This window comes from Arvicola amphibius, chromosome 1, assembly GCF_903992535.2.
Source record: "Arvicola amphibius chromosome 1, mArvAmp1.2, whole genome shotgun sequence".
In the NCBI taxonomy this organism is placed as follows: domain Eukaryota; kingdom Metazoa; phylum Chordata; class Mammalia; order Rodentia; family Cricetidae; genus Arvicola; species Arvicola amphibius.
The window spans coordinates 32,366,108-32,510,286 of NC_052047.1; the positions used below are offsets into that span (position 1 = coordinate 32,366,108).

The 144,179-nt window shown below is 36.1% G+C and overlaps 1 protein-coding gene across 1 annotated transcript; it reads left to right on the plus strand.

Moving 5' to 3' along the window:
- Nucleotides 1-1,696: 1,696 nt before the first annotated feature.
- On the plus strand, nucleotides 1,697-77,195 carry Gabrg1 (gamma-aminobutyric acid type A receptor subunit gamma1). Its single transcript, XM_038338144.1, has 9 exons — nucleotides 1,697-1,875; nucleotides 33,012-33,160; nucleotides 47,607-47,674; nucleotides 57,865-58,085; nucleotides 59,505-59,587; nucleotides 60,993-61,130; nucleotides 61,240-61,392; nucleotides 64,262-64,473; nucleotides 76,637-77,195. The coding sequence occupies exons 1-9, from the start codon at nucleotides 1,772-1,774 to the stop codon at nucleotides 76,904-76,906; spliced, it is 1,398 nt and encodes a 465-aa protein (XP_038194072.1). The 5' UTR covers nucleotides 1,697-1,771; the 3' UTR covers nucleotides 76,907-77,195.
- The last annotated feature ends 66,984 nt before the right edge of the window (nucleotides 77,196-144,179 follow it).

Below are 144,179 nucleotides of genomic sequence, written 5' to 3' on the forward strand. Positions count from 1 at the left end.
TTGTTAATTGACATAGAAAAATAAATAAAAACAGCTTATTTATATGGACGTCACAGGCTACCTAAATGCACTTGCTTCAGAATCTATTATAATGTACTTTAATTGCTATTTGTATTATTATTAGGTATGAGCTGCTTTAATTAGCATACTTTATGGAAGAGAAAAATACTAAATAGTGTGGAGTAAGAGAATAGAAACAAGGAAGGTCACTACATATTTTTTAGATGATAGGGAGTCAGAGAAAAGAAAAATACTGCAATATCTGCTATTCTGGGCAACAAGAGAGGAAGAAAGGAAGGGAGAGAGAGACAAAGAAAGTCTATCAGTCTGTAACCCCGTTATGCTCATCTGGTTCCTTTAATGGATTTCAGTGGCTGTTGTAGCAACAGTTCCCTTGCCGCCGCCGTGCATGCACAAACAGTTACTTCTGCTTTGAACTGTCTGCTTCTCAAGTAACTACACGGTACATTTCATTTCATCTCTGAATTTGGGCATTTCCAGGTGGTGTGGAGTGATTAATGATGCACCCTAGGACCCCCATCCTTGGGCGACATCCCTGGGAAGCAGGGATTTAGCAAGGCGTAAAGGCAGAAGATGGCTGGGCACTGAGCCCTTTTCTCCATAGCCACGGTCTTTGCAGTACAGTTGTTCCAGCTGCCAGAGGCTTTCTGGTTGCCATGGCAACCCTTGGGCTCTGTTGAGAACTCAAAGCAGAGCCTCTGAAGTTAGGAACCAAACACAGAAGCTCCACAAATGCAAATGAAATGCACTTGAGCCGGGCAAACACAACAAGAATCGCCCGTGTCATATGCTAGGACGTCTTTGACGGCGGAAGCTAGTACAATCAGTTTTGTGGGTTTTGTGTTTGTAAAACGAGAGAGTTCTTGCCTGGCATTCTTCATTACTGTCATCTTCCCTTGATGGGAGATAATACGTTGCAAATCGGCACACTAGAGCGCAGGCAGTAGCAGGGGGAGGGACCGAAACGTGCTTAATGGGAATGCACCCAGACGGCTCATTCATTCACTTGAGTTTTACATTGTCCACCTCTAGAGAGCTCATTTGTGCAGGGCATTGTGTCCGGTCTACATATGCAAGAAGAAACAAGACACCGTCCCGGAATCAAAATTAAGTAACGATAATGATTCAAATATAACAGGATTCTCGCGAGCCCGAAGAAAGTCTATTAGGCTCTTTCCACAGAGGGAGAGTTCCCTGGGCGTTCTCTTGAAGGCAATTAAAAAAAAATTAAAAAATAAATAAGTAGATAAAAGGATAAATAAATAAATAATTCCTAACTAAGGAGAGGGAAGAGGTAGTGACCAGATACATTCCATTATACGGAAGGGCAGGAAAATAGCAGCGTTTCCCTTGGGATCCCAACTGTCAAGGCCACGCCAATGTTTCTTATAGGCGCTGGAACGGAGAAGAGGTTTATTTTTCTTTCTTTTTTCTTTTCTTTTTTTTTTTTTTTTTTAAAAAAAAAGCGGAGCTCTTTTCCCCACTGGGCTGGGCTTGATTTCTAGTATGGGAAACCCCGCCTTTCTGGAGCACTGATTGGTCCAACTCGTTTTGAGATAATTTATGCCGGCGCCCTCCCCGTCTGATTGGCTCCTCGGCTCAGTTCTTCTGGGAGTCGCATCCTACCTGGTTAGGAGGTGTCCTGTCTTTCCACACTCTCCCTTGTACTCACTGGGCGGCTGCTGAGGCTTGAGGCAAACTCTGGGCTTGGGGACTGAGCTAGCAGAGGAGGGACCATAAAAGCGACCTGATGGGTTCTAGGAAAGCCTTCCTCTTCTCTCCTTCGCTCCTGTGCAGTCAAACTAGAGGAGTGAGGTTGCTGTTCCTGTTACTAACCCTGCATTTGGGAAACTGGTAAGTAAATTCAAAGACTTGAAACTGTCTTCTTTAATTTATTTATTATTTCTTTTGTCCCACAACCATTATAAGCAATTTGCATTTTTCCGGGAACATGTGCAATGTTTGCCGTCATTGTATTTTCTGATCTATCTGTTTACTTGGAGACGACATGAAATCAGCCTTTTCTGAAGCAGGGGTGTTCACTTGTTTTTGAGTTCTATCGGGTTATAAACTAATAGAGGTTCCATTTCTAAAAAGGGAAATGACTTTCCTGCTGTATTTGGAATCAGATACTGTTGACAAACTTTATCAGTGATACTACATGTTAAATAATTTCAGAAACTTCTTGTTACATGTCATCATGTATATACTATTTGTATATAAGACAATATTGTGATTTTTTTTCTCATTCGTGTTGGGGTAACTTTCTTGTTTAAGTCAATCTTTTATATGCTATATTTGACCACGTATCTATCAGTATGAAAATATATATATATATCTCAGAAAGAGTTCTGTGTGTTTCATTAGAATCACTTTTGAAAGTCTTCACTGTAAGTGGTTGCCTACTAATTAAAATTGATAATACTCTGGATGTCTTAGCTGCATTTTTGTGTGATCATACCAAGCACAAATCTGCAGTCTGACAGGAACAAGAGTGGACTGTAAAACATTTCAAAAACTTTGAAGTTGTGCTGATAGTGAAAAAAAAAAGCTCACACTTGGACCAGGAGCAAGCAAAGTGTGGAAGAAGTTGCCACGTTTGCTTAAGACATAGATTCTTTAATAGCTTTTTTAAAAAATGTACTATCCATCCATTGCATCATTTGTTTTATAAACATTTGCATTAAAGGTTGTGGCATTTGATGCTTTAGTGCTGTTTAGAACTCCAGTAAAGCCAAATTACTAGGAAGACAATTTTATATACATTTTCCTTCTCTTTACCAGTAGATAGAACATCTGCAAAGCCTCAGAATCTAGGCACTGAATAAGATCATAATTAAAATTGGCCTTCCTGGATTCAAAATTTGATATTTGGTATGTTTGTGTTTCATTTGGGAATTGCAATTTTATTTATCTTTCTGCCTTTGAATTTTAAATGTTCTCTATATACAGACAATGTAATAAATATTTCAACCTATATAATGTTTAGTAATGGGTTATGTTCTTGAATATATCACGTTTTATAGACAATATTTAAGTATAATAGGTACTTTTACACCACAGAAAAGTAAATCAGATTGGCCTACTGGTTTCCTGGAGTAACAACCTGCATGCTCTTTTTGTCTTTATAGCTGCACATTTCTATCTAATCGTGTAAGGATACTGTCTCACAGAGAACATATTGTCTGTACCAATAGATGCTTCGTTTGGAAGAGTTTTACATTGCATTCATTGTTGCCAGCTTCCACACTCTCATCAGGCTGATACAGGGTAAAGTGCGCTGTGGTGCAGTGGGCAGGGCACTTACTGGATGCCCTAGTCTTATGTGCCACAGCTCTTTAAACACACTCCATACAATATTTTCTTCTGCAATATGTATTATAGCAGTAGACCATGCTGACTCCTTCAAATGTTCAAATTCAATACATCTCAGATTTGAAATGAAATATGCAGTGATTTAAGGGTCTCTTCACAGGTCTGAGCAGTAGTAAAGAGGAAAATTCTAATATGACTACCATTCCCTATTTTTTACTGTATGTTTGAAATATTGAAATTAAGTTACAAGGTTCAAATTTAAGAATAATTTATTTTATCTTTATTGTATAGATAAACTGGATTTCTTTGTCAGTTGAACAAATAAATATTGAAACAAATACACACACACACACATATATATTGCTACTATAAATATGGTTTGAGTGCTTCGGTTATGAGTTTTTATGACTTCGTTTTATAAAGCAGACAAATTTGTTATTCTTTCAATATAGATTTGAATGAAATTGGCATCAATACTTATAAACTATGTATGATCATATATATTGTTCCCTCTTTGTGTGTTCACTTGTGGCTTCTTTTTATAGCAGATCACAGACAGTTCTGTTTGAAGGAATTTCAATGTTATACTAGTTTTAAAATACACATTCAATGCCATCTATTTGGAGATTACTAAGTTGGATTCTATTACTTTTTATATAAATTCAATGGCCAGGTCTTGTCTCCTGATTAGTTTCCGTGAAGAGTGAAGGGAGACAGTGTATCGACTTTCCTCATTGCTGAATTATGAAAACGGATCCTCCTGTTGTATCTAAAAGCTCTGACCATGGATGCTGTTCTTCATTCTCCAGGAGAGTCTGTGGCATCCTGACAACTTGGTTCATATTTCATCTGCTTGATTTCACTCTTTGTAATCTTGAGACAAATATAAGTGTAATCAAGTTTACAAAGAGTTTGAAAAGTATTTTGAGATCTTAGGTGTTCTAAAATGTATCCCATAGTAACCTTTGTTTGAGAAGTTACTTGAATAGAAAACCAAAGAAATATAACATATTTTTAAAAATTTCCATCGATAAAACACATTGTCATCCAATTTTCTACATTAAGTTCAAATGCACTTACTTTTAAAATGTATTATTTTAGGTTATTTCATACATAAGTTTTGGGGTGCTCTGCTTAATAAACAATTTTTCTTTATGTTTCAAGCTTTTAAACGTACGTTTGTAGTATAAACCAATGTAAATGTTACTTGTTCAAAGCACCCAAAGATAAAATGATTTTGAGATGATAAGGTTGCAGTTAATAAAAGTCCCCAATAGAAAATCTTTTAAATTATCCAAACACAAAATCCAGTCCAGTTGCTTTCCATTCTACAGATTGAAACACCTGTTGGCTAAGCAGAAGAGGAAATGCTTTATACTGCATTCAAATTTCATAAACATTTTGTATCTATACCCATGTTATTATGTTTGTTTATGAGTGTGAGAATAAAGGTAGAGCCCCAAGGAGCTAGAGGCAAGGTAGGATAGAAAGCTGAATAAGGACTGTGGAGGTCGTGGTAAAATGAAGGTCACATGTGGCAAGTGACTTCCTAGATGAAACGAAATGAGTGGGAACAAGTTAAATGACAGATTTCAGGTGAAAATTGTACATGGGAGTTATCAAATGAGAATTCTGATCTTTGTTGTCCAGTTTCAATTTCACTTCTAACTGTCACTTCTTCCTCAATGATTTCAGGCAAACTTTTGGGGCACAGAGAACTCATTTTCCAAAATTATTTCAAGAACATTAAAAATATTCAGGAACAGGACATAACAATTTGGGAAGGACATAGTAAGAAATATTCTAAAGACTCATCATAATTCTCATATTATTTATTTTTGTTAAAGTGGTTTGAAATACAATAGAATTGAATATCAATTATTAGATATTATTAAGTACCCAAATGGAGTATGTTTCTTTGCTTCGTTCTATATGTGATAAATTAAAGAAATGTATCTTTCTCATTGTTCTTCCCTTAAAAATGAGACATTGTAACATGTCCCCAACCTATGTGGGGTGTTAAATGAAATTTATTATTTAAATTCTGTTTGGGCAACTATATGGTTGAGATTTCATGAGTGCGGCTTTCCTGTCATGTCTAAAGGACCCTGCTTAGCAGAAAGTGTCCTGATCCTTTGGCTTTTACAATCTTCCATCTCCTCTTCTTCCACTTTTCCTTAGCCTTAGTGTATAGGTTGCATTGTAGATATGTTAGCTGGTGATGAAGTACTCTATGGGCTCTGCATTTTGGCCAGTTGTTTATCTCTGCAATCATCTCAATTTTCTGGAAAAGGAAGCTATTTGATGAGCTTATACTCTTATTCCTGAGTATAAAAACAATTATTGAGAATACAGTTAACTATTATATTAATTTAGGAAAAACTGCTAGGAGGCGCTCCTCTAGTGTTTATGATGTCGCTAGTCAAGGATAGTTGGCTAGGTTGCAGAATCAGTCATTAATTCCCTCCTATTCAGTAGGCCTTAAGTATGATTAGACAGCTGTTGGTTACCCTCCAATTAAATAACTCATTATTATATCAGCGGTGGTTTCTCATCAGTTGGTAATTGTTGTGGCTAACTGGCTTTATGATGGATAGGAACAGCAATTGCTTTTCTCTCTTGGCAGGTTACACAGCATTTTCTGATAATACAGGAGCTAGCACTCATAGAAGCTTTCAGAACACTCCCAGCTTGGTTGCGCCAAGTCCTGTGATTGAACTGTGTGTTGTCTTACCTTTGAAGTAAGCCAAGAGTAATGCTAATAATCTATGTTGTTTTGAGAGTCTATTTGACCCACCTGACTAACTCAACAGGCAGTGTCTCATTACTGATGTGGGAGTTTTGTTAGATAGTCTGTGGCTACTGGGATGAGCGTTATTACTCCATAGTGAGTAGCATTATGAACATTGCCTCACTCAGGATAATTTTTCTAGTTCCATCCATTTGTCTGCAAATATTATGATATTTTATTTTTTAATAACTGAATAATACTCCATTGTGTAAATGTACCACAATTTTTTTATACTCATTCTTCGGGTGAGGGACATCTAGGTTATTTCCATTACTGGCTATTATGAATAAAGCTTCTAAGAACATAGTTGAACAAGTGTCCTAGTGGTAGGATGGAGCATCATTTGGCTATATGCCCAAGAGCGGTATAGCTGCGTCTTGAGGTAGATTTTTTTTTCTCAATTTTTGGGAAGCTGTCAATTTCCAAACTTGCTGTACAAGTTTGCATTCCCAACAGCAATGGAAGAATTTTCCCCTTGTTCCACATCCTCACCAGAATGAACTGTCATTGTGGTTTTGATCTTAGCCATTCTGACAGGTGTAAGATGGAATCTCTGGGTTGTTTTGATTTGCATTTCCTTGATGGCTAAGGATATTGAACACCTCTTTAAGTGTTTCTTGCTTGTTTCAGATTCAAATGTTACAAATTCTTTATTTAGATCTGTACCCCATTTTTAAATTGGACTGTTTAGCTTGTTGTGTCTAGTTTCTTGGGTTCTTTATATATTTTGTGTATTAGCTCCTCTGTCAGATGTGGAATTGAGAAATTATTTCCCAGTCTGTAGGCTGTCATTTTCTATCATTGATGGTATCCTTTCTTTTTTAGTTTCATGAGGTCTTATTTATTAATTGTTGATATTAGTGCCATGCTATTGTTAATCTGTTCAGGAAGTTAAGTCAGAGAAAGTGAAAATTATTTTTCTCCATGAAAGAGCTTCCCATTAGCTTATCTAATCTATTTGCTCAGCCATTGTATATAAGACCAACACTTAGTAGATTCAATTGGATATGCATATATGTAGTAGGATTTATGGCCTCTCTAATTATGAAGAGCCTAGCCATATGCATATAATAAGAACATCAAATATGAAAGGGGATAAGATTTTGGATACTGCTATTTGCCTCATTTTACAAAAGGAAAGAGAAAGGCACAGATACTTTTAGAATTTGTTAGGAGTTATCTTTCACTTAAGTGATGAATTCAAGATAGAAACTCACTTGTCTGCCCAGAACCTACATTCTTTTATTTTATAGAGCATTTTTATTGTTTTTATTGAGCTATACATTTTTCCCACTCCCTTTCCTTCCTCCCCTCTCACCTTCTACCCTGCCCACCCCCCCATTCCTAATTTACCCAGGACATCTTGTCTTTTTCTCTTTCCTAAGTGGATTCATGTATGTCTGTCTTAGGGTGCTCTTTGTTGTCTACATTCTCTAGAGTTATGTACTGTAGGCTGATTATCGTTTGCTTTATGTCTAATATCCACTTATGAGAGAGTGTATACAACAATATTTATCTTTCTGGGTCTGGGTTACCTCACTTAGTATTTATTTTTCTAGTTCTGTCCATTTGCTTGTGATTTTCAAAATGTCATTATATTTTAGTACTGAGTAGTATTCCATTGTGTAAATGTACCACATTTTCCTTATCTATTCTTTGATTGATGAGCATCTAGTATTTTCCAGGTCTGGATATTTTAAATAAATCTGCTATTAACATAGTTGAGCAAATGACCTTGCAGTATGAGTGTGCATCCTTTTATTATTTGCCCAAGAGAAGTATTGCTGGGTCTTGAAGTAGATTAATTCCCAATTTTCTAAGAAACTGCTGTACTGATTTCCAAAGCAGATGTATAAGTTTGTACTCCCACCAGTAATGGAGGAGTGTTCTTCTTACTCCACATCCTCTTCAGCATAAGCTGTCCTTACTGTTTTGGTTCTTGGCCATTTTTACAGGTGTTATTTATCTGATGACTAAGGAAGTTGAACATTTCCTTAAGTGTTTTATGGCTGTATGAGATATGTCTATTAAGAATTTTTTTGTTAAGAGCTGTACCCCATTTTTGTGTTCAGTTTCCTAAGTTTTTATATATTTCAGAGATCAGTTCTCTGTTGGATATGAATATGAGGAAGATCTTTTCCCATTCTATAGGCTGCTGTTTAGTATTGTTGACTATATACTTTGCTTCACAAAACTTCTCAGTTTTGAGTTTCTATTTATTAATTGTTGCTCTCAGTGCCTGTGATATTTAGGAAATGGTTCTTGTCCTGTACCAATGCATTCAAGGGACCTTCCCACTTTTTCTGGCATGAGGTTCAGTGTGGTTAGTTTTATGTTGAGGTCTTTGATCCATTTGGAGATGAATTTTGTGCATGGTGCGATAAGTATTATTTGCATTTTTCTAAATGTTGACATCCAGTTATGCCATCACCATTTGTGGAAGATGTTTCCTTTTTTTTCCATTTTATGATTTTAACTTCTTTGTCAAAAATCAGGTGTCATAGTTGTGTGGATTGATATCTGGCTCTTTGATTCTATTCCATTCGTTCCCATCTGTTTTATGTCAATACCAAGCTGTTTATATTATTGCAGCTCTGTAGTAGAGTTTGAAGTCAGGATACTTATGCCTCCAGAAGATACTTTATTGTACAGGATTGTTTCGGCTATCCTGTTATTTTGTTTTTTCCATATGAAATCAAATTTCTTTTGAGGTCTATGTAGAATTTTGCTAGAATTTTGATAGGTTTTTGAATTGAATCTGTAGATTGCTTTTGGTAAGCTTGTCATTTATACTATATTAATTATATCTGTACAAGAACATGGGAGCTATTTCCATTTTCTGATGTCTTCTTCCATTTCTTTCTTCAAAATTTAAAGTTCTTGTCATACAGGTCTTTCACTTGTTTGGTTAGAATTTCCCCAATATATTTTATGATATTTGGGGCTGTTTTAAAGGGTGATGCTTCTCTGATTTCTTTTTCAGGCTTTTTATCATCTGTATATAGGAGAACTACTAATTTTCTTAGAGTTACTCTTGTATCGTGCTGAAGGTGTTTATCAGTTGTAGGAGTTCCCTGGTAGAATTCTGGGGATCTCTTATGCATACTATTGTATCACCAGCAAATAGTCAAAGTCTGACTTCTTCTTTTTCAATTTTTATCTCCTTGATCACCTTTTGTTGTCTTACATTTCTGGCTAGAATGTCGAGTACTATGTTGAATAGATATGGAGAGAGTAGACAGCTTTGTCTTGTCCTTAATCTCAGTGGGACTGCTTTGAGTTTCTCTCCATTTAGTTTGATGTTGGTTGTTGGATTGCTGTATATTGCCTTTGTTATGTTTAGGTATGTTCCTTATATTGCTACTCTATGCAAGACTTTTATTACAAATGGAAGTTGTGTTCTGTCAAAGACTTTTCAGCATCTAGTTAGATGATCATGTGGTTTTTCTCTTTCAGTTTGTTTATATGGTAGATTTCATTAATAGATTTTTTTTGTATGCTGAACTATCCCTGCATCTCTGTGATGAAGCCAACTTGGTCATAGTGGGTGATTTTTCTTATGTATTCTTGGATTCAGTTTTCCAGTATTTTATTGTATATTTTTGCATCAATGTTCATGAATGATATTGGTCTGTAATTCTCTTTCTTGGTTGAGTCTTTGTGTGGTTTGTGTATCAGGGTAACTGTTGCCTACCCAAAAGAGTTTGGGAATGTTCCTCCTGTCTCTATTGTGTAGAACAATTTTAAGAATTTTGGTATTAGTTCTTCTTTGAAGTTCTTTTTTTTTTTTTTTTGGTTTTTCGAGACAGGGTTTCCCTGTAGTTTCTAGAGCCTGTCCTGGAACTAGCTCTTGTAGACCAGGCTGGCCTCGAACTCAGAGATCCGCCTGCCTCTGCCTCCCGAGTGCTGGGATTAAAGGCGTGCGCCACCACCGCCTGGCTTCTTTGAAGTTCTTATAGAATTCTGCACTGAAACCATCTGGCCATGGGCATTTATTTATTTATTTATTTATTTATTTATTTGAGACTTTTGATTGACTGTTTCTATTTCCTTAGAGGTTATAGGTTTATTTGCTTATCTGGTCGTGATTTAATTTTGGTAAGTGATATTTACCCATTTACCCAAATATTTGTTCAATCCCTTTGTTTGCCAATTTTGTGGAGTACAGGTCTTTGACGTATAACCTGATAATTATCTGGATTACCTCTGTGTCTATTATTTTCTCTGACTTTTCATTTCTGATTTTGTTAGTTCAAAAATTCTCCCTTTGCTTTTTGGTTAGTTTGTATAAGGGTTTGTCTATTTTGTTGATTTTCTGGAAGGACCAAAGCTTTGTCTTATTGAGTCTTTGTGTTGCTTACTTTGTTTCTATCTTGTTGATTTCAGCTCTTAATTTGATTATTTCTTGTCATCTAGACCTCCTGGGTGAGTTTGCTTTTTTTTTTTTTTTTTTTTGCTAGTGTGGGACTTTTCTAACTTCTTTATGTAGGTACTTAGTGCATATGAACTTTCCTCTTTGCACTGCTTTCATTGTGTCCCATAGGTTTGGGTAGGTTGTGTAGTCATTTTCATTGAATTTTAGGAAGTCTTCCATTTCTTTCTTAACCCACTGGTGCTACATTTGAGCATTGTTCATTTCCCATGTCTTTGTGGGCTTTCTGCAATTAGTGTTGTTGAATTCTAGCTCTAAGCAATGATGATCCAAAAAGGTACAAGGGGTTATTCTGATTTTTTTGTGTGTGTCTGTTAAGATTTGATTTATTTCTGAGCACCAGGAGAGGAAGCCTCAGCAGTGTAGCAGGTCATGACAATAGGAGTGGCCTCTGGAGATTGTCTGATCACTAGTGCCTCATCCTCAACACCGACAACAACTGGAGGAACAACTATAGGTGCAATAGCCATGCCTGCACCAGGAGGAATGCCCATCTGAGTTGTGGGCCTGTAGGCACCTGGAGTAACGATTACAGAAGGCTCTACCTTGCTTATAATTCAAGGAACCTTTAAGGGAACTGCATCCCTCAACTTTATCAACTGGAGGTAAAGAGACACACCTGAAATACAGGCTCCACCTGTTCCAATTGGAAGAAGAGATGAACAGACAACAGGGTAAGAATACACTCAACAACATAAAGACAATACAGCACCACCAGAAACTAGTGTTTGTACAACAGCAAGACATAAGTATCTTAACACAGATGAAGCAGAAGAAAATGACCTTAAAAATAATCTTATGAAGATGATTGAGGCCCTTAAAGAGAAAATGAAAAAATTCCTTTAAAGCAGTGGATGAAAAAGCAAATAAAAAATTGGAAAACATCAACAAATCCCTTAAAGAAAACCAAGCAAAAGAAATCAAACAGGTTAAAAAAATGTTTCCAGACTTGAAAAGGGGAAATAGAGGCAATAAAGAAAACACAAACTGCGAGAAATTAAAAACCTGGGTAAACAATCAGGGACTACAGAAGCAAACACAAACAACAGGATATAAGAGGTGGAAGAGAGAATATAACGTGTTGAAGATATGATTGAGGAAATAGATACATTGGTCAAAGAAAATGTTAAATACAACAAATCCTTACTACAAAATATCCAGGAAATCTGGGACACCTAGAAATAACTGAACCTAAGAATAATAGGGATAGAAGAAGTTCAACTTAAAAGCACAGAAAATACATTTAGTAAAATGATAGATGAATACTTTCCCAACCTAAAAAGGACATGTTTATGATGATACAAGAAACTTACAGAACACCAAATAGACTAGACCTGCCCTCCCTCTAAAAAAAGTTCCTTTGCCACATAACAATCAGAACACTAAACATGCAAAATAAAGAAAGAATATTAAGACCTGGAAAGAAAAATGGACAACTAACATATAAAGGCAGACCTGTTATAATTATACTCGACTTCTTAGTGGAAACAATGAAAGCCAGAACGTCCTGGTCAGGCATCGTTCAGACACTAAGAGACCACATATGCCAGCCCAGACTATTAAACCTGGCAAATCTTTCAGTCAATATAGACAGAGAAAACAAGATATTGCATGACATAACCAGATTAAACCAAAGCTATTCTCAAATCCAGTCTTATAGAGAGTACTAGAAGTAAAACTCCAATTTCCAAGGATGTTAGCTACACCCACAAAAAACAAAGGAAATAGAAAATCCCACACCAGAAAACCCCAAAGAAGATAAAAGCACACACAATACCACCACCAACATCATCATCAACAACAACAACAAAACAAATATAACAGAAACTAGTAATCACTGGTCATTAATATTACTTAATATAAATGGATTCAACTCACTTATAAAAAGACACAGGCTAACAAATTGGATACAAAAACAGAACTCATGTTTCTGCTGAATACAAGAAATACACCTCAACTTCAAAGACAGCCATCACCTCAGAGTAAAGCAGTGTGAAAAGATTTTCCAATTAAATGAACCTAAGAAACAAGCTGGTGTAGCTATTCTAACATCTAACAAAATAGACTCCAAATTAAAATTAGGCAATAGAGAAGATGAAAGTCATTTCATATTTATCACAAGAAAAATTCATAAAGATGAAATCTCAATACTGAACATTTATGTACCCTCAATCACAAAAGAAATATTACTAAAGCTTCAGTCACACATCAAGCCCCACACATTAATAGTGGGACTCTTCAGTACCCCATTCTCACCACTGGATAGGCCTACCAGACAGAAACTTAACCGATAAATAAAGGAACTAACAAATGTCATGGCTCAAATGGACTTAACAGACATCTGTAGAATATTTTACCCAAACCCAAAAGAATATGCCTTCTCAGCACCTTATGGATTCTTCCCCAGTACCTTAATTCTAAACCAAACATTTCATATCAAAAATACTTTGTAAGTCAAATCAATGGGTGTGGTTCTGAATGGAGGTAACTGGGAAGAGAAGAAACAATGGAAATACTATGTAATATCTTTATTACATAATTTTAGGAGAAAAGGGGAGAAAAGAAGAGAGAGTAATGAAAACCTATGGTAGTGTAGTTGTGGGTTCATTGAAGCAAGCACAATCAGTAGGAAATCTATTATGTACCTATCACATGGCTCACTGACTCCCTTATGCAATGCTAGATTCATTGTTTAGGGAAAACGTTCAGCAACCTGGAGTACTTGATCATTAAAACATTGCCACAGAGAAAAGAATTAAAAGTAAGAACTTACAGTTTTGGTACATTTTGTTTTAAGATGTGGCTACTTATTTCTCGGGGTTCTGTAAAAAGTTATGGTGAAATTTATTAGGTATGGGTATACCGCACACTAAAACCAATAATGAAAGTAACAAGAAGTCACTGTTTTGCTACAAAGAGATAAAGGATGGCTCATCACCAGACCCATTCAAGCAGAAGCTTGTTAGAATGTTCCTGTTCTCAGTGGGAGGCTGATGAGATTTATGGGTTTTATCTATTTTTAAGCAGTATCTAATTTTCTCGGGACTAAAATAGTTTGGCCAATTGAATTCTAATGCTTTAACAAATAGCCTTAGCTATTAATCCAGTCAATGAATATTTCTTGCCCATTATTCATCCAACAACTATTTACTCAGTGCTCACCATGGGTTAAGCAGCATTTTGGAACCTGGTGCTAAAGTGGTAAGCAAAAAAAATAATCCTTAGGTGCCTTGTATTTTTAAGGAATACAGAAGGACATAGATGATACACAAATGCCAGGTGCCAATGGCAGAGATATGGTGTCTTATTATTATTGAGCTTGAGTTCTCTTGCTCTGCGTATTCGTGGTTTGTTGATAGAAATATGTAAAGCTGTGTCCCACATGCTCAAGGAGGTACAGTGCTAATGGTGAATACTCTGCCATCAAGGCATTGCCAAACAAGGACCATATTCTATGAGCTTTGTTAAAGCTGAGTTCAGGACAGAGTTCAGAAAGAAAACTTTGTGTGTGGGAGGTGATGTCAGTATGTTTGGTAGTAGTGGTAACTTTATTTTGATCTTCTCATGTAGCATTAAGCATCAGCAGCCTCACAGTATGGGTTCCTTAATTTCCTATCAGTGAGGTTCTGATTTATAGGAATCATTTTTTCCCAGAAACAGCGTATTATGCAATTTGATATTTCTCCTTTATGTTTTAATAACTGAATAGCAATGTTAAGAGACTGTACCAAGCATAGGAACATGGAAACACACTTAGAGATTCTGGACTCTAACTTGTGGCTGCTTGTGTAGGTCAGAACATCAGTGCTTTTAACTGGGTTTTGAAGACCATTGCCTATGGATGTATTTCTTTACTCTGCCTTGGTACAGGGGGAAGGGTTTGGTTCTGCCTCAGCTTGATATGCCAGACATTGCTTACTCCCCATGGGAGGCCTTACTGATCCTGAGGGTTAGGTGGGAGGAGTATGGGAGGTGGTAAACTGAGATTTGGAGGAGGGAAGGGAGGGGGAACTATGGTTAGTATGTAAAATGAAAAACAAACTTTTAAATAAAATAAAAAAGAAAATTAATACTTAAAATACATTGGGTTTAATATTTACATTTCACTCTTGGTGTGATCAAGTTTCTGAAAAATCTTTAGAAGTATTAGAAGGAGGGTTCTGGCAATTCGTTAATGACTGTGTGTACTCTGAGATGATCTTTTATGGTTGTGTGGTGTCTGAATTGTGTAAAAGTAGAGATGCATCTGGTCCTTAGTCATCCTAGATATGTACTCACAGAAGACTCATCTAATATGTGTAATTCAGGGTCTTCAAGAAGGAGTACATTTTCTATAATGTAGCCATATTGACTAGACTGAATCTGATCTCATACAACTGCACTCTATTGGGTAGGTAGTTATTTGAGCAACTAATGTGTAAATAAATGCTTATTTCAAGGATTTGCTTAGTAGCAATTCCTTAACAGCCTCAGACTGCCACAATTAGCATGGATGAAGAAGAAGGATTGCATGTTGCTGCTGTACTCATTTGTCTCCCTTGCCTTCTGAAGGGAGTGCTACAAGAGGATCTTATGCTAATGAATATTGTATTTTTATTTTAGACTCAAAGACAATAACATGGTGTGGGCCTCTTATTTGGATATATCCATGCTCAATTCTTTCACTTTTAAGATATTTCAAATTGTTCTGTAATTGAATAAGAATCAACATGATGCCTTTACACAATTCTTGCAGACTTAAAGCATTTATCTGATGCATAAAAGCATCAAAGATTTAGAAAATGTGAATATTGTTAAGGATTGCATCACATATAAATCTAATTTATGTCCTGTCAGGCTCTCTGGATATAAATTGAAATGGTTACTTGGCTGTTTATTTTAATATAATTTATACACAGTGGTAACTTTAAAAATTCTGCACTAAAGATTATGCTAGCTTTCTCTTCCTCAATAAAGCATGATAATGCTTACATGGAAGTACTTATAGAAGATATTTATAATATTTGGGAATTTACCATATCCCTGAACACTTTTCATAAGACACGTAATTGTTCATTTTCTAAAGTTGATTGATTTCAGAGAGTTCTCAGAAGACCAAAGTTCAGTTCCTAGAATTCACATTGAGTGGCTGGAAACTTTAAATCCATCTGCACTCCAGTGTGTTCATTACCCTGTCCCATCTTTCAGAGGAACCTGTGATTGTCTGTGGAGTAAGGAGGAAGTCGAAAATAACCACACAGAAACTGTATTAATTAAATTATTGGTTGGCCCATTAGCTCTAGCTTCTTATTGACTAACTCTTATATTTTAATTTAACCCATATCTAGTAATCTGTGTATGGTCACGTGACAGGAGTTTACCGGCTAAAGTTCTCAGCTTCTGTCTCCAGTGGCTACATTGCTTCTCTCTCACTCTGTGCTTCTTTCTCCCAGCATTGAGCCTAGCTTTCCCTGCCTACCTAAGTTTTGCCTTGCTATAGGTCCAAAACAGTTTTTTTATTCATTAGTGGTAATCACAGCATACAGAGGGAACTTGCACATCATGTGTGTATACCCCATCTCCACATATACAGAGTTAAAAATAATCTTTCATTTAAAGGACAGAGTTAACACAGAAAATAAACAAAACATAGAAAAAAATAAAAATGCTGGTAAGTTGTATGCTTTATTAGTAAGATTTGTTATGATATTTGGATAGCTGTATGTTGTTGGGAGCAGTGAGACCCCAGATCCTGAATTCCTGGTAATCCCCTGATCTGAGTGCCTACAGATGCTCTGAGCAGGAGACCTTCAGGAGTTCCTGATGGCAGGAGAGTGGTTTCTGGTGGGTTTGGCTGGGGCGTGGCTATCTCTATATATTCTGCCCCTGAACACAATAAAGGGGGCATTCTTGGGGAATTCAAGGATGACCCGTGTCGCTGTCTCTCTGTCTGTGTATGTCTGTGTATTTTAACCTCCTGCCCGAAACTTGGTAACTGGGTGCCAGCGAGCCCAATGCAGACACGGGGGGAGGGGGAGTGCGCGGCAGTATGTTATAATAGTATTTTTTCAGTAAAGAAAATATAAATTTCAGAATTAGTATCTAAAATATTAAGAAAAGTATTTTATCATTTGATCTTTTTAATCTTATTCCTAAATATATGCCTATCATCATGAATTCTTTATATAAAATTTACTCTCATATTACTTTGTCTCTTTCTCATTAGTGAAAAAGTTTTCAATATGATAGCTCTGATATGATTAAATAAACTCTGTTGCAAAAGCTTGGGAATTGTCCAAAATCTTTTCTAAAACAACAGTGACCTATGAAGGCTCCACTCCTAGGGGAGAAGCCATGAGCGGTTGGTAGATGTTAAGAGAAGGAGATTCACTCTCCTGGCTGCTGGTCTACCGCTTGAGCCCCATTGGACAGACACATATCTGTGTGTACAAGAGAAGCACTAATAGGACTTTCCAGGTTTTAAAAATAAAAACAAAATACAAAGAGAGGACATGAAACTTGGGAAGAAGGTAGAATGAGCCTCACCAACTTCCCCATCTCACTCCCCATTCATTCCTCAGAGAGGATAAGGGGAGTCACCAAAGTCTGTGATACCAAGTTGAGGCAGGACCAAGCCCCTTCCTACTGAATCAGGCTGGGCAAAGTATCCCACCATGGTAATGGGCTCCAAAAAGCCAGTTCATGTACCTGGGATAAGTCCTGGTCCCACTGCCAGAACCCCCCCCCCTCCACCCCCCGCAAGCAGATCAAGCCACATAGCTATTATCCACATTCAGAGGGCCTAGTTAGGTCCCCAGTTATCAGTCAAGAATCCCTGAACTACCCCTAGCTGGGGTTGGCTGTCTCTGTGGTTTTCTCCATCACAATCTTGATCCTCCTTGCTCATATGATCCTCCTCCATCTGTTCAGCTGAACTCCAGGAGGTCAACCCAGTGCTTAGCTCTGGATCACTGCATCGTCTTCCATGTCTTCCATCAGTTACAGGATAGAGATTCTATAATGAGTTTCAGGGTGGTCAGTAATATGATTACAGGGGAAGGACAGTTCAGGGATTCTCTCCACTATTTCTAGGAGTCTTAGCTGGAGTCATCCTTGTTGATTCCTAGGAGTTTCCCTAGCACGAAGTTTCTCCCTAACCCAATATGACTCCTTCTATCACGATATCTCTTTCATTGCTCCCCTCCTTTGTTCCTTGCCTATCTTTACCATCTGGATCCCTCATGTTCCCTGCTCCCATCCTCTCCATTCTAACAGCCTCTCAGTTTATGCGAGCGACCTTAACTATTTCTCCTTCCAGGGATCTTCCTTGTGTATGTCTTAGTGTCCTCCTTTTTTACTTAGCTTCTCTGAGACTATGGATTATAGCCTGGTTATCCTTTGCTGTACATCTAATATCCACTTATGAGGGAGTAAAATATTGTGTGGTCTTTCTGGGACTGGATTACCTAACTCAGGATGGCTTTCTCTATTTCCATACATTTGCCTGCACATTTCAAGGTGTCATTGTTTTTTTTAACTACTGAGTAATACTGCATTCATTGCTCAAGACCCAGCAATACCTCTCTTGTGCATGTACTCAAAGGAAGCACATTCATACCACAAGGACATTTGCTAAACTATGTTCAAAGCAGCACTATTCATAATAGCCAGAGCCTGGAAACAACCTAGATGCCCCTCAACAGAAGAATGGATATAGAAATATTATACATTTACACAATGAAGTATTACTCAGCGTAGAAACCACAAGATGAATTTGACAAGAAACAGCATTGAAAGGGGTGGTAGGCTTGAAATCTCACTTCTAATGAGGAGCTATTAGCAACAGATAGCCTCTGGAAGAGGGAAAGTCAGTTTTCTTACATGGAGTGGAATCTGGTAGTTGGACCTTACTCCAGTGGATGGTCATACTTCCGAAGGAATATGGACAACACAATTTGGACTCAAAGGGAACAACATGGGGTTATCTATGTGGGGAAAGAAGTGAATCTGTGGAACTTTAATAGGGTGTTGAATATGACCAAAATGCATTGTTTAAAATTTTCAAATATCTAATATAAATGAAAATAAACAAAGTTTGTTTTTCTAGAGCAGCAGATCACAGGTAGGATCTGTGGAGGAAATGCAAATTTATGAATTCAGAAAATTTTGCTCAAATATTTTTTTGTGATCTGTTACCTAAATTGATATTTTGGAGTTTGATATTTAATAAGGGAAAAAAGTAATATACATTGAATATGTATGATGCACACACATACGTGTGTGTTTATATGTGTATATACATATATATTCATAGTCATACATCAAATGTTTTCTGTGTTGATATAATTTTAATATGAATTAAGTATTTAATTATGTGTGGATTTTAGAAATTTAATGGGGTTTTAAAATAAAAAAAATACCTTAGCCATGGAGGTATGGAATTTGTAGGCCAGATTAAAATTTCACAGAAAATAATCAAATATTTCATAAACAATAAATGTAGCTGAAGCGTGATGCAAGATAAATAAATGTTTGACAAGTAAGAAGTTGGGAGACTAGATTGTGTGGTCTTGGGGAGTTGCTCTTAGTTACAAAGAAAACCATCACTCTAAGATCCAGTACTCTGAAAATGGAGAATATATATATATATATATATATATATACACATATACATATATATGTATATATATACACATATACATATATATGTGCATACATACATATATGTATACATGAAAATGTATGTACACACACATATATATGCATATATTCTGATATCTCTGCCTTTATTTTTAGAGCATTTCAGTTGTTGCTATGTTTATCATTGAGTACAGGGATACAAGAGATGAAATAGAGATATCTATGAAAGTGCCATCACAATTTGGGACTTTCTAGTGAATTTTGTCTTGCAACTAGAAGTAAGAATTTGGGTAAGTTCTTCACACCTTTTTAGAAAGTCCTTATATTTACTTATAAAATTAGGCTATATAGGCTATAGGAGATCCGTTATGTATGGTGTATACACAACACATTTATTCAGTTGTGGAGTAAATAATAATTGAGAGCCTGTTTGTTTTTTTTTTTTTTTTTTTTTTTTTTTTTTTTTTTTTTTTTTTTTTTTTTTTTTTTTTGGTCATAGAGTATCATAGACAATGAGGCTGCATGAGAAAACAAAACCGGCAAGCTTCAACAGACTGGGTTCCTTTGAGAGTGCATGCTCAGAAATCAGAAGAGAGTTGTGTTTTAAGATTGTCTTGAAGACATGAATTCATTTTAGTTTAAACAACTTCCAAGATTCTCAGGGGAAGAATCGTGTACATTTATCTACTACTTGCTGAATGTATACGTGCACAGCAGTTAGAAAACATGGACTGAAAAAGACTGAGCTGCAGTTACAAAGCCTGAGTCTACAACTGCTCCTCAGAGATTTACTCTCACAAATAAGATTATCCTGACAAAATCATGGCACATTTAAAGAGCAGGACATTAAAATTTTTGGATTTACTCAGACTATATAATTTCTTTCTTTAAATAAAACTATCTACAAAAAATTTGACATCTAATAATTATTAGGCATGAAATATTGAGTATGCCCAGATTAGTTGTTGAGCAAAATAAAACCAAATCTCTTAAAATTAACTTAAGAAAAATATATGTATTAGAAAATATGAACTCACTTTGTTATTCTATTAAATGTTTCCCCAGTAGTAAAAGATTCTGAGTAATTATATATTCTACACATCTCATTGTCTGCTACACAGAATCTGGGTTAACTATTTCCAATTATTTATGGAGTAAGGAGCATTTCTAACACTACTTTTGAAATATTTACATGTTCAATGAATGCTCAGAATGTGCTAGGAAATTCATTCTTTTGTTACACTTATGTTTCATGTTTTGGAATCATGTCTCTTTTGCTTCTCTCCTACCAATAAATATAAGACAGATCACATATCGTTTTTCCCTTAATTTGTTTGTTTGTCTGTCAATGTGTATTGAATTATATAATTATACTCATCCTAAAAAAACTGCATTCAAACAAACCAAATAAGGCAAGTATATGCACATTATCTACATAGAAGTGGTGATGTGATGATTATAAGAGCCATAGCTAGCGACTCCAGGGAAAAAGCCTCTTCCTGACACAATAAGGTTGATGAACATGCAATTCACAAAGACTATAGTATGCACAAGACATGCACAAAGTCAAACAAAATCACAGCTGGAAAGGGGGAAGTAGGCACAAAGTTCCACACAAACCAGGAAGATATTACAATTGATTCTTGGAGGAGAAAAATTAGTTTTCTTCAGTGTGATACTTTGAGTGTATCTAAACACTCAAGGACAGGCATTGTGTTAGTGAACTATTCAATAACACAACAGGTGTGTGTGTGTATGTGTGTGCATTGTGTGTGTTCAGAGTGCTGTTATATTTGATACTTTTTTGGATTTTTGTTGTGTTTTTGAGAGAGAGTGAGCAAGAGTGAAGTTCAGTGGTTTTGAAAAGGCAGGATTTGGAAGGACTTGGAGAAGGGGGAAGGAATGATCCAAATATATTGAGCATATTAAATAAAAGAAAATATTAGCCATTTAGCAAGGGACAACAAGGTGCTATAGAACTCTGGGAAAAAATAATTCTGTTCAATTCCTTGTTTAAAATTGACCTTTTGTAGAATCTATTTGAGCAATTGCATACAAATTCACAAAATGTAGTTTCTTAAAACTGGCAGTATGTGTATCTGGGAGAAGCTTTGTGGTATTGATTAAGTCCCTATGTATTATTTACATACATTATGACAATAGTAACTTACTTAACACTTATGTGCATTAGAACCAAGACTAGATAATTCAGGGACCTCGGTTAAAGCCAAATATTGTTTAAAAACAAGATAAAATGACTCCTAACAACACTCTCCTATACTGTCTTGATGGCTTTGCCCAGCCATCCTCAGAGAAGCTTCCTCCTGCAGCAGAAGGAACAAATACAGAGACCCATAGTCAAACACTGAGCAGAAAGTGAGAGACCTTGGAACACATAGGCCTTAAATAGATGTCTCCATCAAATCCCTCCCCTCAGGGTTCAGACAAACATGTAGAAGGGGTGGAAAATGTGGAAGAGCCAAAGGGACTGAGGGCACCAAGGAAACAATGCCCTCTGAATCAACTGAAGAAAGCTCATAAGAATTCACAGAGACTGAGTCAACATACACAAGACCTCCATGGAACTGCACCAGGTTCCACATGTATGTATGTATGTATGTATGTATGTATGTATGTATGTATGTATGTATGTATGTATGCATGCATGTATGTAACCATATTTAGTGTTGTTATAGTGAGTATACAATGAATGACTCTCTGATTCTTCTGCCTTCTATCTTTCTTTTTTGCCTTCTGTTTGTTTTGCGCAATTTCAATGTGTTAAGTTTTGTTTTTATCTTCTCAATTATATTATATTGTACTATTATCCATAAAAACCTGTTTGTTCTCTAATGAGACAGAAATGGCATGGTTCTGAATGGAAAGGGAGGTGGGAAATGACCTGGGGGGTTAGAGGGAGGGGAAGCTGTTTTCAATAATTGAGAAAAACGAATTCATGAAACTCTGAAATAGTTGGTTTTTTTTAAATTTTATGTTTTAAATATAATAATTACTATTTTTTCCAACTACTCTTCACATCATTTATGTATGTGGGCAGCAAAGTTAGGCAGCTATGGGGCTCTTCATATCACAGCACCTCGTCTGCTTCAGTAAAAACAGCTGTGTTTGCTATGGTTGTTATCCTTTGCTGTTCTTTCAATTCAGCCTAGCTGAATTGATTTTCTTTAATTTTATTTTGCTTTATGCAAGTAAGTTTCAGATAGGACCCATATCTGCTGCCAGTCCATTTGTCTGAGTCTTTTTGGAGGGTTTACCGCAGACTACAGAAAGGACCATCCTCTAGATTCCCAGATGGGTACAACCCCATTGCTCATTACGTAGTTTGGGTTTTAGAAATCTCCTTGCTAGGCAACAGTAGTCCTTGGGAAACACTTGCCCACTTTATGACTTCTGATTGGATTCTGAGAAACACAGAGTACCATAAAACTGTACCTTTAAAAACACAGTATTTGTCCATTTTCTAAAGATTTTCAAATACATAAAATATAAAATCTAAGAACTCTGTATCAAAAACTTTTAAGGACTTGTTAAAGCCTCACAACTTTATTAAACGATTAATACTAATACAGACTCTGAACCTTCTTTCTTCAGTTTTCCTCTGTGAGTATTATTTATTCACCCTTATATGCTCATCATTCAAAAATAGGACAAGTCCCTAATAATTACCCAATAGTTATTGTAAGTAATATAATTTGTTATAATACAATGTATTATAATGTGTCATTTGTTATAAATAATTGTAAATATAATCACAGGCAATTATATAATATATCATCTGTTAAAGTAGCGTTAAAATTCAAGATGGACTATAATTCACAGAAGCTCAGTTGTCTAAGCAATTTTTCCAAATAAATCGGTGCTATATGTTGAACGTTGTTCTATTTCACTCATGGATTATTATCAGTGACCCATTTTCCTAGCATTTAAGGGAATTATGTATTATTTCATATTCACTATATTTATGAAATGAATTGTGATTATATGCATCAATATATAATATGTGCATGTTGTCATTTAGTTATATATATATATATATATATTAAAATACAACTCTAATACTTAAATTGGCTATAATATTCCAGCAATAAAGAGAGAGTAAATCAGATGGTTGTGCCCCTTAAATGGTTGTTGAGTTTGTACATAGTTGACAATTGTATTATTGTCTATGATTTTAAAATTTCTAAAAGATTTCTAGAGTTCTTAAAAGACAAGGTAACAATCCCATCCTTCTATCTCACATATGCCGGCTGAACTTACAGACTCATATAGCTCTCCCGTCCATATTTGAAATTGGGCCCTCACACTTGAGTAACAAACATTTCTCACACTGAATTATCCCTAAGTCTGCAAGTTGACAATTTAATGCCTACAAAACCTCAATGGTATAGTAGTAATCAATGAATTAGTCTCAAAGTGTTAAACTATGAGTAACAATAGAAAAATATGTATTGTATTTGTTACCCTGAGATTTTTTTCATATATACTCAGTACAATAGACTGTAATGAGCCTGTCTTTTCCCAGAAAATATATAAGGAATACCTATATGAAATTTATGGCCCTGTCAGTGGATGTCACTTGAAATTATAACCTTTGTTCAAACTATGGGAAGCAGGCAGATCAATACTCCTTCAAAGTTTAGAGAAATTCCTTAGGCAATTCATTAAACTGATCTGGATTACACCCTGTTTCCTTGTAGATTAATGGGAGAGGTTCCCTCGTGTGTCAGAATCAGAACACACTGCCCTTTTTATGTGTGCTATCTATGGAGTTGCTCTATAATTCATCATCCAAACTAGGTCATCTTGTAAGTGGGAGGGAGGTGCCTGAAATTATTCCAGGGAAACAGTTCTACAACAGCCTTGTCCCGAGAAAACTTAAGAACATTCATCTTATATGTGAACATTGGTCTGCAGTAGTTGCTTCATTTGCCTTAGGCGCATGCATGTTGCCATAGTGATAAACTAGGTCCATCTCTTCATTTGTTTTTACTTAAATTGTTGCTTAAATTCCAGCTAAAAGCACTTAGGATATGAAAAATAGTAATAAGCCGGGCGGTGGTGGCGCACACCTTTAATCCCAGCACTCGGGAGGCAGAGGCAGGCGGATCTCTGTGAGTTCGAGACCAGCCTGGTCTACAAGAGCTAGTTCCAGGACAGGCTCTAAAAAAAAAAAAAAAAAAAAAAAAAAGCTGCAAAGCTGCAGAGAAACCCTGTCTCGAGAAAAAAAAAAAAAAAAAAACCAAAAAAAAAAGAAAAATAGTAATATAGCCATCAAAGTAGTTTTTATGTGTCAGAACATTGCATAGTTCTTTACAGTAAGAGCTAAGAATGGCATGATCCATATGACTCAAAAACTTTCACTAGTAACTAGTTGTATAGAACTGTAGAAGCAGAAGCTTCAGAGTATAATACAGTTGCCAAAATGAGACAAGAGATGTTTGAGATATCTGAGTGAAAGGTATGGGAAAAGTTAATGGGATGGGAGGCATAAAGGAGAGAGAAGCTTTGTGCAAAAGCACAATTTTCCTATCTGTGATGCTGGAGAGGGAAGAGGAAGTTTAGGATGGAGGACTCAAGAGGACATTGCTCTGCTAAGAAAGGCAGAGGGAAGCATCAGGCAAGTGTGGCTACACTACAGCACCTTCACATTCAGTTATTGCCTGACAGCTGCTTTGATGGCGATGGTCTGCATAGTTTCAGGGCTGCTCCCAGGTGACAGCAGCTGGATAGCCTGAAGAGCAGTGTTCTCAGACCAGTGAGCTAATAGTCAATTTCAGGGTTGTCATGACAATTTGTTGACAGAATAACGTTCTATCTCTCCTGCAAAAAGGCTCCCTTTAATTATTTATTTTTTTTAAGATTAGAAATTCAATTCAGAACAGTTTTTGGTATAGACAGTGCAGCAGTTTATTTTTAGGTTAGGATGTTTACTATATTAACTCCTTCCTGTGTATTAATATTATAAATTGTATACTGGAAAACTGTATAATACTATTGAATAAAAAAGCTTCTATACTTTTGCTTATGTAGAATATTAAGTATTCTTCTTATCTGTTTCTTCACAAAACATTTAGAATCATTTTACACACAAAGGATGATAGCAGCCAACTTCTTACTCTTATTTTTCCTATGATATTCTGATTATAATATCATATCTAATAGACTTGGTTAAGTAATGGTATGTAGAAAGATTTTTCTTTTCTACCTGCCTGTTCCCAAATAACTGAAACATAGACTTAATATTAGTTATAAATACTCAACTGACAACTTAAGTTTGCTATCAAACCCTTACATTCATATTTCTTATCTACCCTCAGCCACATGACGGTACCTTCCTTCAGCACAGCATGTTCATTTTGTTCTTTCTGCTTCTCTCAAGACTCCTCAGACTCCATGATTATTCTTACCAGCATTCTCTTTGCCCCCAAATTCCTACCTATCTCTAGACCCATCAACTATTTATTAACAATGAAAGCAACATATTTTCACAAGTAACCAAAGGATTATTCCACAGCAATCCTGAAGATTGATTTCCAGACCTTAGGCATGATAGAGAAGTGCTTGAGATCTCAACTGCTTTGCTAAGTTTCTAGCCTTTTTTGCAAGTCATCTATAAACATTGGTTGATTAAATGTGCACAATGTATGATATGCATATTTCACTATTTACTAAAACATACTCCTGTTGTTTAAAATGTATGCCATTTTTAAATTAAGTAACCACTGTTTTGTTTAATGTTTTTCAATATCATTTGTATGTAGATCTCTCCCATTCTAGGAAATATTCACTAGAACAGGAATATCCCATTATTTGTTTTGCATTTCCAGAACTTCACACTTTTTAAATACATGGTAATTGCTCCATAAATGAATGAAAATTCTGTGTTGGAGACAGCTCCTTAGAAAGCCTTTTTCACCGAGAAGATGTGATTCATTAGTAGTCACACTTTCAAAAGTGTGATCTCTTGAGGTTATTATTTTACCTTCTTGGTACTAAAGGATGAGTGAGGAAGCTTTATAAACTTATGTAGTCTAACAAGCTTCCCAGTTGCATGCCATTTATGTTGTGCTTCTTCGAAGTAGCAAATCCACATCCCACCATCTGGATTATATAGAAAGATAAATCAGATGATTCATGGAGTTTTCAACATGTTTACAGTTTATGTGAATCTTTAGAAAAGAAAAAACTATTTCTACTACTTATAGTGGTGTCCTGTAAAACAAGCCCATTCTTATCTTTGAGCTAGAGATGTAAATGTGTTTTCCCCAGAATTAATGGAGATTAGATGACATTACATATGGTCGGAACCACAGGATATTTTGTAGGTTCAGTTCCTTAACACCATTGATATTTGTTATGCCCAATTGATGATAGTAACAATTAAACCATCAATTATAGTATACAATTAAGAAAATCACATATCAAGACACAAAGACTCATTGAGGTTATAATTGCATGAATTTAAATTACTTGTAGACTTCTTTGAAAATGAATTCAGTAATACCTATAATGTTAGTAAAAAAACTAATAATGAATATTTAGTTCCTATAAATAAATAGGTATCTAAAATACATCAATTTTATAGTAATCTCCCTTCTTTTTGCAATATCTACATATCCAGTAGAGTGTAACAATTATGTTTCAAAACTGCTGTTTTTAATTTTCCACATAATACCAATGTAACATTAAAATAATTAACAAATATTCTGAAACTGATTTGAATAGCTTGAAGTAAAATGCAAAGAAATTAGCACTAATGAAATTCCTTTCTGTTCTGAGATAAAATCAGAAAAGAAAACCCTGTAATATAACCAAGGTCAGTTTTCTCTGCTTCCTGCAAGAGAGAATATAACTCCCTGTGAATGTGAGATTTTCTTTATCAAAATGTTGTTACCATACAAACTAGAGTGAACATCTTTTAGTTTATTGAGAAATTTGACTACAATCATGTTTCAATAGAAGACTGGACGCTTGTGTATTTGATGGCTCTTCCATATCCAGCAAATAGCTCCTTCTATGAAGGAGGGATTGAGAGATGTAAGGAAGAGTAAAACACAGCTTATTTATAATTCCCCAGTCAGTATAATTTGATATAATATTCTTCCAAGTTCACTCACCAGCCTGGAACCTAAGAATTTCAGTGTTTGAGGTATCTTAGTTTACCTAATTATGTACTTATTTATTTTAGTGAAAACAATGAGAAATGTTAAAGGAAATTATATAAAGTTATATGAGGAGAAGCACTGTATATTTAAAAATTAATTCAAGAAATAAAATACTTATGTGAAAATCTAGTAATTGCATATGTAGGGCAGTTTATCTTTGTACTCCTTGTGATAGCTATTGCAGTCTTTGAAGTGCAGCGAAAAGCCTTCATCTTCATTTTAAACTTTACCACAAAGAAAGGAGTATTTAATTGTCTTTTTTATAGATAATATATACTTCTTAGTTTTTATTTTAATTTCATTTTTACTGGTTTTATTGAGCTATACATTTTTCTCTACCCCGCTCCCTTCTTCTTCCCTCCCCTTCAGCCCTCTCCCATGGTCCCCATACTCCCAATTATTCAGAAAATTGCTGACGGAGAAAGGGCCGGCCTTTTGTCCCAGCTGCCTAGCTAGCTTACACCCAAAATAACCTACAGAAACTGTATTCATTTAAACACTGCCTCGCCTATCATCTCTAGCCTCTTATTGGCTAACTCTCACATCTTGATTTAACCCATTTTTATTAATCTGTATATATCAACACGATGTTGTGGCTTACCGGAAAAGATTCAGCATGTCTGATTCTGGCAGCTCCATGGCAGTTCTCTCTCTCTGCTTTCTTCCTCCCAGAATTCAGTTCTCTCTTCTCTGCCTACCTAAGCTCTGCCCTATCAAAAGGCCAAGGCAGTTTCTTTATTCAACCAATGAAAGCAACACATAGACAGAAGGACCTCCTACACCAGGAAATATTGTCTTTTTCTACTTCCCATGTGTGTCTCTCTTAGGTTCCTCATTGTAGTCTAGGTTCTCTGGGGTTGTGATTTGTAGGCTGTTTTTTTTTTTTGTTTTATGTTTAAAACCCACTTATGAGTGAGTACATATATTTGTCTTTCTGGGTCTGGGTTACCTCACTCAATATCATGTTTTCTATCTCTATTCATTTGCCTGCAGTTTTCAAGGTGTTATTATTTTTTCTCACAATGTCTTTCTCTATTGTGTAAAGGTGCCACATTTTCCTTATCTATTCTTCGGTCGAGGGGCATTTAGGTGGTTTCCAGGTTCTGGCTATGACAAACAATGCTGCTATAAACATAGTAACATTATCTTTTACAATAGCCACAAATAGCATAAGATATCTAGGAGTAGCTCTAACCAAGCAACTGGAAGACTTGTATGACAAGAACTTTATATCTTTGAAAAAAGAAATTGAATAAGACACCAGAAAGTGGAAGGGTCTCCCATGCTCTTTGTTAGGTGGAATTATCATAATAAAAATGGCAATCTTACCAAAAGCAATCTACAGATTCAATTCAATGCCCATCAAAATCCCAGCAAAATTCTTCACAGACTTTGAAAGAACAGTATTCAACTTCATATGGAAAGCAAAAAATTCAGGATAGCCAAAACGATCCTGTACAATAAAAGAATTTCTGGCGGCATCACAATCCCTGACTTCAAACTCCACTACAGAGCTACAATACTGAAAACAGCCTGGTATTGGCATAAAAATTGACAGGAGGACCAATGAAACCAAATAGAAGACCTGGATACTAATCCACACACCTTTGAACGCCTGATTTTGACAAAGAAGAAAAAATATTAAATAATATTTAACTGTCTTTACTGAGCAGTGCAAGTGTGAGAATCTCAGAACCACCTGTGTTTCATGTGTCAAACAATTAATTCCTCTGGGGCTATTCCAGATCTATAATGTACAGAATACAGAGAATATGGCAGAAATTTTGTGGCCTAGCAATTGCCTTGTGACTCTACAAAGGATATTTCTTGATGTTGTGAAAAAAGTACATTTTATTCATTTGAATTTAATCATTTAAAAGAGATAAAATGAAAGGGCAAAGAGCTTACTCAGGTTGCCTGGTTACTTGTTGTGGCCTTGGTGAAAGAAACTGATGAGCATTTAGGGAAGTCAGCCTGAGGCAAGAGTAAATAACACATGTTCATTTGTTTCCTAAAATATGAAATAAAAGTCAAACAGACTTTCCTATAAATAAAATAGGAAATGCATTATTTTTTAGCAACCTTTGTTATTTTACATATCAATCTCAGTTCTCTCTCCCTCTCCTCCTCCCGCTCCCCCAAATCAATTCCAAGTCCATTCCTCAGAGAAGGTGAGGCCTCCCATGTGGAGTCAACCAAGTTTGTCACATCACTTAAAGCAGGACTTATTCCCTCATCTCTGTATCTAGGCTGAGCAAGATATCCTTCCATAGGAAATGGGCTCTAAATAACCAGTTCATGCACTAGGGATAAATACTGGTTCCATGTCTGGTGGCCCCAGAAACTGCCCAAGCCACACAACTGTAACCCATATTCCTAGGAACTCGTTTGGTCCTATGTAGGTTCCTGAGATCTCAGTCTAGAGTCAGATCCCACTAGCTCAGGTTAGCTGTTTTTGTGGATATCTCTATTATAGTTTTGACTCCTTTGCTCATATTACCACTCCTCCCTCTCTACAACTGAACTCCAGGAGTTCAACCCAATGCTTAGCTGTGGATCTCTGCTTCTGCTTCTGTTAGTTACTGCATAAGGTTCTATGATGACAATTAAGGTAGTCATCAATCTGCTTACAGGGGGGAGGATAGTTAAGGCACCGTCTCCACTATAGTTTAGATTATTAGCTGGGGTCATACTTGTAGATTTCTGGGAATTTCTCTAGTGTCAGGTTTCTTGCTAACCCCATAATGTCTCCCTCTATCAAGATATCTTTCCTTGCTCTCCTTCTCTGTCCTTCCCCCAACTCAAACTTACAAATCCCTCATGTTCTCTTTCCTCCTCCCCTTCTTCTGTCCCCACTCCCCTTACATCCTCACACCCCACTACTCAATTTACTCTGAAGGTTTTGTGTATTTCCCCTTCCCATGGGGTATCTATTTTTGTCTCTCTTAGGGTCCTCCTTGTTTCCTGGCTTCCCTGGGGTTGTGTACTGTAGTCTGGTTATCCTCCTTTGCTTTATGTCTAATATCTACTTATAAGTGAGTTCACACTGTATTTGTCTTTATGGGTCAGGATTACTTTACTTGGGATTTTTTTCCTAGTTCCATCTATTTGCCTGCAAATTTCAAGATGTCTTTTTTTTAACCGCTGACTCCATAGGGTAAATGTATATTTTCTTTATCCATTCTTTGGTTGAGAGGCATCTAGGTTGTTTCTAGTTCTGGCTATTACAAATAAGGCTGCTATGAACATAGTTGAGCAAATGTTTTTGTGGTATGATTGAACATCCTTTGTGTATATTCCCAAGAATGGAATTGTTGAGTCTTGAGGCAGATTGATTCCCATTTTCTGAGAAATCATCATACAGTTTTCCAAAGTGGTTGTTCAAGTTTGCACTCACACCAGCAATGGAGAAATGTTCCCCTTATACCACATTTTCTCCAGCATAAACTGTCATTAGTGGATTTGATCTTCAGAATTCTGACAGGTGTAAGTTGGTATCTCAAAGTTGATTTGATTTTCATTTTCTTGATAGCTAAGGATACTGAGCAATTCCTTAAGTGCCTTTCAGCTGTTTGAGATTCCTCTGTTGAGAGTTCTCTGTTTAGCTCTGTATAGATACTTTAGATCTGTAAAGTGTGGTGGTAATAAACTATCCTGAAATAGCTGTGACTTTGAAGCTTAGGCTACTTGATTACTATAATTCAAGTGTGTCTTGTTCATGCCACTCTCATTCTTGGACTGAACAGATGGAGTGAGGTTAAATGTAACATGACCTGGCATGGTAAATTAATATGATATTAGACTTTCTGCTTGGCGGTTATCAATATTTTTCAAAACCATTTAAGGAGTCAAATATGAGTTTAAGAGGCCATGGTTTGTGTAATCCTCTTGCAGAAAGGATGGCCAAGTCAGAAGCCAGTGGGCTGATAAGTGTTTCTCCATAGAAAAGAATAGACACTGAGAGGAAAGAATGAACCCAAGTCATTTGCTCAAAATATCAGAATTACTGAGGTGATAAGCTAAGAAATAAAATTATTTAAAATTAAGCTTTTATTTTATTAACATTGCCTTATTCAGTCATTTGTATTGTAAAAAATAGCTGATACAAGCAATATATGTGGTAAAAATTGCATTTTGTTCCAAGATTTTGGACCTTTCATCCCATCATTGTTGGTCCCATTATGTTGGATAGCTAAAGCTACATGTCAGGAAGGTAAAGGCAAGATTGGAAAACTTGCTTACCTCCTGGAAGTCTGGAAACAGCAAGACCAGAGGATAAAGAGAATGTTGTTCCAGAACCCTCTTCCAATTACCTAATTTTTTAGCATTAGACCCAACCTTTAAAGATTGTATTACCTTTCAGTGGTTCCAAAGACTGGGGACCAAAATTTTATTCATTGGTCATCAGTTGACACATAACATACACTATATAAACACACACACATGCAATATATGAGAAATATATGAGCATGTGCATTTTCTCAAAATTCATGGAAATAGAAATAGATGTGTAAGAATAGTATAGTGGTTTAAATATACTATTTGAAATTGGTGTATTTTAGAATAGCACATTTCCTTAAACTTATCAATGTTAGGTTTAGGTTTTGGACCTTTTTCACTGAATAAGTAAAGACAATAAAATAATGTCTGTTACCATGTCTAGAAAGATTTTCATCAGATAAGAATGGGGTAATTAAGTTTTTTGTGCTAAAGAAACTCCTTTGCTATCATTTTGCATATATCTAAACAGCTATAACTTTATATAATCGGTCTTCAATATCTCTACAATTATTTGATAATAAATTGAACCCTTATGCTTATTAAGAATGTACCATATATACATATGGGTAGAGTATAACATGAAGAAAAGAGAGAACAAAAAGTTAAATGTAAGGGGATGAGTAATAATGGGCATGAGTTTCTGAACGTAGTAATGGGCACGAGTTAGAAGAAAAGTTTTACAGCCAGTTTTTTTTTTTTCAAATTCTAATTCTGTCTTGGAGTTTTTAGTTTTGATTTTGGTGGTGGATAAATGCATAAAATATATATGTTGCTGAAAGTATAAAATTTAACAAGAAGCTGCACAGCCTCTGTTCTCAATGATGGCTCACACTCTATATAAATTCATTGAGTTGTATTTACTTTAAGTCTTGTTAACTATAAGGTGTGATGTTTTTTATTTATTAGAAAAGCTTTATAATATACTTTATAAAATTAAATATAAACAACAAGAATCAATAAATAATTTTAAAAGTATAAAGCTGGGAAGGAAACATTAAAATATTACCTAGACTTTTCCAGTTGTGTTCCCAGTTTTGTGGGTAAGGAGATTTTATCTGGTTTCCTATGTTATTCAGTTTCTCATTTAGAAACTAAATTCTTTATATTCTTTGCATTCTCTTAAATATATTAAGAAGGCGTGTCCTTGTATTGATCAGAAAATCTTTTGGAGACGTCTTCAATATTTGCTTTAGCATACTTATTAAATTTTGATTTTGATGTATTTATTTGGTAAGCTAATACAATTTTAAATCTTTAATAAGATCATACTATTATATGTTAGAATAATTCTGAAATAGCTTACATATTTTAATTGAAAAAATTTTGATGAACTTTTACTATACAATGTTCTCTTTGAATCATTTAGTGTTGATAAAGCGGATGATGAAGATGATGAAGATTTAACTGTGAATAAAACATGGGTCTTGGCACCAAAAATACATGAAGGAGATATCACACAAATTCTCAATTCATTACTTCAAGGTTATGATAACAAACTTCGTCCAGACATAGGAGGTAAGTCTGATATATTGTTCTAGGATTTTGATGGCTTCCCTGGTGCAATTTTAGTCCTTTTCAAATATCCAAGGCATGCTACAGATTACTATAGTTGAGGGTGCTTAGCTGCAGTGGCCAGGATCTTTGACGAATTCACAGTTAGAGAGGAAACAGAAAACAAACCCTTTTAGTATGGTGGTTCATCAATTGGTAGTATAAAAGGTGTTAGCACAGAGAGTTGATGAAACTGTTTAGAAGAAAAGAAGTTCATTAAAGTAATCATATTGGAAAAAAATCAAAAGTTCCAATTTCGCGGCAGTGGCAGACATTTAATTAGCATATAACTGTAAGTAGTGATGGCAAAGTTAGCGGAGACAATCTACTTTGTTCAAGATTGTATCTCTAAGTCCATTGCAAATGTGGATACATTTAACAGCACAATTAACTGATAAATTTATCAGAGTAACTTTAAAAAAATCAAATAAGCAAACAAAAATAACAAAATTTTAATAGAGAATTTGTTAAGATTACCAGTAACAATGAAATCTTTACATATTTAAATTTCCTGGGAATAAGCAATTTAATGTTGTAAATTATTTGTCTTTAAATAATGATTGTAAGAAACGTTATCTTTTTCTTTTTGTTTGTTTATTTACTTGGTTTGGTTTGATTTGATTTTTTTCTATTATATTTCTTATTAGGGGCACTGCAGGGGTGAGCAGAGGGCATAGAGGGACTGACAGCTGAGTGGAATTACGATGAATGATGTAAAATTCCGAAAGATTCAATAAAATAAATTATGTTAAAGATAAATAAAATTGCTATGAATATAAAAAAGAAATGTTAAATATAATTATATATGTTTGAAGTTTTATAAACAGTAATCGTATTTCCCTAAAATAAGTACTTAGCTTATATTAAAAAATCTGTCTTGTATATTTACTCAAAATTGATTAAACTTCATTATTTAATGTGAGATAACGCTGCATTTTGTTAGTAATATAAAAATGTGATTTATTTACAATAATGAATACTTTACTTGTTTAATTTCATTCCAAGTGCCCTGACAGGACTAAAGCACAAAGTTCAATAGTTTTTGATTGTTTCTGATTATCAGAGGCCCACTTCCATTTCATTAGTATGTAGGAATGATGATGCCTTTGAGAAATTGTTAAGACCTTCTGCTTCTTACTTTCTGTTCATATTGAGCAAGGGTTCTTATTTCACTGAAACTTCATATGCTTTCTAATATAGAACATATATATTTTGTCCATACTTTTATGGTCTCCTTTCTAGAAATAAGATTCAATTATTTATTAAATTTAAATGGATTTAATTTTTCTTAAAAGTATATGTGTTTTTGAGTGTGTGTTTGTAGGCTTTAGTGCAGTGCTCCTAAGGTCACAAAAGGATTCAGATCCCCTGGAGTTGGAAGTACAGAGAATTTTAAGCTACCTGATATGGGTGCCCAGAAGCTTCTGCCAGAGAAATGGGTACAACCACTGAGTCAACTCTCCAGCCAAAAGGCAAATTTTCACCTTTCAAAATAAGTCAAGAGATTTGTTACAGTAACTTTTAAAAACTGTCATTAAGTTATATTTGATATATTTTTCCTGGAACACAATTAGGACAGTCCAGATTGAGGAAGGACAGTGTTGGAGAGCAATGAAAGAGATATCTTGATTGAGAGAGCATTATGGGGCTAACAAGAAACCTGGCACTAGAGAAATTCCTAGGAATCCATGAGGATGACACCAGCTGAGACCTAAGCAATAGAGGAGAGGGTGCCGGAACTGGCCTTGCCCTGTAGTCAGGTTGATGAATATCTTAAATGTCACCAGAAAACCTTCATCCAGCACCCGATGGAAGCAGAGGCAGAGAAATCCAGTGCAGCACTGGGCTGAGCTCCCAAAGTTCAGTTGAAAAGTTGGAAGAGTGAGAATATGAGCAAAGAGGTCAAGACTGTAATGGGGATGCCCATTGTAACAGTTTATCTGAGCTAATGGGAGCTCACCAACTCTAGCCAGACAGGGAAGGACCCACCACAGGACCAAACTAGATCATTTGAATGTAGATGACAATTGTATGGCTGGAGTAGACTGTGGGGCCACTGGCAGTGGCACCAGGATTTATCCCTATTACTTGTACTGATTTTTGGAAACCCATTCTCTTTAGGTGGATACCTTGCCCAGTCTAGATACAATAGGGGGAGCCTTGGCCCTTCCGCAAAGCAATGTGCCTTATCCTCCTTGAAGAGTGGATGGGGGTTGGCATGTTGCGGAGGAAGGTGGAGGGAATGAGAAAAGAAGAGAATGTGAAAACTGGGATTGGTGTTTAAAAAAAAAAGATAGTTTGTTTCTTTTTTTAAAAAAATAAAAAAGTTAAAAGAAGAAATAGTATATTACATATTAGGATGAAGATGGCCTTATGTCACACAAAGAAATAAAATAAAAGAATCCAAAAAACAAATCAGAAGCTATAATATGTATGCAAAAAACTATAGTGAAATTTTTAAAAAGCTCCTAATTAATATTATGAGACAAAAACCCCTCAAAATATACCTTTGCCTTTCTTTGTTTTGTGTTGGTCATCTAGCAGCAGTTTTGTGGCCTTTTTTTAAGGGTGGTTTGTTTCCCTAATGAGACTTTTCTAGAGAAAACAAATTTTTAATTTGCCAGCTCCTAGCAGTGAGGGATAGCTTCTGGGTTATAGAAGAGGCTGTGTCCTATCTTCATTTCAGGTCTAAGACCACGTTTGGTGCAGACTCCTCTTGACCCTGCACATGCTGTCAGAGTCTCTCTGAGTTTATATTTTTGCTAACTCTGTTGTGTCTAGAAGATCTTGATATTTCGGTCTACTCCATTTACTCTAGGTTTACATTCTTCCCACCTCCTCTTCTGCACAGTTCTCTGAGCTCTGAGCGGATGGATCTGATGGAGATAGCCCATTCATGAGTCCAGTTGGGAGTAAAGAGGGTACAGTGAAACGACTGGAGGGACTAAAGGGAAAATAGAAAATTATATAATTATACCTTAATTTAAAGAGAGAAAGAGCACTAACCACTTGAGTGTCCTTGAGTCTGAATTTACCTAAGAGCTTTATTACAGCTCTGTAATGCCTCAGCAATATATAACGATATAATATATAACATATAACAGCAATAAAACAGCCTACAATACCTCCACAATGATGTTGTCCCTTTTCAGTCCGCTGCATCAGAAGGTTGTGGTCCTGTTCTATCCTAGTTCAACTTATCACTTGTGATAGTAATGTTTTTAATAAGCATAATTACTTAGTCTTTCAAGTTCCTCTACTTAAAGATACTATTTTCTCCCTTTCTGATTAATATTTTTAAAGGTATACTGTGAAATTATACAAAAGTTTTCCAGCACACACCTCCATTATTCTAGAATCATCAGTGAGTCACACCTGTGACATTTAAAACTGCTCTATTTTTCAAGCAGACTCAATAGTGCCGTTATTCATCCTACACATATTGACTGTAATACTACCATAGGGTACAGTGGATCTTTCTCTTGCAATTGCTTACCTATTATTACTGGCATCATCAAAGGCCATGAGCAGTTATTTTGTTTTACATTTCATAATCCATCATTGCCATTATTCATTGTATTGTACAATGTGAAACATTTAGTCACAGGAGCTTCTTATAATTTGTTCCCTTCATATGGGTATGTGTTCCTATTGTTTCCGAAGCTCATGGTTTCTTTTCCCACATCAGACATTCTAGTTCATCTTGACCTAGAGCTAGAATGAACTCATCCTCCAAGGACGTTGAGTTCTTTTGTACTTTTATTTATTTTTGGACTGACATTTGGAATTCAAGATCTAAGCCCCAGGTGTATTCATCACTATTCATTTTCATTCAGTTTTTTAAAAAAATCTCTTCAGTTGACTAGAGTAAAAAAATGGTGGATTTTCTACACACATTTATAGGCATTAATACTCATGGGTTTTTCTTTTATACATGTACTATTAGGCATGATTTTGCACTGTAGTTTTGACTCAAATACAAACATCACAGTATTCATTCTAACCCTCAATTCCTTCTTCTTACAGCTTACATTTCCAACGATAATAACTTGATTTTCATGTCACTACAATATAGTCTCATGTTTGGCAAAACCTCATAAAGTCATATAATTTTAGAACTTAATTTATTTCTATGCACAATATATATCTTTGAAAGGAAATTTCCTAATGAATGAACAAGTCATACACAATTTTATGCTTTTATTTTTTAGATAGAAGAGTATTTTGAAAAAATTCCTGGTTGGTATAAATTCTGAATCTAGTTGTAACAGGAAGCCCTCTTGTTTGTCCCAGCTGCCTGGCTAGTTTATCCCCGAAATAACCACACAGAAATTTTATTAATAAAAACATTGCTTGGCCTATTAGCTCTAGCTTCTTTTTGGAAAAGTATTACATCTTAATTTAATCCACTTTTATTAATCTGTGTATCACCACATGGCAGTGGCTTCCCGGCAAAGCATGTTTATCTCTGGCAGCAGATCCATGACATGAGTCCCTTGACTCTGCTTTCTTCTTCCCGGCATGCCATTTAGTTTTCCCTGCGTACCTAAGTTTTGTTCTACCCTACCAGGCTAAGCCAGTTTCTTTATTCATTAACAAACGAAAGCAACACATAGAGGGGACTCCCATATCATCTAGGTACATTTAAAATTGTTATTGCATTGACTCAGAATCATGTATTATTTTATTACTTGAGATTTTTTTTATTAGTAATTATATTTTAAGTATTTAATTCTATTTTTTATTCTCTAGTATATTCTTTTTATGCATCAACAGAGCATTAACAATGGATAATAAGAATAATATGGAGATTAAACCATTTGCATTAATACATTTTAAGGCAAATATCATCGTAATTTTATGATGTTTTTAATTTTCTGAGTTTTCTGGGCTACTCTTGCATTTATGCTTAAAATGTCAACTTTACAACCAATATATTTTGTCCTAAAAATAGTGATAATTTTATTGTAGTTGTACTGCATTTGTAAATTTTCTTTGAGAGAACTGACATCATTTTAGAATGGCATGGCTAAAAAAAAAAAGATGTGGATTGACTCACCATTTCTCCATATTTACCTTGTGAACTGCAGGAGTAATTAAAGTGCGCCATACATGGTTTGTTTTTACGTGTGCTCCATTTACTCTTAGTAGCCTTAGTGTTTCAAACAGTTTTTTCTCTTCCACTGTATCAAGGATTATTGATTTGTAAATCATCTTTCCATTACATACTCTACCATATCATGACTTTTGCTTTACACATTATTTTTATATCTAAGCCTATATAGATAACTACCCTCTGCTTTGTCAGTTAATATGTGGTTTCAATAATATTCACTGGTTGTCTAGTTTTTACCTGTTCTGTTAGCTTACAGAAAACATTTTCAAATTAGTTTTCATTTCATTATAATATTTTAGTGTTTTTCTGCATTATTAAAGTTTAACTATTTATCATTTATGAGTACTTTCCATTGTTTTTGAAATTTTTGGAGTCATTCCTTATGTAGACTTTCCATACATTGTTTATGAGTGGAAAGCCTTTTCTGTTGACTTGGTCTTTAAATGTAGAACACACAGATGCAAAAGCTTGGGTTCACCCTTTCTCTGCTGACTTTCTTCTTGGTTGGGTATTTAGTCTTTGGCACTCTTGGCTTGTTTCTTTTGAAAAGTGTGATAAAAATTCAATGCTTATTTTATCTTAAGTTTTTCTTTCTGGAGACTCCTGAAATTAACAAAAATAAAAGAATAACATTACTGTTAAATGCCCAAGAACCATTCAGTTAATCATTCATTTGGTTAACCTCTCTCCCAAACACTTAATAATTTCTTTCAAGAGTAATGAATTGTTCTTTTAGTGCCAGGAAGAATTATTTTTTATTTCACACTACTCCATTTTTATTTCTAATCTGATGTATTGATTTCTTCATCAATTCTATTGTAGATAATTAATAATTACCTGCAATGTATTTATATTGTATTTAACTCTTTTTACTGACTATAGTCTATTACTAATTTTTTCCATATTCACTATTGGTCATGTGTGAATCCATTTTCGTGTCTGTTTCACAAGTTCTCCAGCCAGGTTCTGTTTCTTGGTTTAAAAAACAGGAATTGCACCCCAGGGTTATTGCCTGAATTTCTGATTCAGAGCGGTTATCATATTCCAAATGCTTGTTAAATACAAGCAGCTACTCTGAGTATTTTCCTCTGAGATTTCTACTGCTTATTGTCTGTAAGCATTTTTCCATAGTTTGCTTAAGGTGGTTCTTAAACCTTTTTTACAATATTTCTTTTGTCTAATTATTTTGTGCCTTGTAGATATTTTCCATAGCTTCATAGTTTCACTCCATTGATGTTCTCATATGGTCACTTACAAAGGTTTAATGGATTTAGTGGGTGTGAGGGCGGTGTTTCTTTTGTGTTGGAAGAGGATTAATGGCATTCAAATTATTGGATTCTGTTTCTTGTAGAAATACATAATTCTCGTTTTGTTCTTTTTTCCATCTATTTTTTAAAGCATGTTTCTATTTTCATTTTTGATACTGGGCTATGTCCAGAAACACCTTGTTTTAAAGAATGTTCTTTTATAACACAGTTAGCCTTAGATTTCTTTCCTCTTACTATTTGTTCTAGCCTCAGAGCACAGTTTTAAGTACCTTCAGATGGATGGTACACAGGTTCCCTTTAATGGGATTTTCACATCAGTCTTAAGCTCGTTACTGATTCCCATCTCTCACAAACTTGATTTCACTCTGTGGACAGAAACAAAAGTCTTCCACAGAATGAGACTGTGCTTGAGGTATTTCTAACAGAATTTGTCCTCATTCCTTGTCTCACTTCTTTATCTCTCTTTCTCTCTTTTCCTGGAAATATGTTTTGGAATTTGAACATAGATCCTTTCTGTGTTCTCTGTACTATTTGTTGCTTTTTGCTAGTCTACTATGTTGGAACCTGAGACAGATTACACACATTTATTTAATCAATGATTTGGCCACACTGAGATTATTCCTCTTTCCTTCCTGGAAACATGGGAAATTAATGATTATTGATTAATCTTAATAATTTAGCGCTGTTTTAGAATTTTTTTATCATTGGATTTTTTTTCTACTGAGCAACAGTTCTTTAATTTTCTAGTCTTAAGATATGTGTTCAGCTTCATCTGGCGAAGGATGTAGATAGAGACAGAGACCCACACTGGAGCACTGGACTGAGCTACCAAGGTCCAAATGAGGAGCAGAAAGAGGGAGAACATGAGCAAGGAAGTCAGGACCATGAGGAGTGTGCCCACCCACTGAGGTGGTGGCTCACCAAGGCCAGCTGGACTGGGACTGATGGAGCATGTGATCAAACTCTCTGAATGTGGCTGACAGTGAGGGCTGACTGAGAAGCCAAGGACAATGGCACTGGGTTTTGATTCTACTGCATGGACTGGCTTTAGGGAGACTAGTTTTTTGGATGCTTACCTTCCTAGACCTTGATGGAGGGGGGAGGACCTTGGACTTCCCACAGGGCAGGGAACCCTGACTGCTCATAGGACTGGAGAGGGAGGGGGACTGGGGGGAGTGGGAGGGAAATGGGAGAAGGGGAGGGGGTGGAATATTTTAATAAATAAATAACTCAAAATTAATTAAAGATATGTGTTCAGAACCAGCTTTCTTAGAAGCACAGAAAGTAACTGTAGTTTTTCTGAATTATCATAATTATATCACAACTGTTCATATTCGGTTTGTAGTATCATATGTACAACTTTGGGATGTCAGATACTTGGAGAATTTTCACATAGAATGCTGAATCCCATTTCATGCTCTTTCCCTTATTTCAGAGAAATCCTAGCTCTCTCAACAGCACTTACTCCTATTTTCTCTTTACATTAGTAAGATAGTACAAGATGTGATATGGACCTGAAGCTTTCTTTGTTAAAAGATGAGAAATCACTAATTCAAAGTCTTTGATAATACATGGATTCCTCAATAATTCCTAGCAGTGATCACTGACTTGACTGGGTTTTCATTTTATAACATTTGTTTCCCTAGATTTCTTTTATCTCTGCATTATTTTGTGAACTTAAATCCAAAGTATTTTGAGATTTTCATATATAAGTATATGAGGGTATCAACATACATTTGTATTTAGTTTAATTTCATACACACACTGAACAACAATCAGAACTATAATGGTAATACTAATATATTGATATTAATAATCGAGACTGCTTTTCCAATTTTTCCAGTTGTATGTTTACAGGTTAAGGCTATTGGGGAAATAGCAACTATGGCTTTTGACATTTTGGGGACTCTAACAAATTTGTAATAAATAAATACTAAAAAATATTATCTCAGTAAGTTAGCAAAATCCTATTAAATAAGCCATATGTTCACATCTCTTTCAAATGTGTGTGTGTATGTACATATAATATGTATATATATTTATATTTGGATAAAATAGTTCCTTGGAGAAGTATTTTACAAATATTTAATTCCTTCAAGAAACTTTAAGCAAAGCTTCATGATACTTTAAGGATAGTATGGTAACTAAAATTTGCATTTTGGGAATTTTGAGAATGTGAAAACAATCATTGCCTAGGAGTTATTAGACATGGTGTTTCTTTTCATTCACATAATTTGGCTTGCATCATTGGTAAACAATAATTTAATCTTTCACCAAATTATTTTTAAATAAAATATAATTTACAAACTTTTTTAACCTAAAATGTCTCAGCCAACTCTATCGTCTCATTGTTTTAAAGACTACTTTGATAAGAAAAGTCTGTAAAACTTTCTTCCAAGTATTATCATTTGATTTAAATGAACTGCCTTAACAAACAAAAATGCACAGAAAGATACATACAGGTTACAGCAGGACTATTTTAATGCAAACTATATTTTCAAAACATTTATTTAAAAAAGATACGTACTTTGCTGAAACAATCTGAGAGAGACTGGACAATAGAGTCCAAGAATACAAGATTAGAGTCTGCTGTAGAGAAACTACCTCACTAATGCTTCTTTTAAAATATAACTCGTGCTCTACTTTCCCTCTTGTGTATGATTAAGTTGTCCCGAACCTCTGTTCTTTGTGTATATTTACTCCTGGGGTGTCTTGTACAGTCTTGGTGTATGTTTATAGGAAATTTAGTCCCAATGTGAACTGAACAAGACATGCCAAAGTGGATGGTGAAAAGCCCACAATGCCTCAGTCCTACACTTGCTCTGTTGGAAACTGAGAAAAGGCTGGAGAGTGAGAGGTAGTCTCTCACATCCCTTAAAACACACACACAGGAAAGGTCTACTGAGAACAGATCATATTTAGGAATGCATATGTATATACACATGCGTGCATGCATGTGATAAAAATTAGTGACAAAGGAAGTCATGAGTTTGAAGAAGAGTGCTGGGTATCAGAGAGGTTGGAGCGAGGCGAGGGAAGGAAGAAATGCTGTAAATATATTATAATCCCCCAAATAAAATTAGAAAGTTAATAAAATTTTCAGCAGCCCAGAAAAGAATATTTAAAACCACGGCTCAGAAAAAGCCTTAAAAAACTTATGCAGCCTTCTCTAAAATCTTCTCCATAGAAGAAAGGTAGTTTTTCTTGTCAGTGCATGGGTTTCTTGTTTATCGTGGGACTGTGGTATAGAAATATTTGAAATCTCTGTGTATTGATGAATTGAACATTATCTCTGCTGACTGTTAAAAATCATTTAATTAGCCCAAATGGCATTCACTCTAAATTGTACTTCTCTGGATTGGGCTTGAATATTTTTTCCTTTCAAATTTCACAGAAATGCTGCAGTTACCTGACTCTGGATGAATAGTGTGATACCAAGAAAAAGTATTTTCTAACTTTTAAAAACTTTTAGTTTTGAGTAATTTTGATTATAAACAATCTTCATTATAAGTCAATCATAGAGGCAATGAGCCACTGTGACAGATTTATGGTTAGTTTTTTATTAATTCTGTATTTTGTATGTTATAATAATTAAGCTTGTCTTCCAAATTATCCTGAAAATTTTTCTTTAATTTTCACATTCGTATTTCATCATCTTCTGTAGGGCTATAGATTAAAAGATCTGATTAATTCCAGCAGGCAAGAGTTACCATATTTAGATTTAGAAAATAGATTCATAGTTAGAAAATATACATTTTATGATTGTTAATTAAATATTTTGTCCACACTATAAAGCAAGGAGGATACAGAGAAAATTGCCCATTTTCTATAAACAAACATGGGGACTATTTTCTTATTAGTAATTGTAATCAGGGTTTTCTGTCCTGCCCTGTTCCCACAATCATTGAGTCCCAAAGAAATCATACAGAGGTCTACATTAACTATAAAATGACTGGCCCATTAGCTCAGGTTTTTTAACTCATAACTTATATTAGCCCATTATTCTTATTTGTGTTAGCCACATGGCTCAGTACTTTTTTCAGTGAGGCAATCACATCTTGGTTCTTCTGTGGCTGGGGAAGGACTATGGAGGAATGGGTTTCCTTTTTCCAGAATTCTCCTATTCTTCTTTACCTCTACTTCCTGTCTGGTTGTCCTGCCTATATTTCCTGCCTGGCTACTGGCCAATAAGTGTTTATATAAAATATAATTGACAGAATACAATCCATGTTCACCTACTACTTCCCCTCAAAACAACAACAACAACAACAACAACAACAACCAAAAGCATCTATTGTAACACTTTACTTACAAGCCCCATCCAAATGCTCTGTCTCCCACAAGAGCGAGAGATCATGCCAGCAGCATAGCCCAGAAAGCTGGCATTTTAAAACTGCAGCTTTTCTCATGCTCCTGAGTCAGGAAAATCTGTCTTAAAGGAGCTACAGGATACTGCCAGCAAACAGCAAAAAGCTGTGTTAAATTCTCTCTCTCTCTCCTTCTAGAATTTCTTTTTCAAGTCATCTCAGGTTTTACATGGATTTAGTTGACCACATTGGAGGCATCAATTGTTGGAAGAGAGAGAGGGGCCCTTGTTTGTCCCAGCCGTCTGGCTAGCTTACACCTGAAGTAACCACACAGAAACTGTATTAATTAAAACACTGCTTAGTCATTAGCTCTAACTTCTTATTGGCTAACTCTTGCATATTAGTTTAACACATTTCCATTAATCTGTGTATCACCACGTGGCAGTGGCTTACCAGAGATTCTTTATTTTATTTTATTTTTTTATTTTATTTATTTTTTTGGTTTTTCGAAACAGGGTTTCCCTGTAGTTTCTAGAGCCTGTCCTGGAACTAGCTCTTGTAGACCAGGCTAGCCTCGAACTCAGAGATCCACCTGCCTCTGCCTCCCGTGTGCTGGGATTAAAGGCGTGCGCCACCACCGCCCGGCCTTACCAGAGATTCTAACCGGCATCAATCTCCAGAGGAGGATTCATGGCTTCTCTGACTCTGTCCTTCCTCCAAGCATTCAGTTCTGTTTTCTCTGCCTACTTAAGTTCTAAGGCCAAGTCAGTTTTTTTATTCATTAACCAATGAAAGCAACACACAAACAAAAGGAACTCCTATACCACGTGATATTTTTTTTATCTTGGTATCATTTTCTTAAAAATATATTGCACATGTTTTATTCAAATTTTCTTTCCTTACAATAAACTATTGGTTTACATATTAATAAAACACTAATATAAGTTTTAGAATATCTTTATCAACAGCAATTATTTTATCTTGAACTAATTTTGTTACTTCCCTTGTTGGACCTACAGTGGCCTTGATTTGTTATGTTGGTCAGTAGTTCGCCCAGTAACAGAATGCTATGTAGCATGTGGCCTAACACCAGAATTAATATTTGCAAAACAAACACAGCTTCATCTTATAAAAGCCTCGAAAATATTGATGTTATGGAGTCAGGGTAATGTTGGATGAGGATGCTCATTTTGTTCTCAGCTGCGGGGCTATGCTAGTCCTGAAATAATCACACAGAAACTGTATTAATTAAAACACTGCTTGGCCCATTATCTCTAGCTTCTTACTGGCTAACTCTTATATCTTAATTTAACCCATTTCTATTAATCTGTATATCACCATGAGGTTGTGGTCTACCAGCCAAGTTTCAGCATGTCTATCTTTAGCAGCAGATCCATGCATCTCCCTTACTCTACCCTTTTTCCTTCCAGCAATCAGCTTAGCTTTCCCTGCTTACCTATGTTCTGCCTTGCTATAGGTCCAAAGAAGTTTATTTATTCATTAATGGTAATCACAGCACACAGAGGGGAATCCCACATCAGGGTAACTCTTAATATATGGAAGTCCTACATTTTACTACCACAAACATGTCTTGCAAAATAAATACCCTAACGAGTTCTTTTTTTCTACTGTAGGCAGGATCCAGTGCTAAATGTTGTTCATTAAATGTAGAAATCAAATATTTGTTGATTTATGAGTATAAATGAAAAAATCTGATTATGAAAGAGTTGTGTGTTTAGATCAGTTGTAATTGCTTAGAAATGGCAATAAATATACTTACAAATTCAAATAAGAAACCTATTATATTGTTGTTAATTGGCTTCATAAAAATTATCCTTTAAATCCTGGCTGTAATTTGCTTAATTATCTATTTATTGCCTCCAGTAAATAGTTCATAGAAATAAATGACAATTAAAGGCACTCATCTCAGAAGTCATCACTCTCGTATAAATTTCCTCTTAATCACGTGACCTATTTTTATTTAAGACAACCGCATGAGGCTAGCAAGTTAATTTACCCGTCCTGTGTTTTGTCAGTCTGAAAGCACAACTTTCTTTAAACTAATTCAAAATGACTTATTTATATTTATGATTAATATATGTATATATATATATCATTTAATAAATTTTTGTCTTAGGAAACACATAAACAAATCTATGTAGAGAATGAATGGTTCTCCAAGTGCTGATGCTAATCATTTCAGAGGATTCAAAAAATAAACATCATGGTTTGTGAGCACTGGTTTTCAAAATTACTACTAAATTCCACTGAATTTTTTTTTGTATCTTGAGGGATTTGCCACATAGACGAGTAAAATTAAGAAAATATTGAGGCTGACAGATTTGGCCCTCTGTAGCAAGAAAGGCAACAAGTGAAGACTCACACAGCCCTTGAATATAAGGAATATCAGATCAGAAAGGAAAAGTGTTCAAAGCTTATAGTGGTAGAAAAGTGAACCAAACAAACATGGCTCACACCATGCTGGGACTGCACACAAATATCTAACCACAAGGAGGCTTTTCTTTATTAAGTTCTCTGGAAGACATGAAGGATCTAATTGTAATTCTTGTCCTGTTGTGTCTACTTTGTGAATACTTTGTTTCTCAACTAGAAGCTATTGAACCAAAGACTAAATTTTCCTCTACATGTTATATTATGGATTTTATGAGTAGTGTTTAACATACCATGTAGAGCTATTGTTCATGGCAGAAAAAAACATTGCAATTATTCTGGTAAATCTCATTAGAGGGAAGTTTAAAAAGAAGCAAAGAACCACAATCACCATCAGATATAAGACTGTAGTGGATGAGCTTTAATTATAAATTTTATCACTTTATAACCATTTTAAATACTGGCCATTTAGGTGCATTTTTGATAGGATATGCAAAGATCACATATACCATCTGAAGGTATCTGAGAAAGCCCTAATGACAATATACAAATCAAAATAGATGAGGACAATGGAAATATCTATGTGGTCTTCAGTAAAATTCAACTATTAACAAGATAAAGAAATATTGTTACCAAAACAGAAAGGATGGAGGAATAAATGAATATTTAAAAGGTCCTCATGTGAGTCAGTCCAGAAGCAGCATCTTACATACATTGTCTCCTTTGATACCCATTCTATAGGTTTCAGTGTTTGTCATAACTGGCTCTCAGTAGACACTTCCTATTTATCTTCTCAACTATGCTTCAGGGACTTCACAGTGTACATTTAAATTAGTCATCGAGGAATGATTCATCATTTAATTAGCATCTTGGAATAATTAACCATTTAGAAATCAGCAAAAGTTAGAAATCAAGGTCTTTTCCCTTACTTTCTGAGAGTAAGGCTGTTATGCACTTACCACCAAACTCTTTATTAGCTTTAAATAATAATAAATATTATATACAAAATGTATTCTAACTCTAAAGGCCTAGAAAAGGGAAAATATGTTAAAAATTTTATTGAATTTAAAGTCTTTTATTTAGTTGGGCAGTTTTCATACATCCATAATATCTTTAGATTGTACCCATGAAATATTTAGTTAACTCATTAATTTATATCTATATAACTTATTTCAAATTAAAGTGTTTATGATTTTGTAACAGGCTTTTTTGCCATGATTCATAATAGATATATTAGGATTGAAATAATAAAATGTGATTCACTACTAAATTTCAGGTGTCTTTAGAACAATCCTGTATAACATAAACCATTCTGTTTTACTTTGCAGTGAGGCCCACAGTAATTGAAACTGATGTTTATGTAAACAGCATTGGACCAGTTGACCCAATAAACATGGTGAGTACAGCTTGTTACAATACAGGATTCCTGAGTGTGTGCCTTCTAGAATAAGGAAGTGTATGATTTAAGATAGTTTATTGTGAAGCAATTTTTTTTAAGATTGCAATTACTATTTACTGGTTAGTTTGCCAATTTGACACAAAGCAAGATCATCTGAGCAGAGAGGACCTTCATTGAGATAAATGGACTCTATCAGATTGACCTGTTTCCAAGTGTGTAGGGGATTTTCTTAATTAATGATCAATGTGAGGGGACCAAACCCACTTCGCACTTTGGGCAGTGCCACATCTGGGCAGGTGTTCCTGGATTGTACAAGGAGCAGGATGAGCAAGCTATGGAGAACAAGCCAGTAGGCAGAATTCTTCCGTAATCAAGGCTCAAATTTCTTCTACAAAGGTTTTAAACTTTCTAAGTTACAGATGCGACTTTCCTCAATGATGGACTGTGACCTGTGAGCCAAATAAACACATTATTTATCAAGCTGAATTTGGTTGTGGTCTTTATTACCACAATAGAAAACAAACTAGGAAAACTGTGTCAAGCACTGGTCAGTGGAACTAAAATACTCCTTATGGAAGAACTCGTAGTTTCTTATGGCATAAATAATTATAGTGCATAAATAATTACTATTAGTCTTATCAAAAGTCAATCTCCGAAGAAATCTGGGAGAAGAAAAATTAGGAAGCCCAATGGAAAAGGGTTCTGAGATTGAAAAGGCATGGTAGGAAGAAAACAAATAAAAGGGACATAGTTTATGCCAGCAATATTGATTAAAGTTATTAATTAAGAAAAAATAAATTTAGAATTAAGAATAAATTAAATAATAATTAAGAATAAACTTTTAATGTTTTAGGGAAGCTACAATAACCCCATTCTAGGAGCCATACCCTGTATCTACAGAATGGGGTCAGGAATGTGCTGTAATATAGTTTAGTTTTCCAGGGTTGCCATAAGCAAATATATGCTTATGCCAGAGAAATTCTCTTCAAAACTGTGCAGGGGAGAAGTACAAGTTCTGCATGGACATTGCTTGTAGATACTTTCTCCCTGGACTCTTGCAACGTTCTCTCTGTTTCCGTCTCTTTCAGTATGTTTTTAAGGAATTGTCTTTCTCTTTAAAATTATGTGTATGATGTGATGTAAATACAGTATTCTTGAGTGAAATGTTTAAAAATCAAAAATTTAAATTGAAGAAAGTGTGTGTGTCTGTGTGTGCGAGTATGTGCGTGGACACATGTGTGCATGTGCCAGTTTGTCTGTCTTTTGTGTGTCATTGTGCATATGAGTACTACATATAAAAAGCAATTATGGATATCTTAACACATGTACACATGGACTCATTTCCACAATTATTTTTATATGTGGTGCTTTCTTGGGATTGAACTTAGAGCCCCAAACAGGCTACTCAAGTCGTCTACAAACGAACTATGTGCCTAACTCATTAATATCTTCATAGCTGGAGAACTAGCATGATATGATTAAGTTTGCCTGTTTGTATTCCTCATAATAGTACTACACCATATTTGGTTTCTCTTATTCCTGGCTCAGCAGTTAAGCACATTGATTGCTTCTCCAGAAGTCCTGGGTTTGATTCCCATCACCCATATGAAAACGTATAACCATCTATAACTCAAAGCCCATGATATCTGACACCTTCTTTTAGGGGAACTGCACACAAATACTGCATGGACATATATACAGGAAAGACATACATGCATACAAATAATTATTGAACAGTTCTCCTGAGTATGGTGGCACTAACTTCCACAGCTGTCTGCATTGATGGCCACAATGCCAGCATTTTGGAACGGTACCATAACTGATGCATTAGTCACCTTAAGGCAAGTGAGTATACACAGGCTTTTGTTAAAAAGATTGGAGTTGATAATGGGGGCCACAGTGGACTGACCTAAAAAATGATCTTAATTATGGGCTAACGCTCAGGTGAAAGACAGGGTTACAACTAGGTCTTTGTCACGAGTTATCTTAACCTCTTTCTTTTTAAAAGCTAATTAAATGAAAGTCCTATTGAAACTGACACTGAATATGCTAGGGGAAAAATGAAAATCATAGTCATAAAAGGGACTAACAAGAAGCCTGTGTAGAAGATAATTTTAACTAAGGAGTTTAGGACAAACAAAACTCACATTTCATAAAATGAACAAGATTGTTTTGCTGTGAGTGTAGTTGAGTAATAACAGGATGGGAGCGCAATTCAACAGACAAAGGGTAGTTTCACATTTTCCTCACTAATTGCCCATACAATTGCAGTGAGAACAAAAATATTCATGTAAATGCTTTCTAGACCAGATATTTTCTTTGTTACAAAAGTGTTTTCTTTCTTTTGGAAGATGTCTACATCAAGGAACACATTATAAGAAGTAAAACTTAATTTTGTAATTGGATACACATTTCTTCCCCTTGTTTCAGGGTTGCATTATGAATTTGAAATATCATATCCCTATAAAATGGAGTATTTTGTATTAACTTCATGAATGGATCAGTCAATTAATAGATAATTTTCTTAATTATTGTTTTGAGAACTTACATTAAAATGAATACAGAATAAACTAATGAAGGTTGAAAAACACTAAATACTGTGAAGAAGTGTTATTGTTTGCTTACATTATAATCAAAAATACTTAAATATAAGTAGAAATGCAGATATACCCAGATCTGAAGGCAAGATAATGTCAAATGATATTAGTTGAATGGAAAAAAATTCTGCCTAGTGAATTTTCAGTCTTTGGGTTGTAGGTATGATTTTGCTTTATTGATTACCCATAGCCCCGTAATTACCTTCTGACTAGTGGATAAAAACCATCAAGCATTAAAGTTATTCCTTCATCAAAGCCAACAGAAGGTAAGTATCGAGAAAGCTGAAGAGCTCATGTACAACTATAAGGGACTAAGCAGAAGATTAGCTGGTGTAAACACCTTCAACTGACAATTACAAACATACACTGGATATGAGTTCCTCAGTGGGAACACTGGAAATGAAAGACAGGGAGAAGCAACCTTTACAAACTGTTAGGAGGGAGAAAACATGCTGCATTTGCTGATCATAATCCCTGCTATCTTAGTCACAAGAGTGGCCTCTCACGTAGTCACAGAATACAGTTTCTGAAACTGTATATATCCTTTTTACTAAAATTTCTAACTGACTTTGAGAATTGACGGAGGGGTGAGGAACAGGAATCCAGATGTGAAGTTTATAATTCAGAGATTATTTGGAGACTCAGTGGAACTGTACTTCAAAATAACAAACTGCCAGAGTAGACTACATGGCAAACAGTACAAACAAGCTTGAGTCAATTTAGTAAATAAAGTGAAGATATATTTGTCAGTATGTAAGTAATTAACAAGCACAGTCATTTTCAAATTAATATCAAAAGCAAAGGAAACTCAGGAAAAATTTTAAACAAATATACTCGTAGAGCAGCAAATTCAGAAGCACTGTTTAAAATGGAATGGAGGGCCGGGCGGTGGTGGCGCACGCCTTTAATCCCAGCACTTGGGAGGCAGAGGCAGGTGGATCTTTGTGAGTTCGAGACCAGCCTGGTCTACAAGAGCTAGTTCCAGGACAGGCTCCAAAGCTACAGAGAAACCCTGTCTCAAAAAGTAAAAAAAAAAAAAAAAAAATGGAATGGAGGTAGAGGGTTGCCCTCTGCAAGCGCAAGGAAGAGAATTTGTTTTGTTTTGATATTCAAGTGTTTAGTAGAATGGGAAATTGTCAAAACTGTGGTGTGTGTGTGAGAGAGAGAGAGAGAGAGAGAGAGAGAGAGAGAGAGAGAGAGAAACAGAGAGAGACAGAGACAGACAGAGACAGAGAGACAGAGACAGAAGGAGAGGGAGAGGTGGGGAGGAGGGGAGTATATGTATGTGCCCATGTCTATGTCTGAATATTTGTGCTGAGAATTTTTAAATAATATGTTTTATTTTCACTGTATTGTCCTATGAATAATAAAGGCAGATGCAAAATTATCTCCACTCTTTGTAGACTGACTCTTGTCCCATTTTCTCTCCTTTGTTCTATTCAGTTACTTTTGCATTTAGGAAGAAAAAGCCTAAGATGTAGCTTTTACACATGGAAGAAAATATTTTCTTTTCTTTTACTATATAAACAGGAAATGTCACTCTGCCAAGTACATCAACTTGAAAAATTATGAGGAGGAAATGTGGCACAAGATTAAGACTGTTTTTTTTTTTCTTCTTCTCAGATTAGGTAGCTTGCATGTGCTGTGGAGGGGAGAAAATGATTTTGGTACTTGGGGGATGATGTGCGGCTGTAGGATTTGAAGAAACACACCTGAACTTTTGACTTTTAAGTTTGTTTCCTTGGCTTTTATGATACTTAAAGTCTTACCACCACAGTTGAATTTCCTTACTATGCACCTGTATTAACTTTTGTCACCAATTGCTTATAATCTTTTTACCACACATCTTATTTTAGGACAATGTAACACATTTTTAATATAGCACTATCAAAGAAAAAGTTAATGTTGTATATGAGTAGCATCTCCTTCTCCTGGCCTCTTAGATCTTGTTTGCTCATTTGCCGTTAACTTACGTATTATATTAATATAAGTGCCCACAATTTAAAATTTCTTGCCTTAGAAAAAACCTCCTTGATGTTGTTTTGTCAACTTTATTTTCTATATTTCTGAAGCCTTTTGTTTGCATTTATGATGTGTGTATAGAGGTCAACTTTGTGGAAATTGTTGTGTTCTTCCCCCTATGACCTGGATTCTGAGGATCAAACTCAAGCCGCTAGACTGACATGAGAAAGACTTTTACCTGATTATCCATCACACTGGTCCAACACTTTTAATTTTGTAGGCTTTATCATATTTATTGTTGATTATCTTATAAAATTTATGCAATTACTTCTCAGAAATATAAGATATCTTTCTATGAGAGATGAAAAAATAGCAAAAAGTTGCTCCATTTTGAAAAAAAAAGAGACTGATCTTTCAGCAAGTAGATAAATATGAATGTCAAGATATATGTATGAATCCATATTGATTTAAAATGGTGATGGTGAGCCCAGTGCCACTTGTTATGAAAGAAAATTGGTAACGAGTAGCGTTCCTATGTTGTAAAACAGATGTGGAGTTGGGATTCAGTCTAGTAATGCAGTCACCAGTAAACCTAGTAGGCAGGGAGAAAGTTCAAAAAGGAGGGAGAAAGGAAGAAAATAAGAAGGAAAGAACCAGCAGTGTAATGGCGAAGTTACACATGTGGCATCAGTGATCAAAATTTCTAAACCATGGTAGGCCTTCATATTTGTCCTGTGTTATAATTTGGGCAAGAAAAATCAGTTGAGCACAAAAAGACAGAGATTGGAAATGTAGAATAATTATTTTGCAAAAAAATATGATAGGCTCTAACAATAAAATGAGAATGCTTTGTGGAAAATTATACTTAGTCATCTGTGCAGTGAAATAATTAAATGTGTGTATAAATACACTTCTGTCTTACAAATGATGCTTCACACACCGAGACATGGGTCCTAATGGCTTTTCATGTTTCATTTTTTTCTGGGAATTTCTCTGAGTATCTCTGAACATCACTTCAGGATTGCTCAGTTCTTTCAGAATTGATGATCATTTGGGTAAAACTTAGTGAAAATACAAACATGAACCTGTAAGTATAAATCTTTAGTTTATTTCTCCCATTCAGCAGAGAAATATGAAGCAAAGCCGACTGAAACAATGACATGAAAGAACATGAGAACAAGTATGAACACTCTTGGAAAACAGGATAAATTTCTCCTACCACCAACAAAATACCCAGTTTCCCTTGCCTTGAAATAGAGAGGTGATAAATTTTGTTACATGTTCCAAAGCCACAGGAAACTAGCCATTCCTATGATGGCACCATGATGGGAATTTCTGAGTTATTTTTCCTTGGTTAAGGTTGCCAGTTATTGTCCAAAATACTATCTCTGACCTCTTCTGAAAGTATTGTTACGTTACTACTGTAAATTACAACAGTTCTGAAAAAAATAAAGCTAGCTACTATAACGTAGTTGAGTGCCACACAATCACATGAGAACTAAAGAGAACAAATTCAGTTCCTCAATGACAGTCATGGCCTCCTGAATGGCAAGCTTGACGCTGGAGTGTCACCTTGCCCCTGATCGCTAGCTTCCTGTCTGCTCTGGAGATTTTAGACTAAACACACCTCTCATAGCACAGGAGCCAATTCCGTGTAAGTGGCCATTTTCTCTTTCACCTGCCCTTCTAGCCTATCTGCTCTTTCTCTGGACAAACTCATCAAATACAAATCCATGAGGCAGCTTTGTGCAGGCCTGAGTGCTTAGTGTCTGGACATGCATGTTGATGCTTGCCTCTCTGTGGAACTAGAGTCTCCCTAAGGTCAGGAAAGTGCTTATCTTTTTTAGTATGAAGTTTTTATTAGGAGTTCTGTGACCATACGAATTTTGATATTTTATGCTCAAATTACAAGCAAATGGTTATAAAATTTATACCTAATAGTAAATATATGACTAATTATGATAAAGAGAATCAACAATGATTTATTAGGACTTTGTGTTCTTTTACCCCAATTTTAGTATTATATGTATTTATAGCTATTTTTATATCTCAGAAAAAGTGAGAACTTAATATTAAATTGGCAAGTGCTTATAGATATAAAATGTCCTGTGCATTCAAGGAAAGTGCATCTCTGACACACAAAACAAGACCACTCCTTTGTTATGTGAGGTTTACACTCCTTCAACATCTTAAGAGGTTCTGTATTTTAGAGTCTTGTGACCCATTTATTAATCACAGTCCTTGAATTGTTCAAGTTTCTGACTGAATGTACCTTATATCAACAAGTCTTTCTGAATTTCCCCAGCTGAAAACAATCTCTACCAGGTCATTTCCTTTTACCTATACCTATCTCAACTTTAATTCAATTTCAAGTTTTTATTAAGCTCAGATTCATATCTAAGAGGCTTCCATTCTTGTCTTCTTGAAGCACACAAATTGAAAGATCACAGTAACTAAACTGTCAAAAATTGCTTGCTGAACAAGTTATCAAATTAATATGCATGCTATATTGTGATATTTGCAAACTCCATTCAGAGAAATGAACAGACCAGACCCCAAAGCCAAAAAATTCACCTATGAATCAAGGATTCATGGGGATTTATTGATTATCTTACATTATATTGTCACATGACCTCCATGAAAATTTGAGAAAATAAGGCCATCAAAATATTTTACTTATTGTGATATTCTCAAGAAGCTTTTGTTTTTACAATAATTTAGCAAAATATATTTGATATCTGTGAAATGTTTACTAACACTCATATAACATGGGCTCATTATTCATGTCTCTGCCTGCATTCATCTTTCTTTTAGTTTACTGCTGAATATGGCTTAATTTAGAATTTTATTTTAGTCATGTGATCAGGTAGTTTGAGTAAATGTTAATATGAATGTAGACAGACAAGATCAGGATCAATCCAACTACACAATAAAGTCTGGCATCTGTATCAATTGCTTGGGAGGGCTATATGCCTTTTCATTCCTTCCATTCCAAATGCAAATAGAACCCCACCTCCAATACTGCGTTAACTAATACTTATAAGTGGGAGATGAGGTCCACGGCTGCAATATGCAATTTTGGTTACTGTAGTTATATACATTGATGGTTTTTCTGACTATCTTATAAGTCAGAGTAGCACACTTTTCGCATTTATTCCTTTTGTTGGTTAAATTTCAAGGAGACAGTAAAATTGTCATGTCATGTCAGCCTCAAGTATTAAATGTACTGTTCCTGTCTCAAAATGTTTCTTCTAGAAGGTATTGTACTTGTTCTGAGTCAATAGAAATTCAATTTCAAGTTTTTTTTCTTATTTTTATGCAGATGATTATAACCTTTAAATAGGAACATGAAGTACAGGAACAGAGTTTGATCATTTTCTGGAAATTACTCTACTATGAATGAGTAAACAAAATTGGATTTTTTGATTACAAATAAAATGGCACAGACTTTAATAACCTTCTTATCTCAGTAAGGCATTTATTAAGGATTAGCAGTTTAAAGGGGCTTGGGACTATAGCTCCTGCAAGGCTTTGTGAAGGACAACTTATCAAGAAATGTGCTCTGCATGTCTTTCTTTTGATCATAGATTAATTGTGAGTCGATCTTTTTTCTTTAATATTTTATCTTTAGGGAAATATGACCTGTTAGAAATCATAATCCCTCTAACAGCTGTGAGCACATTAGAATTATGTATTATAAAACACATTTCTGTGCAGAACATGTGACTGTGCAGGTAGAAAGATCTGTATTTGTGGTCCAGCTTTGGAATGAATACATTCCTTGAGCTGCTGAATGGTGTTTATGATGTTTGCAAAGTTCTATTACTGGAAATATAATTCTCAAATGCTGCTTATGATGCTATTGTAGGAATTTGAAATTAAGTATGCTTACGTGTCAAGATGCTCTTTATACTAGCCAATGTTCATTTTTTCCAAGACCACAATCCTGCCTAGTTTCTTATGAAATTTGTGCTATATTTCCCCCATTCAAATATATGATTTGACTCAGCTGAACAACATTGGTTATATTCTCTTTCCAACCTGTAGAGGCCCTTCTCTCTGTTTATATTTATTGTTACAAAACAACAACTTTCCATGATTGGAAAAGTCAATGTTGGGCTTAAAAGAGTTAATCATTTGAGTAAGTGTAGAGGATATTTAAATAAATCTCACTTATCTCCAATATTTATTAAGTGCCATTGGTCCTGACAAGGAAGTGAAAAAAGGTGTTAAAGATAATACATATCCATTTATTTTCCATAAGATTCAAGGATCAGTCAGGTGAGTAACATTAGCCTTACTAAATAAATACAGAGATTATGTAGCATGCCACTGATAATATTCATTAAATGATTAAGAATCTATGCCACAAGTGTATGATAAAATAGAGCTTCCTTCTCAATTTATCTCTATATTCCAGTAACCAAATGATAAATATTCTTGTAGCAATCTAGGATTTGATCCAACTTCCCTACTGATAAGTTGAATCCCAGACTGTTTACTCATTAGTCTCCCTGGCTTAAAAAATAGATATTAAATATTCATTAACCAAACTCACAATCATGCTTCCATTTCTTATGGTAAATATTTCCTTTCAGGCCAATTGACCAATAGCAAATACCACATCAAGAAAAACAACTCAATCTTCTCTGCTACATGTAGCCAATATAGTATTTCATAATTTTAAACGTTTTCCTTCCTCTTTTAAGGTCTAAGTTGTGTACACATGCAAGCAAACAGTCACACAAAGACGACAATTTTTTCTCAGTTCCTTTATTCTATACCACATATTATTGTTTTTCCCTTAGGTTTTGTGGAAAGTTTTAATGCTTATAAGATATAGGCATTTCGTCAGGACACAGACGTGGGTTATACTTGATCTCAGGGCTCTTTCTTAAATGCTCAACTTGCTCCTTTCTGTGAACAGAGTGTTGAGGCCTGGGTCCTTGCTATGGGAACTGGAATATGAATGCAAGGTTTAGCTTTGTCAGTGTCCACTGGAAATTATGAACTCTGATCTGGGGAAGAGTATTTTACCTTCATAATTTAATATTTTTTTGGAAAATATTTATTATTGTGACATTTACTTCACAAAGTTGGAAGGTTTTAACAACAGGATAGCATACAGAACCATTATTGTGGTATTTTTCATGTTATAATTGCTTAGCTGGTTCCTTTGTGGTCGATATGAGACATTAAACACTGCTCTCTTGAAATGATTGGAATCTAAAGCTCAGACCAAAGACATATTCAGTGATTTTAGATAATTTTATGGATATTCATCCCTTGAATTTGGACATTTTTATGGAGGGATAGTGTAACTATAACAAAATTTATCAATGTTAACAATAAGATAGTTACTAATTGCTGAAATTGATGAATTATGAAACTTAAAAAAAGCATAAAAGGTTAAAGCCAGAGAAGGCATCTAGAATTTCTGGATTTTGCTTTATATGAGTCACTTGAAATAATTTGAAAAGAAGTTTAAAATGTCAGAATTATTTTCTTCCAAAGAATGAATCTAAGTGCTATCAATTTATGGGAAATTTGCCCTATAAAAATTTTGATTTCTAAAGAAAACATCTAAAATGATAGCATTATTAATGTCATTATCTTTCAATCTTGTAGGAGTACACCATAGATATAATTTTTGCCCAAACCTGGTTTGACAGCCGCTTAAAGTTCAATAGCACCATGAAGGTGCTTATGCTTAACAGCAACATGGTGGGGAAAATCTGGATTCCTGACACTTTCTTCAGAAACTCAAGAAAATCTGATGCACATTGGATAACAACACCTAATCGCTTGCTGCGGATTTGGAGTGATGGAAGAGTTCTATACACTCTACGGTAAAATCCATTACAAACTGCAGTTGCATTTTCAGCTCTTAAATAGCCTTCTTCATACCAGCATAGCAGGACACAGGAACACCTTTCATTTGCTAAAATCTAACATGGTGAACTATTTTGGTGATACATTTTTATATTCAGAGTTACTATCAAATGAAAGAACGGCAAAAAATATTTGGACTTCCTACTTGGAAGCAGAAAAGGTTTTGACTCATATTTTCATTTTTATTCATTTATTTATTTGATGATGCTTTAAATATTTTATTTTGTATCTATATAAATTTTGTTTGCTTTTTTTACTATATACATACCTTGTGAAAACTAGAAGAGAATCTTGGATCCCCTGAAACTGGAGTCACAGAGGGTTGTGAGTCACTCTGTGGGTACTGGGAACCAAAACAGGTCCTCTGCAAGATCAGTGAGTGTTTAAATACTGATTCTCCTCAGCCATGGTTATTAGTTATAAGTGTATAATGGAAATTTCTGTGATTTTTCACTTGTAATTCATTATTATTCTGATTTTTAGAACTGTTTTGAAACATCAATATAAAAAGATTAATACTTGTATCCAAATCTACCTAATTTATCTCTTTCAAAACATACACTTATTCAAAATTACTACTTTGTTTTACTTTTTAAATTTTATTTAGAATTACATTTCTCCCTTTCCTATCCTCTCTATAACCCTTTCCATCCAAGTCTCCCAGTTCTCCTTCAAATACTTGGCCTCTTTCTTCACTAATTGTTATTGCATACATATATTTGTGTGCATCACTATGTATATGTGTATATAAATATGCATATGCATATACACCTTTTGAATATAGCATGCTCAGTATATATAGTGTTACGTACTTTTTTAGGGATAACCACTTGGCATTGGACAACCAATGAGTGTACTGTTTTCTGGGAAAGACACCACTCATGCGCCCAGCTTTTCTTTGTTGTCTATAGTTCTTTGTATAGGATTGAGGCCTTGAGGCATTTTCTATTTCTACTTTGGCATATTTAATGGTGTCATCCTTGAAGATGATCATGCTAAATTCAGGGAAAAATATCATGCATAGCCTTGTATAATGTATTACTATTTTGTGTGCCTTTGAACATATTATTTTCATATATATACACTATATATTATATATACATATATGTAATTCATGAAGTTGCAGAAGCTTTATTTTATGCAAATGCAGAGATCAACACATACAAAGTAGGTACTTAGTTGGTTGAAGAAATGTTTGAATTACATACTTAGTAGTGAATGATGTAATATTTAACATTAAATGTAAGGTTATCTTTGTATTCTATTAGACATAGTCCAATACAGAATGTCCAAATGATGTTTTAAAATCAGATAAGTAGTTTTTGATGACTTAAACAATTCTTCTTTGTGCAACACTTACTTTTTCTTCTAAATAGATTAACAATTAATGCAGAATGCTATCTTCAACTTCATAACTTTCCTATGGATGAGCATTCCTGTCCACTGGAGTTTTCAAGCTGTAAGTGAAAGAAATGATAATCCTACACATTTGGGCTCAAAAATACTTTTTTAGCTTACAAAATGAAATAAAATATAATCTTAGAAATATGTTGATTGTTATTCTACTGTTAAGTTTAATAGATATAAGTACTGCATTTGTTTATTGATTTTAAATTCAAAAATGAAAGTAAGTTTTTAGTGAATATACATATTACAACATAAACTTTATAACTCATTTTTATTTCAATGTCTTTTCCTTTATTTTTCTACATTGTTTTGTTGAAAAGAGATTTTCGTGCAGTGTATTCTAATTACAATTACAGTTCTCTCAACTCCTCCTAAGTGCTCTCTACCTCCAGGTCCATTTGAGTCACACCCATTCTGTCTTTCTTCGAAAACAAACAGGTGTCTAAAGAATAACAAAAAAAACCAAGGACAATGGCAATGAACATGAACTCTACAGCATGGACGGGCTCACTGTGAGCCTTGTCAGTTTGGTTGCTCACCTTCCTGGACTTAGGGGGAGCTGGGAGGACCTTGGACTTAACATAGTGAAGGGAACCCTGATGGCTCTTTGTCTTTGGAGAGGGGTGGAGTGGGGGTATGGGTGGAAGGGAGGGGAGGGAAGGGGGAGGAGATGGAAATCTTGAATAAAAAAATGAGAAAAAAAAAGAATAACAAAAAAGATAAAATTAATAAACTATAGTAGAACAAAGTAAACAAACATTCCTTCTCATTCTGAATACTCAAATGAGATATGAATCTAGGCTTGCATTCAAATGATTTTACACAATTAGATTAAAAAACTTTTTCAAACTATATCTATCTTCCTGATGCAATATCTAACTTTACAGGATTTTAAAGAAAGTTTCAAAAATTGGTTGAGGAAAAGGTGTTTCCTTTTGTAAATGATTAAAAATAGGAAAAGATTTTAGTCACTGGAATTTACATAAGAAATTATAAGGAGAAAGGTAGGTTTACAATCAACCCAGATATGAGAATATTTTAAAAACATGTTTTCATTTTGACAATATTTGGGGGATTAAATAGTAACTACCAGGTCACAGTAATTCTAGCACATGAGAGTCTGAGATGATAATAGAAACAATCTGAGATTTATGAATAAGGACAGTAGGGCAACATCAAACTTCCCTCTCTCTCAAACTACTCAGTGCAAAAACAAAACTCATACTTTTAATCATCAAAACTGTTATATAATTCTTTAAAGCACACGCATAAAACACATACACATACACACACACACACACACACTTCAGTTAGTATTTTCTATATTTGACAAACTTTATAGTAATGTATGAGAGAAGGATTGCAAATACTCATTGTTTGGATGGTGTTGGTATTGCAATGATAATATTTTAAATTTTGCAAAACTACATATATTTTACTACAATTTTTTTCTCCAGATGGATATCCTAAAAATGAAATTGAGTACAAGTGGAAAAAACCCTCTGTGGAAGTGGCTGATCCTAAGTACTGGAGGTTATACCAGTTTGCATTTGTAGGATTACGAAATTCAACTGAAATTTCTCACACAATCTCTGGTAAGGAGGAAACAGAAGTTGGCCGTCAATGTCATTGTTACTTAGGTATAGAAAGCAGAGTGTAGATTTTTATGTTTTACTCACTATCTAACATACCTATTTCTTTTAGGAGATTATATTATCATGACAATATTCTTTGACCTGAGCAGGCGGATGGGCTATTTCACCATCCAGACCTACATCCCATGCATTCTAACAGTCGTCCTTTCTTGGGTTTCCTTTTGGATCAATAAAGATGCAGTACCAGCCAGAACATCACTGGGTAAGACTGTGCTGCTATAGCACAAGCTCTTAAAATTTAATAAATAAAACTTCATTGATGCATTTTTTAGAAATATCCTCTAGAGTATAATGAGGTTATAATTGATAAAAAAGTTTAGTATTAAACAAAATTGAAAGGACTTCAAATAATATAGGATTTTACATAATAAAGAACTTGGAATTAGAAAACTCTTATTTTTCCTGTAAACGGGTCTAAATATTTATACACACACAGGTGTATGAGTGTATAAGAATTAACACATAAAAAGCAGAGAATGGAAAATATCTGAATCTTATTTGATAAATATTTTAATTGCTTTATAACAAATATTGATGATGTTTTAGCAGGATCACAAATCATCAGTGTTTAATTTATGGTTAATACTGGAATTGCGGATTGATGGCCAGCTGTTCCAAAGGACAGATATCTGGATAGAACAAGAGCTTCCTGCTTTCTAAAACATCAAAAGCAGTGAAATTAATCTGTTCCTTTTAGAGTTCCTTGTACAATGCCAATGAGTAATTTAAAAGGTTGATGATGATCTTTCTATAATAGTGTACCATAGTGATCAGAATATATAGTAAAAAAATGGCTGATTTTATGCATGTTTTAAGAAAGTGACAATCTATAGTCTTTTCAATATTATACAAAAAAGCTTATTAATAATTGATTCATATTCAGGATAAAGATTCAATCACATTGCGATTATAATTTTATCTAAAAAAAATGTAACATTAAATCAGTTTTATTTTTAATGATTAATAGGTTTTCCTGTGGTTTCTATGATAGCTGGAAAAAAAGTTCATTCAATTAACATAGTAGATTAAAAATCACATAAACAGTCAGTAGTAGATTCTGAAACATCAAGTTTAAAAAAAGAAATTCTGGAGTCCTACCATAGGTATAGATTAGGTGAGTGAACAAAATCTATATATCTAAATTTTGTTTATCCTATTCTTTAAGATATTTTATGTTTCTCATTTTAGCTTAGGAACCAGGGATAGTGATGATACTAATCTACAGGCATAAGAATAAATCATTATCCTGTTTTTCTTAAGATCACACAGCAAATAAATGAATGTAAGAAGTGGAGATTTAGACTTGAACCTCAATTTATCTCATTCTTCAAAACCTACCACATTTAATTTTTTTTCTTTCTAACACTAATTAGCCATGAGAGAAAAATGTTGAGGTTGTCTGAGAATTATTTCAGCATGTTTTAGTGGGCACGTGAGAAAAATTAATCCCCATTGCTCACCCTATACTAAAGATTTTTTGTAGCCATTTATAGTGAATTTTTAAATTAAAGATTTTGCCATTATATTCATATTTACAAATAAATATTTATTTAGCATTATACTTAGCATAGTTAAGAAAGTTAAACATTCAATTCACAGAGCTATGGTTGTGGCAATAAAGAATAAGAATGGAGTTGAGGGTAGCTGGAGAGGTAACTTGGTGGTTTGGAGCACATGCTGCTCTTGTAAGCAGCCAGGTTTGGTTTTCAGCGCACACATAGTGACTCACAACCATCTATAACTATAGTTTCAGGGGTTCCAAGCCTGTCTTGCAGCTTCTTGCAATGTATCCATGTGTTACACATACAAATATTCAAGCAACACACTCATACAAAAAGCACTTAAATAAGCATATTTGTAGAAGAATGAAAATGGCTGTGATGTCAACACAAAAATATAGAGTTTTTGTCATTTAGATGCCTTAAGACTAACAGTGGTAAGAACATTAAGAAGACTGTCATATAAAGACAGAGGTAACGGAGTCCATAGATGGAAACATGGACTTGCCTCTGACATGTATCAGAATTGCACATACTAAAATTTTAGATATATAAAGAATCATTCAGTGTATTTGAAATGCAAAATATATTGTTATAATTCTGCAACCTTAAATTTGAAGTTTTTAAATTAAGTTCAAATTATCACAAAAGAAAATATTACATTAATACATTAATTTAGGTTATGATTACTGAGTAAGGCAAACAAAAAAATCAAGCAAAATAAACATAACAACAAAACCCTCCAATAACTGTTGCTTCAAGTAATTTGAAAAGTACTTGCTTCTACTGCACAGGTTCATGAGTGTTCACTGTGGTGCTGTATGCTGTGAGGAGAGGGACTCGGGACTCTGGTTCTTGGCTGTGTAGGGTGTGTGTGTGTGGTTCCTGACTTGAATTTCCATAGCCATCGCATCGTTTAAGGTGGCTTCTGGCTTCTGTCATGGTATTGCAGTAGAACAAAGAGGAGGGAATAACGCAAGTCATCTCTCACATTGTGGTGTCTTCTAGACTTTAATTCTTGGCTTAGTTCCCCTGGTATGATCTTACCTTTTGGTCACACTCTGCTTCAGAGAAGCACCTAGTGAAATTGTACTTTAAGAAATCCTCCTGTCAGCCAGGGAGTGGTGGCACATGCTTTAATCCCAGCACTCAGGAGGCAGAGGCAGGTGGATCTCTGTGAGTTTGAGGCCAGCCTGGTCTACAAGAGCTAGTTCCAGGACAGGTTCCACAGCTACGGAGAAACCCTGTCCCAAAAAGCCAAAATGAGAAAAAAAGAAAGAATAAAGAAAACCTCCTGTCAACTAAAAATATTTTTTTTAACCATGGAGGAAGGGAAGAGTGAATATTAGGAGCCAACCTGAAATCCATAGTAATTTGAATCATTAAACTTTCCTCCACAAAGAACACAGTGAACATAATGTAGCCATGGTTACTAGTAATTCTTTCTGGCAATCATATCCCTTTGTCTTCATTGCTTACTTCAGCTGACATTATTGTTAAATTAGAAGAAAAAAATAGAAATGTTCTGCTAAATTACTTGTAATCATCTATTATTTTCTCTTTTCTTCACAGGTATCACTACGGTCTTGACTATGACAACCCTCAGTACAATTGCCAGGAAATCTTTACCTAAGGTTTCTTACGTGACAGCAATGGATCTTTTTGTCTCTGTTTGTTTTATTTTTGTGTTTGCAGCTCTGATGGAATATGGAACCTTGCATTATTTTACTAGCAATAATAAAGGAAAAACCACCAGAGACAGGAAGCATAAAAACAGAACTTCGGTATGTTTTATTGTTATTCCTTTTTAATAGCAATATTTTTGAGAATTTCCTACATGAATGCTATATTTACATCACTCTCTCCCTTTCCCTTCTTCCCTCTCCTCTCTTCCTTCCAAATTCACAATTTCTTCTTTAATATTATCATTACACATACATACATATAGGATCTAATAAGGTGGAAGAAGTGGGACCTTATAGCATTACTTGTGTTTGTTTTGGCTTGTCAGCCTGGGTTGTCATGATGATCTTGTTAAGACAAGTAGGTTGTTGGTAATTCATAGGTGTATTTCCTTGTTATGTCTAGGGGCCATGGTCTCTTCACAGATATCCTTAGCCACTGTCTAGTATAATGTTTCCATCCCCTCTTCCATGAATTTCACTTAGCCTCAGGCTTACGAGTTGGGCTGCAGGTATATCACTTGGGCTTGGGTATACCACAGTCACTCATTTTCTGAATTTTCACTATGGGTATCAATATAATGGTCTGCCTCTTTTGCAAAAAGAAGTATCTTTGATAAACAGTGAGAGTTACTCTTATTTGTGGTTATAAGGATAGATATTTTGAAAATGGTTGGAAAGCTACCCACTGACATAGGAAGCTTCTCTGGCATAAGTTGGGACCAGCCAAAATCTATAGATATAAGCATAACTACTTGTAAGGCAGCTTGATAACATGGCCATTAGCAGAACATCAATAGGTTTTTCTCTATTGTCTAATTTTTCCCTAGCCATGAGTTTTGATCTTGATTCCAATGCCCCTCCTGTGAATCAGGTCTCAATTCCAGTTAAGGGAGCAACTTATATAGATAGAATTATATTATTGTACAGTACACAGATACTGTTTAGCAGGTCAGAAAGAGCTATATAATACCACTGATGTCCTTTCTTCCCCCACAAGCTTGCATAACACCTTGCAATGCTATGAAAAATAGGCAACAGGTAGAGTTTCCTGGTTAGCTCAGGAGTGATTTGCTTTTTTAAATGTCACCAATGTATATGGTTTCTTCAGCAACAGGATCTAGTTATGGTAAGCAACCTAGAGTAATGGCAAAGTACTGTATTGTTAGGGATGGTATTGAGACGTCCCTGACCAAAACTCTTAGGGAGATAACCCATTTCTCCAAGGTTTTCATTAACAACCCATCTCTGCTTGGAGTAGTATTGTCCACTACTGCAGAGTACGTCCTTTAAAAAATATTTTAAATTACCTTACAAATGATTGGGTTTCATGGGGCTTCTTTGTACACCCTTAGTTTTGGTTAATCCGTCATCTACCCCTCACGTCCAACTCTTTGTTTTAGTTACTGGTCTATTCCTGTGAAGTGACACCATGACAAATGTAATTTTTGTGAATGAAAACGTTTAGTTGGGGGCTTGCTTAGAATTTCAGAGGATTACTCCATGTTCATCATGACAGGAAGCAGACAGGTATGGCACTGGAGCAGTAGCTAAGAGCTTTACATACTGATCCACAGGCATCAGACACACACACACACACACACACACACACACACACACACACACACACACAGAGAGAGAGAGAGAGAGAGAGAGAGAGAGAGACAGAGACAGAGAGAGACAGAGAGATGGAGAGACAGAGAGACAGAGACTTGGTCTAACATGGTTCTTAAAACCAATGTCTCTTCAAACAAAGCCACACTTGTTAATCCTTCCTAAAAGTCTACCAACTGGGAAGGAAACATTCAAATCTATGACCCTATAGGCCATTCTTATTCAAGCTTTTGGTGTAATTTTACTTGAATTACAAGATCATAGATTCCCAACATGCTTTTCATGCACACTTCATTTTAGTTAAGCCTTCCTATCTTCCTATGGGCCATCTTGTCTACAGTCCCCATTACTCCACTAAGTACTTCAGTGTTTCTGCCCCAAGAATTCACCTTCTCTATTTTCATTTCAAATGTATTCTGACACACCCTTCTCTAAATGCATCTCCCTCACCAAAAGCCTTCTTCATATTTCCTAGTCTCCACATATAATGCATGTTACACATAGAAAGAAAAATAATTGAGGAAGAATATGCAAAATTTTTTCTGTAGGGGCCTATGTAACTTCAGTGTATAACATCTGCCTACAAGTTTGATCCTTCTATTTTCTTTAGATTTGAGTAATATTTCATTGCATATATGTACCACATTATTCACATTTCATGTGGCAGTTGACAGACATAAGGGTTGATTCCATTTTCTAGCCACTGTGAATAAAGAAGCAATACATATGACTGTGCAAGTTTCTTTATTGCAAGCTATAAAGTGGTTTGAGCATATATGTAGGAGTGATTTAAACTTGGACATCTGTAGATCTCTTTTTAACATTTGGAGAGGCCTGCCTCCTGGTTTTCTGAGTTGCTGAACTAGTTTATACTCTCATTAATAATATGTGATGCTGACAAACAAAATCCAAGATTATATGAAAGGACCATTCATCAAGACAAAGAAAGCTTCATTCTAGAGATGCAGGCAAGGTTCAACAAATGTAAATGCCTTTGGCAAAATTACTTCAACATTTCTAAATGACAAAAGTTACAGAGATCTAGGATTGAAGGAGCATGCCTCAACATAATAAAGGTATGCATAATAAAAACAAATAGCTAATATCCATCTAAAATAAAATCTCATAGCATTTCTACTAAGATCAGAGAAAAGACGTGTTCTCTTCATTTATATTCAATTAGTGCAAGATTCTTTAATGCTACATTCTTTGTCAAAAGTGTAATAGTATCTAAACTTATTTAAGGTATATTTTTGAAGCTGGTTATGGATTTTCACACCTGCTATCCCAAAAGGCAGAGGTAGGGAGACTGTCTTGCATGATGAGCTATAAATTAAGATGTTGCATTAGTACAACAAAACAAAATATTAGCAGATTTCACTTTCAAAAGTATCTGTGGATTTGCAAGAATGAATGGTGCACATAATTAACTCACTTTTAGAGAGTAAGATTTCTTTTAAGGCTAAAGCCTAACAAGAGTAGAAAGTCATAGCTGTTACATTTTTCTCTAGTTTCTGTAGAATTATATACTTTTAATCCACATCCCCAATCACAATGACTAACTTACATATTGTATCAAATTATATGTTAAAATTGATTATAATAACTTGAATATATGTAACAATTAAATGATTGCAATTTAAGTTTATAATAGCAATTATAGCAACCTGGATGCAATATCTAACATACTTTGAGGGTTCCAGGCAGATCTGAGCATTTTACATGGTTTCATTTGTGCTCAAAGAAACCCTACAAATACAAGTTCATTGACTTTCACAAGGCAGCTTTGTCAGTGATAGATCCAAGATTCATGCTCAGGTCTCTTTGTGAGCTGAGAGTTCCATTTGTTTAAGCCTTCATTTTAACATTTTCTACTGTTCCAAACACTTAGAAAAGTAGACTTTCATTTCACCAATATTGACAATGTGACAGTATGCTACAGATTTCAGTAAGTACTTTCAGAACAGATTATGCCAAAACTCAAATAAAGACAGTGCAAGACATCCATCCTTGACAAACAGCTTGAAAGGCTGCTATAACAGACCATGAGACTCAAGGGATCAAACTTTTTAAATTTGGGGACTCAATGTCTTTGTTCCATTTTTTTTCATGATTTTTATTTTAGAAATGTGGATATATCTTAATTCTTTATTTGTCATAGTATATTTTAAGAGTTGAGACTAATAAACTTTGCAATCAAGTCCTATGATGTTCAATGTCAAAGAAGACATGGCTAGTTGTAAAGATCTGAGAATTTGCTTCATACCACAAATCTGTGACTGTCACAACCTCACAACTATTTAAAAGATCATGTTTATGATCTTATGGACAAAGTATAAAATAACAATGATTTCGATTTGAATAATTGCTTCTAGATTTATTATATTTAAAATAATTTTATTATCATTGTGAATACAGATGATGTGTGTGTGGGGGGGTGTTTTTACACGTACCAGAGCATACATGAGGAGGTCAGAAGAAAACACTGCAGGATAGGTGTCCTCCTTACATGTTTATGTGGATTACATTCTTTCTATTTTCTTATCATCCAAACCAAACCCCTTTCTGTTTTTCTTCTCATTCTTTAGTCCTCATTTTAAAATGTAAATGCCCACACCTGTGTATTTGCTTTATTTAATTTTTACAACTTTTGTTAGAGATTCTAATAATAAAATAAAATTAACACACATGTAATATGTAATTCCATATGAGTTTTATGGATTCTTTATGCAGATATGTAACCCAGGTGTATTATTAACCAAAATATACCTAATGGGTGTTTGAGCAGCTACCCAGTGAAACCTCAGGTCATAAAATATAGAGCACAGCTCCAAGTGTCATGTTGACTCAGGGGAGCTGAAGCATAAAAATGGAAACTTAAAATTATGGTGTTTTTATTCAAATTTATCAAAATATATTAAGAACTACTCAAACTCTAGACATAATCTTACTACAGTTATTCAAGAATAAAACCATGTTTAGTCTGTTAAATTTAGCAACAGTCTCAGCAAATGAAATACTAAAAATGGAAAGGAAACCACAACGAGACGACAGCATTGACGTATTAAGTGGCAAACAGCAGTAGTTCACAGCTGACATATTAATTGACTGGAGAGTGTAAAAATATTTTATAGACACTCAGTACAACCTTTATGTGTCTTTCATGCTTCCTGAGGTACATATTTCATTAGCTCTTACAACATTAAATGACAATTTGAAAAACTGGTGCCAGCAATCAAGTTTGTATTCCTGCTTGGTTTATTTCCAGCCATCATGGCCTTCCTTATCTAATGCACTGATATGGAGGATAGACAGCCCTGTCCATTTTTGCTCACGTTTTCCATAAAACATATTGTGGAATCTACATCTTTCACTTTTTTACAACCAAGACTCTCCTCCTGCAGCATGTGTGCTTATACTGATTCTCATCTTTCAGATTACAACTACCCTTTCTCTCTCTCTTTCTCCTTCCATATGGGAGCATTCATTAAGAAGCTAGAAAAATCTAAATAGTTTTCAGTCCACCATTTTCTCTCTCTATTGTTTATGATAGGAAATATAGAGTGCCCTGAATATGGATATAAATACATGTGCATATATTCATATATATAATCACATAAACATATATTCATATATTAAGAGATGATATCTGAGTAAAATATATTAAATAATAATGATATGCATTTAATAAAGATATCTTATACTTTTCACATTAAATATTTGATTCTCTCTTCCTTTCCCTCTTCCCTTCTCTCTCTTTTTTATTACTTTAATCTTTCCTTTCTTTCTCATTTCTGCTTTATCTGAATTATTATTTTTACTCTGCCTATACATGTCTTCTAAAAAAAGTCCCATTCAATATATGGGTTTTATCTCTTAATACACACACTATTAAATTATTTGCACGGAGTTATTGAAAATAAAGTTTTAGAAGTTATGTTATGTGTACTGTACTGTGATTCAGACTCTTGTGAAAGAGGTAAAACTGTAGACATGCAATATCAGTAAACCCCCATCACACTACCAATGATGAAGATTTCATGTTGATGCTTCAATATCCATAGGCTATAGTAAATCTCATAAAAGCATGAGCTACCTACACTTTGGGACTGATTGCAGAATTGGACAGTACTGGATTACTTTTAGGCTCTCAAGATTTTTAAAGTGTAAAATTATGGGTATTTATTTTTTTCACCAATGCAAAGGCAATTTTTAGACCAAAGAAACTGAATGTGTACTCTGCTTCCAGGAGTGTTTAGAGCTAGGTGTAGACAACCTTCACAGACAAGTATGGTGTCCAGAATTAGATCCTCAACCCTCATGTAAAGACTGGATGTAGAAATGCTCTCTGCAGGAAGTCCTGCACTTACCTACCACAGACCCCAGTGGAAGATGCTGTTTAAAAAAGAAATATGTAGAAACTTCATGGGTATTAGCACTCAAGAGTGACTTCTCACTCCCTTATACGCTTTTTTAAGTTTGAGGACTCAATGTCTTTGTTCTATTTTTTTTTTCTTTTCATGATTTTTATTTTACACATACATCAGCTTTTCACAGAATGCGGACTGTGATTTGGAGGGTTAGGAGGATCTTCACACGCTATCTTCACTCGGCTTCAGTTCCTCTTTTCCATAGCACATTTCCTTGAGCTATTACAATAGTCTCCAAATTTTTCATCTTTCCTCTTTTGCCAGTTGAAGATGTACATTATGCATGCGAGTTCATTTATGCACTCATGTACACCCATGCATAAACACATGCACACATACATATAAAAAAACAGAAAATAATTTACAAACCCAAACTAATTCTATAGGCCATGAGAGAATTATCAATGAGAATGGTAGTTTCTAAAACGTTTTTTTCAAATGCAAGGTATTTCTCTAAAATAAATACCAATAAGGAGAAGTCATTTTTAAAAGAGCAAAAGAACTGCAGTTATCGAAACAGACAACCCCCATAAATCTGGGACTACACTGGCTATACCTAGCATCTAAGAATTGCAGAAGACACTGTGAAATATAGTCTATGTGGTACAGAGTCATAGACACATAGCTTTGCAAAGAAGGTTATGGGAATGTGGGTCACACGGCGCTCAGAAAGGTTTTTTTTCATTTCAAGTGAGAAGAATTTATTTATAAATCATTTACACTGAATCTAAAGGAAATCAGGCAGAGAAAAAAAGCAGAGGCAGTTTATCACAGTTGAAGCAGTCATTTGGAGAATAAGCTGAAGTTTCAGAAGAATAAATTTGGGGGAACATTTAAAACCAAGAAAATCACATGAACTGAGTTGAGGCTTGTAGATTGGAATGTAGGGAAGATAAACTTCTGCTCAATTGTGTGATTTCTAATATGGTAGCTGTTATATATTGGTTAGATGGGTCCAAACTGATACAAACTGAACAAAATTCCAAATGTACCATCTATCTCCATAGGATTGTTACACCACGTGCCTAATAGTCTCATGTGACTTCCATCCTGAGCATCGTCAATATGGGGTATTTTTGCAGTTCCATTGGACACCACTGGCTTACAGCACAGGAGCTTTAGGGACAAAATCACCCGTGTTGAAGACAGAGCAGTGTTTGTGGGCAGCTTGTGGATTTCCAAAGTCATGTTAAGATTATAGCTTTTGTCCTTTTCACTGGTGTATCAGAGAAACTTCTAAACAGAATGGCAAAGTTGCATCTATGTGCTGTAAAGATAACTGGAGGTAAATACACAGTGTGTATTCTTAAGTTGCAGAAGAGGTGGGGCCTCAATTTGGAGACCACTGTAATAGCTTAAGAAGCAATGTATTACTGAAAATAAGAACCAGAGCCTCAAGGGAAGATAATGTGTGGAAGGGTCTCCCAACTCTTCAATTCACAGACTCCTTTCTGTAAAAGGCGAACATCTTTTCCAGCTAGTACATACATGTCTACATGAATAAACATCCATCTACCCTTCAGAGGATGTAATGGAATAACAAACACCTGTGTCAATCTGCAATTTCACAAATCATAAAAGATTTTTTCTTCTGAAATGGTGTTTGACAAAGCTCCCAGGAGGTTTTTTGTGATATTGGTAATATGAGAAATACAACAAAGAAGGTCTGCTTAATTAATTATAAAATGTCAGCTATGGTGGGATATTTTCAGAGACAGTAATCATTAGATGTCGATTGCAACAGCAGTCAGGTGACGTGCTTCTGCATGCAACTAGGCCCCACTCACAGTTTGCTTTCCATTCTGACATCATAATAGCATCCTTTCATGTTACTCTTCACAGACTCAATAAATAGATTGATCGCTGAATAAAACTCTCATTAAAAATCTAAATTTATATGAATAGTGGTATTTGAATGATTTTGAATCAAATGGAAAATGAATCATATAAACAAATAATGTTTATATGAGAAATGAAGACACTGCCTATAACTCTTGGTCATAGATTTCAGAATTAAAATAATTTTTGTGGTTTTCATCTGATAGATACTTTCACTTATTTATAATATTTGTATAGATTATTTCAAAGCATCAATAATAAAAAGGGAAAGTAATTATTTTATATGAATGGTAAATTTTTGCCATTTTCTTCCCTTTTTATCATGTATATATGAAATATTATATATATAAAGATTATATTTTTTTCTCATATAGGTTAAATTTAAATTCATGGTTATGAACAATCCTAGTGTCACTTTTGTTTCTTATTACCTCTAAATTTCATCATGTTTTATAATGTAAAATAATAAATAAGATCAGTTTATTGTCCATCTTTTTACCAGATATTGTTACTTTTAATTGATGTGAGTTTTATTATTTTTCTCAAATATTTATTTTATTTTCTTTGACTGTGTGTGGATATGTGTATATGAGTACAGGGAACCTTAGAGTTCAAAAGAGAACAGTGAATCCTCTGGAACTATAATTACAGGCATTGTGGACCATTCATAGGGGGTGCTAGGTCTCAAACTCAGATCCTCTGGAAGAGCCATATGCCTTATGTACTCTTAAATACTGAGGTGTTTTTTAAGTCTTTTATTGATTATTTATTATGAAAATATCTATTTTATCCTCTAAAAGTAGTCATTAATTATTTTATTCTTGTTTGGAAATTTCATGTATGCTTGCTTATATTTTGATCAAGTAGATGTCTATTCCCTCATCTATAATTTTATCCCACACCTCCCAACAACTTTCTCTCCTAATTCTGTGCGTTCTCCTTTCATACTCATTGAGTACACTTACTGCTACTGGTATGTGCATAGATGTAGGGCCATTTACTAGATCACAAGCCTGAAGAAGACTAACTCTACTTCCTCTGCAGTTATTAATTGCCAACACTTCCTGAGATATGAATAGGACTTCATGAGGCCCTTCTCAAGCTACTCTGGGACTTGCAGGCTTTATCTTGCTCAGGTCTTGTACATTCGATCATTGGTACTATGAGTTACTTTGTGCAACCGCTCTGTCATTTTAGTGAAGCTTTTTCACCCTAGATGTCAACTGTCTCCGGATCTTATAATGTTTCCTCTGCCTTTGACCATAATGACTCCTGAGTCTTGAAGTTGGGGTGTCGTGTCCCATTTCCATAGCTCTTTTTTTTCTGACCATTCAGCTTTTGTAAGTCTTTGCAAAAAGAAGTTTAACTGATAAGGGTTGAGAGGCACACTAATCTACACATTTTGATTTCCTAGGCGTCATACTGTCCAATTTCTTCTTTATATCTCTTGCATCACAATATATTTTTAATTAGCTTAGAAAATAGAGAGAATTTTACATTCTTTACACACCATACATTTTCTTTAACCCTTTCCCTCTCTTTTTCTCCCCCATATTCCCATCTTCTGCCCTAATTCTAGCATAAACCTTTATTTAGCCCCTGATATTGTCCAGACCCTGTAGTTCATGTCATCTGTATTCTATCATGCTTTCATAAATTTTACTTTGGTGGCAAGATCATATGTTTACATCTATATGTTTACACTACAAAATGTCTACAATTCATTTTGTTAACCCCTTCCCTCACCCCTTGTTCCACAATCTCCATCATTTTATTACCAGCCTGGAACTTGGTGCCTCTACTCCCCCTCCTCTCTACCTCATTTTCACGTTACTCTCTTTGCCCCCTCTCTCATCCCCTTCCCTGGACCATTTCTAGTTTCCTAACTTTCACATGTACTCCAGAACAGAAGGTAAGAAGTTAGAATCCTCCACTTTATTAAGATGTGGTCTCCCACTGAACCCACGGCTCACTGAGTAGGCTAGTAAAGGTAGCTGGTTTGCGCTGAGAGCCTCTGTCTCTTGGCTCCTGAGCTCTGTTGTAACCAGCAGCCACCACACCGGCAAGTCATTTTATTTGGGTTCTGAGAATCTGTGCTTGACTGCTCAGGTTTGCAGAGCCAATGCTCTATTCGCTGATCCATTTTCCATGTGTTGCGTGTGCTCGATTGCTAGTATTAATTTGTCTTTGTTTTCTACGATTTAGAAGCACAATAGCTTTGAATGAAAGTTCAAATTTTAAGAAATCCTTTATCTGTTTGATTTTTAAACATTACTCATAAAATATTTCATGGCTGTGAGATACAGCTTTTCTAATTTATTTATTTATTTATTTATTTATTTATTTATTTATTTATTTATTTACTTTATTTAGTAAAAATTTCCGCCTCCTCCCTGCCTCACATTTACCCCCCTCCCTCCTCCACTCCCCCTCCTCTCCTGTCCAGAGAGCAGTAAGGGTTCCCTGCCCTATGGGAAGTCCAAGTTCCTCCCCCCTCCATCCAGGTCTAGGAAGGTGAGCATACAAACAGGCCAGCACCCCCCCCCCCCCCCAAAGCCAGTATGTGTAGTAGGGTCCAAATCCCGTGTCATTGTCCTTGGCTTCTCAGCAGCCCTCATTGTCCGCCATGTTCAGGGAGATAGGTTTTATCTCATGCTTTTTCAGTCCCAGTCCAGCTGGGCTTGGTAAGCTCCGAATAGATCAGCCCCACCATCTCAGTGGGTGGGAGCACTCCTCGCAGTCCAGACTTCCTTGCTCATGTTTTCCCTCCTTCTGCTCCTCATTTGGACCTTGGGCGCTCAGTTCGGTGCACCAATGTGTGGCTCTGTCTCTATCTCCATCCATCGTCAGATGAAGGTTCCCTCACGGTCCTGATTTTGACATAAAGAAAAAATTGGTAAACATCTATATTAGAAAGGATTAAGCTCAGAGAAATGAATTTTGTAGTCTTGACTTCTAATTTACTGCCGATATGACAGTGAAACCACGATTATATGAGATTTCCAACGTACAGCTTAGTTAAAGGAAGACTTTCAGAAGTTGTGAAGTATCAAGGATGACTAAAGTGGCAGTCCTCTTGCTGTTTTGAGTGATTCATTTTTTTCTAGTAACTACTCTTGTTGTTAGCAGTGTGAGCATGTGTGCTTCGCCGTGCATTTTGTAGTGTGCTGTGACATGACCTTTTCAGAGAGCAATAGCAACAATAAAACAAGGGCAGTAGTAAGTGCTGTCTGCTTGCTGTACGTGCCCCATTTAATCATCAGTCTGGTCTGTGGGATTGCACTTGTCACCTTTGCAGGACAGGCATCTCAGAGTCAGAGGAGCAGTCACATTTTCGGTTCAAGGTCACACAAGCACTGGCTCATGGGAGACATCTCTCCCAGTGTGTCTGACTCTAAATTGCTCAGTTTATGTTGCACAGTTTTCGAATCGTGCCCATGCTATGAGATTTTCAAATATTGTTTTTACTACAGTTGATCAGTCAGATACTGAGTCAGTGTGGTTTCTTGGAAGGTAAAGATAGAGACTGCAAAGACTGGCGATCTGAGTTCAGTAGCATGTCTGAGATTGTTACATGTGTCCTGTAACAGATGGATGTTTGTTCTTACAAATGTACACAGAAATACATGCACAAAGACATATATTAAAATAAAAATTTTACGCATAACCTATTATGAGATCTTAGTTTGGTATTTATCTCAAATAATCCTGGTAAAATAAAAGTTATAGATATCATCAAACAGAGCTTGATTTTTCTATAATGTTACAAATTTCCATAGGCCCTCAAATGCTACACACAGGGAGAATTGCTGCACTGTTCAAATGAGCCTAGTTTTCCACATCTATTGGTCCTGAAACTGGGTTTTTAAATTTTTATAAAATGGCTCTTTGCATGCACTCACTCCTATATATGCCATATTTTCTCTGTCCTTTCTGGTATTTCCACCTTTTTTTCACCATAAGAAAATCTATTTCCATTATTTATTCTCATTATAACTAAGTGAATTATATAACATTCAGTATAAAAAACATTTGTGACATTATGATTGTAAGTGTTCAACACCATAGAAACATAAAGCTTATTATCATTTCATGCTTAGATTCATGGTTGACAATATCTCCATAGATTAACTTTCTAGAGGCATATGATTTTTATTTCTAAAGTTATTTTTTTTACATACTTTTTGGAAGAGAAGGAAAGTTGATTATGCCAGTAATTTAAAATCCAAAAATACATTACAATTGAAAATAATCAATATTTGAAAATCACACTATTTATTCTTTTAATTGACTTTCAGTTTTCTAGTGCCTCCCTGGCAGGGATATATTTATTTTCTTTGATCCTGTTTTTGGCCTCAAAGTCTCATTTATCATTTTCTCAGGTATCCCCAGGTCTCCATGCTGGATCCACTCTGATTCCCATGAATAACATTTCTCTGCCTCAAGGAGAAGATGATTACGGCTACCAATGTTTGGAGGGCAAAGATTGTGCTAGCTTTTTCTGCTGCTTCGAAGACTGCAGGACAGGATCTTGGAGGGAAGGACGGATACACATACGCATAGCCAAAATTGATTCCTACTCGAGAATCTTTTTCCCGACAGCTTTTGCCTTGTTCAATCTGGTTTATTGGGTTGCATACCTTTACTTGTAAATTCCACTAATAGATAAAAATCATAAATGTATGGCTTAGTCCAACAGACTCAGTTATATTCTAGTAACATGAAGTTTAAATTTAAAATAAAAGAGTCTATTGATAAAAATCTGAATCATACTGTTATAAGGCTAGGGTTTCATACATGAGTAAGGCAGAAGTATTCAGGTTAATTTATCTAAATGGACATGAAAATTGATTGTCAAGTATAACACACTGAAATTATAACATATATTTTTTACTTTACTTTTCTTTATTTGGCTTATATTTTATTAATATTGGAACTTAATACTTCTGTGAGACATATTTTGAATATGAAATAATTTTAATACATATTTTATTTAAATATAACTATTGCTTATAATGAAAGATTAATGCCTAGTATTAAAGTACTCTTTGCCTAGATTAGTCATTAACTTGATTTTATTTCTTGTTTTTACTTGCCCTGTTTGGGATATAGATCATTTAAAACAAAGCCATGATTTTCTCGGATTTATTTCCATGATACATTACTCTTGAGAAGAAAATAATATGTGTATTAATGCCTTTTTAAATAATTTCCCTTGTGAACTGTTAATTTGTAATTGTACATGTTTATGGATTTACAGAATAAACAGTGCTATTACGTCTTATGTTGGATATGTGAAACTATTAAATCAAGCTACTTGGCAATTACAATTTCTAAAATGGCCGGTTTTATCTGTAATCCACTTGTTTTCCTGCTTAAGTGTTAAACAAAAATCAAGCCACATTTAATTTGAAGATTTTCAAACTTGGATAGAAAATACTAAAGCCATTTTTTTTTACTTTGTTTGTACTGCAAGGTGAGAAAAATATCAAAGTTATCTTCTGCCTTGTAGGATTTATGAGGTATAAAGACGTTAAAAATGTACCAACAAAAAAATCAAGTGGGAAATGTTCCCTTTTCTCATTATGTGCTACAAAAGAGTATTACAAGTTCAAAGAAGTATTACGTCAAAGTGTTTGATTTAACTCTGCTTAAAGAGTCTTCTGGCAATCTACGCTGCAGGTTGTCTTTGAAGATAGACTTAAATATATTCCATTGACATTTTATAAGGCAGATATATTTGGGAAACCTTATCAGAATGTTTTATATACCCACTGAAATTCGAGGTGAGCTTCATAGATATAGTATAATCACTAGGTTCTCTCTTTTAGACATGTGGGAAGCTGCAAAATTCACCTTACAAGTGGACTTTTTGAGCGGTATCTGTAATGGACTTGAGTAAGGACATCTCAGAATCCCTCCAGTGAGGAGAAGAAAGACTGTAGAGAGACTCATCGTAGGGAAAGTCAATGCTACATCTGGGAGCAGAGGCTTCAGCTTGGATACAAACAGTAGTAATCTTCGCTGTGGTTCTAGAGAGATGGCTCGGCATATAAGGGCATTTTATGCTCTTGCAGAGGACCCACGTTCAGTGCCCAGCATCCACATGACAGTTTAAAATAATCTGTAATGCTTCAAACTAGAAGTTCTCTTCTGGTGTGGCTGAGCCGCATGTACATGGTGTACATACAGACATGCAGGCAAATGTTTACATACAATACAAATAAATAAGTAAATCTCAGAAGGGAACAAATGTTTGATGTTCACAGCATCCATAACAATGAAAGCTTTCATATGGAAGGGCATGTTGAGTTTGGAGAGGAAGCTGCCATGGGGGTGTTTGACACACATGTTTGTATTTCAATAATTGCTCCATTTGGTGTGGCAGTCTCGGGACAAAGCTTCGAATGTATTACAATGTGAGTTTGCCAGCTAAGTAATCTTCCATCGTTCTCACAAACCTCTAAAAAGTACACAGGATTTGAAGGACAATAAATATTAACTTTAAAAAAATAAAGTGCCAAATAAAGTTTTGGCTATATGTACACTAACTTTTAGATATTCCACTCATTTTTGTTGAAATTAAATATTCATATAGGTTAGTAAGATGAACATTCACATAAGGGAGAAATGAAACATGGAATATCTGTTAAGACATAACATGTTCAGTATTTTTTATGGCTATTTTCCATATTTTTAGTGATGGCTTGCTCATCGTTAATGGTGTTTAATTTAGTGGCTCTTTGAATTGTATCTAAGCATGACTAATTGTTAAAATACTTTTAAATGCTTGATATAAGTACCTTGAGTTTTTTCATTGCTGTTTTATTAACTAGGCTATAATGTTGACAACATTTAGCAGTGAAAATAAAATTGTTAAAAATATTATATGCTTTTACATATATTCCTTGTATATATGCACACACACACATATATATATATACATATATATATATACACATATGTATATGTGTGTATAGATCATCAAATAAGCACTTTGTTTCAAAGCCAGTGGTATTATATCTAATTAGAAAGATTAGAAAAAGAGGCATGCAAATCTAATTACATTGAAACCTAGAACCAAAAAAGTAAAACTTTATTTAGGTCTTAATGACTCAGATAAAACTTATAGCTTATTTTTAAGGGAATAAAAGCCAATTCTTGTTTTAGTCCATATTTTCACATTTAAAATCAACTATGGCAAACTATTTAAATTAATATGACTTTTTTATCTAGATGATTTGAAATAATTAATTACGTTCATGTGGACATTTTTTCCTATACACATGGGAAAATTTTTTTAAAACTAACATAAACCAAAAATATAATCACTAGGAATGACAAGTAAATGTTGAGCAGAAAGATGTAAAATCATTTGAAAAGGTGTTAATTCATATAGACTCAGTTTCCAGTTACACAATTAGTATTTAAAAGTTTTAGGAAGCAGAATGTGCACAGAAGTATTTTACCCACCTAAATAAAACAGCATAGTAGTATTTTATATGTATAGTAGCGTTTATATACGCTTGATTTACATCCTAAGTGGTTTTCTCTGTATATCCTATCATATCCAGAACATTATTTTGAACAGCAATGTGCCCTTCGCATGTTAAAATGCATACACAAGAACATTTGCTAACAAAGCCTGGCCATTTGGAATGACCTTTGTGACTGAGTTGTGTTTTCTCCCAATTTAAAGTGACATGCCCATATCATCTCACGACAGAAATAAAATGATGGCGATCAGGAACACAATGCCAACTGAGTCTGCCCTTCAAGTGGTAAGACTCTGAAGAGCTGGATATTTTGTGTCTATGATGTGCAGGGAAAAAATTGAAGAAATTACTTCCAATTTCTAGTGGAAAAATGCTACAAACCCTAAAATGGATGTTGTAGCACTTCAACCCCAAATCTAGAACAAAGAGATGACTGTAAATGGGTTTCCCCACTGTAGAAAATGTGGCACGGTGAAAGTAAGCACTGCCACAGAAATTTTTTTTTAGTGCATATATAGAAATAGACATAAACACAGAAGATTTTAATACAGATATAAACGTATACATGCTATTTTATTGTTTATTTAATCATTGGTTATGAGTTTAAATTTTTTTTTGTGTTGCAAATTCTTTTTTTTTTCATGGTTTATTTTTTTTTTATATTTAAAAATTTCCATCTCCTTCCCTCCTCCTCCCCCCTCCCTCCCCTCCTCCTCCCCCTTCCCTCCCCTTCTTCTCCCCCTTCCCTCCCCTCCCCTCCACCCATACCTCCCCTCCCTCCCTTTCAAGGCCAAGGAGCCATCAGGGTTCCCCACTCTATGCTAAGACCAAGGTCCTCCCAACTCCCCCCAGGTCCAGGAAGGTGATCGACCAAGCTGAGAAGGCTCCCACAGAGCCCATCCATGCAGAAGAATCAGAGCCCAGCGCCAATGTCCTTTGCTTCTCAGTCAGCCCCCGCTGTTGGCCACATTCAGAGAGACGGGTTTGGTTGCTTTAAATTTTATTGATCATGCTTAAAGTTATTTCTTGTATAATCAAAGTATAGATCGTAATAATCAAAATGTCTTTACCTTATTTACTGAGGGATACCCATTGCTTGAAAGGATTCTGCTTGTATGCGGCTGAGCAATTTGCAAAAATGCAAACTTCAGGGTTGTCTGTTCTGAAAGAAAAAAAGAATTGACCATTTTACTATTGAACAAAAATATCAGAATATGGACCCACAATGAAAACATTTTGGCTTACCTTCATTTAGTCTAGTTGTGACTTTTTTTTTTTTTTTTTTTTTTTTTTTTTTTTTTTTTTTTTTTTTTTTTTTTTTTTTGGTTTTTCGAGACAGGGTTTCTCTGCAGCTTTTTTTTTAGAGCCTGTCCGGATGTATTTATGAACTCTTTCTTTAACTTTGAAATGTATTCAATGAATTCTCTAATTTTTACATTTAACCTTCATTATTTAGGTTAGTTCAAATTTCTTGCCTGCCCACTGAATTTTTAGATATACTACCGCCTACTCTATTCTAAAACAATTTGGAACTATAGAGATTTAATTCAAATATGTTAAATTTTCTGTTAACTTAGTTACATTTTTAGATTATTTTAGGTTAGTGAACATTGCATTGAGATATATGAGTAGAAAAGAAGCCACTCCTAACAGAATTAAGGTTTTATACTAAGGGTGTGCGTGGATGCTGAGAGTGAGAAAATGAATGAAGTGCGGTCTAGGACTGAAAGATGAAGATTATAATGTTGACAGAAGTTATCAGTGGTAAATAGGAACTTAGCCTGGATTACAAGAGATAAAGGTTAGATAATAAATCTTAAATAATAAACAGAATTAACAAACATATTAAGTCCAGTTCTTGCAAGTTTGTGAATGGACACTAAAGCAAATTTCAGATACACCACAGTCATAGTAGAATATATATACTACTATATAGTATATTAGATAGTAGTTCAGATACACTACAGTCATAGTAGAATATATATACTACTATATAGTATATTAGATAGTAGTTCAGATACACTACAGTCATAGTAGAATATATATACTACTATATAGTATATTAGATAGTAGTTCAGATACACTACAGTCATAGTAGAATATATATACTACTATATAGTATATTAGATAGTAGTTCAGATACACTACAGTCATAGTAGAATGTATATACTACTATATAGTATATTAGATAGTAGTTCAGATACACCACAGTCATAGTAGAATATATATACTACTATATAGTATATTAGATAGTAGTTCAGATACACTACAGTCATAGTAGAATGTATATACTACTATATAGTATATTAGATAGTAGTTCAGATACACCACAGTCATAGTAGAATATATATACTACTATATAGTATATTAGATAGTAGTTCAGATACACTACAGTCATAGTAGAATATATATACTACTATATAGTATATTAGATAGTAGTTCAGATACACCACAGTCATAGTAGAATATATATATTACTATATAGTATATTAGATAGTAGTTCAGATACACTACAGTCATAGTAGAATATATATACTACTATATAGTATATTAGATAGTAGTTCAGATATACCACAGTCATAGTAGAATATATATACTACTATATAGTATATTAGATAGTAGTTGCACTTCGACCTATTGTAGTTTACATCATCTGAATTTTTGTCTCATGGATGAAGAAAAAGAATTGTATCTCAAAATATAAATTGTAAGTGAGCTACCGATGTAATTACTATTTTTATAAATGTCTTCTTTATTAAATCTTCCCCACTCCAAATGTCAATTCTTTACAACCGAGAAATACACACTCCTTCCTCCCGCACACTTGAACAAAAAGAATGAAAATATTATTGTGGTTGAGATTGTAAAATGGCTGCCGCACAGATGTGTTGACCTGGTTTTGAATCCCGAGCACCCTTGTAAAATACCGCACATGGTGCTACATGCTTATAAATAATCCCTGTGTTGGGGGCCAGGGACAAGCAGAAGCCTAAAGGTCATTAGTGACTCAGTATGTTCAAATCATCTTGAGGGTGGATATGAAACCCTGTCTCAAATGGTGAATTAGAGCCCAATCAAGGAAACACATCAGGAGATATCTGGCCTCCACAATACACTTATAGACACACATGCGCACACATATGAACACATACATCCAAAAAATACATATATACAATTTCATACAGACCAACACACAAACACACATGATTTTTATGTAGATAAACTACTATTGGAGCTGATAAACCCATGAAGTGGGTTCATTTACATTTTTGACAGAAAAACAACCTATGATTATTTGTCACAAGAATAAATGAGTATTTTATTATTAGGAAGCGAAATTTAGGAGGACTAGAAGAGTCTGTGAATAAGAGATATTGTGATAACTGAAAACAGGTAAGCAAGGAGGGATTATACAAAGATTGTAAGGCAAAATTTCTTGAAAGAAAATAGTTCCTGTCTTGCTAAGTCACTGTAATAACAGTTATTTGCATCCATTAAGTGTGCACAGCCACTTTGCATAATAAAGTATCAGGCTTGTGATTACAGTGACTTTTGTTATGCTTCTGCCTCCTCATTTTGCAGAACATTTGCAAATGTCTCAGAAAAATTGCAATTTTTGAAAACATTTTGTTCCTTCCTGATTCTAAATATAAAGTAAATCCCGTAACTTTTCATGACATAAAGAGTTCCAGGTTACATTTTCTTAAAATGTTATCCTTTTGATAGTTTCATGCATGCTTCCCTTGCTTTGGTGACAACAGTATAAAGTTAAATTCTGGTTAAGGTTGTTTCATAGTTTTTTTTTAAAAAAAACAATCGTTTTTGGTAGGAAATTATTTTTATTTTTTTTAAGAATTAATATACAGAAGATCAGGTAAACATGTCTGCTCATGATTTTCATTGCTAAGTGTGTATTTCTGGACTATTCTAACAATTGGTGAGTCAAATCAGAATTTCTGAGGTGAATTTATAGGAAGGAAGGAGGGTGTGGCATTGCTTGGGTACCTTCTGTGTGCTGGACCTTTAATGAGTTGTATGTTAATATTTTAAATTTCAAGGAGAGGAGATTCGTTTCACAATGAGAAAACAGAGGCTCAGAATGGAACATCGGTTCTACAAGCTCATGTATTTGGAAGTCAATTGAATTTGTGTACCTCTGCTCACATAAACTATTTTTCAATTATACAGAGTCATCCTGATGGCAAAAGTGATTGCTCATTTTCTAACAATTGAATATGTTGCTTTCACAAAAAAAAAAAAGAAGTTCCCAAAAGAGACAGCTTGTTATTTTCTGTTTAAAGGATAAAATCAACATCATTGATACCATAGGAACATCTTCGTTATTAGCTCCTTAATTCCAAAGTGCATTTCGCTTCAGCTGAAATCCACCTATAGCTAATAAGCTTTTAGAAAGACTGCTTAGATGGGAATGGTAGCACATGCCTTGAATCTCAGCCCTGAACAGGTTGGATAAAATAAGTGCCGCGCACCGTGGCCCGGTCTGCGCTCTATGCGCTAGACCCCAGTTCGCGAGCTTCGGACAAGGGGCTGGAGATTGAGAAAACACACGCAGAGATAGACCGACACACAGACCTTCAAACACTGATACCAAAGCCCTTCTTTAATAGCACCTCGAAGGCTTAAATACACTGCAGTCGATGGCCAACAGGTGAAAATCCCATCCTCTGATCCTCTAAGCTAGGCACAACCTCTAGTAACTTCAATTAGAAGGTTCTAGCAGGGAAGAGCAGCTGAAGGCCAGGACTCAATAGTCCCAACACATAAGTTTGAAAGCAACCGGGCTTTATAGAGACCCTGTAGTAAAGTAAAATAAGTAAGCAAGTGATATGGGAGTTCCCTCTGTGTGCTGTGATTACCATTAATGAATAAAGAAACTGCCTTGGTCTGTTAATAGGGCAGAACATAGGTAGGCAGGGAGGACTGAACTGAATGCTGGGAGAAAGACGGCAGAGTCAAACAGGGATACCATGAAGCCACCAGAGTCAGTCATACTGAATCTTTGTCGCTAAGCCGTTGCCATGTGGCAATATACAAATTAATAGAAAAGAGTTAAATTAAGATGTAAGAATGAGTCAATAAGAAGCTAGAGCTAATGGGCCAGGCAGTGATTTAATTAATACAGTTTCTATGTGGCTATTTCAGTTCTGGGGGGCTGGGATGAACAAGTGGCCTCTTACAAGCAAGCAAACAAACCAATAAGCAAATAAAAATGAACCAAATCAAAATACAAATGTTCTGAGTTTTGGAAAAGACACTATAAACTACAGGCTACTAATTCTTCAGTTATAAGCTCAACTCCTCATTTACATACCACCCAGTGATGTGGGATTTCCCTCTGTATGCTGTGATTACTGTTAATGAATAAAAAGAACTACTTTGGACCTATAGCAGGGCAGAATTAGCTAGGCAGGGGAAATCTAAACTGAATGCTGGGAGAAAGAAGGGTGGAGTCATGTAGCCCTGTCAGAGACAGATGCTGGAACTGTAGCAGGTAAACCACAGCTACATGGCAATGCACAGGTTAATGGAGATGGGTTAAATAAATATGTAAGAGCTAGCTGATAAGAAGTTGGAGCTAATAGTCCAAGCAGTGATTTAATTGATACAGCTTCTGTATGGTCATTTTGGGACCGAGCAGCTGGGAAACAACCTCCTTACAACAACCCAGGATTGCTTCTCCCACTTCACAACAGATTTACTGTACCAATTAGAAAGCACCACATCTGAAATGTAACTTATCTTCTACTTTTCTTAAATTTTAAAGTTTCAAAACATCTTGGTTAAATTGAGTTTCTTATAAAGCAGTGAAATTAATTTTTTTTCTTCCTTGCCTGTCAAGTTATCTGACAAAGACTGATAAATCACATCTACATCCTTTTGAGAAGATTTGTAAATCAACATATGTCTTTTTTATTAATAGAAATAGTTGGCTAATTAAAACTATAACCATGTGACTTGAAGTAGATAAATTAGTAGGATAATCTAGAGTTTACAACTTCTTTGTCGCTTAAGTTGTCACAAGATTCTTTAAAACATAGGTGATAGCTGTATATAATATTTCATGGCTTCTCCCTTGAGACAACATGGGATTTATTCATTAAATAGTTTATGACATTATTAAACTCTTGCATTATCACTAAATTCAAGCAGTTGTACATGAACATTTTTGACATCATGTTTATTTCACATTGCACGGCATCATGCTTTCTCTCTTCACTCACTGTGTATATTCTAACCAGTCCAACTGGTGTTTCAAGTACCCGCAGATAGTTTATCAGAAAACAAGCATTATGAAAAGGTAGGAGGTATTTCTGAGGTTGATGCTGTATGTTAGGTTGTCTACTCCATTGCAATACTTGGATTTGTAATGTTTTTAGTTTCTTGGCTTCAGATAATTTGCCATTTTCTTATTTGTTTTGTTTTGTTTATTTGTGTTTTTTTTTGAGACTTCCAAGTTGTAGAGCGCTGGGATTAAAGGCATGTGCCACTGCAAGTAGACTGCTCAAGCCACACAACTGTCATCCACATTCAGAGGACCCAGTTCTGTCTTGTGCAGGTTCCCCAGCTGTCAGACAAGCTGTTTCTGTGGACTTCTCCATCATGTTCTTGACCCCTTTGCTCATATTATTGTTCCTTCCTCTCTACAACTGGAGTTCAGGAGTTTGGCCCAATGCTTAGCTGTGGATCTCTGCATCTGCTTCCATTAGTTACTGTATGAAGGTTCTATGGTAACAATTAAGGTAGTCATCAATCTGATTACAGGGGAAGGGAGTTAAAAATGCCCTCTCTACTAATCCTTAAAATAGTAGTTTGGGTCACTTTGGGGATTCCGTGGACTTTCCCTAGTGCCTGAAATATACTGGAGGATGGGGAGAGACCTTTGTCCTGTCTCAAGTGATGTGACAGAATTTGTTGACTCTCCATGGGAGGACTCATCCTCTCTGAGGAGTGGAGAGAGGGTTGGGTGGGGTGGGTGGGAGAAGGTGTGGGGAGCAGGAGGATGGCAGGGAGAAGAAACTGGGATTGTATGTATAATAAGAATGTTTAAAAAATAAAATAATAAGAAAAGAAAATTGATTTTAGCCCAGGAGTGGTGGCACACGTCTTTAATCCCAGGACTAAGGAGGCAGAGGCAGGTGGATCTCTGTGAGTTTGATTTTAGTCTGGTTTACAAAGTGAGTTCCAGGACAACCAAGGCTATACAGTGAAACTTGTCTTGAAAAACCACACACACACACACACACACACACACACACACACATACAGACTCTTTTCTCAGGCAATATAGCCTGATTACAGTTTCCCCTCCCTCTATTCCTCCCAGGACCTCCAAATATTATGTCATTTAAAAGGCTTACTAATAATACAAAATTTATAACTTGAAAGGCTTTTTACATAAGATATTAATTTTCTGTTATTGATTTCAAGTTGCCATCAGCTAACCTATGGAATAGGATGAACCTATATTAGATAGTTTATTTGACAAAATGTAGGGAGCCCTGGAACTTATTACATGCAAGGGTGTAGGTTTTTGCTTTAGTCCTCCCTCCCTCCCTTCATTCTTCCTTCCCTCCCAGCTTCCCTCCCTCCATTCCTCATTCCCTCCCTTCCTCCCTCCTTCTCTCCGTCCCACCCTCCATAACTTTGCTACTCAAGAATGAGTAAGGAACATTAGAGAATTTATACTCATCTCAAAATGCTTTCATTGTGCTTTTAGGAGTGCCTTACGATGCTGAAATTGTCTGACTTGAAAGCTCATAATAATTTCACACTTTAAAAGATATAGAAAAGACTTAGAAAATCACACAAAGAATTTTCAGATTCTGGAAACAAGTTAGATAGTAAAAACTGGAACATAGAACGAAGGGATAGAAAGAAGGTAGAGAAAGAGGTCAAGAACAGCTGTGGTTCTTAGAACTTATACCTGTGAGGCCCGAGGCACCAATCTACACAGGAGCAGGACTGAACCAGTGACCAAGGGCTGGGATAGCTGAGCTCCACAGAAGCAGGTCTGAGGTAGCAACCTTGGACTGGAACAGGCTCGAGTCAACAAACTTCACAAGAGCAGGACTGAACAAGTGACCTGGGCCAGAGTGGGTCGGGGAATGTGAACTTCGGGGTAGCAGGAGTGAATCCAGACTAGAAATATTTGTGAAAGCAGGACTAACACAGCAACGTAGGCTGGAACAGGTCTGGGGCGCTGAGCTGCACAGGAGCAGGTACAGGGGAGCAACTGCTGAGCATGTGGGCCAGAGTAAGTGAGCGCCGCAGGTCTGGGCATAAATCTGGGACCTTCTTGGGAGTATACCTGAGGCAGGACCTCTGGAGGTCTGGGTACGAGTCTGCGACTTCTGGGGGAGTAGGCCTGAGCCAGGACCTCTGTGAGTCTATGCAAACGTTTGGGACCTTGAGGGAGTAGGCTTGAGTCAAGTCCTTTGAGGGTCTGGGCACACCTGAGTCTGGGACCTCCGAGGAAGTAGTAGATCAGTGCCAGAGACTTTTGCAGGACCAACCCTGAGCCAGAAGAGTTGCAAAGGAAAAAGACCAAGTAACATATAAAGCCAGACCTATCAGAATTATACCTGACTTCTCATTGGAGACAATGAAAGCAAGAAGGTGATGGTCAAGCATTATGCAGACATTAAAACACCACAGATGCCAGCCCAGACTACTATAACAAGCAAAACTTTCAATCACCATAGAAGGACAAAAAAAAAAAAAAAAAAAGATATTCCATGACAATGTCAGATTTAACCAATACCTAGCCACAAACACAGCCCTACACAAAGTACTAGAAGCAAAACTCCAACCCAAGGAAGTTGTCTACCTCAACTTAAAGGAAAAGGACAACTTTCTGGATAAATATCATTTACCAAAATTAAATCAAGGCCTGATTAGCAAATTAAACAGATCTATAACTACTGAAGGTATAGAAACAGTCATCAAAATTCTCCCAACCAAAAAGAGCCCAGGACCAGATGGTTTCAGCTCAGAATTCTACAAGACTTTCAAAGAAGAACTAATACCAATCCTCCTCAAATTATTCTACACAATAGAAACAAAAGAAACATTGTCAAACACTTTTTATGAGGCTACAATTACCCTGATACCCATACCACAGAAAGACATTACTAAGAGAATTACAGACAAATCTCACTCATGAACATTGATGCAAAAATACTAAATAAAATACTGGCAAATTGAATCCAATAACACATCAGAACCATCATCCACGGTGATCAAGTTGGCTTCATCCCAGAGATGCAGAGATGGTTCAACATACAAAATCTGTCAATGTAATTCACCATATATACAAGCTGAAAAATAAAAACCACATGATCATCTCATTAGATTCCCAAAAATCTTTTGACAAAATACAACACCCCTTCATGATAAAGGTCTTGGAGAGAGCAGGAATACAAGGAACATACCTAAACATGATAAAAGCAATATACAGCAAGCCAACTGCCAACATCAAACTAAATGGAGAGAAACTTCCAGTGATTCCATTGAAATCAGGAACAAGACAAGGTTGTCCACTATCTTCATATCTATTCAATATAGTTCTTGAGGTCCTAGCTAGAGCAATAAGACAACAAAATGAGATCAAAGGAATACAGATTGGAAAAGCAGTCAAACTCTCACTATTTGCTGATAATATGATAGTTTAGACAAGCAACCCCAAAAATTCTACCAAGAAACTTCTACAGCTCATAAACTCTTTCAGTAATGTGACAAGATACAAGATTAACTCAGAATATCAGTAGCCCTCCTATACACAGATGATAACTGGGCTGAAAAAGAAATCAGAGAAATATCACCCTTCACATTAGCCACAATAGCATAACATATCTTGAAGTAATTCTAACCCAAAAAGTGGAAGACTTTAGTGTAGAAGGGTCTGCTTTTTATGTGTTGCTTTCATTGGTTGAATAAAGAAAACTACTTGGCCTGATAGGTTAGAACATAGGTAGGCGAGGTAGACAGAACTGAGTTCTAGGAAGAAAGCAGGGTCAGAGAGAGCCACCATGGAGCCAGCTGCCAGGTCAGACATGCTGAATCTCTCTGGTAAACCACAGTCATCTGGTGACATACAGATTTTTAGAAATGGGTTAATCAAGATGTGAGAGTTAGCCAATAATGGCTAATGGGCCAGGCAATGTTTAAATGAATACAGTTTCTGTGTAATTATTTCGGGTAAACTAGCCAGGAGCCAGGTGGTGGGAAGCGGCCCGCTGTTCTTTTTTACTAAAAGATTTGTATAACAAGAACTTTAAATCTTTGAAAAAAGAAATTGAAGCCTGGCGGTGGTGGCACATGCCTTTAATCCCAGCACTTGGGAGGCAGAGGCAGGTGAATTTCTATGAGTTTGAGGCCAGCCTGGTCTACAAGAGCTAGTTCCAGGGCAGGCTCCAAAAGCTACAGTGAAATCCTGTCTTGAAAAACAAACAAACTAACTAACAACAACAACAACAACAACAACAAAAGAAATAAGAAAAAAGAAAACAAAAACAAAATAAGAAGAAAGAAAAAGAAATTGAAGAAGACACCAGAAAGATCTCCCATGATCTTGGATTGGTAGAATAACATAGTAAAAATGGCAGTCTTACCAAAAGCAATCTACAATTTCAACTCAATGCCCAGCAAAATTCTTCACACTTTGAAAGAACAGAACTCAACTTCATTAGGAAAAGCAAACAACCAAGGATAGCTAAAACAATCCTGTACAATATTGTGATGTGAGGCATCACAATCCCTGACTTCAAATTCCACTACAGAGCTACAGTACTAAAAACAAGCTGGTATTGCCATAAAATCAATGGAAGTGAATCAAATACCCAGATTTAATAAACTCACTTTCAAACACCTGATTTTTGACAAAGAAGCAATAACAATGTAAAAAAAAATAAAATTAGGTCCATAACATTCAGCATGCAAAAAACTCAAGTCCAAATGGATCAAAAACCTCAATATAAAGCCAGCTACACTGAACCTCATAGAAGAGAGAGTAAGAAATACACTTGAATTCATTGGCACAGGAGACCACTTCCTAAATATAACCCCAGTAGCACAGACACCGAGAGAAACAATTAATAAATGGGACTTCCTGAAACTGAAAAGTTTCTATAAATCAAAGGACAAGGTCAACAAGACAAAACGACAGCCTATAGAATGGGAAGAAAATCACCAACCCATATCAGACAGAGGTCTGATCTCCAAAATATGCAATAAACTCAAGAAATTGGTCATCAAAAGAACAAATAATCCAATAAAAATGGAGTACAGACCTAAACAGTGAACTCTTAACATGAAATCTAAAATAACTGAAAGACACTTAAGGAAATGCTCAACATCCTTAGTCATCAGAGAAATGCAAATCAAAACAACTCTGAGATTCCATTCTTACACCTGTAAGAATAGTCGAGATCAAAAACACTGTTGACAACTTATGCTGGAGAGGATGTGGGATAAAGGATACACTCATGCATTGCTGATGGTAGTGCAAGCTGGTACAGCCCCTTTGGATATCAGTGTGGCAATTTCTCAGAAAATTAGGAAACAAACTTCCTCAAGACCCAGAAATACCACATTTGGGTATATATCAAAAGGTTTCTCAACCATGCCACAAGAACATGTGCTCAGCTATGTTCATAGCAGCCTTGTTTATCATAGCCATGACCTGTAAACAACCTAAATGCCCCTCAACCAAAGAATGGATAAGGAAAATGTGGTACATTTATACAATAGAGTAATAACCAGCAGAACAAAATAACGACATCTTGAAATTTGCAGGCAAATGGATGGAGCTAGAAAACATCATTTTGAGTGAGGTAACCCAGACACAGAAAGACAATTATCATATGTACTCACTCATAAATGTTTTTTAAACACAAAGCAAAAAAAAACCAGTCTACAAACTGCAATCCCAGAGAACTTAGACAACAATGAGGACCCTATGAAAGACATACATGGATCTAATCTACATTGGAAGTAGAAAAAGGCAAGATCTCCTGAGTAATATGCGAGTATGGGGACCTTGGCAGAGGGTTGAAGGGGAGGGGAGAGGCAGGGGGGAGCAGAGAAAAATGTAGAGCTCAATAAAAATAAATTTTAAAAAGTACTTACAGAACTAACAATTGTTACTATCTCTTGGGCGCTTGCCTAGAACCTTCACATACTGTGAGATCCAGTTCTCCAACACTGTGTCCAAAGTGTCTAATACCTTTAGCAATGAGAGTCTACCTTCAAGTTTTGGAAGGCAACCGTGGCTATAGCAATGGCTAGTTTTGTTTTCAGAAATCTATATTATTCTTTGGACCAACAACTAAAGAAGTTATTTTGTTAGGCAGTCTATGTTTTGGGGTGGAGTAAACTTTATCACCCATGGGACATAAATGCTTTAAACACTCACACACACTTGCACATTTTTAGTTTTGAGTAAGTCTATAAAATATGTTTCCTTTTGAGTTTTTCAAACATCCTTAGTGTTATTTCTTTTCCCCTCTTCCAGTTAAAGTCTTCCCCATTTTCTCATTCTGTACTTAAATTTCTGGTTTTAAATTCTGTACTTAGCTAAAATTACCTCCTTGGTGTTTCAAGAGTTTCATATTTGTGTGTTAATGCACTGTGAAGTAGAATGTCAAAAAGATTCTGTACACCTGCATTCACTGGAGAAACTGTCAGACTGTCCAAATACCCCAAAAACTCATATGACGCTGGTTAGATTATCAAAATGTGAGTGAAGCATGCACTGAAATATTATTAGTTCTTTAAAAAGAAAGAAAATATGATGCATAACAATATGGGTGGATGTTGAAGCTAGTATTGAAGGTAATTAAATTAAGGTAATGAAGGTATTCTGTTACAAAAAGAAAGTCAAAAGACAATCCTGTTATTACGATGAATCTAATGTAGTCAAACTATAGAATTGAGGAGTAAAATGATAGCTAAGAAGGGTCTGGTCTGAGACTATGTTGGAGGAGATTTCAGTCCTGCAAGATACATATTGTATATTTTAATTGTTCATTTCTGGTTTTGCTTTGCAATAAGGAATCTTCTGCTATAGTTTAGGCTACCAAGATCATGATCATCTGTATTAGGCTCCTAAAGTTTTGAGATTAAACACTTCTGTCCCATGTGTATATATATATATATATGTATGTATATATATATATATATATATATAATTTTGAACATGTATATATAGGTATGCATATATATAGTTATATCTATACTCTTCCACACAGGATGTAGGTACGTGCAATCAAGAGTTGCTATTATGTAGTGAAATTGCAAGCTTTGCTGAGTGGCATAAATGAAAACACCTTTGCTTCGCTTCGTTTTTCACTCACACTTCAGATTGAACCCATAGCTTTGTGATTACTCAGCAGGTGCTGTCCTCATGATATACCCATGATATCCCATTTCAGGAAACAAATTTGAAAAATTGCAGAATGGAAGTTTTGCTGCTTCTTTTATTTACATAACTGTAAAGGAATTGCCTAGACTTCTAATCTTGCCTTTTCATCAAAACTCGAGTAATATATATTCCTGATGACTTTAAAAAGCTAATGTTTGTGAAAATATTGAGCATCCTGCAGACACTTAAAATTTTCAGGCTTCATCACTGATACTTATGTAAAACGTTTAGAAAAAGGAGATCTCTGGAAATAGTGACCTCTTGATTCAGAACTCTAGTTCAGTCAGTCTCAAGGATGGACACTGTACAATGAGTCTTACCAATTGCATTCCCTGTCTTTCTTTAAATAGAAGGAAAAAATATCTCCTAAGATTCCTTTTGACCACTGTGGATGAATATTTTTAGAGTGTTCCTACAACATCCCAAAAGCTCTGGGTGTATATTACAGTTGCCATGAAAATGCCCATGGTGGTATCTGCTTGAAATCCCAATATTTGGCAGTTTTACACAGGATTAAGAAACATTCAAAGTCCTCTGCAACTATATTGTTAATGTGACACCATCCAGAGCAAAAAAGATCCTATCTCCAAAAGTAAAATGAAAGCAAAGGAAACAAAATATATACCAACTAACCAATGGAAAAAAAAAACTGTCAGTTAAGGAACTAGAGTTTGATTTATAACCTGTAGGGTGAAGGGTTAAAAACAAATTCTGTAATATTGGTCTGAATGCCACATAAGCAAGTTTACAAACATACACATGCATAAACACATAAACCCAAAATATGTGTTTAAACTGAAATAAAATAAATGATTTTACAGTATAAGAATGAGTATATAATCTAGTCACAATTAACTTCATCTAAGGTAAGAGCTAGGCTCTTGTGTCTTTATTGTTTTTCTTAATAAATTTATTGGACTGATGTATGAAACTAGTCATTAGAGCTATAAGCTCTTGCCCTACCCTTTAATCCTCTGAACAACTAAGACATAAGCACCAGAGGTGAAAGAGTGTGTACGTATGGTAATATGTAATTGCCATTTAAATCTTAGACCACCTATTTTAGAATTTATTGACTTTATGGGCTAAATTTAAAAAAAAGTCACTTGTACTCTAAATAGCAAAAGCCAAGCCTACAAGACTAAAAGGAGCCAATGGTAGAGAGTATTTTGTATGGTGACTTAATTCACGCCCACAGCAAACAGGCAGGCCAGGGCACCTCTCAGGCATTTCATTTTTCACATTTGTTAATGCTGAGGACTGGTGAGAAAATGTGTTTACAAGAAATCAATAATTATGTGGTGATCAATATTTGTACTAATGTCTTAACACTTTTCAGTTACAGTGCTAAGCATTGTTGATTGTACCATTGGTTTTATCAGTTTCCTGAGAGCTTATTCCAACCCATTATTTTGATTTTTGTCTTTGTGGCACTGGATAGTGAATTTAAGGTTCCCGAGCCAAATCTCCAGCCCCTGTTTTCACGGCACAGTCTTACTGAGACATCCAGAATGGCTTTCGTCTTAGGATCCTCCTTTTCAGCCTCCCATACATGCCTGCACCACCGCAGTTGCCAACTGCAAATATACCCTGACTGATTCATTGGGATGTTATAGAAACAAACATCCAAGATCATAACAGTGTAATGTAAAAACTTCAGAAGGAACTGACAAAATCATCCTGAGTATGAATTTCATTGTTGCATTAAAAATATTCAAAGTACATCTGGGTTGCACTATATTGATGAAACTTAAAATATCTTGTGGCGAGTAGAGTGTCCTTGCCATATGCTCAAGCTTTAGTTCATTGATTGGTTTATTGAGCTGTGCTGACTTCCTAGTGTAAAGCTGATTTATTTTATAGTTTATCATAGGAGAAGCTAATGAAAACCCTGGATGCCTTTTCTGCTCTCCTGGAATATGTGTCCTTCCTAATGGCTTTTCAATGGTGTGGCTCTCAACCATGACCTTGATTTCATCTCTCCAAGATGAAAATTAAGATAGCATTTAAATTAAAATGTGTTGTTCAGTGAAGTAAAGATGTTTCTGGTTCTTTAAAAGGGACATAGACCCTAACATATTTCAGAGCTCATTATTTACTTAACTAGCGTGTTCTAGTGTGGTTTCCAGAAACGGCTATAGCAACATTTCCCAATGCATATATTCTAATAGTAAGACTTTGAGGAGTCTCTCATCAACAAGTCAGACCTTGGATGCTTCTTCAAAACAGCTGAACCCAAGGCACCTGAAATATATTTTTGGGTAGTATCGGTAACAGCGAAGTGTCAAAGGTCTAGGATTGATGTGGCAACATTAGCTGGGACAGTAACATCACCAGTGTGCTTCAAGAGACAATGGCGCTGGGGCCATAGAAATTCAACAGTTAATTATTACAACATCTCAGTAAGATCTTTGGTAAGAACTTGAGACCAAACAATTTTACCATCATGGGAATGGCCTCCTATAATACAAAAGAGGAAAAGCAGATCTAAAAATCTTTACCCTGCTTCAAGCTGCAACATTAATGCATGTAGGTAATGCATCCTTATATAAAATTCTAGCAAATAAAATTCATCAACTAGAGTTTCATGGCAAGCAAAGTGCTAGTTAAATATTACTGTGATCTTCTGGAATGATAATGAAGAAGTCTGTGACCAGCAATAACTCTCAGTGATCACGAGCTGTGGCTTCCACAAACATTTTCTTGAGAATAGATTTCTAAAAATATGCATTGAATATAGAAATGACACCTCACGCAAATAATAATTTAATCTTTCAAACTGTTTGTTTTTACATAGTATATTGTTATGTGTGTCTCCCTGTGCACATGTATGTGGTTGATATTTGTGTATGGGGGGAGGGGTTATTCACGTGGATGCCTTAGCATGTTTGTGGAGGTCAGTAAATACCTTTGATAAGTCCATTCTCTCATTTTACCAAGTGGGTGACATATATCTAACTCATGTTGCCAGTCCAGGCAGTAAGAGACTTCATGCGACAAGCTAAGTTGTTAGCCTACAATAAGAAATAAAGGCACGTTGTTCATAGAAGACACAATCTAATTGCAAACTTCCTGTTGCTCTGGCTTGTATTATTTTCCCACTGTCTTCTACAATGATCCTTGAGCCTCAGGTACAGAAGGTGTATTGAAGTTTATCTTTAGATTGAGTTCTATGACTCTGCATTTTGACTCATTGTAATTTTCTGTATGGTCTAAGAATATCAAAAGCTATATTCATAAAGCATCAGGAATATGACTAACTAGATGTTAACTGAACAAGGATGACAATATACACGTTAACATGGACAGAACAAAGCCCAGGGGTATTAACAGGACTTGAAGAAAGGAAAATGAAGAGGAAAATAATGCATTTATATTATAATTTCAAAAACAAGGAGAAATAATTTTAAAAATCACAGCTTGCTTAAAGTTTTAGAAAGTTTGACAGTAATATATTTGTTTATATACAAATCTAACTTTAGTTAAATTTTCAAAGACAATCATGCAAAACCAATTTACTTTAGACAACTTTACAAGTGTTGAAGACATTACAAAAAAGAAAGTAAATGTGTTTTAAGGGATGATTTAAAATCATTTTAATTCAAAAACTTAACACCAAACTGACTATTAGACCTCCAAATTCTACATCTTTAATTTTCTTTCCCACAGATAAGCTTCATGCAGCAGGCTCCTTTTTTGTTTCTCAAGGTCATCTTAAATACGTGAACTCTTTCTGTGAATGATTTGGTTCAACCTCTTTAAAATGCCCAGTGCAGCAGTGAGGAGTGGGGATGAAGATAGAAAAGAGCCGTGCTAAGAAAAAGCACTCTTTGTTTCACCTTCTTAACTACTAGCAATGCTTGTTCATTGTTTCAGTCCATTCTTTCAGCTCTCCCCTGTGAAGCTGTTATTTTTAAATTAGGAACCAAAATTTTGGTACCAGAGATATTAGTTAAGGGCATGGTAGTAAGATCCGTATTTGGAGCTAACCTGATGGCAGAAACCAGACACACGTTCTTTATTCTATATCTCAAAATCTGTTATTTCACAACCATAATAAAATAATTATATGTGAAAATGTATATATGTAATATTAATTATTGAAGACAATGAGAATTTAAAAGGGTGAAGTGCGAGAGGCACAGTTAGAGCCTGAGAAGGAGAAGGATGGTTGCATGTGATGTAAATACAGTACTCACGTGAAATTCTCCAAAAACAATTTCTTTCCAAAATGAAACAAAGTGAAAATATTTTCCACCAGAAACTCATTGACTGTAAAGAGAAAAACGATGAGTATACATCCACATTGGAAACAGTGTCTTAGGGTTTTCTATTGCTGTAAAAAAGACACCAAGACCATGGAAACTATATAAGGAAAACATTTCCTTGAAAGGACTTGGTAACAATTTCAGAGGTTCAGTTCATTATCATCATGGCGGGGAGCATGGTGGCATCAGGCAGTTGTGGCGCTGGAGAATTAGCTGAGAGTCCTACATCTTGCAGACATCAGGAAGTCAACCAAGACAGTGGGCCATATCCTGAACATAGGAAACCTCAAAACCTGACCCCACAGTGACACACATCTTTCAACAAGGTTATCTCCACTCTACTACCACACCTACTGATAGTGCCACTCCCTGTGAGATTATGGGGGTCCTATTAAATTCGAATCCCCACAAACAGTAAGACTCCATTTACAGTAGCAATGTGGACAAAACATTATTCTTCTAAAAGATATTGTTTCAGAAAGATATCTTATTTCCAAATCATCAGACAGCTATAGCACAAAGATACCGTCCTTTTTAGCACATGGACAAAGTAAGAGACTGAAAGTGCATTAGTATCAGGGTTGGTGAGGCTGGCTGCTGGTGAAATGATACATTTAGAAGAAAAACACTGAGTAATTTTAACAAAGTCTGAATTTCCTAGTAAGCAATGGGAAATGAAATAATATTTTGATAACAATTAACTACTTGAGTAGTCTCAATATCATTTTATTTTATTTTATTTTTATTTTTTTATTTTTTTTCTTTCTCATGGTTTATTTTTTTTATATTTAAAAATTTCCATCTCCTTCCCTCCTCCTCCCCCTCCCTCTGCTCCTCCTCCCCCTTCCCGCCCCTCCTTCTCCCCCTTCCCTCCCCTTCCCTCCACCCATACCTCCCCTCCCTCCCTCTCAAGGCCAAGGAGCCATCAGGGTTCCCCACTCTATGCTAAGTCCTCAATATCATTTTAATTCCTATTCAAATTATTATAATCTACACTTAGATCCTTTGTGTGATGACTTTTAGTGATGGTCAGCCAACATGAACAAATAAATAAACATAAGCCTCCAACTCACTTCTTTTCCTATTGCCTTCATAACTTTAAATATAAAATCCTTCCCAGAATAAATGATAATATTCATGAATTAAACCCAGTGTGTGATAATTACATTTGTGTTTTGTGGTGGTTTATATTTCTAAACCTTGAGTACTAAGCATATTTATTATTCTGTTAACAGTAATTGTTTCATATTTAGTATGTGTAGAGTTTTAAGAATTCTGAAAAAAATCCATTCGAGTCAAATAGAAATGTATTGAAATAGAACATTAAGTTGAAATAAATGCATTTTAGCATTGTATGTATTTATGTTTATATATTGTACGAGTGCATGTTCTGTTGTGTGTGAACTATGTGTGTGTTTACGTGCATTTGTGAGTGCACATGTGCACAAAGGGTCACTGTCAGGTGTTTTTCAGCATCTTTCGCACCTTCATATTTTTAAGAGTCCTCACATTGAGTCCAAAGCTCAACAATTGACTAGAGAGGCCAGAGATTGTGGGGAGTCCTCCTTTCATCAAGCCTCACAGATGGGGTTACAAGTGACCCATTTATCGTTTTCAACACAACAGGATTCAATTCTCTCCCTGTTAGCTTCAACTGTCAACTCAAAATAGCCCAGAGTTATCTGAAGGAATCTCAGAGGATTGCCTCCTTCACCTTTGTCTATGTGCACGCATGTGAGACATTTTAATCATTAATTGATGTAAGAGGGTTCAGCTAGTGAGTAGGGGGCCAGGGCTATATAAGGAAGCAAGCCAAGTTTAGCAGGCCAGTTTCTGCTTCAGTTCCTTGTTGGGTAACTGCCCTGACTTCCTTCATGATGGACTGACTGGATGTCTGATTCAAATAAGCTCTTCCTTCCACAAGTTGCTTTAGGTAGTGTTTTCTTTTAGTTTTAAACAGAAAAGGAACTTGGAATATGTTCATGTACTTTGAACTTGTTTTGAGAATTTTAATCTGGAGTTCCATCAATACTCCCCCTCCAGTAAGAAACCATCTGTTAATCATTTCTGTTTTAATAGGTATCCAGATAGAAAATTACATCTAGCAAATATTAAGCATCAGTGTGATAAGGGTGGAGAGATGGCTCAGATCAAGGTATTTGCCAAACAAAGCTGAGTTAAATTCTTAAGCCCACATGAAAGATGGAAGGGAAAATGGCTCTACAAAGGCTTCCTCTGATCGCTACAAGCACACCATAAAAAGTGCATCCACACCCACATTATACACACGTACACAGGAGCAAATGAATACATATATAGGTATACACCTGTATACAAAAATCAATCAGTCAATAATTTTCTTATGGGAGTGTTAGCATAGTATACCAGGAAGGATAACACTGCCTGTGTTTCAAACACTCAGGAGGCAGACACAGCAAGGTCAAGAACTAGAGGATATCCCCGGCTACATAGCAAGAGGATGGATGAGAGCCTGATACTCTAGAAGAGAAAAGTAAACAATGCTAATAAAAGTAAACAGAAACTAAACTAAACCAATTTCATTCTTACGAGAATCAGCGTTTAGAAAATCAAACAACCCAGCAATTTCACCTGTAATAAATATATGCAGCAGTATAGATTTATCCAACCACAGGGCTAGTAGTTTTTAATTTCTCTTATTACATTCCACACAATTAGATTATTTCACACTTTTTATAGGGTATATCTTTGAGGTAAATTCTGAAAGTTTTTTTTTTTTTTTTGGTTTTTCGAGACAGGGTTTCTCTGCAGCTTTAGAGCCTGTCCTGGAGCTAGCTCTTGTAGACCAGGCTGGTCTCGAACTCACAGAGATCCGCCTGCCTCTGCCTCCCGAGTGCTAGGATTAAAGGCATGCGCCACCACCACCCAGCTAAATTCTGAAAGTTTAATCAACACATTAAGTCTGTTTGTTGGTGTATATGCAATTGTGTGATACAGGAAAAATATATAATTTTATAGTTGAGTTATAACATACAGAGAAGCTGCCATGAGACTAAACATGCAAATGTTTATTGGGAGCAGTGCACAAGATGCACCAATTGAAATGAGCAAGGCAAGATGAAGAGCATCCAGTCACCATGAGGGTTAAACATCTGTGAAAGAAATGGAGTGGGAAGAAATGGTTAGAACAATTATAACTATAGTCCAAGTCTAAGAAAGATACGGCAAGACCAAAGAGGAATATTAAAACCATTTCTATAGTTAGAATTGTTCTGAGACTCAGACGAGACAAAACCTTAGTGCTCTTGTCATCCTAATACAGTACCTCTGAATCACTTTGGAAAAATGTAGTTAGTACTAATTTCAGACTGGGAGGTCTGGACAGTGCTCTGTTAATGACTCTCATTGCCAGAAGATTCTGTACTGCAAACTGCTCCCAAGTAAACACACAGAAGCTTAATATAATTATAAATGATTGGCCAATAGCTCAGGCTTGTTACTAGCTAACTCTTATGTTTAAATTAACCCATATTTATTATCTATAATTAGCCATGTGGCTTGGTATCTTTTCTTCCAGCATATCCATCTTGTTTCTCTTAGTGTCTGCTTGCTACTCCTCTGACTCCTCCCTTCCTGCTAGCATTCTCTTTTTGGCACTCCCCATATCCTTATTCTGTTCAGACACTGGCCAGTCAGCTTCTTCAGCACTGGCCAGTCAGCTTCTTTCTTAAACCAATCACAATGACATATGTTCACAGAGTGTAAAGGAATATTCTACAGACTTTACATTAAGAACTCATGAAAATTTCTCAACTAAAAGCTTAGCAGCCTTTACGTATTTATTCCCAGTTTTTTTTTAGCTCTTCCATACCAAGGTGGACCACTTTCTTCTTTACTATATAGTTTGTACTGATGCTTATTGGTGTTGACAGAGAACTTTGCATTTCAGAGAAAATTTGGAAAGAATGTTTGGTGTTATATTTTTCTCTTTGGTGAGTAAATAGAATTAACTATATACATTAGAAATATCAGTTATGTCACCTGTTATCTACGGGCCAAGCTTACAGAAAACCCGAGATGATTTGCTGATTCAAGTATAGTTATTCTCCTCTAGTCTGTACAATTTAGTATGTCATGATGACATTATCACATGCAAAAGCATTCTCATGATTCTGGAGATACTCCCAGTAGTTATCAGTAGGAGTAGTATGCATGTATGAATCTTACAGAGGACCCAAAACTGGTTTTCAGCATGCACAGCAGGCTTCTCACAACTGCCAAGTCCTGCCCTAGGAGGATCTAAAGTCTCTCATCTCCTATGGCACCCGTACTTATGCACACTTACCCATGCAAAGACAGGCATTCTCTCTCTCTCTCTCTCTCTCTCTCTCTCTCCCTCTCTCCATCTCTATCTCTCTGACACACACACAGATAGTTGTATCACAAGCACTTGAATGTAATAATTAGGAAAATACAATGGTACGAATAACTTAAACTATAATATTGTGCTGCCTTTTGTTTTTTTATTTAATTACATTATCAGATTTTTGGTGATAAAACTAACAAATACAAGTACCTACCCACAGCCTGTTACTAGGAATATACTGTGGCACGCAGTATGCATTCTGTCCATCCGTTTCATTCTTTTCCTCTCAATTGCTGCTTTCTTTACTCCTCAGATATACTTGCTTTCACCTCATATTAGACACAGCTTTGTCCCAAAAACTCACACCTTTGCCTTGACTGCATTATCTTCCCCATGTAAAGATTCTAATTTATACATAATCCTCACAAGTACTGATTCAATTCTGAATCCTGTTAAAAACATGTGATTCCCTAAAGTCATGTGACTGCATGGAGTCCAGAGACTGAACCACTTGCGAGTTATTCGTTATATTTCCCATGAGAAGCTTCTGTGGTGGCACAAATTCAAAGATGTGGCTAATGCAAAAAAAAAAAAAAAGAGAGAGAGAGAAACTGCCTTCCTTTATCAATTTGGTTTAAGAGATTATAAAACTACTTGACTTCAAATCTGTTTTTACCAATTTCTTATCCAAGCCTCTCTCTTTACTGTGGGCTACACTGATATATCCCTTTCTCATGTCATGTACCTAATCTGGATAATAAACATTTACCAAGAGCTTTGAACAGCCTGCCAGGTGTTGGCTGGGACTGGCCTCCAAGCTTTAATCAGAGAGACAATCAACATCATCTCATGTGTTTTTTACCATTAGTATTATATAGAACATGGCTAGAGGGAGATATCTCTTGGTATCTATTACATAAAAACTGTGTATAATGCACAAACCACAAACTATCAATATTAATATTCATAGATTAGATATGCACAGTGTATTGGCAAGAACAAATAATCTACATTGACAACAAACAATACCAAATTTATGAGCTATGATTGTAAATTTCTTATTCGGAGTTTTTGTAAGCTGCATTCCTTGTAGTTATACAGGAACCATGTTAACAAAATAGCAATCACGTAAATATCATGCTATTATATTAACTATAGAAGCTAGAGTGGGGAACCCTGATGGCTCCTTGGCCTTGAGAGGGAGGGAGCGGAGGTATGGGTGGAGGGGAGGGGAGGGAAGGGGGAGAAGGAGGGGAGGGAAGGGGGAGGAGGAGGGGAGGGAGGGGGGAGGAGGAGGGGAAAAAAAACTGTGTACTTGTCTTATATTCCTTCTTTGGGAATTCTCCAGGGGGACGGGAGGGATGGCTCAGTTGGTGAAGCATGTCCCCAGTAAGTATGAAGACCACATAAAAATGCCAGGCTGGGCCTCTGGCATTTTTCTTTTCTTTTCTTTTCTTTTCTTTTCTTTTCTTCTTTTCTTTTCAACAGAGGTTCATTAACCTACAAAATGTAATCTCAAGCTTCAGTGTGAAAAAACTAAAAGATAAATCTAAAACTAATTTGCAAAAAAAAAAAAACAAAAAAAAACTTAATTTTCCCAAAGTGTTTTAAGGACTTTAGATAACAACTTCAGTTTTGTGCTTTGTTTTGTCCATTTGTTTGATTTCTTTTTATTTCTAGTGCCCCACATCTCCCTGGTTACTGAGCTGTCATTTTAACCTGATAAGTTAATATATTCTTGAATGATAGGTCTAAAGGAGCAGATAGGGGATTCTCACAGAGAAGATGTTCTAAGAATGGGATAAAATGAATGTATTTTAATAAACAAATAACTGAAGACATTATATTGGGTAGGAAGTAATATAGATCAGAGACTTCCAATGGTGAGGAAGTATGGCTGTGCCTTTCAGAAAGCATGGACTTATGCTGTACCATGGCAAACCCAAAATAACCTACCAATGTCTTAAAACTCATACTAAGTAAAAGCAATACTGCATTTGGTAGAATAATGTAGTCATTTTAACTGTACAAGATTATTGATTCCTATAACAATTTTTCAAATAAAAATTATTTTAGAGAAATACAAATTGAGACACAGGAGACAAGGGAATTTTAACAGAGCTCATCTGATAGTAAGTTTCAGGTTGAGACAGAAATAGGCTTTGACATCTATTATCATTTAGATTCATCTTACATGAATTTTATTAAACTGATTGTCTTGTCTAAATTTTTTTTCTGGTTTAACTCTTAGTGACACTATAAAACTACCACAGGAAGACTTTTCAGAACAAGACAATGACATATACAAAGGATATCCTGGAAAATGCACAGCGTCGTTTAGCAAGTTGTGAAAGGCAAAGCATGATGCTTAGCTTTGATTGACAATATGATTAGATTCCAAAATACTAATGACATTAATGGAAAATATGACAGTGGAATATTTTCAGACAGTGGAATCCTGGAATATAGGTCATAGATGGTACTACACCATAGCTGGGTAATTAAAGGGAAGAAGGGAAAAGATAACCGATTGCCGACCCTTCCTCCTCCTTGCCCCTCATATGAGAATGTTTCTTTCACTAAAGCTCTGAGTCACTACTACTACTGTGGGTTTTCTCCACCAGACTGGACAGCACCATCAAGCAATAAGCCAAGTTAGTGCTCCTTTCTTGATTTCTCTCTTGTCAAATGTTGAGTCACAACAATGTATGGCTGTACAAATACAGCTAGAGCAGGATGGATAAGAAAGGGGAAAGATGATAATAAAGTAGTTCATAAAATATTAGAGAAAAGTTTTAGGACTTTGGATTTTTACTGGAGCAAGATAAGCAGTCATTAAATGTTTCAAGTGTAGGACTAGATTCATCTGACTTCTTCATACTTCATACTTTTAGTATGGCATAGAAACTAGAGGAAGCAAACTAAGCTCCCTCTAACTACGTGAGATATGATTAAGATGGTACAGGTCATTCTCTCTTTCTGAAAACACTTCCTGCCGGGATAATGACCAATCAGCATTTATTTAAAACATAATTGACAGAATACAGACTTGTCCCACACCATTTTTCTAAGATAAACACATACCAATTATAAGAAATTCAACTTTTCTAGTATTTGGGGCAATTATTCAAGAATGATTAGCACATTGTCTTAGAGAATTTTTAAAAATAAGGTCTAGGTTGACATCCTTTTGATCTTAGATGCTAATAAAAGAAAACATCAACATTCTTTCACTAACAAAATATTTTTAAAAGATAATCTATACAAAATGTTTTAAAAGCATGGATAAATTTTGACAACATTAAAACCCTAATTGTTACTATAATATGTAAAAAAATAAATTTTCTTGGTAGATACATTTTGTCCCTTTGCTTGTTAGATTGATCTTTAAAGGTAGAACCATCTGTCCAGACCTGCTCAGATACATTTTACTCCACAGGATATGCTTTCTGAGAAGCTACTTTGAAACACCTTAGTGTCTAACTTCACCATTTAAGAGGAAAAAAAAGTGACTTTGATAAAGCAAAGAGTTGTATAACAATTTTAATTTTGACCAGAATGATCCATACTAAAATAAACAATACATTTTCTTTATTTTGTTGTTCTTATAACTTTTCTGTTAATAGCTGCAGTATTGAATGTTACCTCAAAGTAGATTTTAAGTGATAACAAAATGGATGTCCATTATGACAGAATGCTTGACTGACTCACAATATTCTAGGCGTGCATGTATATCTAAGATACCAAATTAGGAAAATAGTCTATTTCGATGAATAAAGTATAGTTTGATCTCATATCCAAGCTATAATAGATTCTGGGTTTATAATACAAATGTATATTTTTCTAGACTAAAAGCAATAGTACCAAACATTGACTGTGCCATCTGTGCCACTGGCCCCATCCCTCTATGGCTCAGAAAGATATCAGAGCCAAAAATAGTGGACGTGTTCAATAAATGATTATTTGCTACAAATTATGGGGCTGTTGCACACGTGAACTCACAGCATCTGTGATTATATGCACAAGACATGCGCAGATTCCAGCACAAACAGAGAACAAGCTCATAGAATCCCATTCCTGTCTGAGACACTATTAGCAACCAATGCCTGCTGAAAGATGGAGAGTTTATTTTCTTCAATGATGTGGCTTCTGAGAAGCCATGCTCCAACAGATGGTCCTAAAACCATATCTATACAGGCAACGTGAAGTTAATAGAGTGGGGATTTCGTTAGAAGAAAAATGCACTTGAAGTTAGGAATGAAAAGTGATGTCAGAGATAGGAGAGGGATTGAAGAGAAAAAACGAGGGCATTGGTAAAAATCTATTCTACACATGCATGAAACTCCCAATAAAAGAAAAACAGCATAGCAAGTCATTGATATTTAATTCCTGAATTATAGTATCATTGATCATTATAAAGTAAAGGGCCTCTAAATTATCTTAGGACTTTAAAGTTATACTTTCCTTTTAGTCAGTGTTTTATATGTGCTCAACTTGAAGACAATATAACTTCAGAAAGCTAGTGAAATATTTTTATCCTACTGTTTCTCTTCAGTTTCCTAATTGTTTTATCCATTAAAACAATTAAAAGTCTTTAATTTTTTTTAAAAAAAGATGTAAAGGTACTTTTTCATCAATTAACAATTGCATATTCAATAAAATATTTAATATACAAATAAATAGAATGAATCAACGTTAGTCAGATTTGTACTTTGATTTTTCCTGTTTGTTAAAATTATACAAAAAATGGAGAAGAGAGAATCTCAAAATTTATTAAGAAAGGTACTATGAAAACTAAAGAGAACAATAGAGAATAAACCACCAAATTTAGATATGTTGCAGGAGTTTAACCTTTCACTACTCAATTCTGTTTATTTGCAAAACTTAAAAAAAAAATCCTTATGTTCAGATAATTAACAGAACTCCTCAATGGAACCCTTTACTTTCAGATATGATGTGAGTCATAACACTATTATTTTTCATAGATTCATATGAAAAGAACTAATCAATAAATTGTTGACAAGTATGGTATATAACATTGTTCTTGCCTGAGTTCTTTCTTGATGGGGGCTGTTCATTAATTCAAGAAGACTAATGTATGATGCTACAATGGCAGGGGTGTGACTTTTGTAAAATCCATTCCCTTATATCAAAATCTCTGTGTGTGTGTGTGTGTGTGTGTGTCTGTCTGTCTGTCTGTCTGTCTGTCTCTCTCTTCCTCAAACATACAGAAATTAATTACCATTCTATTGTATAGAACACCTTCACTATTCAATTTTCTGTTTGATTTTTATTGTGATTACCTTGTATCCCAGAAGTCTAAGGGCTGTGAACAAAGAGAGACTATGCTGAAAAGTCTGTAGGTGATATCACTGTCCTAGTGTCAGTTTTTTTCAAAATATGATTTATTATTATTATTTACATCCTGATCAATGTTCCCTTCTTCCTCTCCTCCCAGTCCTTCCCCCTGTCTTTCCAGTCCACCCTCCCACCTCCCATCTGTCTCCCTCATGCACTCCTCCATTTCTATTTACAAAAGAATTGGCCTCCCATTTATATCAACCAAACGTGTTAGATTAAGTTGCCGTAAGACTATACCCGACCTCTCATATTAAGTCCAGGGAAGGCAACCCAATGTGCGGAATAGGGAAGCCAGCAAAAGATTGAGAGACAGCCCTGCTAGCAATGTTAGAAATTCCACAGAAAGACAAAGCTGCACAATTATAACATATATTCAGAGGGCCGAGGTCAGTCCCATGTAGGCTCCTTGGTTGTTGGTTCAGTCTCTGTGAGCCCCTATAATCCCAGATTAGTAAATTCTGTGGGTTTTCCTGTTGAGATCCTTGATTCCTCTGGCTGCTATAATCCTTTCTGCCCCTCTTTGGTTACTTGTCCTTTCTACAAGATGTGGGGTAGAAAACCAATGACTGGTCCAGCCTAAAATTCATACTATGAGAGAAAGTCCACCCCTGACACTACCTGGAGTGCCAGGATCCAGAGGTTGGATAGCCCAGAGACCCAGGATAGAACCACACAGGACCATCCATCAAAAAAAAAAATCAATGAAATGATCCCAATTGATGTTTTTGCTATTATGGTAACCTGGAGCCTAGCCTAATCATCAGCAGAGAAGTTTCCTCTAGCAGCTGATGGAAACAGATGCAGAGAGCCAGTGTCAACATTTAACCATGAGAAGACAGAACTTTTTTTTCAGGTGTTCAACTAATTGGATAAAGAACCATTCATATCTAAGAAGAATGATATATTTTTCTTTTCTTCTTTTAAGTAACTGATATAAATGTATATTTCATCCAGAAAAATTCAAACCCCATTTCTCCCAAATATTACCTGTTAAAGTTATGTGTCTGCATCAAACAATTAATGTTATATGTGATACATAATGTTCTTTATATTCAATTTGTAATAGTTCATCAACTTTAATATTCTTTCAGGAGACACTAGTTGTTTGGGAGGTGAACAAGAAAGTCAGGACCGTGAGGGAACCTCCAGCTGGCGACAGATGGGGAAGGTGACTGAGCCCCACATTGGAGCACTGGACTGAGCTCCCAAGGTCCTGATGAGGAGCAGAAGGAGCGAGAACATGAGGGAGAAAGTCAGGAACGTGAGGGGTGCGTTCACCCACTGAGACGGCGGGACAGAACTAAAGGGAGATCACCAACTCCAGTTGGAATGGGACTGATGGATCATGCGACCAAACCCGTCTCTCTGAATGTGGCCAACAGGGGGGGCTGACTGAGAAGCAAGGGACATTGGCGCTGGGCTCTGATTCTTCTGCATGGATGGGCTCTGTGGGAGCCTTCTCAGCTTGGTCGATCACCTTCCTGGTCCTGGGGGGAGTTGGGAGGACCTTGGTCTTAGCATAGAGTGGAGAACCCTGATGGCTCCTTGGCCTTGAGAGGGAGGGAGGGGAGGTATGGGTGGAGGGAAGGGGAGGGAAGAGGGAGAAGGAGGGGAGGGAAGGGGGGAGGAGGGAGGGGAGGGGAGGGGGAGGAGGAGGGAAGGAGATGGAAATTTTTAAATATAAAAAAAATAAACCATGAGAAATAAAAAGGAAAAAAATGTCCACAGTTTATATATAAAATAAAGAAGTGTGTGCCCAACAAAAAAAAAAAAAAAAAAGAAAAGAAAAGAAATTCCACACAATGTTTCTTTAGATATTTTAGAACCAGTCTTTATTTTTGAATGAGTATACAATTTTTTGATCAATAAGACATTTCTGAAGTTTATTGGACTTTCAGTGGGATTAGTCTTTTTCTTTTATTGCAAAGCTAGACACATTTGTGAGGCGTGCTGATAGTGACTGAAATCCCTTTGTTCTAAACCATTTAATAGTATATAAAGTCAGAATTCTTGTGTGTGTGTGTGTGTGTGTGATAGCACTGAGCAATGTAGTGAGGAGTTTTACCATGAGAGACATGACAATGAACACAGAAACAGGAAAAAAGAGTTCATTGTACTGAGCTGGGCTTCAATGTATCTGTATACACTGATAATTTTATAAAACAACTGTTATCTATTAACTCAGCTCAGATTTTTTCAACTAATATTTCTCCTTTCATTTCCATTCCCACTCCCACTGACACAAAAAGTTTTATAAGTATTTTAAATATAATTCTAGCCCCATAAGACATTGTCAGACTGAATTGCAATCATTAAATCTGGAGAGTGTGTTATCTCTTCCCTACGAAGACAAACAGCAGAGATGTCTAACAAAGGTACCTAAACTGTTTGATCACAGCTGCATCCTTTTCCATTTTTTTGCAAAAGTGGAAACTAATCAAGTTCTAATAGTGAAGATACATTCTGAAAAAAATGACAATCTAGAACATTTCTACAGAGAAATGATACAGATGGGGCAAAGCTAAAATGAGCATAGCTTGTTCACACATCAAACAGTACAAGATAATTCCTTTTATGGGTTGGAAAATGGGGACTACTAAGGGAGTTTTTTGATTTTTGTTTTTTCAAGAAAGATTTAAGGAAGGCTTAGACAGGGTATGCTGCTGTGCTGTCCCAGATGCTGGCATAGTGACCAGTTATATGAAGATTGTTAATTTTAACCGAATTCAGGAGAATAATTTTCATTTTCTTCACGCAGAAACACTCGTCTTTCTTTGTGTAGCAGCAGCGATTCCAGCTACAAGGACTTGGAATTACAATGGACAAATTGTCTTACTTGCCTAGAACTATTGTCTTCATGACAGATTTATCTCTACATTGAAACTGTGTTCTTCCCAGATTACACAGTGAGACGTTGTATCAACACCAATAAATAAGTAAAAAAAAATTAAAGTTAATAGTGTGTGTGTGTGTGTTTGTGTGTACATATGAGAGAGCATTCTTATGGGAGATAGGAGAAAGAAAGAGAATAATTAAATGTTTCAGTAAATAAAACACATTTGCTGTGGAAGAATGAGGGCCTGAGTTCGGATCCCAGCACTAAATAAAAAAAAAAAAAATAAGTGTGGACCTGTGGATGTAGAAACAAAAGGAACAGGACTCCTGACATCAGACTTTCCTGACTGTGTGCATTGGCACAAACACATGTAGACACAAGAGTGTGAATGTATAAACACACAACATATATTAAAGTGTATAATGTCATTACATGAACAGATACTCAACTGACAAGACCTAGTATCATCTATTCTTTACCTCTTTTTTTTTGTTTTGATCTTTTTACATTAAAAGATTTGTAACACATTGAAAGAACAAAAATCCCTAAAACAAAATCTCACAGATATCATTAAGCACAAAATTCTAAATTTTGGATTTCTTGAAAGCAAATCTCGATATATGTACACTCCCTTACCTGGCTGCAGAAACCACAGCAGGCTCTTAAGTGTCCTCCTTTAACCTCCAATTCTCTGCATTATTCCTTTGAAGTAGGATCTCTCAGCTGGATTGGGAAGGAACAAGCATAGGACCTAACAAGTCCCTCTGGATGTGGCTGACAGTTGTATGGCTGGGTCAGACTGAGGGACCACTGGCAGTGGCACTGGGATTTATCTCTCCTGCAAGTACTAGCTATTGGGGATTCTCTTTATTATTATTCTATTATTCTCTTTGGATGGATACCTTGCTCAGCCTATTGTAGTAGGGAGGGCCTCGGACTTTCCACAAAGCAAAGCACCTTACCCTCTCTTAGGATTAGAGGAGGTGGGGTGGGAGGGTATGTGGAGGAAATAAGAGGAGGGGAGGGAGTGGGAATTCGGATTGGTATTTTAAAAACAGAAACAGATCTCTCATTTAACTGGGAATCTCTGGACCTCTCCTCCCAGCACTTAGGTTATACTCACAAGTAGCCACAGAGGTGTTTTGTGTAGTTTCTTGGGATCCAAAAGCAGCTCCTTAGATTTGCACAGCCACTGTTTTTATTAACTGAACCATCTCCCCAGTCTTCACATGATTTACTTTATTTAATACAGATGACTTACTTTTGTCAGTATTTTTTTTTCTTTCTCATGGTTTATTTAAAAATTTCCATCTCCTTCCCTCTTCCTCCCCCTCCCTCTGCTCCTCCTCCCCCTTCCCGTCCCTCCTTCTCCCCCTTCCCTCCCCTTCCCTCCACCCATACCTCCCCTCCCTCCCTCTCAAGGCCAAGGAGCCATCAGGGTTCCCCACTCTATGCTAAGTCTAAGGTCCTCCCAACTCCCCCCAGGTCCAGGAAGGTGATCGACCAAGCTGAGAATTGTCAGTATTTTGAAGTATATATTCTTGCTTCAAATATTCATGTTGTTTTTCTATTTCACCAGACACAATATCAATCACTTGAGATTCGAGGATGAAGAACACTTGAGCCCTGCTAATAAGTAGCTTGGAGCACCAGATGAAGTGAGGCGTGTAATCAGGTGTGGGATAACATGTTAGAAGGGTGGTGACAATATGTATGTTTGAGCACAGAATTTCTTGACAATAATACCATTAGTATTTTAACACATGAGCACCAGAAGCCTCGCAAAGATGCTGTATCCATGGGAAAGTGGGGTTGGGTATGCTGAAGGAGGCTCTTATTGTGAGATATGGCATGGAGCATCTTTGACTACTTTTTCAAACCTACTTTAAGGGAAAGTTTGAGAAAGTAGGATGTGCCATGACCTTTCAACTCTGTTGATTTACAAAAGGTCACTGTATAGAGTTTATTAATGTTGTATGTAGTGAAGGTTATGCCTCCTATATGTATTTTCATAACTCAATTAAATATTAAATGGATAATACAGAAGATTCCATCCTGATAGGAGATGTGGTGATGTGCTTTTATCTATAGAATGTATAGATCATTAATTTTATTATTGTTATAGTTTGTAGTATTGCTTTTCTGAGGCAGGATCTAAATATGTTGTCCTGGATCGATGTGGGACTTCTCTCTGTATGCTGTAAATACCGTTGGTGAATAAGGAAATTGCCTTGGTCTATTGATTGGGCAGAACCTAGGTAGGTGGGGAAAACTGGACTGAATGCTGGGAGAGGAAGGCTAAGAGAGGAGAAGCCATGTAGCCTTGCCAGAGATAGACACTGGAACTTTCCAAGTCAGTCAGAGACTCATGGTGATACACAGATTAATAGAAATGGGCTAAATTAATATGTAAGAGTTAGCCAATAAGAAGCTAGAGTTAATGGGTCAAGCAGTGGTTTAATTAATACAGTTTTCATGTGATAATTTCAGGGCTGGACACCCAGGAACCAACAAGCGGCCTCCTCCAACACTGGATGATCCTGACTCCACTACAGCTAAGTTGACTCTAACAAATAATGATCTTTGCCTAAGTCTCCTGAGTTCTTAGACCAAAGGTGTGTCCTACACACAGTTTAAAATCTAGAAATTCTGCTAAACATTTGTGGAAATAAAGTTTATTGTTCCTTTGGAATGGAAGAACACACATAGAGCTGGGCAGGCTGAGTTGAGTGAGTGGTATTAGGAAAGATAGGTACTTGAACTGCAGTTATGTTGGGTGCCAGGCACATTTTCACCTTTACTCATTGGTGAAATGCACACAAAATTAGGAGTGAGCCAAAACACAGACTGTGAGAACCCCCTCCTTTTTTTCAAATTTGAAAGGATGATAGATCTTTATTTTTGTTTTAATGAAAGGTTTTAATGTAAAGGCCAAATTATTTCACATATGTGAATGAGGCCCTTATTATAAAGTTTGTGGATAAACTTAAAAGGAAGCGATTTGTATGTGTCGTGCATGTTTCTGAAAGTTGGACTCATTCCTAAACTTTTTCTAATTTTTCCCCCACTGGGTCTGCTCATGAATAAGCCTTGTGAAACAGATGCCACAGGGCAGTTAGACAGCTTTCCTTCTTCCTCTTGGGGCTTTTTTTTTTAATCTTTCATTTTCAAATTAACTCTGTCTGGTCTCTTATTGCTCCACATTAAGTCTAATTTTCCTTGCATTGCTCTCCAAATTCCCGTGGTAGGAACCACAGCTCTTTTCATTGTAGTAGATCAGCAAACCAAACTGTCTCAACATTTTCATCAGAAAGGTGACATAGGCTCTCCTAGTCGAGATATTTATTTGCTGGGAGACCAAAGGGAAATCAAGGAAGGTTAAATGAAATTGACTCCTTCACTATTCCCTTTGAGCTCAAACTGCTACTTTCTCTTTGCTTCTTCACGATAACACACATCTAACTAATACCAAATACATTATTCAGTCTACTCCCCATGCTGTTATGTGGATGCTCACAGAGAAATACACATGTCTTCTCATCTCCTCAAAACAATTCCTTCTCTTCCATTACAAAGCTGTGATTTACCATGTCACTTCTAATTGAACAGTTTAAAATCCTCTTACCTCCTTCTATCTTCTACCTACATTCTTAGATGTCTCTGGGACTTGCAAAAATGTTTTTTCCTACCCCTACTATATCATTTTAAATATGACCTTTACAAACTACAGGTCAGAACACAGTTGTCGTTTTTCCATTCTGTATAATGATTAAGTTATCCACACTGTCCTTGCTCCACATTCTACTTAGCAATTATAGCAAATATATTATATGTGTTTTTTTGTGTGTGTGTATTTTAATTTTTTACCCACTACACTGTGCTCTGTGCTACCACAAATACACATCATGTGTGGCAAACTCTGAAATGGAAGGGATACTCTTCTTTTCAGATTAATGCTCCATACTCATTATGTTTCCATCTCTTCTGAATCTCTCACAAGTTCTCCCAGAAGGTCTGCAAATATCTTCATGTTCTTGACTTTATTTATAGCTTCTTTAGTACACTGCGCTTTCAGGTTCTTGCTTAGTTATCATTTCTTTAAAGTGACAGCTGCTCTTTGTCCCCTATCTTCTTATTGATCATCCAGATGCTATTTATACATCACCATCTCCAAAGCCATGTCAGAAGCTCAGGTTAAGCATCTTTTATTTTGTGCTGCTGCTACACTTCCAGGACAGCTGTCAAACATTTCCAATATTGTATGTATTTGAAACATTTTTCTATCTTTGCATACACCCATAAATTTCAAGATTTGCAGATTAGTGCTGTGTGCTCATTGAATTTCTGTTATTTTAAAAATATATCTGAAAGAATTACCTCTTCAAGTTTAAAAATCTTTTAATTCATGATTTTAGGGGCATGAGTCCATGGTAAAATGTCTCTGTTGTATTGGGGCATGTAGAACACACTCCAATATAGCACAGTAAAGCTGTAATACATTGTGATAGCTGAGGAACAATGAGAAGAGGCTAGAGTATCAATACCCAGATCAAAGTCATTCTCCAGGTGAGTTAGTTTATTTCTGTTGTAAAATCTGTTTTCTAAGGCTTCCACCATATTCCCAAAGTTGCATCATCTTTCATAATGGAGCTCTAAGAATATTTTAAATCAGAGCAGGCTATGGCGTTCGCGAGCGCGCGCACATGTTTTTCGAGACAGGATTTTTCTACTTAATAGCCGTCTTGGAACTTGCTTTGTAGACCAGGCTGGCCTTGAACTTACAGAAATCTGCTTGCTCTGCTTCCCAAATCCTGGGATTAAGGGCGTGTGCCACCACACTGTGAAGAGACCCCATGACTAAGGCAACTATAATACAAGAAAGAGTATATTGGAGCCCAGAGTTTCACAGGGTGAGTGCATAACTACCATGCTGAGAATCAAGCACAATAGCATGTCACTGGAGCAGTAGCTGAGTGCTCACGTTTTGGGAACAATGATGAAGAGAGAGCTGTGAACGACATAAGCTCTCCAAGCCTCAAAGGACACCCCGTGAGCTTCCTCAAAGAAGGCCAAGTTTCTAAATATTTCAAACAATGCAACATATTTGGAACCTAGTAATCAGATATATGTGCTTATGTGGGCTGTCTTCATTGAAACGACCACCAAAATGTAATTAACTTTTAATGTATATCTTTCACTTTTTGTTTATAATTAGTTTTTACTTTCTTATTTTAGTTTGCCTTGATCATGTTATACTACTTATGCTGTGTTTGTAAGTTAGCAATTCTTCATGAACACGGCACATATTAAATGTATTCTATATAATGTGTTTTAGTAATTGAAATTAATGAAGTATCTTTAACAGTAACTTTTGCATTTTTGTAGTTTCAAAAATATTAAGCTTATAAGATTTATAAGGCTGTTATACTTTCATGTTAACCAAAATGCTTTATAATCTGAAAGCAAAGTTATAAAATTTTATTTTTAGGTAAAATAATTAAAATGTTTCAAATCCCATGATAAATATTTTCAAACTTATTTGCATAATGGTGATTATTAATTTACCTTCTCTCTGAGAATATAAAAAGGTCTATTCACTATAAACTCTTTATTTAGAATATTCTTATATTCTCACCCATACTACTTCAATAAAAATAAAGGTTATTTATCATTTTAAGTGTACATTTCTTTCCTTCCCGTTAAGTTTACTTTTTCTGCAAGTAATACCTATGCTTCATTTTTAATTAACTGTGTATGTTTTTCTACATTACCCTATTTAAATATTTCAATTGGATTAATAAAAAAGTTAGTATAGTCACATAGGGTGTTACTTAAAGCAAATATTTATCTGCTTCATTCTTTCTGTTGACTCTATATTTAGAGTTATTTTTGTACTTAAAATGCAGGTGTCACTCTTTCCTTGAATTATTGGTCTGACCGGAGCTCATCTTCATAGTCACCCCAAGCAAGTACCTTCTTTTATCACCTTACCCTTTAAATGTAAGACAAAGAACATGCAAATTGATTCAATGACCCATAATGGCCCTTTCAGAATCTTAACTCAGGCGTCAGAGCACAGAATCTCTGCTCCTTCTCAGTATGTCACATTGTCACTAATGTATCTAACTAGGAATAAAAATATTCGTGTATTTAAAAGTATTCTTGGTTTTACTATATGATTTCTACAGTTTTCAAAAGTTTTCAGAAAATATAACTTTATTTTGAGCACTAAACTATATTAATCCAGCAACTTAGAAGTGTTTTTAAGGTTATAATAGATTGTTTTGTTTTAAAATATAAGAAAAAAATAGTTCTATGTTCTAGCTTGGACCCACATGATACATTTAATTGTTAAAGATTCAGATGTCTATTGTATTTTATTTGGATATAGACAAATGAGGATCTTACATCAAATACTGAAGACAGGAACAATTTCTCTTACACTCACTCTGCTCTCAACTTTGATTCATGAACCCAGTTGCTGACCTGCAAGAATTGCTTTTGACTTTTACTCTTAAAAAGGAAATCAAAAATGTCAACCATGTATTTTGAAACATCATTATTTATAAATATTTGATACATGATTTCATAAGAATTCAGATTTCCCATGAGTTATATGAGAAAAATGCTGTAAGCTTGTGATAGTGCTTTCTATGTAAACAGAAAACCAGATGATTTATTACAAAATACATTGGTGGAACAACTTATCATTACAATGCTCAGAGTGGTACATAAAATAAGTCTCTATACCTGAATTTTTATAAAATAAAAATGGATTTAACTAATGTCATTATAAAAGATACTACTCATAGTTTATCAATTAAATACATTTTAAAAAGAGTAATTCTAATCCCAATTATTAAAAGTACTGATCTTAGTTTTGACTAATTAGTCATATTGTATTTTATCAACCAAAAGATATTACAAAAGCTTATTTATCTTCTTATGTTAGATGCTATAAGGGCATTAAGTTTTTGTACAGTTGTTACATTTTCCCCAGGAGATGCCAGGAGACAATCTTGTACTAAAAATGTTAACACGGAAGTCTGGATGTCTCCACAGGCCACACTTGTTGAAGATTTGCCAGTGGTAGTGGAATATCATAAACATGTAGCCCACTTGCTGAAGGACACCGAGGACACAGCTCCCCTAAATTTACAATGCCAGGTACTCTAAGTTGTTGTGGTTTAGTATTGGAAAGCATATATTCAGGGGCTAGGGGAGGAGGAGGAATTGGAACAGGTTCTGCTTGACTATTAGCTGAAAATGTTATATCCCTGTAATTTCTATTGTTGTTCTTAAGAACTTCAAATGAAGAATTTGAGAAAACAAAATCAGGTAAAGGCCAGCAAAATTACTACAAAAAAGCATTGCAAAAGATGTCACATGATATAAAACATTAGTGTGCATATGTTTTGTTAGAATAAGCCCTAAACAGTGTTGATGTGAAGAACAGAGGCTTAAAAGAAATCCTCATATTAACTCATAATTGAATATAATAGAGGGTTATTTATTTAGCAGTAGACTCATATATTAGAGTCCTCTGCCCCAGCAGGGAACAGCAACTGACTTTTGCAAAGTGAAGAGAGGCTGAAAGCATGCTTACATTGGCATATATAGTATAAGAAGGCAACACCCAAGTGGCAAGTAACTTAAAGGCTACTGGCTATAGGAATGCCTACAGCACCTCCCCCTTTTGTTTAAATAAGAAAGTTCTAAGCCTAATACAAAATTATATAATAATAAGAACAAATATCAGGTATAAAAATTAGAATTACATCCAGCATAAACATATCAACCAGAAACATGTGATAAATGCTTCAATAATTATCCTATCTTAAAGTAGGTTTAAATTTTGGTATATAAATAACTTGGCCAAGTAATGAGAGGAAAGAAACTACAACTATCAGCTCTCAACCCAATGAAGTATCTGAGAAGGGGAATAATATTACTTGAGTAAACAGAAAGTACAATCAGCAACTTCCAAAATGTTTCAACAGATGAAAGAGACCAACTGGCTACCTGGGCAATCACCCTAAGTCTCATTGCAATGTTGAAGCGACAAACTTTGGATAAGGCTTAGAAGTAACTGACAGACCATATGCAGAGGCAGGAAGTTTTTCAAAACCATTTACCATGTCTTGGTAATATTTGACAGTCCTTTTTCTTTGTATCCTGCTTGTCCTGTCCAGACCAGTGCATTTTGTCAGTGGTCAATGCAATGAGCAGTTCCTGGCCCAAAAAAAGGCCAGTTTTGCCAAGAAGCAAAACATGCTCCAAGTGGAGTGTCTTTGGTGGCTCAACATTCTTAGTGGAATAAACTCAGTGCTGCCAGGAGCAATCAATGTCTCCTGTCAACAGAACCCTAAGTTATTTAAATGTCACATCCTACAGCTCTTTAGAAGTGGTTGAGATTACCTATCTATGCAGATACAATCTCTATGTATCTAAAGAAACTGATTAGTTTAACTGTAAGTATGACAAACATGGATAACTATTGGCCTATGAATCTTAATATCTATGTACTTGAAGACTAAGATTCATATTAGAATATTGAAGAATTCTTTTTTTTGTTTTCCCAATTTATTTTTATTAAAAATTGCCAGTCTCCTCCCCTCCTCCTCCTCCCCCTCCCTCCCCTCCCCTCCACCCATACCCCCACTCCCTCCCTCTCCAGGCCAAAGAGCCATCAGGGTTCTCTACACTATGTTGAGTCCAGGTCCTCTCCCAACTCCCTCCAGGGTCCAGGAAGGTGAGCAACCAAACTGACCAAGGCTCACACAGAGCCCGTCCATGTCGTAGAGACCAAGCCCATCCCCATTGTCCTTGGCTTCCTCGGTCAGCCTCCACCATCAGACCACTTTCAGAGAGTCCGATTTGGTCGGCTATGTTCCATCAGTCCCATTCCAAGTGGACTTGTTGGTCTCCCATTAGTTCTGTCCTGCCGTCTCAGTGGGTGAACGCATCCCTTATGGTTCTGACTTTCTTTCTCATGATCTCTCTTCCTTCTGCTTCTTAAACACTATGCAACAAATTTTTGACTTGGGAGCCTGTGAAAGGCTCCCCATGGTGTTTCCCAATGGTATCTGGTTGCCTTGTCTGGTCTCTTTTTGATCTGCATTCATTAGTCCAATTATACCTGAAGGTTGTGTCTTCCTATTCTTGCCATTCCCAGAGGAGGTATTATTCCTAGGAATCCCTGCCTAAAATCCCTTCTCAGATGTCATATCACAATTAAAACATTGATGTCTCCTCATTCTTTTGTAAATAAATACTTCTCTTATCTAAGATTCAGTATTTAGTCAAATGTCTCAATGCACATTGTATGCAGGATCCATTCATCAATTGGTGCTGATCTAATCTTTAAAGGCCCAAGTATCTTTTTTTTGCATTCTAATTTGGCATTTTCAAAACCAGAGATTTAATCAGTATTCATCTAGCATCTTGGTATGTTGCTCCTATTTGTACAGGCTTAGTGTAATCTTTGGGAAAAAAAAAAAAAAAACACTACATGGGTCTTTATGGCCGTGTTTAGCACTGGTATATGATTCAATTAATTTCCCTAGTTCTTGAATCCTGTTCCAAGCATTTAAGGGGGCTGCTTTGTGGCAATAGGGACAAGATTTGTTCATTGTAAAGAGCTTGAGATTGTGGGTCAGCATAGTTTCCTCACTAAGAATTTGATCTTGGAAAGTCTCAAGTCCTTTTGTTTTCCCCTATTGTTCTAAAATTTTAGCATCTTCCCTGAAAAACATTTACACACTCCAGTTGAGGCCCTCCTTCATCCAGGACTGCTGAAATTAAACTGATCTAGTCATGTAGCATAGCTTTAATGCTAGAAGACCATGTTTTTACCATCTCCCTAACAAATGCAGAATGCAAGCAGTAAGTTACATCGTTTTCATAAATTTCTTTAGATCATTCATTTCCTAGAAGTATCCATCTACCTTCTTTGGATTCTTTGGGCCTTTAGAACTTGATGCTTTGTCAGAGTAGGACTTGCATGGTAGGAAGTAAAACCCTGGGTAAGTCATTTATGACAGGTATTAATGACTGTTAAATACCTGTCTTGGAACTATTTCCCCAGTGCTCATCAGCTTCCAATAATTTCTTCTTCTTCAATTGTTTCAAATCTTTTTACTACTATCTTTTGTAAAGGCTGAATTTCCTGGCCTGTACATATTTTAATAATTACATTGAGGCACCCAGCATCATCTGGTATTGAGTCGGCACATGTGATTCCAAGGGACTGAAGTTTTTCCTTTTTTAATTGGATAACACCTCATTATTGGACCCATAGTTTGCATAGCATGTAGAGAATTGCCATCCTGGAGAAGACCACTAACCTATCAAATATTTTCAACAAATTTTTTTTTTTATTTTTTTTTTTCCTTTTATTTTTTTTTAATATTTAAAAATTTCCATCTCCTTCCCTCCTCCTCCCCCCTCCCTCCCCTCCTCCTCCCCTTCCCTCCCCTCCTTCTCCCCCTTCCCTCCCCTCCCCTCCACCCATACCTCCCCTCCCTCCCTCTCAAGGCCAAGGAGCCATCAGGGTTCCCCACTCTATGCTAAGACCAAGGGTCCTCCCAACTCCCCCCAGGTCCAGGAAGGTGATCGACCAAGCTGAGAAGGCTCCCACAGAGCCCGTCCATGCAGAAGAATCAGAGCCCAGAGCCATTGTCCTTTGCTTCTCAGTCAGCCCCCGCTGTTGGCCACATTCAGAGAGACGGGTTTGGTCGCATGATCCATCAGTCCCATTCCAACTGGAGTTGGTGATCTCCCATTAGTTCTGTCCCACCGTCTCCATGAGTGAACGCACCCCTCTCGTTCCTGACTTTCTCCCTCATGTTCTCGCTCCTTCTGCTCCTCATCAGGACCTTGGGAGCTCAGTCCAGTGCTCCAATGTGGGGCTCAGTCACCTTCCCCATCTGTCGCCAGCTGGAGGTTCCCTCACGGTCCTGACTTTCTTTCTCATGTTCTCTCTCCTTCTGCTCCTCATCAGGACCTTGGGAGCTCAGTCCGGTGCTCCAATGTGGGGCTCTGTCATTTTCTTCATCTATCGTCAGGTGGAGGTTCTATGGTGATATGCAAGAAATTCATCAGTATGGCTATAGGAACTGGCCTTTTCAGGCTCCCTCTCCTCAGCTGCCCAAGGAACTAACTGGGGGCGTCTCCCTGGAAACCTGGGAACCCCTCTAGGGTCAAGTCTCTTGACAACCCTCAGGTAGCTCCTTAAATTAAGATATATGCTTCCCTGCTCCCATATCCACCCTTCCTATATCCCAAGCACCCCATTCCTCCGAGCTCCCCCCGTTCTCCCCTTCACACTTTTCTCTCCCCATCTTCCCTTGGCCCAGTCTTGCCCAACCCTCAAGTTCCCAATTTTGCCTGGCGATCGTGTCTACTTCCAATATCCAGGAGGATTACTATATCTTTTTTGGGAGTTCACCTTCTTATTATCTTCTCAAGGATCCCAAATTTATAGGCTCGATGTCCTTTAATCATGGCTAGAAACCGAATATGAGTGAGTACATCCCATGTTCATCTTTTTTGGGTCTGGGTTACCTCACTCAGAATAGTGTTTTCTATTTCCATCCATTTGCCTGCAAAATTCAAGATGTCATTGTTTTTTACCGCTGAGTAGTATTCTAGCATGTATATATTCCACAGTTTCTTCATCCATTCTTCCACTGAAGGGCATCTAGGTTGTTTCCAGGATCTGGCTATTACAAATAATGCTGCTATGAACATAGATGAGCATATGCTTTTGTTGTATGATTGGGCATCTCTTGGGTAGATTCCCAATAGTGGAATTGCTGGGTCCTGGGGTAGGTTGATCCCGAATTTCCTGAGAAACCGCCACACTGCTTTCCAAAGTGGTTGCACAAGTGTGCATTCCCACCAGCAATGGATGAGTGTGCCCCTTACCCCACAACCTCTCCAGCAAAGGTTATTATTGGTGTTTTGGATTTTAGCCAATCTGACAGGTGTAAGATGATATCTCAAAGTTGTTTTGATTTGCATTTCCCTGATAGCTAGGGAGGTTGAGCATGACCTTAAGTGTCTTTTGGCCATTCGAACTTCTTCTGTTGAGAATTCTCTGTTCAGTTCAGCGCCCCATTTTTTAATTGGGTTAATTGGCATTTTACCGTCTAGTCTCTTGAGTTCCTTATATATTTTAGAGATCAGACCTTTGTCAGTTGCAGGGTTGGTGAAGATCTTTTCCCAGTCAGTAGGCTGCCTTTGTGTCTTAGTGACAATGTCCTTTGCTTTACAGAAGCTGCTCAACTTCAGGAGGTCCCATTTATTCAATGTTGCCCTTAAAGTCTGTGCAGCTGGGGTTATGCATAGGAAACGGTTCCCTGTGCCCATTTGTTGTAGAGTACTTCCCACTTTCTCCTCTATCAAGCTCAATGTGTTCAAATTAATATTGAGGTCTTTAATCCATTTGGACTTGAGTTTTGTGCATGGTGATAGATATGGATCTACTTTCATTCTTCTACAGGTTGACATCCAGTTATGCCAGCACCATTTGTTGAAGATGCCCTCTTTCTTCCATTGTGTACTTTTGGCTCCTTTATCAAAAATCAGGTGTTCATAGGTTTGTGGTTTAAGATCCGGGTCTTCTATACGATTCCATTGGTCAACTTCTCTGTTTTATGCCAATACCAAGCCTGTTTTCAATACTGTAGCTTTGTAATAGAGTTTGAAGTCAGGGATGGTAATGCCTCCAGAAGTAACCTTTATTGTATAAGATTTTTTTGGCTATCCTGGGTTTCTTGTTTTTCCATATAAAGTTGATTATTGTCCTCTCAATCTCTGTGAAGAATTTTAATGGGACCTTGATTGGGATTGCATTGAATCTATAGATTGCTTTTGGTAGAATTGCCATTTTTACTATGTTGATCCTCCCAATCCACGAGCAGGGGAGATCCTTCCATTTTCTGGTATCCTCTTCAATTTCTTTCTTCAAAGACTTAAAGTTCTTGTCAAATAAATCCTTCACTTCCTTGGTTAGCGATACTCCCAGATATCTTATGCTATTTGTGGCTATTGTGAAAGGTGATACTTCTCTGATTTCCCTCTCTGCTTCCTTATCCTTTGTGTATAGGAGGGCGACTGATTTTTTGGAGTTGATCTTGTAATCCTGCCACGTTACTGAAGGAGTTTATCAGCTGTAGGAGTTCTTTGGTGGAGTTTTTGGGGTCGCTTATGTATACTATCATATCATCTGCAAATAATGAAAGTTTAACTTCTTCCTTTCCAAATTGAATCCCCTTGATTCCCTTATGTTGTCTTATTGCTATTGCTAGAACTTCAAGCACTATATTGAAGAGATAAGGAGAGAGTGGACAGCCTTGTCGTGTTCCTGAATTTAGTGGGATAGCCTTGAGTTTCTCTCCGTTTAATTTGATGTTAGCTGTCGGCTTGCTGTAAATAGCTTTTATTATATTTAGGAATGACCCTTGTATCCCTAATCTCTCCAAGACCTTTATCATAAAAGGGTGCTGAATTTTGTCAAATGCTTTTTCAGCATCTAATGAGATGACCATATGGTTTTTTTCCTTCAGTTTATTTATATGATGGATTACATTGATAGATTTTCGTATGTTGAACCAGCCCTGCATCTCTGGGATGAAGCCTACTTGATCGTAATGGATAATTTTTCTAATGTGTTCTTGGATTCGGTTTGCCAGTATTTTATTGAGAATTTTTGCGTCAATGTTCATGAGTGAGATTGGCCTGTAATTCTCTTTCTTGGTTGAGTCTTTGTGTGGTTTAGGTATCAGGGTAACTGTAGCTTCATAGAAGGAATTTGGCAGTGACTCTTGTGTTTCTATATTATGAAATACCTTAAGGAGTATAGGTATTAGGTCTTCTTGGAAGTTCTGGTAGAATTCCGCATTGAAACCATCTGGTCCTGGGCTCTTTTTGGTAGGGAGGTTTCTGATAACAGTTTCTAATTCTTCGCGACTAACAGGACGATTTAGAGCATTTACCTGGTCCTGGTTTAACTTTGGTATATGGTATTTATCTAAAAAACTGTCCATTTCTTTTACATTTTCCAATTTTGTGGCATACAGGCTTTTGTAGTAAGATCTAATGATTCTCTGAATTTCCTCTGTGTCTGTGGTTATGTCCCCCTTTTCATTTCTGATCTTATTAATTTGCGTGTTCTCCCTCTGCCGTTTGATTAGTTTGGCTAAGGGTTTGTCAATCTTGTTGATTTTCTCCAAGAACCAGCTTCTTGTTTCATTGATTCTTTGGATTGTTTTCTGTGTTTCTATTTTGTTGATTTCTGCCCTCAGTTTGATTATTTCCAGTCTTCTACTTCTCCTAGGTGAGTCTGCTTCTTTTTTTTCCAGAGCTTTCAGGTGTGCTGTTAAGTCACCAATGAGTGCTTTCTCCGTTTTCTTTAAGTGGGCACTTAGTGCTATGAACTTTCCTCTTAGCACTGCTTTCATTGTGTCCCATAGGTTTGAGTATGTTGTGTCTTTGTTTTCATTAAATTCAAGAAAGACTTTAATTTCTTTCTTTATTTCTTCCTTGACCCAGGTGTGGGTCAGTAGTTGACTGTTCAGTTTCCATGAGTTTGTGGGCTTTCTGGGGGTAGCATTGTTGTTGAATTCTAATTTTAATCCATGGTGATCCGATAAGACACAGGTGGTTACTAATATTTTTTTGTAACTGTGGAAGTTTGCTTTGTTACCAAGTATATGGTCAATTTTCGAAAAGGTTCCATGAGCCGCAGAGAAGAAGGTATATTCTTTCCTATTTGGGTGGAATGTTCTATAGATGTCTGTTAAGTCCATTTGGTTCATTACCTCCATTAAGTCTTTCAATTCTCTGTTAGGTTTCTGTCTGATTGACCTGTCCATTGGTGAGAGAGGAGTGTTGAAGTCTCCAACTATTAGTGTGTGTGGTTTGATGGCTGCCTTGAGTTCTAGAAGTGTTTCTTTTACATAAGTGGGAGCTTTTATATTAGGGGCATAGATATTCAGGATTGAGACTTCATTCTGATGGATTTTTCCTGTTATGAGTATAAAGTGTCCCTTTCCATCTCTTCTGATTGATTTTAGTTTGAAGTCAACTTTGTTGGAAATTAGTATGGCCACACCCGCTTGTTTCTTAGGGCCATTTGCTTGATAAACCTTTTCCCAACCCTTTACTCTGAGTAGGTGTCTGTCTTTGTGGTTGAGGTGTGTTTCTTGTAAACAGCAAAATGTTGGATTCTGTTTTCGTATCCAGTCTCTTAGCCTGTGCCTTTTTATAGGTGAATTGAGTCCATTGATATTAAGTGATATTAATGACCAGTGGTTGTTAACTTCAGTCATTTTTAGTAGTAGAGTTTGTGTGTTTCCCTTCTTCTAGTTGTGCTGATGAAGGGTCGCTAGATGCCTGAGTTATTGTCGGGCGTTGTTGGACTCCTTGGTTTGTGATTTTCCTTCTATTACTTTCTGCAAGGCTGGATTTGTGGCTGCGTATTGTTTAAATCTGTTTTTGTCCTGGAATATCTTGTTTTCTCCATCAATGGTGAATGCAAGCTTTGCTGGGTATAATAGTCTAGGCTTGCATCCATGTTCCCTTAGTGTCTGTAGCACATCTATCCAAGCTCTTCTGGCTTTCATGGTTTCCATTGAGAAATCAGGTGTAATTCTGATAGGTTTCCCTTTATATGTTACTTGACCTTTTTCCTTTGCAGCTCTTAATATCTGTTCTTTATTCTGTATGTTTTGTGTTTTGATTATTATATGGCGTGGGGATGCTTTCTTTTGATCCAGTCTATTTGGTGTTCTGTAGGCTTCTTGTACCTTCATAGGAACATCCTTCTTTAGGTTGGGGAAGTTTTCTTCTATAATTTTGTTGAATATGTTTTCTGGGCCTTTGAGTTGTAATTCTTCTCCTTCTTCTACCCCAATTATTCTTAGGTTTGGTCTTTTCATGGTGTCCCAGATTTCCTGAATGTTTTGTGTTAAGAATTTGTTAGATTTGTTTAGTTCTTTAATCTGTGAGTTTATTTCCTCTATAGTATCTTCAGAGTCCGAGATTCTTTCTTCCATCTCTTGTATTCGGTTGGAAATACTTGTCTCTGAAGTTTCTGTTCGTTTACTCAGAGTTTCCATTTCCAGTCGTCCCTCAGATTGTGTTTTCTTCAATACCTCCATTTCATTTATCAGGTCTTGTACTGTTTCCCTTACCTGTTTGATTGCTTTTTCTTGTTTTTCTTGTTTTTCTTGGGTATCTTTGAGAGATTTATTTATTTCGTCTACCTTTTTGTTTGTCATCTCCATTTCTTTATGGCAGTTTTTTACCTCCTGTTTAAGGTCCTCTATTATTTTCATAAAGTACTGTTTAATGTCGGTTTCTTCTATATCTTCTGGGGTAGGGTGTTCAATTCTTGTTGTTTCGGGATGTCTGGCTTGTGGTGATGTCATGTTGCCTTTCATGTTGTTGGAGGAGCTCCTGCATTGGCGCCTGCCCATCTCTTCCTTCAAAAGGAGCCCGGAGGCGTTTGGTGTCCTAGACCAATCTTTGCTGTGACTGAAACTGGTTGGATCTCCCCAGTGCCAGAGGAGGACCTATTCCTTGCGTCACAATCTGAAGAAGCCCGCACTCCCTTGCAGGAATCCTCAGACCTGCCTGGAGGCCAGAGTCTGATCCCTTTGGGTGGATGGCCTTAGAACAGGAGCAGGACACCTGAGAACACTAGGGAAAGCTTGGGAGACACAAGCCTGCAGAGGGAAGTAGGGGTAGGGGGACTGTGCTCTCTTCCAGGGCAGGTTGCCCCAAGGTCCGCATTCACTCACCAGTTCAGATGGAATGTCAGGGCACAGGATCAGGGATTCCAGGCAGCCCAGGGTCGCAGCCCAGACAAAAGGGCCAAGGTGGGGGCAGGGCGGGATGGAATACCACACAGCGAACCTGGCAGCACAATCTGAAGGAGCCCGCACCCCTCCGCAGGAATCCTCAGACCTGCCTGGAGGCCAGAGTCTGACCCCTTTGGGTGGATGGCCAGTTCAGATGGAATGTCATGGCACAGGATCAGGGATTCCAGGCAGCCCAGGGTCGCAGCACAGACAAAAGGGCTGTTTTAACAAATTTTGATTGTCAAATTCAACAGTATGAATTCTTTCAGATAATTTCTCCATACACTTTGACATGGATTCAATTTTGTCCGTCAAATTAATGTTACCCTTTTCAATAGTTTTAGTTTTTTCCAAGTAACTTTTGATTTTCCATGGTATTAATCCTGTCGGCTAGCTGTTCATTATTAGTCTGTAAAGACTACATCATTTATAAAAGTGCCTCATTCTTGGCTCTGTTATCAAACCATTTTCCTAAGGATATAATATGAAAAAAACTGAGACCCAATATCCAATAAACGGATGTATCACAATAACCTATAAGCCTTGCGGAAGACAATCCATAATATTAGCAAAGAAGTTACTATAATTTTCCATGGTAATATTGTCTGCCATTATATATTGATTTATTAATTACCTGTTATGAGGTCTGGTAATTATTTTAGGTGTAATAATCTTTATTGTCCAGAAGGTGTTGTGGTTGCAGGGTCGTGGGTAGCGGTGCAACCTGGTGCCACTAACAGTCCTAAGCTTTTTTTGTATTTTTTTTTTCACCTTGGTGCTGGTTAAATACTGAAAAATAGGCCTTGCTTAACAACTTAAAAGCAATTAAATCAATTGTGTACATGAAGCAAGAAGCTCAGAACTCATGGGCAGGGAACACAAACTGGAAACTGTGCAAGACATCACATGGCAGGTAATGTGGCAGTGGGGGGAGGGGACGTGTACGAGTTTCGGAAATTTCCAAGTAGCATGAAGTTAGCTCCAATGTGGCAGGGGTTTTTTTTCTCATTTTTTTTATTAAAAATTTCCATCTCCTCCCCTCCTCCTCCCCTTTCCCTCCCCTCCCTTCCACTCATACCTCCACTCCGCCCCTCTCCAAGCCAAAGAGCCATCAGGGTTCCCTTCACTATGTTAACTCCAAGGTCCTCCCAACTCCCCCTAAGTCCAGGAAGGTGAGCAACCAAACTGACAAGGCTCACAGTGAGCCCGTCATGCTGTAGAGTTCAAGCTCATCGCCCTTGTCCTTGGTTTCTCAGTCCTCCTCCACCGTCAGCCACATTCAGAGAGTCTGGTTTGGTCCCCTGTTCCATCAGTCCCATTCCAACTGGACTTGGTGGTCTCCCATTAGATCTGTCCCACCGTCTCAATGGGTAAACGCACTCCTCATGGTCCTGACTTCCTTGCTCATGATCCTTTTGCTCCTCATCGGGACCTTGGGAGCTCAGTCCGGTGCTAAAATTCACCTATTTAAATTCTTAATGCAACGTCTCGATTACCTACCACCAGCCTTTTTGTCACATGTACCAGAGAAGCCTGAAGATGTTTCAAGTTGAGTCAAGAAGTGGAGAGAAAGCAGATGTCTGGTGATCCCTGGAGAAGGGATGCAAAACTGTGTCAGTGGCAGCCTTATGTCCTAACTTCCCAGCTACAGAATCCAATATATTGCTCTTTGAGCTTATACCAGGGTATCTCAAATTATTCAGAGTATATAGAATGATTACTAATTATTAAAGGGAAGTTCAACTTGGCCCTAGAAACAGATAAGAGCCTTCCTCAGCCATCTTCAGATAAACATCCTCCTGAGTAAGATGGGAATAAATACAGAGACCCATGCTCAGAATTTATGTAAAGAGTGAGAGGCCTTGTAAAGCTGAGTCCTAATAGACATGTTTTGATCAAGCCCCTCACATCAGGAAATACTGTAAAGGAAGAGGCAGAAGGAGTATAAGAGCCAGAGAGAATTAGGACAACAAGAAAAGCAAAACCTCTACTGTATTAAATAAGATCCATAAAGACAAACATGTATATACTCATTTATAAGTGGATATTAGCTATAAAGTAAAGGATAACCATGCTACAACCCGCAGTCCCTGAGGAGCTAAGTAACAAGCAGGGCTCAAGGTAGCAGGTTTGTATCTCCCTTGGAACAGAAAATAGAACATATTTTCATGGGTGGATGGGAGCTGGGTAGATAGGAACACAAAGGATAATGTGGCAGGTAATGGAAAGGGAGATTATTGGAAGAGATAACCTGAAAAAAATGAGCATTTCTGGGTGAGATGCAAATTTAGTATAATGGAAACTACCAGAAATCTACAAGTGTGACTCCAGCTAAGACTCCTGGAAATAGGGGATATGTAGCCTGTCCTGACCATCTCTCATGACCAGGGAAGACTTCCAAGTGGAAAAAAAGTCAGATAATCCTGAGACCTACACTGTGTCTGCTTACAAGATGGCTGGGGTAAAGGTAGCACAGAATATGTGGGAGTGCTACCAATGGTTGGTACAGCCTTAGGGCCCATCCCACCCTAGGTAAAATCCCCATTTACAGTATGTGGAACACCAGGACCCAGAAGTGAATAGCCCAGAGCTGAAGATAGGATCAAACCAGACTGCAACAACAACAAAATTATCAATGTAATGATGTCAAATGATAAATCACTATACTCACAGGACCTGGTGCCTAGTCCAATTATCAGAGCGATTTTTACTCAGACTGATGGAAACAAATGCAGAGAGCCACAGCCAAATATTAGGTAAATGCTTGGGGAACCCTGCAGAAGAGGAGAATGAAGGTATTATGGGAGCCATATGGGCCAATGGATACCACCAGAAAATCCATTGAATCAACTCACCTGAGCTCACAGGGTTTGACAGAGACTAAATCGACAGCCAGGAAGCTTGCACGGAACTGACCTGGGCCCTCTGTATATATGTTTATAGTTGTGTAGCTTATTTTTCTTGTGGGACTCCCTAACAGTGGCAGAAGGCCTGTATCTGACTCTTTTGCTGTCTTTTGGTGCCCTATTACTCATGCTAAGTTGCCTTTCCCGGCCTTAAAATGAGGGGAGCTACCTGGCCTTAATGTACTTCATATACCATGTTTTTGGTTGATATTTATGAGAGCCCTGCCCTTTTCTGTGTAGTAAATGAGAAGGCACTAATTAGGGAAAGACAGGAAGTGGGAGAAAACAGGATAGAAGAGAGGGAGGAAAAGATGTGGTTCAGGATGTTAAAATAAAAAAATAAAAATGGTAATTCAGGCTCAGAAATCAACAAAAACAAAAAGGTAAAAAAAACAAAATATAATACTAATAATAGTAATACATTAATGATAAATTCCAAAAAATTGAAAAGAAAATGACTAATACTCTTGGTAGTTGCCACTTACTTACCACATTAACTAAGATCAGATAAAAAATTTAAACAGACCTATACTCACAATACTATAGAAGCAGTCATAAATACTCCCGCAAAAAGCCAGGGCCAGATTGTTTTAGCTCAGAATTCTACCAGATCATCAAAGAATAATTAATGTAAATATTTCTCAAATTATTCTACAAAATAGAAACAGAGGAAAAATTTCCCAATAAATTTTTTTGAGGTCACAATTACACTGATACTCAAACATATAAAGACTCACATAGAAAGAAAATCACAAACCAATTTTGATCATGGACATTGATACAAAAATAATAAAATGTTTGCAAATAGATTCTAAGATACATCAAACAGATCACCCAACATGATCAAGTAAGATTCCTCCCAGAGACATAGTGGTGGCTCAATATAAAATATCAGTACACATAATCCACCATACATACAACTAAAGGAAAATAAACCTTGTTATCATTTCAATTTATGATGAAAAGGACTTTGACAAAAATCCAACCACATCTACATGATATAAGTCCTGGGGATATTTGAGATATAACTAAAGGGACATAACTAAAACAAATAAGTCACTTTACAACAAGCCTGGAGTCAACATCAATTAAATGGAGAGAACTAAAAGAAATTGTCAGAAAGAAGACAATGCTGTTCACTTTCTTCCTACATGTTCAACGTAATACTTGAAGTTTTAACTAGAGCAATAAGACAACTGAAGAGATCAGGAGGTATAAACTGGAAAGGAAGAAGTCAAAGTAGCATTATTTGCAGATGAAATGATAGTATATGTAAGTGACCATAAAAATTCCACCAGCAAAACTTCAACAGTTGATAAATGCTCTCAGTGAAGTAGCTGGAAATGATGTTAACTCAAAATATCTGTAGCCCTCCTGCATAAAAATGGAACAAATGAACCAAGAAAAAATAGATAAATAATATTTCACAATAGCTTCAAATAATATAAAGTACCTTTGCGGTAACAGGCAAATGAAAGACATCTATGATAAAAACTTCAAGTTTTCTGAAAAAGAAATTGAAGAAGATTATCAAATAAGATGGAAAGATCTCCCATGCTTACAGATAGGTAAGGAATTCTTTGTGAAAATGGCCATTCTACCAAAAGTAATTTACAGGTTCATCTAGCAATCCCCATCACAAATTCCAACACCATTCTTTATAGATATTGAAAGGGCAATACATAATTTTATATGGAAAAAACAAAACAAGCAAAAAGAACCTGGGTAGCCACAACAGTCCTCAACCAAAAAATAACTACTGGGCATATGACTATTCCCTAATTTCAGGATGTACTTATTATTAACTATAGATACAGAAACTTCATGAAATTGGCATCAATATAGGCAGCTAATTAAAGTGAATCAAAGTGAAGACCCAGACATAATCCAAACACATATAGAAACCTGTTTCTTGATAAAGAAGTCAGAAATACACAAAAAATATAGCATCTTCCATCAATAATGTTGTTCAAAGTGGATGTCTGCATGTGGAAGAATGCAAATCTATATTTATTACCCTGAACCAACTCAGTCCAAATGCCTCAAAGACCTTAACATAAATCTAGATAACACTGAGAGAAAAGTGGTATAGCTTTAAACACATTGGCACAGAAGAGGACTTTCTGAACAGAATATTGATATTAATGACACTAATGTCCATACCTAATAAGTAGAACCCCATGAAACTGAAAAGCTTCTGTAAGACAAAAATAAAATAAATAAATAAATAAATAAATAAATAAATAAATAAATTCTAAAACCTCTGTAAGGACAGCAATCGCTTGGAAAACCTGGCAATGTACAGCATGGGAAAAGATTATTACCAAACTCCACACCTGATAAAGGACTAATATCCAAATGAATAAGTAACTCAAGAAACTAAGTATCAAAAACCCAAGTAATATAATGGAGTACAGATTTAGACAGAGAATTCTCAATAAAGGAATTTTCAATGGCCAAGAAACACTTAAAGAAATGTTCAGCATCCTTATCCAGCAGGGAAATGCAAATCAAAACTATTTTGAAAACTCCAGCTTACATTTTGTCAGAATGGGTAGGATTAAATAACACAAGTGACAGCTCTTGCTGGCTAGGATGTGGAACAAGTGAAACACTCCTCCTTCGCTGGTGGGAGTGCAAATTGCACAGTGATTATGGAAACCTGTTGTGGCAGTTCCTCAGAACGTTGGTAATTGATCTATCTCATAACCCAGCTATACCACTCTTGGAAATGTACTCATTAGATGCTCCCTCCTCTTACCAAAATTACCTTGGTCTACCATGCTCATTATGTTTTTATTAATAACATCCAGAACTGGAAAAAAACATCTTAGATGCCTCTCAACAGAAGAATGGATAAGAAAATGTGGTACATTTTACACAATGGATCATTATTCAACTGTTAAAAATTACATTATGAAAATTGCAGACTTCCGGTGCAGGATGGGACTGCATTCTATTGAGTGGTTGGCCAAGGGTGTTTCCTTAGAAATTTCCAAAGAACTCAAGCTGACATTAAGACAAACTCCACAAACTGACAGTAAAAGCCCCTTGCTGAAGAAATAGCCAATAACTCATTGAGCTATCCGTCAAATTTGTGCCTACATGAGCCTCCATGTCTACTTTCTAGTCTCTTTAGTATGGTAAGATACTCTGTAGGCTATTAAAAGGGAAGACTGGATCACAACCCAGCCACAAAACTGATGACCTCCATCTGTCCTGCCTGCAAAATACACTAGGGCAATGGTAGCACAGAACTTGTGTGGACAGTAGAGAACAAATGAGTGATATGAGATAAGGCACCCACCATGAGAAGTAAACCCACACTGGGCATTGCTTTGGTACCAAGAACCAGAGACCTTGCAAAAAAATGCAAAAAAAAATGCAAAAAAAAAATGCTGATGGTCTAATGCATGGCAATATATATAGATCTATTTGCAGGCTTCTACATGTTGATATCCAGTTATGCCAGCACCATTTGTTCAAGATATTTTCTTTGTCCATTGTACAGTTTTGACTTCTTTGATTAAAAATCAGATATTCATAGGTGTGTGAACTATGCCAGGTTTCTCAATATGATTCCATTAGTCCATGAGTCTGTTTTTATGTCAAAATCAAGATGTTTTTATTACTATAGCTCTATATTAGAACTTGAAGTCAGGGGTGGTATTGCTTCTAGAAATTCCTTAATAGTACACAGTTGTTTGGGGGAAGAGTAGGAAAGGGAGAGGAGAATATGAGGAAATGGGAAATGGAATGGACAAAATGGGGGAAGAACAGAGAGGAAAAGCAAGGAAAGAGATTTTTTGATTGAGGGAGACATTATGGGGTTAGCAACAGACCTGACACTAGGGAAATTTCCAGGAATCCACAAAGATGACCCCAGCTAAGACTCCTAGCAATAGGAGAAGAGGGTGCCCGAACTGTCTGCCTTTCTGTAATCAGAAATGATAACTACCCTATTGTCATCATAGAACCTCCAATCAGAAACTGATGGAAGCAGATGCAGAGATTCACAGCCAAGCATCAGAATGAACTCTAGGATTTCAGTTGAAGACAGGGAGGAGGGATTTTATTAGCAAAGGGGGTCAAGATCATGAAAGGGAAACCCACAGAGACGGCTGACTTGAGCTTGTCTTCAATGACCTCTGTAAAAAGGCCCTTTAACCACACAAAAGATTCAAAATCCACATGTTGGAAACCTCTGCTCTAGATAATTCACTACGACTTTTGTTAGATTATGTCAAGCAAGCCAATTCCTGTCATTTCTTTGACTAAGAAAATTTGATATGAAATATAAGAATCAGAAATTGGATTTAGAAATTAATGCATTTGGGGCCAGGCAGAGTCAGGAGGATCAGGCATTTGGGTATAAGTAAAGGCCATATCTAAAAAGAGGAAGCAAACAACATAACAAATATTCTACAAAACCATTGTTCTAAAATAGGAGTTTAGAGCACTCATTTGTCAACATCCAGCCACATTTACAGTAGATAACAAAAATGAAATGTGTCCTCAATAAAAGGGTTAGACAAATTAGAAGACTTAAACTTTTTTATCCTTTTTATAGATATTGACAAATTGAATTATTATATATATTCAACAAGACTTTACTGAAATATTGTTGAGATAGCTAAATTATGGTATTCTTAGAGATAAAGAATTTCTTCAAGAAATGTGATTAAAAATACATACCAATATTTTAATTATCTGTAAGTCATTAAAATCTATTGAAAGCCATTAATTGTTGAATTATCTAGAAAATAAATACCATTTACTAGGAAAAATTATTTCAAGCAGGAAGACTGACATTAAAATATCAAGTTGTATAGTGACTATAACAGAGGCAAAGGAAGCTCTGCTACTATAGAATAGATTTGAGAACAAGGACACCATCACAGATAAGAGGACCTTATTTAGATACAGAAGCAAAGCAATCTTTAACATGAGTTTAATAATATATAGAACTGGCGATATAGGTTCATTGGATATTTTAAACATTGGATCTTTATAAAAATAAAATTAAATTAGAAAACTTCTTATAAAAACAATTAATAAATGCCTATTAGATAAACTCCAAAATTTTAGCTTTCATATCTCCAAATTCCAGTTAGTGACAACTAGTGCTACTTTCTTATTATTTTGCTACACATTTCTATTTCTTGGGTCATTACTATAATTTATATTCCTGATTTAAAATACAAAATGAGTAATTTTTGAAAAACTACACAAATAGAAGCAACAAAACAAAGGGATCATTTTGGGTATGCAGAAAAAATGGAGAAGGGAATCACAGGGAAATAGTGGTCTGAATAGGAAAATGGGAAACATAGGAGTGCACTCTAGTTAGGGAAAGGAAGGGATAGAAACACAGATTAAAGAAGTGAGAGAGTAAGACAACAATAAAAGTATCTTAAAATTATGCTGATTCATGATATTTTTCTCTACCTAAAATATCTATAATACAAGGAAGTCAGATTATTAATATTGCATATATTGATTATATGAAATTTCACTCTTCAGGCAAGAATACTTCTTCCAGAACCAATGATCATCTGAAAGATTCCAACTCCAGTCTGAGAAGACCTCTTTTAAGTTGTTGATCAAGGCTGTCTCAAGATGCCCAAAACATTATAGAGCATTGCTATTGCCTCTGGTTGCCCTCCAGATGTGAAAAGTAATCCCCTTTTTTGCTGAAGACAGGTACCTGACAGGCAGAGCCCAGAGGACCCCTGAGCTGAAAGTGAACTGAAAGACTCCTTCCTGAGGACTAGCTTAATCATGGTTGGCATGCTAGCTTCCAAAGAAGGGAAGTAACCAACAGTCCTACCCATCTGTGTTGCTTATGAACTATACCAACTAACACAACATGGTAAGTGATACAAATATCTTGGTGACAACCAATAGATTTTTAGCTGGACTTAAGGCACACCCAACAAGAAGAGAATTAATCCTAGTACTAGAAATATAACCAGCATCACTGGCTAGTGAAGTCATGGTCTTGGACACAGAATCCACAATTACCATTAACTTAACACATAATAACTAACCATATTCCAAACATTTTTATTATACCAACAGATAAGTGTAATCTTTTCCCACAATCAAAGAGACTTCTCTTTGCAGCAGAAGTAGACCATTACTTATAATGGTTACAATCATCATTAATTATAAGTTATAATCAATCAAATTTCAGGGTTGTGGATACTTGGGTACTTCTACAACGCAATGACTGCACTGAAGGTTTCGGGTCATTTCAGAAGTGGAGAAAGAAAGAACACAAACTCTCAGCAAAACAGGGGGTTTCTGTGATATTGTTTCTCCTATAAATGTCAGAATCTGTAGTGATATTTCATCTATATTTTAATGAATAAAGCTTGCCTGAAGCTCAGACAGTAAAAGAGCTGCCCTGGTCAGCCTTACAGACAAGGCAGCAATGACACGCACCTTTAATCCCAGTAGCTAAACTAGTTTGTCATAGAAACTGGGTGGTAATGGCGCATGCCTTTAATCCCACCACTAGAGAGGAATACAAAACAGGAAGAGACCGCTCTTACTCACAGTCTCCTTCTGAGATTCCTGGAGGCAGGATCATCATTTTGGACTGAGGTAGAAGTAAATAAAGGTCAGTGGCTGGATGTTTTGCTTTGATGACCTTCAGGCTGAACCCCAATTTCTGTTTCTTGGTTTTATTAACCATGCTACAAGAATCTCTATCCATAAAGACTCAACTACCTGCATGGCTTTCTAAGCTTGTTGCACAAGAATGACACCAATGGGCATGCTAACCTGGACGGGGTAAACTCAATGGGCTTCAACATGTGCGCATGTGTATGTGTGTGCGACCAATAAATGTAAAAAAAGAGGCTATGAATGTTTGAGAGCAAGATGGGATATGGGCAAGATATGGAAGAAGGAAAGGGAAGGGAAAATATTGTCATTATATTATAATATGAATTTTATAAAATTTTATAAAAAATTTATAAAAGAAAAAATTTAACAATAAAACAGACCAGCACCATTCCTAATATTGCAAAAACTCCTGAATAAGAACATACACAGGCAAGTAAGAATTTGCCCTAGTTGCTGTGATTTTTTATTAACAAAGGACAGTTTCAGAAATCTATTCCTCATTGGGAGCATGAGGATGGGTTTAAAAAGCATACCTAAATATTTCAGATGAACATAGGTCAGAAAATCTCAAACACTGCCGATAGCTTTACTCTCAGTGGCTTTTTAACCATGCCTTCTGAAGACAGAAGCATAAATAATTTAAAATATACAGCCATTCCTTTTCCAGTACATGGTTAAGAGATTTCATAGTCTACTTTTCACAAAGTCTTGTTAAAATCTTGTTAAAAAATCAAAGTACTGTATCTAATTCCTCAAGTTTTGAAAATTGTATAATAACCCCCCCCCCACACACACACACACTAGATTTTGTTTCAAATGTCAATGTAGAGAAAAACTATTAAATCTGTAGTGTACAGAAAACACACACAAGTGCCTTGAGCTTATGGTCCTGGTTCAGAATAACTAGGTCTTGATTCTGAGTCTCTGAACTTGGGGAAATACGAGTCTTTAAAAGTCAGTCTATCCCTCTGATGCTGATTGCCTAATGTGATCATCGGGGTGAGAAGCCGACTGGAGTCTTATCAGCCTCCAGAATTTAATTTTATATAACACATTCAAAGTCTTCTCATCAAAAGAGATTCCTTAGAGATCGATGTTCCTTATAAAACTCTTAGAAAATTTGTCAACAAAGTGCATATTCCCCATGTATCATAAGACCAAGCTTTTACCATTTGGCACAATTGTCCTTGGTGATTCACCAGATGCTGTCTTACTAAATCAATGGTAAATATTTAGTACTTGGCTACTTTGAGGTATTTGCTATGTTTAAAAGGGAAACAACAGAGTTAACATTTTTGCCAAATGTGGAACAAAAAAGGAATGTTTGTCCTTTGTAATCCACATAATATGTTAAATACTTATTATATATTTTACAATGGTATGAAAAACAAACAAGACAAGAGAGAATTAGTGGGAACGGTATTGCTAGTCTTAAATTCAGTGAACTGAAATTGCCTTAGGTTGTTTTTGACAGCTTGTGGCACTATTGGTATTTGGACTTGTGGAACTTTTAGAAAGCGAATCCTGGTAAGAAGGAGTAAATCACTGGAGACATTCCTTGGTCAAGATGAAATAGACTGAAATTCTGTGCCCTCCTCTTCCTCCTCCTCTCCTTACTCCTCCTCCTCTTTTTTGACGTCAAGATGGTGTTAAAGAAGTAGATCGCTGGATAGAAACCCCTAAGACCATGAACCAAATAAAATTTCCTCAGGCATTTTGTCACAGTAATGAAAAATGTACTAAGACAAAGAAAAAGCAAGGATGTAAGAATCATCAAAGAAACAAAAATACTACTGTTTTTTATTACTTGAGTTATAGATAACACTTGCATAATAATGTAATAAAAGGTTGAGAAAATATTTAAATAGAAAAATATTTCTTAGGATATAAAATGTAAATATTCGGAGTTGGTGGCTTTTATGTTAGTTCATAGGCCAGTGAAAATTTAAAAAAATCACAAGAAGAATAAATTGAAAAGTGAGAAAGCTTACTTAAGGGAGTGAATTTCTGAACTGGCTACACTCATTCTTGTAGAGATGCCGCTGTGCTTTAGACATGCTCTGTTTACTCTTTGTTAATGGCTAAGTTCACCCCAAAGTAGACCCATATCAGATCTATAGGTTTCACCTTTTAGTCACATTAAGCCCCTTTTCAAAAGCCCAAAGTTGAAGGTTTCTCCAAAAGCTTTATAGGAGTTCCTATTTCAGGAGGAGTAGAAAGACAAAGACCACAAATCTTCTGTTGCTGAAGGTGTGAGGTGAATGTCTCCCTGCTGAAAGCTGTTAGTGCCATAAAAGACCAGAATCTCCAGGCTATGGGCCTTGCCATTCATGAGGCATTGGGTTGGGAAATGTGTGATCTGGCCATAGGTGGCCTTTATTTCAAGATGAGATTTTCAAGAATGAGCTTGGATGCTTGTCACAAGGATAAAGAAGAATTTAATGGCAGACCAAAGTGGCTGAGTTCCATGAAACTGACCAATAGAAGAGCAATAAGTCTCCATTTGTACTGTTAGCATTGTATTAGAGTATCATGGTTGTTAATTAACAATCATTGTAATCTAAATTCTCTGAAGACAGGTTTTTGTTGTTGTTGTTGTTAATATATATAAGCCAGTAACCTCTAAATCAGACTGCCAGGGACTTTCTAGAGCAAGAAAGAACGACCTTTTGATGGCCAGGTGGGTTCAATTCAGGCAATGATGATGAAAATATCCCTTTAGGTTGCAAATATCAGTAAGATGAAATTTTTATCGATCATATTTTATAAATTTTTTAGTGAATCCAATACTAAATATTCTTAAAAGCGATACTATAAGACAGATTTCTAATGAGCAAAAGACTTTTACGTTTGTCTTGCTTTAAAAAATGTCAAAAAGAAGAAGAAAAATAGTCTCTGTGAAATTGACTTTGATAAAATTCCAGGCTCTTGAGACGGTCTGGCCTTTATCTTTCCAGAATTGCACCTTTTTTTTTTTCTTTTTTTTTCTCATGGTTTATTTTTTTTATATTTAAAAATTTCCATCTCCTTCCCTCCTCCTCCCCCCTCCGTCCCCTCCTCCTCCCCCTTCTCTCCCCTTCCTCTCCCCCTTCCCTCCCCTCCCCTCCACCCATACCTCCCCTCCCTCCCTCTCAAGGCCAAGGAGCCATCAGGGTTCCCCACTCTATGCTAAGACCAAGGTCCTCCCAACTCCCCCCAGGTCCAGGAAGGTGATCGACCAAGCTGAGAAGGCTCCCACAGAGCCCGTCCATGCAGAAGAATCAGAGCCCAGAGCCATTGTCCTTTGCTTCTCAGTCAGCCCCCGCTGTTGGCCACATTCAGAGAGACGGGTTTGGTCGCATGATCCATCAGTCCCATTCCATCTGGAGTTGGTGATCTCCCATTAGTTCTGTCCCACCGTCTCCATGAGTGAACGCACCCCTCTCGTTCCTGACTTTCTCTCTCATGTTCTCGCTCCTTCTGCTCCTCATCAGGACCTTGGGAGCTCAGTCCAGTGCTCCAATGTGGGGCTCAGTCACCTTCCCCATCTGTCGCCAGCTGGAGGTTCCCTCACTGTCCTGACTTTCTTTCTCATGTTCTCTCTCCTTCTGCTCCTCATCAGGACCTTGGGAGCTCAGTCCGGTGCTCCAATGTGGGGCTCTGTCATTTTCTTCATCTATCGTCAGGTGGAGGTTCTATGGTGATATGCAAGAAATTCATCAGTATGGCTATAGGAACTGGCCTTTTCAGGCTCCCTCTCCTCAGCTGCCCAAGGAACTAACTGGGGGCGTCTCCCTGGAAACCTGGGAACCCCTCTAGGGTCAAGTCTCTTGACAACCCTCAGGTAGCTCCTTAAATTAAGATATATGCTTCCCTGCTCCCATATCCACCCTTCCTAAAGTGTAAAGGGGAGAACGGGGGGAGCTCGGAGGAATGGAATTGCACCTTTTTTGAGAGAGAAAAGAAGTCATCAAAACTCTGCTGAGCAATGTTGATAGAAAACTTGTTTCTCCTGATGTTAACTGCAAAGAAAGAAATCACCAACGGTGACTCAATGCTTCTTATTTCTTGACATTTCTATAGGATTTCTTGACATTAGCAGCCTACAGGCTACCAGAGTCATTTAGCAGTTCCTTTGGAGGAGGAGATAAAATGTAATTAGATCTTGCAGTCTCACTTGATTTCAAAATAAGTGGCTTGGTGACAAATAGGAAGAATATCAGAACTGCTTTTGGTTTTAAACTTTTGTTTTTAAATAAAAAGAAATTGGAAATGCAAGTTGTGGCAGTATTCTAGTTAATAGGAGTGGCATATGTGGAAGAACTAAGGAAGAAAAATTTTGCCCATTCATGATGACTGTTTATACATACTTCCGGAAAGTCACATGTTGGGGTTACTATGTAGTGTACACGTTCATTCACCTGATATGGACAGGGAAAAGAGAGAAAAGGAGACTTGGTATAATCTTCAAAGTAGCACATTCTGTAATCTAATCCTTTCATCCAGACCCCACTTCCTTAAATTTCCATCACTAGCAGCTTGGAGAAAAATGTTTGACACAACATTCTTAGCAGACATTTCACATTAAAGCCCTATTGCTATTAAGACATGACTAAAAATGATCTGAAATTAATTTTCATGTTTTGGGGGTGCTGAGAAGGAAACTTTTATTTCAGTATCTATTGTCATGTCTCTTTACTAATAGGACTCTTAACTATCAGCCCAACATGTGATTATTAGAGTTAAAATCACATTTCTAGTTTTCAGCTTGTTATAAAGTTTCACAAAGAGCTTTCAGAGTGTTTGCTTTCTCTTTGCTGTCCTTAAGAAGCAGGTTCCTCTGATATTATTTTTCTTTTTCTGGATGAAATGAGACCAATCTTCCAGTCATTTTTTTTTAGTGAATATAGTCTTTAGAAGCAACAAAAAATATTCACTAACTTCTCCTTGAAGCTTCAATCAGTCCCAAGTGCATGTACTTAGTTAGGTAAGGCTAACATAATCATGTGTTGACTCCTCCGGCTTCCCTTCTTGAACAGTCCACGTATCAGTTTCAATTTTGTAGTTCCTTGTTATGACTTTATGTTTTGAAATATCCTTTGCATACTGCTTTGGGAATCCTAACTTCAAATATTAGCATTTTTTCTTATAACTTTTATTGATTATTTATGGATTTCACATCATGCATTCTAATCCAACTTATCTCCCTATATACTCACATGTGCCCTCTGCCCTTGCAAACTTCCCCCCAAATTAAAACCAAATTAAAAAGAAAAACCAACCAACAAACAAAACAAAGAGACAAAAAAAGCCAGAAACAAAACCAACATTAAAAAAAATACCTTGCATGGTAGCTGTAGTGTGGAATGTTGAGTCACATAGTTACATTCAGCCTGTTCATCTTTTTTGCAAGTGTTCATTTCCAGGAGTCATTAGTCTGGCTTGAGACCCCTGGTTTCTGCTACAGGACAGATTATGGGCTGTCACCGGGGCTCCTCTTGTATATCCTGTTGTTGTGTTATGTCTGGGAGATCCTGCGGTTTTAGATCTGTAGATTTATCCCCTTCACAGATGTGGTGGATGTTGGGGTGGGTTAACTCATAGTCTGTGTTCTAGGACTGGTTTGCAACAGGGTTGGTAAGCTCACTAGCTTTCCCTCATTGTCACTGCCTGGGAGAGGTCTCCTCACTGCCTCAACTAGCTTACCCATGCAGCCTACAACCAGGAGCCTGCCCCGTTCTACTCTAGGGCCCTCATGTATGGGTTCCTCTCACTCACATCACCAGGACCAGATCCTATCTTTCCCAGTCAAGGTGCAGAGCCTTCTCTTCTGATTGTCGTATGTGAAATGGGGAGATGGGTCAGTTCTCCTGCTCTCATGTTCTCAAAGTCAGCTCACTTGGACCCTGACAGCAGGGTCAGCCCTATTGTACTTCCAGATGGGACATAGAGCCCCCATATTAGTATTTTATAATAAAAACATGTTTTCCCGCACTAAACTTCCATATATTAATTAACATTTCTTTAGGCTGAGAAAAGTGTTCAGTAAATAAAGTCTTTAATTTGCCAGCATGAAGATTTGAGTTTGACCACTGGAACCCACATAAAATGCCAGGGATAGTGGCAGAATCCTAAGTCTCAGAAAGTTGAAACAGATGGATTCCTGGTACTCAATGGCCAACCAATCTAAACTAGCCTAGATGGTTAATCTAAGCAAATAAGAAAATCTCTCTCAAAAAAAGAAAGAGACAAATAGAGTCATGGTATCTGAAGAATGACACCAGATGTTGATCTCTGGCTTCCACATTCATGTTCACACATATTCACCTGCACATAAGATTGCACAGGCAATACATACACATAGATAAATAACAAAGAAACAATTATTCAGCTCTTCATTTAAAGATTGCTTGAAATATTTATACATAGCATATTATTTGTTCTATTATATATATATATATATATATATATATATATATATATATATATAAACTTTCTGTCAAACACACAGGTAAGAAAAAGGCAAGTCAAAATTCTCTATGGGCCTAATGAGTGGTGCCAAGTAACTGGAGAGTCTATACATATGTGGTTCATTCCATCTGCATATGATAGAAGAACATACATTTTCTGTTTTTAATTTTCTGCTTATTTCCTAGATTAATTTTTTAAACCGCCAAATCTTTTTTTTTTCATTTTCATCTTCCTTTTAAGTGTTTTGCTTCCTCCTTCCAGTTTTCTTCACACTTTGGGAAGGGAATGCAAGCAGTATTCCAAATTAGAACCCTGGGATGACTACTTTACATTCACTGTCTGAGGAGAAATCAGGAGCCCCTTTACCTGCATGGAAGCTGCCATTAGTCCTGGAGCCATAACCTTATAAGTGCAAAATTACATTTTTAAAACAATAAATTCATCCTATGGGATTGTTGTGCAGACAAATCTAAGGTGGGATCAATTTCCTTTTTATTGTCCCCTTTTCTTCATTCAATACATGTACTTGAGCTGCTTCAAGTCATTGCTCCACAACACAATGCACTTCACAGTGAGCCCCTTCTTTTTTGTTTTGATTGGTATATTTGGAGTTGGGATATTAGTTCACATTTCTAATGTGACAACAATGACATTTCTAAAAATAATAAACCCTACTAAACAGAAGATAATGAAGTCAAATGTTTCCACAATGAGTTCTATTGTTCCAGTCCTTCCTTGTATTCAGACAGAAAGGGCATTAATACTTCTCATTTTTAGGCATGAGGGACTCTGTTCACCTATACATATAATTCTTTCAAATTTACAGCATTTGTCCTAGCCATGCTTGTTGTAGACAAAGGGACTGTTTATCTAATATACTGTGAATAACCAGGGTCTATGGCTTGACCTCAGTGTTTCGTCACCAGAAAAGTAATGAGAAGACATTTGAAATATTTATGCTGAAAAGCAAAACTGACCTGGCTTTTTTGAGTATTTTTTGAGTATTTTTCTCCATATTAAATATATATATATATATTTATATATAAATATATATATATATTTGTGTGTGTGTATACATATATAGGTATGTGTGTGTTTTATGATAGCATGTGCATATTTAACTCATCACAAAGGCAGATACACTACCATGATCTGGAATTATCTTTAGAACAGTTAAGAACTTGTTTTGAATCATACAGTGACTTTTTATTGCCTGTGTGTTTGGTGTGATGTTAGCTTTCTATATTGCCTTATTATTATCACCTATAAAATAAAAATTATAGCTATAGTGTGAGTTCATGATTAATTGGAGGAAATAAGT

Coding starts and splice junctions, on each gene's coding strand:
- Gabrg1 (XM_038338144.1), top strand. CDS start 1,772: ATGGGTTCTAGGAAAGCCTTCCTCTTCTCTCCTTCGCTCCTGTGCAGT. Junction 33,161..47,606: donor ACTTCGTCCAGACATAGGAG/GTAAGTCTGATA, acceptor TTTACTTTGCAG/TGAGGCCCACAGTAATTGAA. Junction 61,131..61,239: donor AATTTCTCACACAATCTCTG/GTAAGGAGGAAA, acceptor TATTTCTTTTAG/GAGATTATATTATCATGACA.